Raw genomic sequence first — 144179 nt, forward strand, 5'->3', positions numbered from 1 at the left:
GAATCTGTATGGTTAACTCATCAGCGCCACCACAAGTGCTTCTCTGTGCCAGACACAAAGTGATTTTTTATTTTACCATTTTCCAGTCTCTTGGCAGCTAAGTCGACCAGTACGTAAAGGTGGACGCAGCGAAGATAAATGTTGAGATTTGGTTCACTGACTGTTTTAAACATGGTTTTCATGGGAGACTGCAAATGGAGAGTGGGTACGGAGCCGGCGAGTGAGTTTACACTAAAAGAATTATAAATCTGCTCTGACTTTACAGCTTTTTCCACGGCGCGTAGACTACAATTAAAGGAGCAAAGTGAATGAAAGAAGAGCAGCTGTTACTGTAAAAGTTGCGACAAAAATCGACCGTTTTTTAATAAAAATTTCTCTTCCACAAAGAATTTTTTTTTCTTTTGCACTAAAGCAAACAAAGCAGCTGAAGAGGAAAATACAAGAGCGATCGTCACCTTAAAAAAATTCTGTAAACCAATGTGGTCTTAGCACTGGAACCAAATGAGTGCAATCTTCTTTTTTTATATACATTCATTAGAGTCCTAAACCGACATGAGAAAACCAAGCTGATGCAATCAAAGGTACCCAAAAATGAAATTCAAAGAATCAGAAATTAAACTCGCCAAACATCTCTCACATCTACTTACGCCAAAGACGAGAGAACCAGCTGAATTGATTAGCACGAGGCCTGAAAAGACTTTATCAGTGTCCGGTTTCATGCAGGGCATTCTGACTCTTCCCGATGACTCTTCATCAGAGAGAGTCGGGCCTCTCTGCCTGTGGCAAACACACTAACCACTAATATCAGGTTGGCTCAGCAGAGGAGAACAACAGCACGGCCGCACTAACCAGGCAGCTGCAGCTTTCTGCATTACAATATGCTGCAAGAGGGATTAGCCACTCAACTAGGATAACAACAACAATACTAACAACAATAACACAAGAAATTATCATAATTACTCTCAGACCATGTTACACTATATTGTGACATCCGCTACCTTAGAAATGTGGCACACTGTATACAGTAATTGAAAGTCATAATAGTGGATCAATACTAAAGGTGATGCTTCACATAAGGTTTTATTGAACATCAAACTTCTGAGGGTGATTTTTTTAAAGGGGGTTGGGCAGCTCTGTAGGCACATGGCAGTGCTTCGAGCTAAATGCTATTGCAGTTGGCACGCTAATATTTGCTACTGAAAACATTTAGAGGTGGGTAGAAATTTAGTTTTGTGAAAACAAAGTTTTCTGCAAGTTTGTCATCTTTTTTAATGAAATCTACTTTCATTCACTTTCTTCTTCTTCTTCTTCTTCTTTCAGGTAGCCACAGCAGACTATCTGCCTCATCTCACATGTCCTGTCTTTCACACCGACTGTCGGTCACTGAAAAAACAAAACGTCAGCCACAAGGTGATGCTAAAGTAAAGGTCAAAAGATAACCAAAAGTCATAAAGTAAGCCATTCCCGGAGACCATGCTACACAATGTATATATAGCTTTTATTTTAACTCCAAAACAATTTCCAATCTTGATCTCAAGGTTGCTTACCACCAGTTGCAGCCCTGCAATAAAGATTGCTTATTGCAATATTACTACAAGGACCAAGCCTGGCTGTAGCTCGGTCCTACGCGGAGCTGTGCAGACCATAAGTTACATGTTGCAGCTGTGTACTTTCACCAGGGGGGCATTGTCAAAAACATGTGGGCTACTGTTGTTTGTGTTTATGCTGCCTGTTTTTGCTCCTTTAGCTCAGCACCTGCTACAGAGAACACAGAAGTCATAATGCACAAAGAGCTTCTTTGTGTCGAGGTGTCAGAAACAGTGGAAACTGTCCATTGCAACCACTTTGTGCTTTTCGCGCATGCTTTTTTTGATCTTTTACTACCTTTCCTGTTCAAGCATTCTTATCAACCAGTAAGCCACTGCCTTTTGGTCAAAGCGATGTTGGTTTTCTGGAGGACTGCACAGAAGTGTAGCTGAAGAGCTACCCAAATGCAAACAAGATCTTTAATTCCTCATTATGTGACAACGACTCTCTCCTTTCGCAAAAAGGACCTCACATACTGATCCGTGCAACCCCGAAGCATTGCCCCCTTCATCGTCTTTACGCACCAAATCTCACCAAACCTGGCCCCTCGTGGCACGTTTTGATGTTAGTAAATAATCTCATTCTGCCGTACGACTACCACAACCACCACATTTTCTACCCCGGGAGAACAAATTTCTTGAGTTTACGAGCCAAATCACTAACTCGTTTTGTGATTACTGAAATCAAACAGCAAATGGTGGGAACTGACATCACAACTCAAAACGTGCAAAGAGGTGGGGGGGGGGGAAAGTTTGTTTCCATTCAACCAAGCTGTAGCTTTGTGGTTCATCAGCGTGTGAGCGTGTTTGCTGCCGGCTGATTCAAATCTAATACATCAAGCTTTAAATAGCAGGCACGTTGCCTCCACTCATGCAGATTGCACTCTTTTCAGCATTTTTTTTTTGAAAAAGGCACATGAGCACGTCTGGATGTGCGCACATGTGCATGTTTATGTCATCTTCTAAGTGTGTGCGTGTGCGTGTGTGTGTGTGTGGAGCAAGGAGTGAATGGCTTGGCTCCACATCAAAGGCCCCTGCGAGTCTCTGCATTAACGAGGCCCTTTGTTTCCTGCCTTCCAGATTACAGCACGTCTCTCCCCGTGCTGCCAGTGTGTTTGGGTGTGCATGTATATGTGTGTGTGTGTTTGTGCGCTCATATGCCTATGTATGTGTGTGAGTGTGCTGAGGGCACAGTAACCTGAAGACCAAAGGCCAAAGACGGATCCTCCCTCCTCATTTTCTTTGTCTAGTGTAATCAAAATGAAGGAAAAACAAAGGTGACTGCAATTTCTTTTTGCCTAAAATCGGCTTGATAAATTCGAAAAGTTAAGAACTTATATTCAAAAGCTGTGATATTTGTCACGTTTTCCTGAATTTTTGTATATTTTGCAATAAGTTTTTGCAATAATTGTTTTGTGACAATAAATTACAGCACAAAAAAGTTCCTTCAAAGCAGAAAACGTGGAAAATATCAAATCAAGATTCAACTTAAATTAAAGAGCAATGATGAGCAAATGATGACACTTTTCCTTATTTGGGATAAATCATATGTTGAAGCTGTCATGATTCATGTTTGAATAAAATAGCTGCGTGTTTGGAGACGTGTTGGAAGGACTGTAAAAGCGCGGTGCGTCGTTAACTCGAAGAACTGAAACAGTCAACACGCTTTTCAGCAAGACACAAGCGACTTGTCGTGGAATATGTTTCAAAACTAAACTTCCATCTCCCTGCCTCTTGCTTCAAAACCTGAAGCCTCAACCTTCCCTCACCACACACTCTGACAAACCTTGAGGTGTGTGTATGCGTGTTTGTGTGTGTGTGTGTGGTGACATGGGGCGACGCAGAAGCTCTTCTGCTGCTATTTCCAGCCACTATCAGACCCGTTTTGTATGAGCTGGGGCATGATTTGTTGATGCACGTCTTTAAAAAGTTCAGAGCTGTTCCAACCACAGCTCGCTTGTTCTTTCCTCTGAGAACTGGAGGAGAAGAGAGCCAACTGCTTGCACGCCGGCATGAATGTTTTGTTGAGGCAGAGATGTACGTGATTCAAAACAACGCGTAATATCAGATAGCACCAAAGAACGAGGTTGTTTGTCATCTGCTGCAAAAAAAAAAGCTTTTTTAAAGCGCCTTTAATCGAGATAAGCATAATTAATGAATTGGTAATTTAGCTCCAGATTATTCAATAAAAATGCAATTTATTAACCGTGCCGCTATCTTTATGTATCTGCAGATGTTGTTGCTCAGCATAAGCTCTTATTTTAGATTTTGCTCTGGACTAAAAGTTAAAAATAAAACGCTTGAATCTTTGTCCAATGATCCTCAGCAATGTGTTTTCAAAGCTCTTTTTTCCACCCTTCCACTGTTTATGTTTGTTGATTTCCAGACAAGATTTTACCCCACCCCACTCCCCAAAAGCCCCACACAGATCTGTGATATCAACTCATAAATGTTTGATAAGGAGTTAACGAAGAGGTAAAGAGACTGCATTCTGCTAAATCAAAAGAGACAGACACATTCAAATCAGCAAACACTTAGCAAACTAGAACTCGAGTGAGCTTCGTTAGCTGCCACTCTATATCAAGTCGCTTCTCCTCTTCTTCTTTTTTCCGTCTTCTGCTTGTTTTGCTGATCCTGTATCCTCCCTTTACAGCACACTCTCACAGACACATGGGAGCTGAAAGCAGGTCTTTATCACAGGGCCAGTGAGTAGTGTCAGGTGGTAAGGTGCGGGATGACTTCGATTTGGTAGCTGATGAAGGAAAATACTGAACCTTTGCCCACCTGTTTTCTTCTTCGCTCTCAGTCTTATCATCTTTGTTTGATGCTGGCGTCGGTAACCTTTATTCTTGGTGGTGCTTCTGCTCTTACTCATGTAGCTACCTTTGAGTGTAACAACTTTCTAAATAAGTGTTTCAAATTCTGAAATGATTTAGAGGTTTTTTGTTTTGCTTTTTTGCTTTTTGCAACCTCCTACAGATATTAAACCCACCTTCACAAGAGCCACGCAACATCCTGTGAGTGCACCACTTAAGACGAGCTCTTTGTTTAAAGACGATTCACTGGTATCTCTAGATTTTTAAAGCGCTTTGAAAGGCGTGCTTCGTCTGGATGTCTGCATGCAGCCCAAACATAACTCTTTACTTCCTGTAGTGTGGTGGTTATCATGTTCTAGCTAATATTTAGAAACAATTAAGCATAAATCAGTTATACTTTATTTACCATTCCAGTCAATTAGTTCACTGTTTTATAGCCAAAACTGAGGCACAAAATGAAACCGTTGTAAAGATTTGTTGAGGTTCTACGTTGCTGGCTGGATGCTGCCTGGAAGGACATGGTTTTGATTGTAGGAAAACTACCAATAAAAAAGCACACAAGTGGTTCCAGTTAAGAGCCGTTCGCTTGGATGTGGCTTAACCCCAATGAAAGGACATGATTTAATTACTCTGCAGCTTTAATGCGCCTGGTGTTTCTTTAGAAAGCACAGTGTATAATCTTTTTTGAACCAACTGTGATTCATCTTTGAAGAAAAAAAAAAGAAACATGTTAAAGAAAGAACTTTTCCACCACCAATGATTAGGCAATGGAAAGGGGCTTGCTAAAGTGATCATCTTGTGTTAAATGGGCTCTTTACACACTGACGGTGGGGTTGAAGTTTGCGCTATTAGGCTCTCCATTCAGGGGCCGAGGATAAGATGTAATCCTGGTTTTTGCACTGTATCGCAGATGATCCTGATCGTTAATGGGGTTTACTGCACCACAGTTATTCAGTTATCTAGTAAGGAAAAAGGGAAAAAATCGTGTTTTTAGCTCTTCTCCATGTTGGTGTTCTTCATTAAAAAAGAATTCCCCTTTTGCTACATGACTTATTTCATGTTTCTACACTTTACACTTTGTTGCACACAAACATAAAGCTCTTTTTATCAAACGCTCCTCCTTTATCAATGCTGGTCTTATTCAAATGCAGAGCTTGTACTGTATCTGTGCCTGTGTGTGAAAAGCATGTCTTGTGGGGTCGCTGCAGCTACGCAAGCTTGTGTTTTGTGTGTGGGCTGCTTATCGTTTCTATCTGCTCAAGTTTCCTTTTTTGGCCTTTCCTGTCAACAGTTATTGTCTGATGTCACAGACGACACTCATTAGAGTTAGAGATAAAAAGATGATGAGAAAGGATGCACGGGGTGTGTGTGAGCATCAAACCTCTGAACTGATAAGGCAGGGTGATGTGAACTTAAAATATGACTCTGATCTGACAAGAATAATCAAACTGCTCATAGCAAAAAGAAAGAGAGAGTCTGTCTGCTCGTGTGTGTGTGTGTGTGTGTGTGTGTGTGTGTGTGTGTGTGTGTGTGTGTGTGTGTGTGTGTGTGTGTGTGTGTAACAGAGAAAGGCGTAGATATAAAAAGAGAAAAGGTGTTTGTAGGTCAGAGACCCTGAGAGTATTTCAAGAGCTCGTGTAGAGAAAATTTGCTCATCTCTGGTTCTTCTGTTGTTATCAGACAATCAGACAGGCTGACTGCATCCTTTAGCCTCAGGTGAACCTGAGAACCCATGAATGTGCGTAACTATCAGCGCAGATATTCAAGGGAACTGCGTTTGAGATCAGAGCACGGCGAGCTCACGAGGCAGCGTGGCCCACGCAGGAGAGGTGCTGCCTCTCTGGAAAAACAGCTGTCTATATTTAATCAAGGCGAATAAACAAGGAGTTTAAACAACTCATTTATAATTTAGATTTGCATACATTAACACTGCTCATTTTAATCTTTTTATTAATATGCATCAACGATATTGTATAAATATGCAGTTTTATGCAAATACCGGGCCCATTTTCTGTTTGTATTTAATTTTGTTTCCCAGCTGTGGATCATCATTTTCATTCAAGGCAACCGACTCAGATTAAGTTAAATATTAAGTCACAGCATGGGAGTGTATAAATATTTCTCAATTAAAAACTCTGAAGACCAGCTATGCTACTGTATCAGCATTAAAAATGCATTGGCATTGGGAGGAAAATAGGGGGAGGCAAGTTACGAGTTTGATAAGACATCAGAACTTTGAGTCTACATCTTTGAACTATGTTTTTTTTTTCCTTGTTTCCCTCCTCAAATCAAGTAGTTGCAATAGCTAGCACTTTTCGCTGTTACAAGATCTGGGGGATGTAAGGACCAGCCGTGCCTCTGTTATTGATGAGCAAGCCGTGCCTTCTGATGTTTTTCACAGAATGTCCTAGATTTTGCTGCTTCTTGCCTGAGCTGCCACTTTTCTTTTGATGCAAATGAGGAGTTTTGTTCCAAAATGTGAAAACTACCAACTGAACAGTGTGACAGCAGCTGCTACAAAAGGGCTGCTGAGACAGTGCAAAGCTCACAATGCATAATTACCAAAGTTATTAACTAGCTTGATGATAACATCCCAGAAGTACGCTAATAACAATATACCAGCCACATCTTTGACATGTTGAACAATTGAGATATGTGTTACATTTATTGTGAGGTTTGAAATATGGTGGGTAAGGAAGGAAAAAGCCGAATTGAATCCCTTGACAAGGTCCATATTTTATTTGAACCAATCACAAGGAAGAGAAGTTGCAACTGTCAGCAAAAGCAACAAGACAAAAATGCTTTAAGCTGCCAACTTTTTTTTTTCAAATGTGCTTTTTATGTTTTGTGTGTTAATCAGCATCAGTTTTATGAGGTAAACAAAACGATGACTGCTGTAAGAACGGAGCCAGTTTTCAGCCCTTGAGTTTAATGCTGAAGACCAGACCGCTTTTTTTTAGGAGAATAAGATAAATAGAGTTCAGCTCTTACTATCCTGTAGTTTTTATTGGCATGCTCCCTGTTGGTCTCTTGAGCAACATCGACATCTGTCTGCGGCTGCTGTTGCCTCTCTGCTCACTGTCTCTGTCGCTTCTCACAGTGTCATCTGTGCTGAGTGTTGCTGAAAGTTCTAAAAAAATATATGATAGGGCCAGATAGACACTTTAATTTTACGCGAACAGTCATCGGAGCAGCTATTGAATACACAACACATGCACAGTGACTTAACATGAAATGTTTTGTACATGCAGACCTGATTTGACTGTTATTCACTGATCTCATTTAATTTACTTATAGACTTCTGTTTTCTTTGAAGCTACGATATAAAGATCCAAATCCATTTATCAGTGTTCGTTTAATTTCTTTGTAAATACAAGGCTTGCATTATTTGTATATTTTACTCCATATTCAGGTCATGCTTAAAACATCTTTGTTTTTCTGCTTTCTTGTATTTTATTACTTCTTTAACTTACCGTGAAGTATGTTCCAAAGTTCTGTGTTATATTATATTTCTTATAAAAATATCTGTTGCTAGTTTATAGGTTACTTTAAAAGCAGATTAACTAATGAAATGATTGTCATATTTTGTTTATGGCACATATTCTGTGACAGTGGCAGATGCTCACATAACATGGCCGAAGTTGCAGTGAACTACTTATACTTATACTCTTGATTTCCAGATCTGTTACGAAGCATCAACATTTGTATTATTTTATTGAAACTTTTAAGGATAGAATTTATAAGCAGTAACAATGACCTATGACCTATTACGATTTTTCCTTATTTTTGTTGCTGTTGGAATGATAGATGTTCATATTAAACATGAACAAATTTTAAATAATGACTGTATGGGCAAAAATTTCAGATTTCATGCAGCTCTAAATGCTCTGTTTCTGACTGATTTTTTTATTCTTGGCTCTGTGTGATGTCATTAAAAGCAGATGTCCTTATATGGTTATTTCAAGTGCACAGCGCTAGCTGTAAGAACCACAGCACCACCCACATGCCATTCAAATCTTCCATTTATAAGGGGCTGCCAATAAGAAGAAAGCTACTTTCCTTTCTTGTTATTTTTTATTTTATTTTTTGGCATTGGATGAGTTGAGGGGCTTCACCATAGGTCAGTTTAAGACAATACGGTTTATTTTGAATTAAAATTATCTAAAGTTACTCCAAAAGAGTCCAAGAGCAAAAAGTAACCATACTAAAACCCACAGCTCTCGTTTATAAATAAATATGTAAATATAATCTAAGTACAATGTAAGCATATAAAGGAATATGTAAAAGCCTATGTAGATGGAAATTAATATTCTATGGCTCAGGTCAAGCCAAAAATCATTTCCTCAAGTTTGGATAATATTTTTTTAGCTCTCTCAAAGTGCATAAATTGGCTTTGAACCAGTAGGTTAAGAAAAGAAAACTGAGATTCTGTGTGAGCTTTATAGTAGCATTATATCTAAGCACTACATGAATGAGTTAGTGATTATGATTTAAATATCAAAAACAGGAATTCTAGAGTGAAATTTTTTTAAAAGTAGTAAAAAAGACTTTAGATACAGCTACTTTAAAATATAAACAGTGCTGAAGAAAGTATTTGATTATTTTGCTACAATGAAAGTAACAGTATTAGACTATAAATGTACTCCATTAAAAGTAAAAGTCTTTCATTTTAAATGTTACTTACATAAAGTAGCATTACTGAAATGTATTCAAAGTATCAAAAGCATTAATTAAAAAGAAATTACTACAATACAATATAGCTTATATAACCGGATTATTGCTAATAATTGCAATGTAAATAAAGTTAATAAATATAATAGATAAATATATATATATATATATTTATATTATTACATATATTTTTATATTAAATAGTAAAAACCGTATCTACAGCTAAGTCTGATAAGTTGCATCAAGTGCAAAGCAGCAGTGTGTATTTTACTACACTGATTCAGTGTACGTAAATACACCGCACTGGCGGAATTCATGACGAAAAAGTTGCAGAAGCGCAACAAAACTGATCTCCCAGCTGAGCCTGAAGTTTAGGTGGCAGCCGTGGGATCGTGGAAGGTGTAAAGTCGCCCCTGGAAGTCATGAATAACGTCTGTTCGCCTGAGCTGGGAGAGGTGATGTCTCTTTAAGAAGCTCAGCCCTCTGCCGAAACAATTGTACAACCCCCCAACAAGTCATCGGGCCTGTCAATCATCCGGTCGGCGCCCTTTGATGTCGGACTCCTCGCCTTGTCTTGGGCTCAAATGAGCTGTTTGCTGCTGTAGGGAAACATTAGTCTTCTACCAACCAACCAGCCGGGGGACGCCACATCTCAACTTTTTTCTGTATGCGGTGGGGGTTTCTGTACTTCGGAGGCGCCCCAGACTGAGGAGATTTTAACAGAGAAGTCCCGCTGAATCTTTTTCTTTCTACTTTTTTATTTTTATTTTTTGTCAGTATCATTTTTTAAACGTGTATAACATCGAAGAGGAGGGGGGAAGTAGACATGCCTCAGCTTAGCAGCGGCGGCGGGGACGACCTGGGAGCCAATGATGAGATGATATCGTTTAAGGACGAAGGAGAGCAAGAGGAGAAAATCCAAGAAAACGCGTTCACGGAGAGAGACCTGGCCGACCTCAAGTCCTCTCTGGTGAACGAGTCGGAAATAAATCAAAGTCCGAACGCAGCGGTAGGTGTCACGGAGTGTGACTGTGTGTGAAAGGCAGAGGGAGAAAGTGTGTGTGGAAAGCTTGTTTTATTTTACGCGCTGCTGAGAAGCTTTGAATGAAACCAACTCGCGCAGTCAACTTGCCTCCAGGGTTATAGTAGTTAAAAAAAGAAGAGGGGGTGGTGGTGGTGGTGGTGGTGGTACGGGTCTACTACAGAACGAGAGCAAAACTGAATTGCACTTATTAGCGTGATAAAGTCAATGTAAAGTTACTCTTGTTTGGCAGCGGTTTGTGGCGCTTTCGTGACTTTTTCGGGTAATTCTCACTCGGTGTTTGTTTACGATCCCTTCCAGGCGGTCAGACGGGGGCAGCAGGGCGAGCAGAGGGGCTTCCCAGACAAACACCGGGAGCATCTCGACGTTGGTAAGCAGAAAATACAAATTTAAAAAAACTTGGGAAAACAAACAAACAAACCAAAAAAAACATGAACATACTCACTCTCATCCCTATGAGCAGTCAAGTACTGTGTAAGAAAGCGGTAAAAACCACCCACTGTGTCAAAGCAATGAGTTATTTTGGTCACGGGCGCACGTGCTGCTGCATTAAAACTTCAAAGAAGCACCGCTCAGGTGTACACTGCAAAACAAAACAAAAAAAATAGATGGCCATCCTGTCTTCAGCTCTTTAGTTTATCTCTAAGATCTATAGCTTGCTGGGGAGATTTCCTCTGCTGCTCAGTCAAATTAGCAGAGCTCAGCAGAGATGCAAGCAGACTAGCTATCTTTAAAAAAGTGGAACCCTCTTGGCCTTAAATTGTCATTAAGCTTAGGTAAAGGCACTGGTGTGAAGGGTAAAGCAATTTCTCAGTAGCTGTAAAAATTGCTAGTGCCTTTCATTTTAATTCACTATGTTTTAAGCTTACTTATCTAGTGATCTTTTATAAGATTTTGCCAAAAAACCAAGGTCAGCCTTCCTTTTTCTTCAAACCTACCACCCAAAAAGATAGAGGGGGAAAAAAAAAAGCAAATTCCCCTAACTACGCCAGGGCGCATTTAGACAACATATACAAAACAGCTTTAATTATAGGTATCACTGTTGTGTGTACTCATCTCTGAAAGGAAGAATGCTCTCACCTTGTGATCCTTTGATCAAAAAAAGAAAAAAATCCTCATCAAATGTGGATTTGCGGTTTTTAAAAACTGGTCTATTTGATGGTCCTCGAGAAAAAGTGAAACCCGCAGAAATCAGAAAAAACAGTTCCGCCCTGAGGGATGCTGATTGCCCTCAGATTCTGTCACTCAGGTTCTGGCCACGTTAAAAGTTTTGTCACCTTCGCAAGAAAGCTCAGCACTCACGAGGGAAGCCAGTTGTGTTTTGTGTGTGTGTATGCGTGTGTGTGTTTCTATGCAGGTATAACCTAGTCGTATCTGACCTCCACATAGGCCTCTCGTGCTTAATATGGGTGGTGGTAAGAAATAAATTAACACATAGGCTACAGAAGTTCACGCCTCTAAGACTATGTGGTGGTTGTAACGCTTTTGTCTCCAGTATTGTTGCTTCTGCTCATTCACGGATGTAAAGTGTAGTAACTAGAATGCCTGTAAATAGCTGAGCTGCTTTATATGCACGTTTACCTTCTTTTTCTTTTGACGTTAACACCTTAGCAGCATTGTGTGAGTAAGTATCAGGTTTGATTTTTATTTTAATCCTCACATCCAGCATTTGCACCCACAGCTTTACCTTTATTGTTGTTTATTTTTTTCTTTTCCCCCAAGCTGTCATGATTTTTATTGTAAATTAAATACATTATTAAATGATAACTATTGAGATTTAGACAGCAAATCAAAAGAGTTTGGAAAAATTAGGCAACAAAGGTGACAGCTTCTAATTGTTTGCTTTTCCTGTCAGTGTCGAAGCAGCAAGATGGAGGTATGTACAAGTCGCCGGGATATCCAGGGTACCCGTTCCTGATGCTGCCAGACCCCTACCTCCCCAACAGCTCCGTTTCTCCATCTGTAAGTCCACTTCTCATTGAATCCTTCTGCTGGCTATGGTTCTCCTCTTAGCACCTGATGATATTCTGTGCTCCTGAGGACTCCTTAAGGTGCAAGTTTTTGCGCCTCAGCTTGTCTTTGTATTATTTAGTATCAAGTCCAGACTGTGAACACACAGTGCTGAGCCCCAGAAGAGAAATCCAGTGTTTTGTAGTCGGGGAGAATAAAAGGAACGCACACTCGTAGATGGAGATATCGAGCCTGGTGTCCTCTGAGTGATTTTATTTTTTAATTTTTAATTTTTTTGGGCTGGTGCAAAGACGTCCTCAGTAGTCTCAGTTCGAGAGAAAAGAGATGCAAAGCGGTGGAGAATTTACTCGACTTTTTGTGCATAAAAGCATAAAACATTTCTTCTTGGTATTTTCTGTTTCATAATTCATAATTTCTATTTTTTATGTGCATGCAGTTTTGAGAATTAGGAAAGTTCCCCTCACATCAGCCTAAATTTCAGTGATGTTTTCCCCTTTTAGATGCAATTAGCATATTGTGGCTCAGCTATAACCCCCTAAAACATTATACAGAATTTTAATGCTGCGTCTCTTATTTAGAGGGGTTTAAACTACCAGCTTTATATATTTTTTGGAGAGGGGGGGTCTCTTTCACATTACAAAGCAGAATCAGTCAGCTTATGTTGCACTAGGTTTTAGATTCAGAAGAGACAACATGAGTCTCTGTCAGACTGAAGATGAATGGCACATCACTGCAGATCTCTCTCAAACTTTACACATGCTCTGATTTGGCTTTGAACTGTGCTGCTAACTCCCTCCACACCCCATCCCCAAGGCTCACACCATCCCTAACTGCCTTATAAAATAAAGCTGCATTTAAAACACAGCGGAATAAAATCAAAGTGCCGCAGCCTCATGAGGCAAAGCAAAAAAAAAAACAGGAAAAAAAAGCTTGTTTTTGTTTACGCCGTTGCTGAAGTTGGAATTTGATTGATGTCGTCATCGCGAACCATTTCATGTGACGTTTTCCCATCTGTTTGTACCCCGGGTGAATGACAAGAGGTTTATTGCACAGCCTTAATAGCAGTTCTAAGTGTTAAAACCGCTAAAACAAACATCAGAACGACTCGTGGAAAGATTTCAAGTATGCAGTATTGCTCACCCAGCCAGACAGCCCTTAAAGAATTCATCATAAAAAAAAAATCCCTTCGAGTCACCCGTTAAGAACCAATATCCATGGATAGGCTGAGTAATTGCGCCGAACGTGAACGGTTGTGCCTAATTCATTTTTCACGTGCTGCGTAATCCTGTTGCCTGAATTAACCCCCTGCTCTAGCAGACAAGACGTTGCTAAACAGCATAGATGCCTGTTTGTGAGATGACATGTGCTGTAGGCTGATTTCACGTGAGAGCATAGTGAATAAGGAATATGCTGATTTATGGCTGGAAAATGTGATTTTCTAATGGCACCTTGGAGCTTCTTAAGAGTGTTTCAAGACGCCGTCAGTGTCCAGGTCAGGGCCCGTTGGCTGGTCATGGGAGACTTTAATAGGGTCTGTGATTTTTCAGAATAAAAGCGGACAGTTACCTTCATTTTCCATGGTTTTTTAAATGAAACTAAAATTTAAAATTGTAGTCTGTGGGGAAAATACATAGTAGGAGAGTGGCTTCTTTTCTCCGCCACAGCTATAAAGAAAAACATATAATGGATCTAAATGCATCTGTAAAGTAAAGACGGGTTATACTGTTCATACATGTGATTTGGCTACACAGTGCCTTTTCACTTTAGTTTTATATATGCTCCTTTCAGGCTTGCTAGAAAAAAAATACAGGGTGAAAACTTTTGTTTTACTGTTTATTTCTTTTTATGTTCTTGTATAGAATACATCCTTGACCTGCTAGCTCCATTTAATTGTGCTGTTTTGCACATAAAGCAAAGCCTTTGCTTGGAAGAGAAGCACTTGTAGGTACAGCAGCGTCTCCTTGGAAATCACATTTCATTTTCAGAGTCTTTATTCAGTAACCAGTTACATTCTGAGAATACGACTGAATGAACTACGAGTCTTAGTGAGCATGCTTGTTGTTTCCTCAAACGTCTTTATACTCGAAGCTGCATAACACAGCACATCCGGCATCGTGACAAACATTGTGAAGAAGTGGAGACAAACGTGGTGTCTTCCACCTTCTTCTCTTCTCTTCTCTTCTCTTCTCTTCTCTTCTCTTCTCTTCTCTTCTCTTCTCTTCTCCAACCTCAGAAGCCTCTCATAGATTGTTCTCGTTGGGGGTGGGATTGGCGAGTTGGGTAGAGTGAGGGGGGGTAAAGGGGTACCGGTGGTGGCGGCGGTGGTGGTGGCATGATAAAGAGCACTTTCTTCCCCCCCCCCCCCGTGTGTCTTCGAGACTCCACACAATGCTCACTTGTTGCTGCTTCCCTTGTAATTAGCCCGCTGGTTGTGAGGCGGTAGCGGGGTATCAGGCCCTGTCTAACCTGCCACTTGAAAGGGGCTGAGAGTAGTGGTTTAGCGGGTGAGGTGGGGGGGGTGATGATTATGGATGGCAGAGCTGGATCAGAAGTTCAAGGTCAGGGTGACTGACAGAAAAAAGAGCTGTTTGTGGTTTTCCCGTTATTGTGATGTTGACATGGGACATTTCTGTGTGCGTGTGTCCATGTCTCACTGCTGGCCTGTCTTGTCCTGGAGCTATGACTTACGCTTCTAGTGTCTCATGTCGCACATGCACTGGAGCCTGGATTATTTTTAGATCTTTTTTTGCAGGCGAAAAAATGTCAGATCCAGTCAGAATGGACATTAAATGGTCTTCAGCCTGCCAGTCCTGTAGTGCAAAGTCTTTCCGATTGTGCCAGGTTGCACGAGTGTTAAGAGCGGTGCAGGTGAATTCATCGCTATTAAGTGGTCGCCTCATGTCTTGCCCATGCACACGCTACTCTGGCAGCACAAGAGTTTGATTTTTCAGACGTTTTTTCTGTAGAATATGTGTGTACACAGCTTTATCGTTGGTGTTTGTTGCATTTTCAATCATCAAGTAGTCTTTAAAAGGTGAGATGATTGCGACTTCTTGATTTTGTGTGTACCCGATGAGAGGGTAGCTTATGCTCACATTCGGCGGAGGCAGATTCATGCTCACTGCTGCCGGGACCCTGCTATCAAACCTGTTTGGTTATAAAAAATGTAAAGCTTAAATCATCCGTCTGTCTTAATTCAGATAGTTTATCAACAACAAGAAGTCACGACTGCCTTACATCCACTTATGTTTAGTTTTGTGGATTAACCTACGTGCAGTTACTTTGAGTCAAAATAATGAATTGGTTAATCATCAATTACTAATCAACATAAAATGAATCTGGAGCCAATGAATTAATTCATTGATTAAGTACACATGTATTAATCGAAGCAGTTTTGATCAGGTTTCTGCTTTTGTTACACTACACTGTCAGATCGTTCACAAACCGCTTTTCTCCTGAGTTTATTTGTTTATCTTCAGTTACGTACCAATTCTTTATTCATTCTGTGTATTTCTCATTTTTTATCCTAGAAGAAAGCCAAACCAAATATCATTGCACTGTGTGTAATGACAATAAAGATGATTCAATCATCAGAACACTTGAATATATTATAAGCACTGCTTTTCTCATGTTTTAAATGTATTAAGAAACCTATTAAGAGAAAAGAAAGTGTAGCTTCATCTGTGTTATTTGAAGTCAAACCCTTTGATATACTTTCTTTTCTTTTTTTAAACGTGAATTTATTTAACAGGCTGTGGTGTAAAGATTTCTGCAGCGTTGCCCACATGTCACCAGCTCACCTGAAGAAACTACAACACCTTTGTGCGTTCCCGTAAACTGCTTTGAACTGTTGCAGTCATTGTGAGAACCTCAGCTGAATGACTGAAAGTCAGAAATTAATTGTAAAATCAGTCTGCTTGTGTCTGTGTGGGTTTATCCTCACTTGTAAAGGTCTAGCCAGCTTTTTGCACTTTTTAATCGCCAACTGATGAAAAAACATTTGAATGAAAACCTGACCGTCGGAGTGGGCTGACTTATATTTCATATAGGAGGGGGAACGAAATTGCCTGAGCTGTTGTTGTGAAAGATTAACGCATTGTTTTCCTAATACAGCTGAATCAAAGTGGCAGAAATGGACGCAAACAGACTGATAATCACTCCTTGTTATTTTGGTATTAACATTTAAAATTTTAGATTTAAAGAGAAAAGAAGAAGCCTCTAATCTCTGCTGAGAAGTGGTTTTTACAAAGCGACTACACGCGTATTGGCTCCTTATCCCATTCAGCGATAATACTCCTATTACAGCATTTCATGGGACATTTCACTGTTGTTGCATTAATGGAGATATCAGCCGTCCTTTCAGGGGAAGTGGCCAGAGAAGGAGATTTGTGGGATTCGGAGATATGACTAAACTCCCTCAGCTTGTTGTCTTTGGATAAAGCTTTATCTCGAGTGTGTTTGTCAGCGCGCGTGCGTGTTTGCTGTTTAAGTTCATTACACTAAGTAATCTGTATGTATCAAAGCTTTTGGCATGTTCTGTGTGTGTGTGTTTTCTAGTTTGTTGCCTTAGGCTTGTGTTTGTACCCAGGGTTCATGGTGTGTTTTGTGTGATGATGCTGGCCGTATACTGTGGATGCAGCGTGTGTGTGTCAGCTCTCTTCTTGCTGTGTGTATAATGCTGTGAATTACCAGCAGTCTCTCTCTCTTTTTTTATTATTATTTTTGAAGGGCTCATGAGTCTTTGTCGTCTCAGGCTGTCACAGTCTGGCGAGGGCAGACTGTATGAATTGAAAAAAAGGACCCAAAATGCAGACTCCAAGGAACAGGGAACAAAACTTGAATGTTAACAAAAGGTGAGCCGTTTAATATGGCTGGTAGAAAAGGTACAAACAAAGGGCAAGGCAAACTGAAGCAAAATTAACACAAACCTAAACTGGGGAATCTAAACAAGCAATAAGAAAAACCTAGGCAAGAAACTTGGAAGCATGGCATGGGAAACATGGCGTGGACAACATAATGACGTCACAGTGGGAGAGTAAAACTGAACATGATGAACACAGAACACCAGACCTCTTCACAATAAAACAGGAAACATAATGAGACATAGACATGACAACCCGAACTTGACAACGTAAGACACAGACATGAAACGCATGAAGAGCAGGGGAGATTTAACATGGTTGGAAACACGAGGGGAAAATAATAACTAGAAACACTTAGGCATAATAATACAAACTTGATAACATAAGACACGCAGCATGAAACACGAAGGGTGAGGGGAAGCTTAAATACAGGGGAAGAAAACACAAGGAGTCTAATAACCAAATGAACTTAGATAACCTAATGAACAAAATAAACTCAAACTTAAAACGCTGGGTCAAAAGACCCAGGACCATGACAGAGCCCCCCCTTCAAGGGCGGATTCCAGACACCCAAAACCATGAACAAAGAAATGCAGCAACAAGAAAACAAACACGAAACAAAACCAAAACAACCCACCCAGGGCGGGCGGCGGGGGTCCAGGACGGAGGGCCTGAAACAAAACCACAAAAACAAAGAATCTGAAGCACTCAGTCCAAACACAAGGGCTTAAGAGTCCGAGACCCTGTTTCAGGAGGGCGACCATGATCTCGGCAGAAAAGGAGTTCATGGCGGAGTAGTTCAGGTGGCCGACCTGGAGGCCGATGGCACAGTAGTCCATAGTTCAAGGGTTCAGGGGGCCGGCCATGTGGAAGGTGGCAGTGGCGAAGCAAGCATGGCTGGCCACACTCGGGTGGCTTGGCTCGCGGCCGGCGGTGACGTGGACGAGACCTGTCGGGCGGCTTGGCGGGTGGTCGACGGCGTGGACGATAATCCTTGGATGGTTTGGTTGGTTTCCGTCGACAGGCTGTCCTGACAGGCTCCGGAAACAGCCGTGCTGGACCTGGACGTGGCTTGGCAGGTGGAAGGAGACAAGGCTGAGGCGTGGCAGGCACAGATAATGGCGCTGCAGGCGACGGCGTGGAAGGATGCTGGGCGCGCTTGGCTGAACCTCCAGCTGGCACAACAGGACCAGGCGAGGCAGGGCCAGCAGGTGCGGAGACCTCTGGCTGAGGCGAGGCAGGGCCAGACGCAGCAGAGGCCGGACCAGGCGTAGCAGAGGCAGAGGCCGGACCAGGCGTAGCAGAGGCAGAGGCCGGACCCGGCGTAGCAGAGGCAGAGGCCGGACCCGGCGTAGCAGAGGCAGAGGCCGGACCAGACGAGGCTGAAGACTCTGACGAAGCCGGACCAGACGAGGATGAAGACTCGGATGAAGCCGGACCAGGCGAAGCACAGGTTGAAGCTGGACCTGGCGAGGCTGAAGGCTCTGATGAGGCTGGGCCTGGCGAGGCACAGGCTGAAGCTGGACCAGCCGATGACGAGGCGGCCGCAGATGGCGGCTGAACGGTCCCCTCGGACCCTCCAGCTGACGAGGCATGAGGCTGGACGGGCTCCTCGGGCCCTCCAGCTGACGAGGCAGGTTGCTTTTCAAGTTGCAGCAACACACAGTCTATAGTGGGTGAAATGAGTTTGTATGAGTTCTCAGACTGAGGTGTGGCAGAACCAGGTGAGGCGTCGTCCTCAGGCTGAGGCGTAGAAGCAGCAAGCAGTAGCGCAGCAGGTGGTGGTCCTGCAGGCGGCGGCACGGGAGCCGCAGGAGGTGGCGCTGCAGCCACAGGTGGTGAAGCAGAAGGTGGCCAGACGGGCTCCTCAGGCCCTCCAGCTGATGAAGCATGAGGCTGAACGGGCTCCTCGGGCCCGCCAGCTGACGAGGCGTGAGGCTGGACGGGCTCCTCGGGCCCGCCAGCTGACGAGGCGTGAGGCTGGACGGGCTCCTCGGGCCCTCCAGCAGACACAGGAAAAGGCTGCAAAAACTCCAACTTAGCCCCTGGCTCCAACCTGGCCCGGATCTCGGTCCCACAGTGGCTTAGCTGAGCCTCATGGCTAGCACTTCCAGTGCAAACAGTCTTATAATTTGGCTTCTTGGAAGCAAAGTTCGTAGCATGATCAATACACAGGGATGCTAGGTAATTGTGCAGAGGGATAAGATATTCCGTGGAAGACTTGGCTGGTGATTTTGCAGTCTTAGTCATTTCATAAACATGCCCATGAACCTTTAAGGCAGTGTTTGTTCCAATATTGTCCTTAGAAAAAACGCGTGGATTCAGAATACAATCACCCACCTCATGTTGCTGTGAGCCGTGGTGACGACCTGGACGCCGCCTCCTCCTGGAAGCGGTGGTTGTGGAGGCCGGCGCCGCTACAGCTGAGATGAATGTAGCACTGGAAGCAGCCACCGGTTGAGGTGAGGGAAACGCAGCACTTCTCTGCTGCAGTGGCGACATGGACATGGAGACAGGTGAGAGACTGAATAAGCCGACTCTTACTCCTGTAGCCGGTGAAGGAAGAGCTGCATCACCGCAGGGCTGGTGTGATTCAGCCTGCACACTGGGCACCTGCTCAGACGATGATGGTGAGGCAGAGGAGATCGTGGCTGTAGCAAACTTCTTTAAATCTGCAGGCAGGCAGTCCATAAAACCTGGGTTAGCCGTGGCTATCCGGGTCAACTGAGCCCGAATAGCCTCCTTCTCCTCCCCCTGCTTCCCTGCACAGGAGATAATCCAAAGTCCACGAAGCTGTGTAACACGAATCTTGAATTCAAAAAAGTCACTGAAATAAATGTCCGCTGGGTCCAGCATGGTCAGGTCGTTCTGTCACAGTCTGGCGAGGGCAGACTGTATGAATTGAAAAAAAGGACCCAAAATGCAGACTCCAAGGAACAGGGAACAAAACTTGAATGTTAACAAAAGGTGAGCCGTTTAATATGGCTGGTAGAAAAGGTACAAACAAAGGGCAAGGCAAACTGAAGCAAAATTAACACAAACCTAAACTGGGGAATCTAAACAAGCAATAAGAAAAACCTAGGCAAGAAACTTGGAAGCATGGCATGGGAAACATGGCGTGGACAACATAATGACGTCACAGTGGGAGAGTAAAACTGAACATGATGAACACAGAACACCAGACCTCTTCACAATAAAACAGGAAACATAATGAGACATAGACATGACAACCCGAACTTGACAACGTAAGACACAGACATGAAACGCATGAAGAGCAGGGGAGATTTAACATGGTTGGAAACACGAGGGGAAAATAATAACTAGAAACACTTAGGCATAATAATACAAACTTGATAACATAAGACACGCAGCATGAAACACGAAGGGTGAGGGGAAGCTTAAATACAGGGGAAGAAAACACAAGGAGTCTAATAACCAAATGAACTTAGATAACCTAATGAACAAAATAAACTCAAACTTAAAACGCTGGGTCAAAAGACCCAGGACCATGACACAGGCAGTTAAACCCTGTCGCAGGGGAGACCTTCAGTAGATATAAGAGTGTTTTTCTGTCTTCAGCTTCCATCCATCTTCCTCCTCACTCCCTTTGCACGCTTGCCATTTCCACATATCCATCTCTTTTATCGTCTTGTGCTGTCTTCAGCATCTGAGGTGGTTCCAAGCATCTCTCCTCACTTCATTTTCCTACTCGGAGAGATAACTTCTTGGTAATTGCGAACTATTAAAAGGAGATCATATGGGAAAATAGGAAAGCTTATTTTCATTCATTTCCAATTATATGCATCGGAAGCGTAAGAACTTTTTTTTGTGTGTGTATTTCGTTAACCTCTTAAGTCACACAGGATCAACTTTTCTGAGCATGAGAACCAGCTCTTCATTACTTAATGTTTTGATTGATTATGAAGGAAAGCACACAAGGAATCAATAGAAGAAGAAACAGAAGTGATGAGAAAAACATTTTGGTTCTGCTGATTTTTTGTGGTTTGTTTGCATTAATATCAAATATTTTATATGTTAGTGGCCATTTTTAGGTAAACATCTGGCGATTACTCACATGACTTCCCCTAAAACGCCTGTTATTAGTGGACAGTTTGGATATTAATTTGTAAGGAGGAGGCAGTTGTTTTTTTCTCAGTTCCTGGAACCTACAACTCTTAGAAAACTAGTCAAATATCTCAAAGTTGTGGGCTCTGAAAAGAAGTGCATATTTTACTCTAGACTGGAAGTTAACAGTTGTTATTGATTTCCATAACGCCAGCTGCACTTCCTACAGCTGCTTCACAATAAAAGCGTCTTAATTTTAATCTCGCGTGAGATTTTTATTGTGACGATTCTCTGCTGCGAAGGAATCGAGAGGGTTAGACTGAAGTAAGAGGAGAAGCAAAGTAGAAGCAACATTGCTTGATTGTTGATGGGGATTGATGGATGTTTGGTTGAAATTAGTGGGTGGCCTGCCCGCTGAAGCAAAAACCAGGGTTTTTACTTTATCTGAAGTGGCCAGTGAGTCATGCGCAAAGTGATTGGTGGTTAGCGGTTGTATATTAATGAGCCAAGTATTTGGATTTTAATCAGTAACCTTTTACCACCAGTCGTCTGAGAGATCCAGCGTGCCTCGTGGTTAGTTTGAAAGAAGCACACCTTTCTGGAGTGATGTTCGCATGTAGAGCAGCTTCGACATGATTCGATCCAAAAGGAATCTGTAGGTCTGAAGATGTCTGAGGTTCGGCGATAAAGCGCTGAATTGTTTCACAACTTTGTCCACAGACTTCAAAGATTGTCCGTCTGGTCTGTTTGTGGGTCATTTTCTGAATAATTAAGCAGTTTAAGCTGATATCTGATATTTGTCTGCATGCAAATCTATTCGCTGTCAGAGAGGCTGTGAAACTCCCTGTGATGTGGAAGCTGTGGTCACACTATGACGTCAGCACGCTCTGAAGGCAGCAGGCTGCTCTAAAACACTTTCCCGCTCAGCCTACCTGGACACTGACTGTAAATGGCTCAGGTTCTTTGGGATAACAGTAAATGTTTGGTCGAAATGCAGTTTGACAGCGTGCTTTCAGTCAGTGGAATTTACGAGCCTGTGTTTTACAGCTCAGTGTTGTCTGATTTGGGGGAATTTCCTGCTCATTTGACATTTCGATTCACAGAGCAGAATTAAAAATTGACAGGAAGGCTGCTAAGAGATGGTTTACATGTTTGGGAAAGGCGGCGGGGGAACGTCGTCATTTCTGTTACTCTAAAGACTCAGCTGAAGTGTGTGTTTTGAACATTTCAGTATCTCAGCCTACAAAGAAATATCAGTTTGATTGTTTTCACCCACTTCAACTGAAAGCTTATGCTTTCTGTTTGAGTAATTTCACATCTTTTAGCCCATAAAGGTTTTTCATACATCTCCTCCTTTTTCTTGTATCCATTCAGAAATCAGTTGCCGTTGTGAACAAGCTCTCCTCCCCGTTCCCCTTTCCTCCTCCTCCAATCTCCCAAATAATACGAGGTCGATCCTCCAAGATCAAGGGAATGGCATGTGTGTGCGCAAGTCTCTAGGATCTTGCCACTTCCTTGTTTCCCATTGTATTGCAGTGTTGACAGGGGGGTTGTTCAGCCTTCCCCTAGTCTCTTGGTAAACAATGGCAGCAACACAGGCTGAGGCCTCCCTAATCCCCCCTTCATACAGACCCAGGGGCTGGGATGAGCAGTGCTGGGGCCTCCCTGTCTCTGACTGCCTACGATAAGGACCCTGCACATTCGGATTTAAGAGGCCTAAAAGAAAAGCAGCTTTCACTAGAATGCGGGAAAAGCCCTAGTTCGGATGGAAAGCTTGCATCTTGTCTTTTCTTGGATCTTTTTCTCCTTTAACTATAACTGACAGCTCTGCTTTAAAGTAACACCCGTGCTGCGTTGCATCCATGAAGTAAAGGTTTTTGAACTATTAATGTAGTATTCAAAGTATGCTGAGAGGGCTTCATGAAGCCCCATCTGACATCTTTTTCTATCGTTATGATGTGTTCAAGTCTGTGATTATGTTTGTGCAGAGTGTAAACGGGAGTAAACTACTGCCAAACATGAAAACATCGAGTGTCCTCGTTCACAATTTATTAACTGTTAAAACTAAATTTGGGACTCAATAAAAGGGGACATGAAGCAATGTGATCACAATATGTTACCCATGTTAAAAATAGTGTCATATTACAGCAGCAGCATTTACTTTAATATAACAGTGTAACTGAGGACAAAAATACACCCAAATCCTCTAAAACTATCTATTTATATCAAGTGTTTGTATATCTAATTACTATATATCAACATTATTCAGTATTGTGTCAGTTCAGTTTAATTTACTGTCCTATTAGCTCTCCACGCCTGCCCTGCTGTTCACCATTTTCCATCACAGTCACCTCATGTTGGTTAACTTCTGTGAGGACCTCTTAAAGGGAACCTGTTACGCTCATTTTCCAGCTCCGTATTTTATTTTTGGACTCTCCTGGAATGGCTTTGCATAATTCACAGCTCAAAATAATCCCTATTTATCTTATACTGGGCTTCAGCGCGGCCCCTCGGTTCTGATCGGCTACCCCTCACAAGCAGAAGGTCTCAACAGCAGATGGGCGTGGCTTCTATGCTCACAGCCAGATACGACCTTATAATCAAGTCGGATCTTACTGACATCATACAGAGCCAAGAATATAATAAAAAACTTTCCAAATCTGAGCATAAGCTTATTTATTACAACTCCAGCTGTGTTCAATATAGACGTGTATCATTGTAACAGCAACAAAATAAGATGAAACAAAGAAACTATTTTTCTAAGCTTTATAGTTTAAGCTTTACGGAAGTGGCAGCTGGCTGTGATTTGAAGGAGTATTGACTGGTGTTGAAACATTGGTTTAAATTGTAAGTGTGTATTCTCTTTATTATTTGACAGCGTGAATAAAATATTGAGAGAAAAAAAGGAGGTGCATCTCATAATCTGACGCTTTCTTGCAAATTTGCATCCATGAACGCCAAGATACTCAATGAAAAGTTATCTATCTAAAAAGTTATTCGCCTATCAGATGTAAATATAAAATAAAACTTTCTAATGTAAATATGACTTCTGATGTGTACTTTCATCTTGTGTCAGTGACTAAAGACATGAAAAGCAAATGCAAGGACCAAACAAAGATGTTTCTAGTCGATATAAATCATAATCTTTATAATTGCTGGATATCATGCTTGTTTGTTTGAGGTTGCCATGTTCACTTAGTCTCAGGGAGACCACAGCCAACGGAAAATGTGAGCTCAAGATCGAAATAGATTCGGATGAAGACAGATAAATAAATTTTTATAGAGGAAAGGCTGGAGAGGTAAAGACAGCGCTATAGAAGGAGGAGAAGAGGAGGGGGAAAGATTAAAATACAAATGACCATAAGAGCCTTCTCATCGCCCTACTGGCTTTGAAGTAGCGGGCTGTGAAGGCACCTGAAGAGAAACTGTTCAGAAGACTATTTGAAGAGGCGGTAATGTTAAGAAGAATATCAGGAGGGGGAGAAAAAAAACCCTTTGGATAGCCCTGAGGTGTTTATACCTGTAATTATTCATCCACTTATTTCTTTCCGGCGTTGAAGGAAGATGGGGTGGGGGAAGTGGTAGAGCAGTAAAAGACAGGTGTTGGCAAAGGAACTGTGGGTTTATTTGATTATTATTAACTTTATTTCTCTCGCGCGCGCTCCCTCTCTCTGCCTTCATACACTCAAACGCACCAGCGGAGACAAAACAGCATGTGTTCGCTCAGCGAGCACCACGCCGAACTAAGTGTGCTAAAGTTTCTGCAGTTGGTATGAAACTAAAATGAAAACAAGGGGTCTTGAAGGTTGGTAACCTCATGTGGCGTTAGTGCAGGTGTTTTTCTAAATGAAGACCACATTTCCCATGATTCCACCTACGTTTCCTGCCAGCAAGAATATGCTAGAGGTCAAACATGTTAAAACACAGAGGGCCTTGATTTTAGTTGCCGTCTTGTAGCGTTGGCACTGCATCGAGGTCTCCGTAAAGCAGCACTTCGGAGCACCTCAGGTCCCGTGTTGTGCAACATGTGGTTCAAGGAAACCTTAAGCAAACATAAAAGTGTTTTTTTTGTTTGTTTTAAGTTCATTTTTATTCCTTGCTCTCTAAGCTGTGTATACAAGCCAGTTTTCTGCTTGAATGGGAGAGTTATGCACTGTAACAGCTTGAAGGGGGAAGTGGTCGCATTTTTGCAGGATTGAAAAAAAAAAAAAGAAACACAGAGAGACATAAAGGTAGTTGACATAAGGTCAAGGTTCACAAAGAGGCTCTTTGTTTAGGTCCCAGTGTTTGTTTATGAGGTGTGTGTGTGTGTGTGTGTGTGTGTGTGTGTGTGTGTGTGTGTGTGTGTGTGTGTGTGTGTGTGTGTGTGTGTGTGTGCGCACATGAATGTCTGTGTGAGTCAGTGAGAGAGTTGCGGGATGTTGCACCCAGGTGAGTCATTGGCCTGTGGAGCGAAACCATGCAAAACCTCTACGTTGTTGTTTACAGAGCGAGCTGTCCAGACCTCCCAGATGTGTGTTCACAGCCTGTAGTTAATCAATGACAGCAATGTCTCTCTCTTACACCAGATATCAAAGTAGCCACACGCGCATGCAAATGTGTCTATGTGCATCTTCGCGCTGCACGCATGGTTTGCTGGTCAAGTAAAAAGAACTGGAGAAAAGTTTGAAGTGCTAGTTTTTCACATATCGTTGTCCACAATATCATGGTTTGAAACGTGTGGTTTTTGATTTAAGGAAGTAGTGATGCAGCACAGTTTACTCACGAGATAACAAATCCGCATGGTGTCCAGCTGAAACTGAAAGAAAACTGCGAGCCCTAAGATTACTTTAACTTTTACTACACAGTATGCATTTCCAAAAATTTGATGTCTACGCTGCCTTCAGGATAGGTCACAAAGACAAGTTGTTTCAAAGAAGTGCAAAAGGATATTATTTCGAATATGTATTTTAACAGGCGTGCAGTGTGTAGTCTAATGTGTCGCTGTTATCATGATTGGGCATCTGGCAGCTCCCCAGAACAAGTATGTTGCTGCTTTGTGGAACAGGTCATTTAAAGAGACACACACACACACACACTGAACCACATCACAAAGTTTATAGGTTAGCAGGCCACACATGCAACCAGTTAACAGGCTGAATCCCTCCTTCATCCTGGGTCCTTGGGCAATGAGGAGATTCGTAGTGCATTAATGAAGAAACAACATATTCAGACTATATATATATATATGAAGATATAAATATGAGAAGTTAAAGTGAATCTATATAAATTAATTAATGAATCAGGTTTCTTTTAAAAAGCAAAGAGTAAATTCGTATATGTTACTGCCGTGAAGGGATTTACACCAACGCTTTGCACCTGCAAGAGTAGTTTGCCGAGTCGGCATATTTTAGTTAAAGTTATTCATTCATTAGACTTCAGTTTTATATATATAGCGCCAAATCACAACAGCAGTCACATCAAGGGGCTTTATACTGTCACGTAAAGGCCGTATAATTATAAACATTCAATTTTGTTGTGATGTAAACTTTTAAATGTATAAGAAACTCCAACATGGATGTTAGGGTTACATATCGGTGGGAGATCAAGTGATATTCAGGTGATTACACTCTATACTGGGTTTCTGTGTGTAGTAGTCTTTGTGTTTGTGTGTCTGTCAGACAGACAGAGAGAAAGTGAGAGAGAGTGGGATTTTTTTAGGTCACATGACCTATGGGAATTAAAAGTGTAGTTTCATTTCCTCTTCATTACTGACAATAATCAGACAGTTTCGCAAAAGAAGTCGCTACCTTTCTCGAAGAGTTTTACATGTAACTCACACATAATCATTTCGTACTTTCCAAAAAAATAAAAAACCAAGTGATGGGTTACAGAATTTTATTAAGAGACGATGAGAAATATGAATTTCAGGAATGGGCTCTGATGAGTCGCTGATCAGATAAACTGAGCTAATTTGATATATGCTGTCATTTATATCTGCACTACAAAATTGTAAGATCTGCATCTTAAGATTGGCAAAGGACAGTTTATCACATGCAAATATTAAAAGATCCTCAACATTTAGTTCTTAAGTCTCGACTGCGTTCAGTCTAATAAGTAAATCGAGCGTTCCTGTCATCATAGTTTAGCTTCAATGTGCTGACGTTAAAAATATAGGCATAAAAAATCTTCCTTAAAGATGTTCTAGGAATTGGATTTGTCACTTGTGCACCTGTGAGCTAGAAATCTAAAATAAACTTAAGTTGATAGGATCTGCTTTGTAATTTCCCCTTTATAAAATGCCCCCACAAACCATGGTTTAATCAGAAGAGCCATAGACTAAAAGACAATAGTTAAGTAAGCAGTGGGAGTGCAGTGTGTTCTGGGGCAGAAACTCTGAGCAAATGAGTGCAGAGTTCACCACAAGCTTAAATGCACATGTTTTTAGATTTGTAGTACCTCTACATAACCAACAGGGGAAAAAAAGCTTTCATGAAGACGCACAACGTCATAGTGCTTGCAGTTGTTTTTCTTCTTAAGTCTTACTTAAGCTGAACATTTATCCTAATGCTTAATTTATACTTGATGAAGAAGCTGTTTGTGCGGGCAACATGGATGGCACATAGGGAGGTTACAACGTAGGGTTTCAGAAGGGTGTAGATTTAACAAGTATAGATGCCCTATAAGTCTGTCTAAAAAGTGACTCCTCAGGTAATGAAACTGACACATAACTTTGTTGTGGTGCCATCTGTCCAGCTGCAACACTTGCCATAAACAAATCTACAGAGGAGAATGTTAAAGAATAGTTCAGACAGCAGAGAAAAGCAAAAACTTTATTTCAACTGTGTCTCTTAAATATCAGAATAGTCGTTCAGGTGTTTCCTCTGTTCGTGTTTACAATTTTATAACCCTTCCCCCTCAGCCACTTGTGGGGCATTTCGCCGCTGCGCTGTGCTACGCTGTGCTACGCTGTGCTACGCTGGCATATCTGCTGTTTGCAGTGTGACGACCACATGCAGTCGTAAATGACAAATTTCCATGTGAGCTCTGATTCTTTTCATCCATCCACTGTAAGGAAATTTACAACCTGTTTACACTCTACTTCTGAGGGGTGTGTGTGTTTCCAGATTGACGACACTGATGTCACATCTTCTGTGAGTGTTGATCTGGTTTAGAACAGTACACTGTGTGCGCTGAACACTTGGTGGGTATGTTTCTTTATTTCTGCGCTAATGGGAATTTCAAGTTTTCTGGAATTTTTTTTGTCTTTAGGATTTCCAGAAGGGCACTGAGAACTTGTAACCCCGTTTCCCCCCTTTTAGACGATAAAGTACAACAGTATAAACTCTTTAGGGAATTGTGGAAAACAACATGAAATAGCAGCTTAATAAAACCTGTGAATACTTACGTTAAAAAAAATGTAACCAATGACCTAATACTAACCAAAATGACTTAATAAGAGGCCTTTTATGAGTAAGTAACCGCTTGCATGCCCACCTGTTATAAAAAGAAAACCCACTGTTGAATAGAGTTTGTCAGATAAGTTTCAAATATCATAATAGTTGATATTTAAGATTGCTGATGTGGTCATTAATTGATATAAATAGGTAAGTTTCTTGGACGTTTGTTGGACTGATTTTGAAAATACCCTTAAATGCCTACACACTCTTATCTGACATTCTTGTTATTTGAGTGGTCTAGCTGATCACTGACTCACTGACTTAAATTAATAATCACCATTATCAATCATAATGGGCTTTCCACTGCAAATAAAACATTCATATTTGCTGTGTTGATGCTAGTAATTGATAATGTTCTTCCACTGACTTTTCTCTCCTCCGCTCGTTTCGCCCTCCAAACCTCAGCCTCCGCAGCTGACCTTTATCATCATTTTAATATGCACTTTATTGAAAGAGTGTTCATAAAAATAGTCGACTAAATGAAACTCAAACCCCATCCTCCTCCACCCCGTGCCCGTGGCTCTGCCTAGACCAGCTGGAGCCTCCACAGCCGCATGAAGCAGCCCAGCACACATGGCTGTGATCTTAAACACACACATGCACACACGAATACTGAGACACACACACACACACGCGGGAGCAGAAATCTTTTCCTCCCTCTGACGATAATCGCCTGCTACAGACGGTGGCAGCCATTAACTTTATGTGCTATACATATATATATTATATGGTATATACTAGAGACCGATATGATTCATCTGGTGCACATTTATGACACAGGACAAAAAGTCACGTGTTGTTGTTTGTGTGATTGTTAGGGTTGATGGTCTAACCCCAAGTTTATGTTACCTTTTCAAATGGTAATGCCCCAAAATGAATTTACACCTGCTGTTCTGCTCTGTGCTTTGGTGTCATTTCAGCTTGCCCGTGCATCTCTTGATTTTTGTTACCTGGCCAGGTCTTTCCCGCCATTTCAATGATATATCAGTGCAACAGCAGAGAATTTCTGGAATTCCTGCTTTGCTTCCTGTTTGACTTCTCATGTTCCTTTTCCAGCGCTAATGGGGAGGTGTTTTTGAGGAGCAACTAGACTGCAGCGAGTCTGATTCCCAACACACCTCAAGCGCCGGTATAAACAGTCATGGGTGACATCGCAGTCGGCGTGCAAAACAACTCAGGTGGCGACCGTGAACTAGGCTCTAGTATTTGGCTAAGGACCAGAAAGAGCAAAGTTATGACATGAAGAGCTGAAGTGAAAAGTGTCCACTTTAGTGTCCACTTTTTTCACCCTTGAAGTTTTTTTCACGGTTCTCCCACTGTCACCCAACTGGTCAGTCAGTCAGCATTCAGCACTTATGTCATCCACTTCCAGCGATGTGCAGTTAGTGTCTTCCATCCGCTGTCTGAACTGAAATATGTATGCAGATGCTTTTTTCACAAGTGGGTCACCACAGCAGGTAGCTTTTATCCCAGATCCCATTCCTGACACAACTCCAATGGGATTTGTCTCCTCCTGGGATCAAAGACGGGGATGTTTTGCCTGTTAGGCAAATGTGTAAACTAGAGCTGGGCGATATGAAATTTTTTCATATCACGATATGCTTTTTTCATTTCAGGCGATAACGATATCTATCACGATATGAGCCAAATAACTATGTTTGTAAGATTTAAATGTGCCGTTGCTCACAAGTAAAATGTGAAATAATCAGCAGCTTGTTTTGATTTAAATATTTATTTCCCATAATAAGTTCAACAGGGTAGATGTACTTAAGGAACATGAGACTTTTTCAGATAAATAAAGGCAAATATTGCAAACTACACAAAAGCAGCCGCTAAAGCGTTTAAGTTTCAAAATAGAACAAACGAAACAGACGACTAAATTGTCAATTCCACTTAGAAACAAAATATTAATTCTAAAAATAAATCTTAGTTTGTTTTACAGAAGAACAGACAAAATTGACTAACCTTTGTCAATATCAAATAAACTGAGAACTAAAAGGAAATTCTCAATCTCTCCTTGTTGTATAGCTGAGCTTTTCTAACAGTTTTAACAGTTACTTTAGTCTGACAAAAGCCGAATGACGAATTAGCGCTTCCAGTCAGAGATTGAGCATGCACCGGTTTATTGTATTTCCAGACTTGCTTTCGGCACATTTACAGTGGCTGCTCTGTTTTTTGTCAGACTTGAAATAGCCGAAATGAAATACCTTCACACTACGGAACTTCTCTGGCTCTTCCGTTCAACAATCTCTCCGGCGTCGGAACCATCATCGGTTTTCTCTTCAGTAACCTTCGGTCACGCTCGGTTGATTTTTCTCTAGTCGGCACGCTCATTTCCTCCATTACCCAGGCGGCATGGCGGCTGGCTGCTTCCCAAACAAATACACATGTGCGGCTTGGCACTTGTGCTGTACGTAACAAGTCACGTGACGTGACGCTGCAGCTGTGATTGGTTCGGCTCGGCACTACTTAATTTGGATTGGCTGTTCTTTTTTTTTTTTTAAGAGGACAAGAGCGGCGAGGTCTATCGCAATAGTTTAATTTTTCTATCAAGAAAAAGTTATTTCGCAATACATATCGTTATCGTTCTATCGCCCAGCTCTAGTGTAAACCACTACACTATACAGACACTGCTTTAGTATTCAGCTATGATGCTATGAACACCTGACATATGAAGCTACTAGGATCCACTGTTTTCTTCTTTCAGTTATAGCTAAGTGTCCACACAACATTCGACTTGAGTATGAAAAAATTACAGAAAAATCCCTGGCAATAAAAGGTACTGAAAAAAACTCATAATTTTGCAAAGCAATGCCCCAAAATTCCCCAAAACATTCCAGATTTTATCCCAAATATTCCTACGTGTCCTATCATCAGTTACTTTCCAGCACCTGATAAAGCTGTTTCCCACAATATGCCACCATGTTTGCCAAGCATGTTATAGTTTGAGTTTCTCCAGTGAGGATGATGTTATGAACGGAGGTACAGGGACGCTGCATGTTGGACTAACAGCTTGTTCCTGTTTGAGCTCCTATGATTTTGGCACTGTGTCCATCTGCTAATGTAATTTTAAAGCAAGAAAAAGGAGGAATTCCCTTTTCAACAAGTTTCCTCAAAAGGAGCTCGGTCATGCGTCAAATTGATTTCCTACCTTTGTTTGGCCCTGTTCACCAGAAAACGGGAGATACTTCCATCCCCACATTTACAGTCATGGGAACTTTTCATTTGGTCATTAGAAAGAAGAAGAAAAAAACCCCCAGGCTTTTAAGGAGTGCAGTACTCACGCACATGCACCGATGGACACGCGACGAGAGCATGTTTTTCCCCATCAGCAGGTGATGAGAGAGCAGAAATGACATGCAGAAAATGTCGATTGAAGTCATGATGCAATTATCGGAAGCGTGGCTTTGACGTAAAAAGGGGGGCGAAGAATAATGAGGTGGATTTGAGGAAGAGGTGATTTGAGAGGGGAGGCATTAAAAACCAACCAAAACATAAACAAGAAGCCCCGCTAACGATAACGTTGATGTCATTGATACATTAATATGTTTCAGGAAGTAATGGCGCTCATAAAGCATTTTTATTCAGTGTTTTGTGCGTGTAGGTGTGAGAGAAGGTGTTGTGGTAAATCAGCTTGTGCGAACGTTTTTTGGGGCCAAACAAAAAACTAGAGCAACCGTGATATGCATTGCACTGTGGTTGATCTGTGTGTGAGCGTGGGTGTGTGCGATTGTGTAGGTGTTGTACATAGTACATGACATGTATGTGGGAAACACTGTATGCACACCAAGGACAGATGAAAGGGAAGAGGTGGGTGTGCAGGAAGTGAACAACAAAAGAAACACATCATCTGATTTATCAGATGGGTACAGTTTGGGTCGATCAGATGGAGGAAAAACATGGAGAAATTTGTACCAAGAGTGAAAGAAGTTGAAAGAGGGAGAGACTGATAGTGAGAGAGAATGAGAACAATGGAGGAAGAAGGTAACTGCAGTAGCGGAAGGGAGTTAGCAGTAAACAATGAGAAGCTGGAAACCGCGTTGTGCACCTGGTAGAAAAAAAAACCACAGGCTCAGTTGAAACAGACTCTGACACCTTACGAACACCTTTAACTGTTTCACCACCGCACTCAAGGAAAAGGAACACGAATCCACGGCTAGCTCGAATTCTGACAGTCAGTTTCTGCTTTCAGCAATAGGAAGTGGATCTCTTTGAAAAAGAAGCAAGCAAAGGGAGCAGAGGGGCTGCTGCAGCCAAAATGACTGTAGATTTCTTTTCCTGGCCTGTTCTCTGTTGTAGATGATATAATTTATTACATTAATATTTGGCTTTTATTCAACATAAGGTGGGAAATGGTGTCAGATCTGCCAGTGTTAGTAGTCCTTCCCTTGTCAAATGTTGTCCTTTAAAGAGATTCTTGATGTGCAGAATGATTAAATAGGGCCATCAGTAAATTAGTCCGCACCCCAAATTATTACTCTCAAATGACTGATGATATTCTGTATACATTAAAAAGATTACAATCACAAACCTTTATATGTAATAAAACATACATGCGCTCAGTGCTGTCGTTAGTCATACTGCAGTAAAAACAGGACGGCAACCTTCTTGCAACTAGGAGAAATCGGCAATGGCCTGGGATTGCACTGCATTCTTTGAATTTCCTAACTGGGTGCAAGTAGTTATGGCAACCAGAGGTTGAACATGCGAAGCAAGACTCAAGACTGCAGTTACTATCAGAAAGATAGCGACTGCAGAAAGACACCGACAGGATCGCCCTTGAAGTTTCTATAGATTTGAGGAAAGCACAGTATGAAAAACAACTTGCTGGGAAATTCAGCAGTTTAAAAAATAAATCAAAACCCCACAAAATTCTGTGAATGAAAAGATCTGAGCTAATCTGATGCGATTTGGCCAAATGAACTCACGATCGCTGACTCCTCCACCCATCACCACCGTCTTCTCGCTGCAGATGTCACGCTGTCATTTTTTATTTCATTCAGAGGGAAGAGAAGAGGACAGACTCTATTCTGACAGTCAGTCAGACAAACAGTCTCCATCAGTGATGTTTTTATGGTCCCCTTGCCGAATCATCCCCCAGACAGAAGCAGATTTACAGCAGGCACAGGCGCAGTCAACCCACTGTCAGGACCCAGAGGACTTGTTGGCTCCCCTACTGAGCTGCAAAGCGTGGCGACCTTCATCCCGTCTCGATTCTCTGTCTCGCATTCATTCTTTTTTACCCTTTGCCTCTCTTCTGCGCCCCGTCTGCGCTATAATTTGTTTTCTGTTTTTATTTTAAAACGGGCCTAGGGTCTTAATGCCTCCAATTAAAGACAGCCATAACTCTGACACTGTCTCAAACAAGCAGCGCAGCTTGAGTGCCATCCAGGCTCCAGTTGATCCCCCGCAGAGGCACATTAATCCCAGAGCAGCTGAGGGAATACTGGTTTCAATTAAGCATCCATTAGCTAAACATCAAGTCAGTGGTATGCTGTTTTGATTAGAGGAAGCAAGAGAAGAGGACTGTTGATTTTTATTTTTCTCATTTTTTCTGCCTTTTTTTTTTTAAAGGAGAGAATGTCCCCGGAGGAACCCTGCTGACAGTTAGAGTTAAAGAGTTACACTCCAGAAAACAAAAACAGGACCCAAGAAAAATAACAACTTTATTGATCATTATTGCAGAACTGGATGACCTTTAGGACGAGCGATTGTTCTATTTATTAATAGTATTAAAACAAGCTATGAGCAGATTTTCTGGTTAAGATGCGTTTCCCTTCGTTTTCTTTTTTCACTGGTGGAAATATTCTGTTTGGTTAAGGTGAGAGGGGAGTGGTTAGAGTGTCATTTGTGTCCACACACAGCTCTTTTAATGCAATTTGTCAGGGATGCAGTACATGTTATTAAAGCAAGACTTCCACCTTCAACTTCTCCTACTTCCTACTTGTTTGTAGCAGTTCTATCCACTGTTTTAGGGCACTGATTCATAACATATTAATGGCAAAATGCAATCCTTCATTTATTTTACTCAAATGATGCTTCTGCTGTTGATCTGTAGGGTTTAAAAAAAAATCCAAGAACCTCTTTGGTGCCTGCAAGGCCGGCCAAATTAATGCAAGGTGCTGTTGCATAAAACATAACCTGGATATTACATTCAGAAGTTTCTGCTTATGGCAACAGAAACAGTATTACCAAGCGTAGTAGAGCTAAACAGCGCATGTAGATATTATTTGTGGCTCTGCAAGGCACAAGTGTTTTCTCATTTGCAATAAAACTGTACTGAGGGCAAAATTTTACTGTTTTGGCAATACAAATCTTCTCTGTGTCACTCTGTGTGTTTGTGTGTGTGTGTCCAAGTGCATTTTGTGTCTTTGTATTTGCGTGTGCACACCCGTGTTTCTTGTGTACAGTTGAGCGAGGTTAAGCCTAGTGTGGTTTACCATGGAAAATAAAGGCCTCGAGTCTCATTGTCACCTGAACACACACACACACACACACACACACACACACACACACACACACACACACACACACACACACACACACACACACACACACACACACGGCTCCTCCTTAACCGTGTGCTGTTGTTAAGTTGTTGGTGGAAAATTTTAAGGGTTCGCTTGCTCAACTGCATCTCCTTCTTTCCTATTTCCACCTTAAATGGAGATGATTTTGCTGTCTGCAAAAGCATCTGAACCTGCAGTGGAAACTGTAACAGAAACAGCAAAAAAAGATAAGTACAAACAAAACGTTGGTTTAAAAAAAAAAAAAGAAAGAAAGAAAAGAGGATGTGGTTTAGCTTTGTTGATACAAAGAAATCGCCATTCCAGCCTGAACCAGCATTGAAGCTTTCTAAAGGGAGGCATTAAAAATGAAACAGGAATTTCCACATGTACTTTCCTAAAGTCTTCATCGGACAGGAGTTTTGTTTTGTTTTTTTTAAGCCGTTATCAGTCGGGCAGCAAAGGTGGAAAAACTAAATCACTCCATCACCTGTCATCATGGAAAACAATACCATGTTTAAAGTCACATTTTCCAGGTGTTGCATTAAACAGCACATCAGCAGCAGAGCAGAATTCTTGGAAACTGCGAATCTTTGTTGCACAAGATGAAATTATCCTAAGATATGTTGGCTCTGGATGAGGTGCTTCCTCGCGAGCCAGTCGCGGAAAGCAAAATCAGAAGAATCACGGAGTTTGATCAGTGGGAGTAATTGGTTGAAAGCCCGTTCGAAAACAGCGGCGTTGCATGCAGTAGCTGGAGGGAGGGAAGCGGTCCAGGACGAGAGCAGCGATCGCTGGTTTGGCCTCGGTCGCGCTGCTTGGCTTTTTGCTCGCCCGACTTGTTTTGCTTGGACTGACATTAAACAAGTGAGGGAGTGAGAGAGATAGGATGGGGGCTTTAAGACTGAGAAGCAGATAAGTACTGTGTACTGCAGACATCATGAGGGTAACAAAGATGTCGAGATGAGAATCAGATAAATGATGTTTTACTTGTAAATTTTGTACTTTTGCTGGAAGCTTTGCCTCAGATTCTTGATTCCTGCTCTTTGGAATCATCTCACCAACTTCTAATAAAAGCACCAACTCACTAACCAGTTGCACATTTGACTAAGAAAGCTAAGTAGCCTTACTAATCATCTGAGACTGCCCTGCGACGGAGACTGTCGGCTCCATCGAGGGCAGTCCAAGCCTGAAGGCGAAGCGAGCCATAAGGGCTGCTCATGGTTAGCCGCTTGGCTCGGGTGGACCCGCGCTGAGAGAGGAGAGGCCCGGGAACAATTATGGCTTAGTAGGAGTAACAGAGCTGAGCCAGGCAGCTGCTGGTTGCTCTCTGAATATGCAGTGAGCATTCGCATGTGTGTGCGAGCGCGTGCTTGTGTGTGTATGTTCAGGCGGCGTCAAGAGGGAGCGATGCTCTCATACGCAACCGCATATTTACATTACAAATCACGGCTAAACAATTCAGCCGACCACAGACGCAAACATTAGACGTTTTTATAGAGAAGATGGATAGATCAGAATGATAGAGGGACGGGCAGAAGAATGCACGAACGAGAGCACGAAAACAAGAAAGAATGAATGGATGAGTGACAAGAATAAATTGGTTAAATGGTTGAAAGACCATTATAGTCGCATACCAGTCATCGATTTTCTGTCATAAAAGAAGCAAAAAAGAGAGATTTTCTGTGGCAGAGGAGCAAAAAAAAAAAAAAAGAATAAATAAATAAATCCATCTGATAAAGTCCGTGAGGCCTGGTCTGGTCTTGAGATGAGCTGTTCCAGTTGTTGTTGATTTAAAGAATCAAACCGTACCTAATTTTTTTCTCTTTTTAAAGAGAAGAGGGCAAGTTGTTTAAAAATGACGACCCCCCCGAGGCAGAGACATGACCTTTGGTGAACGATGTCACTTTGGTTAACACTTGTATGTTTGTTTACTTTGTTAAACAGACAGAATGAAGTTGGATAGATGAAGACGCTGTAAACTCTTTCACACATACTGCTGTTGTGAGCTGGCACTGAATGAATATATTTTAATTTAGTGAAGCAGATCAAATATCAAAGACTTCAGCAATCCCGACTATCCAAGTCAGTGGTTTTGGTCCCACATGACATTATGGTTACGGACAGATTGGACAGTCATAGCTGGAAGTGACATACTTATCAGCGTCGTGAAGTTCGATGCACTTTACCCCACACTGCTGCTGCTTTTGTTCCCACCACAGCTGTGGAAGAAGCCTTAAAGAAATCGTACAAACTCCTGAGGTGGAAAATTGCAGGAGTGTCTGACACAGAAACTCTTCTGCGACCTCAGTTCCCACATGACACCCACAAGGAAAGTCTTTTCTTCATCTTTTTTTAACTTAAAGGTGTACAGAGGGAAGTCATGCGTGAGGAGTACAAGAAGAAGAAGTCGAAAAAAATAAGTGCAGAAGTGCGCAGATGACCGAAGTTGATTGAAAGGCAGAGTCCCTAAGTAGAGCCAGCTATTTTATTTTGGGGGGTGATAATTACACACTGCTGGTAAGTCACCATGTTATTTGTACATATGATCGATAGCAAAATATCAACCCTAGCCCCGTAAGCCAGCCGGGTAGCTTTTGGCAGGCGCTCTGCAAAACACAGGCGTGCCATGCCCTCTCCAGGGACCCTAACACAAACACACAACGATACGTGCACATCGACTTATAAAACACGTTCCCAAACAGATGGAAAGTAATAACACGATACGCATAAATACATGCGAGCGTGCACATGTGGTGCAAACACATAAATACATGGACACGGTAGGGCAGAGAGAGAGCATTGTGCCACAGAGATGGCACGCGGTGACAGGCGGCCTCTGTGTTGCTGCCGCACAGCGAGGCCCCGCGGGCCCGTGCATGCAGCTCTGTGGTCGAAACGCACCAACGCTGGCTCTCGCAGGGTTTTGGACGAGCTCCACATGTGGTCAGCTGGATGGTAGCGCCCTCGCTTCGCTCTACCAACAAATACAGAGGACTCCTGCTGAGCGGGGCTGTGTCGAAATCCTCGACACTGTTTTTTTTTCTTCTTTTTTGGTCCAAACCGAGAGCGAACCCTTTTCTTTTTCTCCTTGGAGTCTTGTGTATGTTAAAAACATCAGATCTAAATGGTTTGACTTCAAAAGAAGACTGCTGATGATTTGTGAGATGACTTTTTTTTCTGCATTCAAATATACTGATGTGGGAAAACGATAGTCTCATTGCTTTGATTTGATATGGTAAATGTCACTGTCTCAGATAAAATGTCATGCTTAGACTGAGTTACGTGATGCCGGTAAAGGCTCAAAATGAGGTAAAATCCAGAGTGTGGTGCTCATAGTTCACACGCAAGGTTTGCGTGGTGATACAAAACAAACCGTCTTTAACCTCATTTACGAACTGATTTTAAGTTCAGGCTGTTTTATCAAGGATAAACTAAGAATAGTCGCATTTGCATAAACACTATCTATGATTCTACAATTTCCAAAGTCAGTAAATGATCTCTCAACCCATCTCTTAAAAGGGCTCCGACCACCTCAGGTTAAGAAAGTCTAGTTAAAAAAGAAGAAGAAGAAGAAGAAGAGAAAAAAAAAACCCAGTCTGCTTGGTTGGACCTGGTGGGGAGTGCATCTCTTCTCTCGCTCACCTCTTTGAGATCCTGGAGATAAAAGCAGCTGGCGCAACATCAAATCAATAGGCCATCAATGGTAACATCTCCTGAAGATTAAAGAGAAACTCACTCAGAGGCAGAGAGGGAAGGTAGGGTGCTAATATAGTACAAGACCCGGCCAATGGAAAGAGATTTAATTGATGTGTAGAAGAGGGATGGATGAAAAGGATGGGAGCTGACGATGTTGTAATGGTGTGCGTGCATGCGTGTGCGCCGAGCTTCCTTTGGTCAGCTGTTTCCATTAGTAGGAGTCTGTTTGTCTACATGTTTGCCACTATAACACCGCGATTATTTATCTATCTTTTTAGGCCTGCATTTAGCACAATGCTTATTTGTACCTATGTGCATTAACATCTGTATCCTCTTGTCTGTTTACATTTTTCCCCCAATCTCTTTGTAATTTTGGGTGTTTTTCTCCCCATCTTTTGGCCTCCTAGCTTTTCATTACGCTGTTTATCTCCTCATCAGATTCTCTGCTCAATCCATTAAAAAGCATGTGGGTCTATAAAAATATATATAATGTCATTTGTTTGTTGGCCCACACATTAATTTCAATTACATATTCCAGGATTGTGATTTCTATAATTCTACCACTACTACTCATCTCTACTCATCTGTCCTGGTTGTATAAGGGAAATAGTGTTAATATATCTCCAGTCTGATGCTTTTTGTAATGCAAAAATAAGGAGACCTCATCTGTGATGCTGATTAGTTATCCTTGATTCGTCTCCACTCTTACCAGAGCCTTCTGTCCAAACCCAAAAACCTATGAAACTGTGTTCGCATCCCTTCAGAGCCACTTGTCACAGCCACTGGCGCTCTTTGGACTCCCCCCAGAAAAGAAATCTAAATGAGAGCAGCATGTGGAGCAGGGGGGGAGTACAGTTAGGAAATGTTAAAGGCATTCAAAAATATTCTTTCATAGCATGGAGACCACAGGATGGGGCCTGAGTTGAGCTGGGCTGTGTGGTTGCAGGCCGGGGTTTGTATGCTCTCTATCTGAAGCCACATCAGAGCCCTGAGCCATGTGTAATGTAATCTGGATGGGTAGAGGAGGGTTCCCCCTTGGATTCAGAAGAACCGCCGCTGAGGTGCAGCGCAGGGACCGGCGGTCGGTGATGTAAGATGGCACTTGGCGACAAACTATTATGGCTGCGGGTATGGTTACTATGAAACGGGCTGTTTTCTGCTCCCATTACGGTCACTGTGCATCTGTTTCTGTGTTACTGCTTTGCTTGCTTCTTTTTGTTTTTGCTAATTTTTTTTTGCCTCTAATAATATCTATTGTGTCTTCTGTTTCTGATGAGCTTTTTAAATTTCTCATCATATACCTGGATGGATATTAGTGTCTAAAATCAGCCTCTAAACTTAAACACAACACATCTGATGAGAAATGTTGGGAACTGGCTACAAACACTCTACCAAATGTCGCAGCGCGGGATGTCGACGGTCTTTTCAGCTCGTTTTTTATGCAGATTGTTGTATCAGCAGCACAGATGGCCTCCTCAGGATTCCCAACCTTGACAGTGCTCAGCAAGCTCCTGTAGATTGCATTCCTCTCCTTTTCTGTCTTTTCCCGCTCTGTCCATCTTTCCTCCATCCTTTCTTCATCTTTGCTGCTCTCTCCGTCTCTTGTTTCATCTCTCCCTCTCTCTCTGGTCCTTTGGCGTTCCCTCTGCTTACTCAAAGTCTCGAGCAAACAAACAAGCAGCGGGTGGCTCGCGTCTCCTATCTATAATTCAAGCCAGTCAAACTACAGCGAGGATGTTTGCCAGACACATGAAGTGCATCTCTCAGCATCATAGCGAGAGAAAAAAGGAATATGTTTTACCGTCATGGCTTGGACTCAACACACAGGGAATATCCCATCATCCAGCCGGGAGATTAAAATCATGTTTATAGCATTTCTGCTTTTAGTTGATCTGAACCACCACAGGGAAAGGCAGAGATGATATAACAGTATTGATATTATGCGATCAAATTTGTGAAGCCAACATAATCAGATTTCCTGTCTTTACTAACCGAATTAAATCACAATGAAAATGTTCCAGCAGTCACGCGTTGCGGAGTTGCAGCGCTAAAGGGACACGAGAGGATATTCGCTCTTTCTGTTTTTTCTCTCTTTTCACTTCAGACTTTTGCTCAGGGACACTGATGCAGCTGTGTAACAGTAACTGACTGCAGACGTTATCCATGCTACAGAAAAGCATCGAATCCCCCCCAGAGACCAAGCCAAACCACTTGTGGTAACAACAACTTATAACGATAAATGAGTCGAGAGGAAAACCAAAGCTGTTTTTCCAGGTGTTTGGATGAAACTCCAGAGTATAGTTTTCAACTTGAAACCGTTCTCTTCTCCTGAAAGCAGTCTTGTAACATTCAATTATTTTGTTTTATTTTTTTTGAAAAGCACGACTTTAATGCCCTGGTTGAAGCAGTAAAGTGAGAGCTCTGTAAATTTCTTTAGATTTAAACTTCTGCCTGTTTGGACAGGTCACATGCTACCAGAGCTCTCAGGTAATATACATATATATATTTATTTATTTAGATTTGCAGTTTATTCACACAAAATCGGTTCGATTTAACCTTTTTTTCCATCAGACTGAGTTGATTTAAAAAAAAAACCAAACAATTAAATTGCCTTTCACCTTTTCAAAGATTCTCTTTCCTTGCGCTTCCTGATTAAACTTCCTAGATTGATTTCTTCTAATCTTCTCATTTCTCAGAAATAAGGAGACTCGGGTAACAAGTTAGTAATCTTTAAAATTTAAATATTTTTTTTGATGATGTAGAGAAAGTGTAAGGAAAGTGAGAAAGAGAGAGATTTTTATAAGCGGCAAAATTTATTCTGGGAATTGATGCCATCACCGTGCCAACCTACCCCATAATACTTCTTATAAATAAAAAAAGTTTTTTGTTTTTTAAAAAAAAAAAAAAGCTAACAGTCAGTTCTAACAGTTAATATTTAATGAAATGAGTCATGCAATTAGTCAGTGATCAAAATGAGTCATCTTTGGATACAAAAAGCTGCTTTAGAGAGTCATTTCGCCACCCAGAAAATTCATGCTTTTTTTTCCCCTGACGCCTCATATTGACAAATCAAAACTGTTGCAGTGGATGAAAGAGGAAGCTAAGTACGTCTTATTATTGTTTTTTGGTTTTTATTTTGGGTGAACTTACCCTTTAATGACTAAACTTCGCATTATTCTGTCTGTGGAATCGAAACAAGTGGCGCGGCAGATCTCAGATTAGGTGGCGGAGACTTGTTGCAACCTGCGGTGGAAGCGGTGTTATGGTTACCATGGCTACGGCACTCCTCCTGTGTTTTCTGGCTGCTCTGTAGTGAGCAGAAAGAGAGGGGTGGAGGGGGGCTAGCTCAGCAGGTGGGCCTGAGAGGGGAAGGGGGGGTACAGTAGAGAGGGAGAGCAGAACAGGTTAAGTTGCTGGGAGCTGGGTGGGGTTGGGGGTAGGAGGCGGGTGGGACATCCAGAGGAATCACTCCAGCCGCTGGGGTAAAAGGAATTAATCAGACAGCATAAATTAGAACATGAAAGGAGCGAGGGAGAGACAGAGTCACATTCACCCCTCCCTCTACACTTCCATCCATCTACTTTTCACTCCATCCTGTCATTTCCGTGCTTTTCCTGCATCCGTCACATCCACCCATGTCTTCTTTTTGTCTCTCTAAATGAACTGAATGATCATATGAACTGTTTCAGCAGTTTTTTAAGCAATAACCAGCTCACTAACTCATTCCAGTCTTTCTGCTACCAATACAGATACTTTTTTAAACGATCCCCTCCTAATGTCCCGAAGCACATGTCATTGAAACACGCACATTAACTCAGTGATCAGCTGTCCTTAAATGGGACACGAGCAGCATGTGATTCAGGTAACGAATCACTTTAAGGACCCAGATGATTGTTTTATTACATTATTTTCCTTTTTTCCCCTGTAAAATCTTTTTTTTTTTTGGTAGGAATGCAGCGGGGGACTGTCGCACAGATTCAAAAGTCAAATGAAATGATGGCTCAAGCAGCCTTTCAGAAGGAATTTCAGTGTCGAGCCATTGTCAGGGACCCTTTGCCCCCCCCTTCCCTTTGTTGAATGCATGTCAGCATGCACTGAGACTTCTGCGAAACCCTTTCAAACTGTTTAGTATCTGAGTTTCCACACTGGTTACCGCTGATGAAAAGCCTGTTTTCAAAACTGTTTGTTGCAGCAACTGTAATCTTTGGTGAAAGATGGCTCTTTAAGTGCTCCTCAGTCAGACTGCTTGATCTCTAAGAAGACAATGAAAAGAACGCGCGTTGATTGGACAGCAGCCTCGGGGCTTGGGCTCGCTCCTGATGTCATCTGTTTGTGAGTCACCTCTTCCAATCAGTGTACATGTCTGCTGGTTTGTGTGCTGTTTGGCTGGGTTTGGGTTTATTTTTTCTCCCCCTCACCACCTAAATTGTCTTGTAGTGACAATCGAACAAACGGGGCACTTTATGTTTTTTGGGACTGTAAGAAGTCTACAGCAAAGTTGAAATAACGAACAGATAAATCATCTGTACCTTTGTTTCGAATCTTCAGCTTTCAAGAATTTTCTTATCTACTGATAAATAAAATATCACTTTCGGCATGCAAGTCACCGTACAGCGACAAGTTACAGTTCATTTTTAATAAAAAGCTGCCTGCTGATGTGTGAGAGTCAACCGTATTTATAGGCCAGTTCAAATAAAGTTGTTTTATGTAACTCTATGCAAGTGTTGCAGGGGGTTTTCACTTCTTTAAATGATCATGTTAGCTGCTTCTTTAGCTGTTTTTAGCTCAGCACTTATGAGATATGATAAGAAACCAATCTTCTCGTCTAGCTGGTAGCATGAAAGCCAGAAGCGTATGGTCGTGGAAATAATCCGTTTCAAGTTTATTTCCATGAACAGACAGGCAAAGCTGCAATGATTCATTAGGTGATTAAAAGAAAATCTATCTAAAGCTGTATGAATAATCAGTTAACGGTGTTTGATATTTTGTTATTCTTGAAAACTTGATTTTTGAGGTTTCCAATGGTTTAGATAAATACCTTCCCGTAATACATATTATGACATATAGCAAAATGAATTTGCTATAATATATTTTGTGCCATTTGTTAAGTAGAAGAAGCTTTCAAAAGAAAATGATTGAGTTCTGTTTTTGAAATAAAATGTCGCGAGTGTTTTTCATTGTAAATTGTTTAATCTTTGCAGATGATTGGAATAATTATTAGTGACATCCTTAGTTGTAATAATTTTCTTTTCTTTAAAAAAAAAACCCTTGACCTTGTAGAACTCCAATAAATAGACATTTGGTTTGTTCTATCAAACAACACATCTATACAACAAAGAGTGAGCAACTAAAAGGAAAACAAAAAAAATCAGCCTTTTTTTCATTAAATGTTCAAATTCAACAATATAAGAAAGTAATGCCACTAAGAAAAACTTTTTCTGGTTCTGGTCAGTGTTTTACTTTGTGTTTTCACAGCAATAAAAAGGGAAATATATTATACAAATCAAATGTAAATTTGTGCAAAAACTTCTCACTTTTCAAAAAAGTAGATATCCCTTCATATTTGCCAAATCACCCATAGAGCGCAAGTGTGCATGTAAGTAAAAATAAATATTTCTGTTTGGGGGATGTTAAGGCCATTCAGCGCGCTCTGCCCGCCGGTTATTTCTTTTGCGTGGCCTTCAATATGTCCCATAACACAAACGCCACAGGGATGAGATGATTTCGATAGAAACATCAAAGCGGCAGATCAGACAGAAAGCACCGTACATGTGAAGCAAACCGGTGACCCGGAGGGCAGAAAGCATGTAAGCTGATTGAGTCGCCCGCTTCCCCAAAAACTTCACTCAAAAGCAGTTGGCTTATATGTAGAGTCAGCCATGTATGACCCCCTCGTCAACGCCCCGACGCCACAAACACAGACACAACACATGAAAGTTGCGTGTGCTGGAAGGGAAGCGTCTTATATATATTGAAGTGCATTTCAGGAAAAAAGGTGTATGTTTGTGTGTTATTTAAGTCTTTAAATTACACAATTGTGTTCATTTCCAGCTACTAGTGTAGCTTTGCATGATTCAAAGTTCAAAATAATCCCTATTTATCCTATACTTGCCTTTGTTGTACCCTCTCACTTTGTAAGGGATTTGACTCCCCCTTAACTGTAAGCAGCTTTAATTGTGATTGGCTGTCCCTCACAAACTTGACGGGGGGTGGGGGTGGGGGGACATCGCACAGATATAAGAGAAGGCTAAACATTTAGAGCATTGTAAAGCCTGATCTTTGGCTTTCTATATGTTGACCACATCCAGCATTTTAAGTGAATTTGTGTAGTGTGTGCCAGGGATTAGATTATGACAACTTTAATAGCTTTTAAATAGATTCTCATTGGCTGGCATATATGGTGAGCACTCTCTGCACAGAAGTTGGCAAGGAAAGCAGTGTTTTAAAGTCTTTTTCTTGCAGAAACTGGTTACTGGTCAGCAGTGTTAGAGCTGTAAGCTGTTTCTCCAATTAACAGATCGGACATTAAAGACATAAAAAGTTCACAAAGTGGAATAAAATGTCCAGAGCTGATAGCAGGACATTTTATTTTCAAGTGGCAATGCGTGATGCGTAACATTAGAAAATTGTAGGTGAGACAAAAAACAAACTGAAATCACCATTTTCCCCCTTCATGTGTCAAAAGACATTCTGAGGAGTGTTTTGTAGCTTTAAACTTAAGTAGTTGAGTTAGGAGTTCATTACGAGGTAGGCCATCCAAATGCACTTTACTTTAAGCCCACCCATCACTTAAACCAATAAGTGTCACCACTGCGCTTACTTGAGCTCCCAGCAGTGTAGCCGTCAAGAGCGAAACGCGCCGAACAGCCGGTTTTCAAGTAGTGACATACAGAGATTTCTCGATTCGCTGGAGCGATGTTTCGATTGATAATTACAAGATTTAGTAAATCTTTTCTTGAAACCAAAAAAGGGAATTAGCGAGAAAGAATCAGAGTAATTGAGAGAGCCGCTGAATCTCTCTTCATCTAGAAAGAAGGGGCGGGGGGAAGTGTTTTCACTATGACCTGTGAGAGTCTTTTAATGTGGTATTGGGTGGCCATATTTGTGTAATAAATAGATACTGGCACAAAGGAAGCGCGTCACTGCAGGGGTTTTTTTCATGTGTGGCGGCATTTCCCATTTGGGCACATGGTCTGGTATTTAGGCTGAGTGAAAGCTGTGCTCTGCAGCCATAGAGGAAAGGTTTCACAATGAGTGAGCGACAGACTCGCTCAGTCATCTCAGCAGGGGGGGACGGGACCACATAAACCTGCAGACGGGATTAGTATCACACTTTGGGGATCTTTGAGAAGAAGAAAAAAATCATAAAAAAATAAAGATCTCAAGTCTCAACCAGTACAGTAGGTAGAAGATTCTCCAAAAGGTCACTTTCTTGGCTTTGTTTACATCTTGATGAGTGGGTTAAAAAAAAAAGTCCATCACCAAAGCCACTAGATAAATCAGGTCAGATAAACACATCGAAGTTACAGATCGGGAACAATCCCGTCTGGCTTGGCTGACAGTAAATGCAAACAAAGACTCCTTTTCTGACAATGCTCTTATCAAACCGCTACATTTTTTTGCTTCTGCTAACAGGCTCCCACAAGACGGACAAACAGGGCTGCGGCCTGAAGTAGTCGCAGTATGTATTGTTCGAGTGAACCAAAACCCTGGAGGAAGTGCGTGTCAAAGAGGATTTATGCCTTGCGTGGTCGCCTCATTTCCTGCCGACTCCGTGTGTCAATATTTTTGTTGCAAACTATCGCCGGGATGTCACAAACAACTCGTTGATTGCGGAACGCTCTGATCGAAATAAACAAGTACACCATTAATTAGCTCTCTGTAGGACCAATCATTAGAGGTAATTTGTGCTGTGAAACTGCCGCCGCAGTCTGAAGGAGAAAGTTGCCCGCTTGTCTGTCTCCGTCCACTCATTAAGGGAGTGATAACTCATCTCTAAATGCCATCACAGCAGTCCAATTACATTTTGCACCCTGTCATATCCAGGGCCCGGAGCCAACTTCAGCAGAGCGCTGCCTCACTGCGATGCTACAGCGAATCTCCCTACACGTCCCATCTCGGCTGCTTGGCAAGCTTAGGCAGTGCTACAGCCTCAACCACTAGTACTGCTGCCGCCGTCACTTATTCTCCTCCTAGGGCCGCTGACGAACAAAAGAAATGAACAAAACTTTGCTTGTGGGAAGGTCGTCAGTCTTAAACATACGACGTGAATCAAAAAAGGACGTTCAACAGGAGCAAATATGAGCGAAGATTAGACAAATATTAGAGGTCCTATTATTATGTATAAATATTAGGAGTGGAAGTAGCAGTGGTAGAAGTGGAAGGAAAGGTTGTAGTTAGGGGGACCTGATGGGGAATAGGATAAAAAAATAGTAATAGTTATTATTTTTATCATCTGTATTTTTAAATATCTGAAATGAATAATTAGTTTGCATTATGTACATAAATCTAAAGACAAGGATGAAGGAAAGATGGATAAAGACAGCTTCTTATGTAGCTCTTTTCATTTTTAAGTGCTTTTTTTATACAATGTGTCTCATTCACATTTTTCTACATCTAAGGCGTTTCTATCTCACATTCACACACACTCCAGTGAATGCATCAGGAGCTGCGGGTGCAACATCCTGCCTCAGGATACTTTGGCATGCAGACTGGAGCACCAACCTTTCAATTAGTAGATGACCTGCTGTACCTCTTGAGCCATAGCCATCCAGTCTCTGCAAAATAGGAAAAAAATACCGTAAAGAGCAAAAAAAAGGGACTAAAAGGTTTTAAAAATTGGGCTCTAAATGGTATATAGTCAAATCTGCAGACAGGGGGGAAAAAAGGAAATAGAAGGTTGGGGGATGTGTACTGCTGCTGAAGTTGAGACTAGCTCAGAATGTGAGAAAACAGCAGAAAAACATAAAAGATCATATGCATCTTTTCCGTCTCTTCATATTTAGATTAATACTAATGCAAAACCCAGAAGAAAACGCGTTTTGTTTCTTGCTCTTCGATCCTCCTTTACAACCGGAAAAGCAGCCCTCATGTTTCAAATCAAGCTCCCATCCTGACACTGAAATCATCGTTTTCATTTATTTCATTTACATTTAGCTTTAAAATTTAATATGCATAGTAATACATATGGACACACATGCGTACAAATATTTCTGTCTGCTGCCTACTGATTCATCCTGGCCACAGCCCAGATGTTCCAGCGGTGTGTGGCAGCAGTGGACGACAGTGTGCAACAGCGTGTGTGTGTGTGTGTACTTGCATGCACTCCACTAGGCGTGTCCATGCTTACATGCATTCATGCATGTATACGAGTATTGATGTGTGTGTGTGTGTGTGTGTGCTCATATGTGTGTGTAATTGGGGAGTGGGCGGGCTTGTTGTGGTGTTGGTGGGGGGTGTTTGGTCCTTTTTTAAACATAGCTGCGTTGTTATGGTTGCCTAGGCTTTGATGTTGCCCAAACCTCCTACTAAGAGGCTCTCATTTTCGGCTCCTGACTCTGGAGAAGGCAATGACTTCCAGATTGGGGGGACCTACAGAGTGCTCGCTACTCAGGATTGACTGCTGGGGTGGGAAGGGTTTTTAGGGGGGGTCAAGAAGGGCAGAGGAGGGTGGCTCGATGGCAGAGGAGAGGGTGCGACAACTGTGCTCCGTAAATGTACTGTGCAGAGCAGATAGAGAAAAGGTACTGACATCAGGTCTGCACGTGATGCTCGCTGAAACACTTGCTGGCAATAAACTGTTTGCAGACTTGTTTTCAAAAAGTAAATAAATAAGTGATCCGGGAGGCATTATATTTAATAATGCGCTGCATGTAACTGTACTGTGTGGAAGGCAGGATTGTCTGCTTGGCTCGAGCAACGACGGAAGAGAGTTGTCAAAACCTGCTGAAGTATTTGATACCGCAAGGAGATTGAATGCGTAAATCAAATGTTAAATATTCTGGAAGCTAAAAACGTGTGTATGTGTGCATCCTCTCTTGTAGATTTGTGTAAATTTCAGTCTCCGTGCAGAAAGTAAGACTTTCTAGCGGTTCGTCAAAATTCTGTCAGCTGTTTCTTTTGCAGAAACACATTAATCATAATCGTGTGCTCAAACACACACAGGCCAGTTTCAGAATTGTTATACATTTCGTATAGCTGCGTGCGTTTTCATGCACGTACATTAATCTCATCTGACAATCAAGTCTGATCTAGGGCAGGACTTTCCATGGGATCAAACAAACACAAATTCTCTGGTCTCTAGTGAGGCACTGCCACCTCATGTTCCCTCTTTCTCATTTTTTTTCTGTCTCTTTTTTTCTGTAGTGCTTCTCTGTTTTGCACTTGCTCTCTGCATGCAGGTGTGGGGAATTTTACCGCGCCTTTACGCTCAGGTTTTTTTTTAATCTCCCCCCCTGCTCCTGTTCACCCATAAACCCAAAGTCATTCGCGTAGTGAGAGCGTGTCTGTGCGTCTGGTGCGTGTTATGCTCGAGACGGTCGACCCTGCCCTCTGACCTCTCTGTGCAAAGCTATGTGTCTTTGAAAGTTGGAAAAAAATTCAAATGCACTGCTTAATCAGTGTGAAATGATCATAGGTAACAAAACCTCGGTGTGTTGCTTCTGCATCAAACTGCTGGAGACGGCTTTAGCTTCCACGCAGCATAAATAATCCCGGCTTCTCCTCCAGTTTATTCTCTCATAGCCGGATCGTTCCAAACTAAAACCTCGGTTCTTCAATTTTCACTTTCCTTTTGCTCCATCCAGAGCGACAATGACCCAAATTAAAATGACAAAGGCTTGATTAGTATCAGTATTCCTTAGCCTTCAAGAATTTAGTGGTCATAAACCACAGAAAGTGGAAATGACACTGTAGCATAATATAAAACCGACTGTGAATATAAAGTTTGTCAGTTGTCAGATTTGTATCTGTATCTAGTCAGTAAAATCTCAACTCATTTGATAGCATCATAAGAAAGCTTCTGCACAACAGTTTGATTGCAGCCACTTGAAAGGATCGCATCAGCTCTACTGTCCATACCTTCTATTTAATCATTTATACCTTCTTTTTTCAAATTTCCGCTATGCCAGGGCAAAGGGTGACGGTGAAAGAAAGAGTGAATGAACGTTTTGAAAGTGCAATCTCCATGAAATGTGAGATTAAAGACATTAAATTTAAAAGCACTCTCGAGTGAGAGGAGGCTTTAATTTCCGCTGCAAATATAAAGAGACGGAGCTACTTAGTGTGTCATCCGAAAACTAAAGAATACATTAAAGGAGGGTTTTTTCCCCACTATAAGATCTTCTAAATCAAGGTGTGTGTGTGTGTCTGTGCGTTTCTTTGCGCACGTGTGTATGCGAGATGCTTCCGTGTGCGAGGGTCAAGGTGGAGGGCCGTCATTACAAACAAGTGATGTCTGAGATCCCATTAACTCTTGTATTCAGCCGCAGATTTCTGTTCAAATAGAGAGGAGATAAAAGGCAGCAACAATATGCTGATAATTCAAAGGCCTTTCAAGTGAAATGAGACTACAGAGACACTGAGGACCACGTTCACGATTTCCTGACGCACTTAAAAAGGTGGTGCTGTCTAATTGTAATTTTTTAAAGTAATCGCCTCTTTGAAGTATTTAAATCTTTGATGTAATCAACAAATAGGAGCTTTATTATTCAGCGCAGCCGTTCTCGCTGGGGTTCGACACCGAGTTTCTTTTCGTGCACGGCCGGTCGATTGATGTAGTTCACCCGGTTTAACCAGAGCTCCGCCGCTGCAGCAGGAACTCGTGTTTCGTGAGACGTGCGCCAAAACGCATCCCGGCATAGTGACACGGTTACAGGTGGCTCTTGAAACCACAGTAAGAGATTCCTTTTGAGCGTCCTCACACTAAACTGCAGGTTTACCTGCATGTCTCTTTTTAAAAGTAGTGAGTTTAAAAGCGTCGCTGCACACCACAACAAACTCCCATCAGCAGTGAATGCAGATTAAATCAGCAGAAGAGGGGATATGAATGCACAGAGACATAAATGTATGCACAGCTATGCATTTTTAGGTGCACCCACCTGGTCAGTCACCGCAGAAAGAGGGCGTGGCTGACATTGTTTCCCGGCAACACAGATTCTGGGTATCTGATAAGACCACAGACTGGCCTTGAGTTATGATCAGCACTTTCTATAGGCAAAAGGGCCCATATGCATGTTATTATCCTATTAAAGAAATAAACTCAGGGTTCAGTTGGCCACAGTTAACTCCCCCCCCCCCCTTTCCCTCTGTATTTAATATTGATCTGTACCATAAATTTATAACGCTTGGATGTATCTCAGTCTGAAGTGGTGGGTAACTCAACTGTTGCAAATTAAAGGGTGAATGAACTTTTCCCTCATCTGTTTGTCTGCGCATGCACCGACACATGTGTGTCTATTTCTTTTTTTTTCTTTCTCCAATTTACCAAAAACATAGCTGCAGGTTTACAGTCTCAGAGATGTCTTTTGCGTGTGTGTGTCCCACACATGCATGTACACGCTTGTCTGTTTCAGCAAAGGTAATTATGTGTAAGTTATGTGTGCGTGCGGGGGGTTGGGTTTTTTTTTTTTTTTTTTTAAACACAGAGGGGTTGATAATTATGGGTTAAATGAGTGCTCTCAGTCAGCCTCCCTGAGTGTGTGTAAAAAAAGGAAGGCACAGCGAAAGCCACTTCAAGGCCGGCTAATTACCCCAAGGAAGAGAGGAAACATAAATGGACGATTTTGCGGCTATAATGTTACAGCAAAACGGCTAAATCAACCTCAGCACGTGAAACAGAGCCACAGCTACTTTTGAAGGCTCCTAGCAGCCCTGAGCACATGTGTGTATGTGTGCGTGCGCCCCATATGCGAAGGATCTGCCGAGAAGCAGAAGATGTGCGTATGTGTCTGTACGCAAACTGTATGTGAGTGTGATTTGTGTGCAGAAAAGTCACACTTGCTGAGTACTGATGTTATTTAACCTCTGCGTTTCTGTCCCAGGCGGTCTTTTTTCTGTAACGTGAAGAATCATGTAGAGTTTTGTTGGTGCTCATGAACATTCATTGCCTTACTTGTGGTTTTGACTCCTATTACAGGAAAAGTTTTTTTTTAATGTCATGCAACCTTTTTACCAGCTATACCAGTTCTGAAACTTTTTCTAGTTTTCCCCCAACCAAAGGCCTCATCTAACCCTACAGTTCATATCAACCCTTGTGAATAAAAAGGACCCAAATTCAATTTTAGTGAAGAGAGAGAGAAGAAAAAAAAATCAGCATGCTATCTTTGCAAACTCTTGTTTATTTTCCCTGCATAAATCACATTCATTCGACACAGCGCTCCATGTTTTTCCACTAGGTCATCCAGGCAGTAGTTTTACACCCGGTGCAGTTTGAGAACCTCCGCATTCTTATGCCACTCACCGCCGGTGCCAGTTGCATCGTTTGGGGATTTTCCCTGCAAAATGTCAGTGATACTGCTGAATGTGAAGAAAAAATGCAAAAATAAATTGCTTCCTTTTCCTTGGATAGAGTTGTGTGTCGCTCATAAAACGGTGTTGATAACAAGAGACGATTTATGCAAATCAACCACATCAATAACTTCACAGAGAGGCGACATCGAAGAACATTGATCATCTTATTTGAATGCAAAGTTCTGCTGGGAAACCTTGACGTTCATCTGACATGTGGACTCATCATTGTCATTGAAGAAAAGCATTGCCTTACAGCAGAGGGCTTTGTTTAGCTCGACAGGGCGCCCTGCCGCTTCACAAAGCACATTTTTGCAATTTTCTTGGCTGGTTCGTTGTAAGATCTATGACAACGCAGCTTTTCTTCAATGCAAAATATTATTTTCTAAATCAAAAAATTACAGTTTTTTCCAAATTGCACAAAGTTACCGCTCCCATCTCTCAATGAAACATCTGAAAATAAACACCGAACAAAAGGAACTGCATCAGATTTACAGAACAAAACAAATCTCAGGTACTTACATTGTATTCCAGTATATTTATAACATAACAATCTAACGGGACATTGACCCTTTTCACTTTTTTTGGTCATCTCCATAATTTCCTCATAACTGCTTCAATCCATTGCTCATACCGAGGCTGCTGGCTTGTGGCTGCCTCACAGTACTGAATAGTTTTAGCTTTAGCTAAAGAGGTCGAGGGTGATTTAAGTGTCTGATTAGGTTTGTTGTTACAAATAATTTGCGTGGTGGTTCCCCCTGTGGATTACTTTGGCGAACTTTGCTGTGAGTGAACTTTCTTCGCTCACAGTGAGGAGTTTCCACGCTAATGACATGTGGGCGTGTGACCGTGAGCACACACGTGACTACTTCTCTGCACCGCAGTGCGCGTGTTGCAGACCGGCAAACGGACATAAGGGAGTCTGACCAGCACAAGCCGAGAGTAGCAGGAAAAGACAGAAAGCAAAAAGTTTTGACTCAGCCGTCAGACGCCTCAAATCACGATCTCTTTTAACAACCGGAGGATTCGCCACAGTGCAACCCTCAGCGCAGTCCAGATCTATCCGGTAGTTGGCTGGGGTTTGTAACAGTGTGGCTGATTGGTGTTTCTGGGAATGAAAACGCCATCAAAGCAGCAGAAGGGTCATTAAAAGACAGACGTTTGAGAAAATCTGACCCCAGTGAGTCATAAGAAGTAGAATGCCTTAATGGAGATTTTTAGCATTTAGAAAATGTGGAAAAGAACACAAATTAATAATTTAACTTACATGTGGCCTGCCACATTAAACTAAAAAAACAATTGCTTGCCAGAAGCAATTTTTTGTATCCGCGTCTGTCTGTTTTGTTTCAGAGTTACTTTCTTGTTCCCATCAATGTGAGTTTCCCATCTCTAACTTGAAAGGGCCAATGCAGTCACCTCGTTTGAGCTGATGCAGTGTTAATGTCCAACCTTCACAATACCAGCTGTGCAGACTTCTGTGTTTTCACACATCCATCCTGAGCTGGCGAACTGCAGACAGTCCCCTTTCCGTCTTCGACCCCACGTGATTAACCACATGACATGCAAACCAGCAAGGCGATGCAGCTCCCCTGCCCATCTTCATTGATAAAATACTGGTCTGCCGGGTCATAACCTTAAAACCTACTCAGTGTTTAACGCCTGCTGATTTCATTCTCTTGCCTTTGTTCTCGGCCTCTAAGGTGATGAAAGAGGCTTTTTGTACAATCCTTAAACTACGAGGTTTGTCCTCCGTCTCACTGTTTCTTCAGATCATTATGAATGCAGGTCATATTATCACCACATTTCACCTTCCTACTATGCTACCTGCTCCCCTGCACTTCTTCCCACCCACCATCACCATCAGCAGCCCCATCCTCACACCTCCCCTTCGGCTCTTGAGAACAGAAGCAGCCAGTTTTGTTTTCACGGCATTAAAAAGCGGTGTAGCAGTTTGATCTGAGCTCCGCTGCCGGTCGTGCAGCATACACATGAGGGTCCGTTTCCACACATGTGTGTGCACACGCGTGTGGTCAGTGCGAGTCTTTAAGATGCTGATTGATCGGAAAGGAGCGGTTTAAAGTGTGTGTAAATGTGCAGTGTAGCAGTGTGGAAGCTCTGCCTTTAAGTGATAAGGTGCTCGCTTTGTAACTCAGTGGGGGGTCTAGCGAGCAGCAGCAGAGAGCAGCAGCAGATCTGGCCTTCTGCACTGCTGATCTTACACACTTCACACACAGTGTCCAAAATAAAATCGCTTGGAAAACTTCTCTCTTTTTTTTTTTTAATGTTCGTGCCGAGGAAAATTAGTGCCTCTGCAGAGCCTCACATTTACACACATCCACCTGCTCGCAAACACACTGATACTCACACCGAACGGCACTATTTAAACTCCCCAAGAAAACAATACCAGTCCACACAGGGCCTGCTTCAAATGAATGCAGTGAAATTCTGTCCAAGGCTGGCCGCTTAGCTGCTTCCAACTTTGCAAACCGCTGTGACATATCGTATGTCAGCTAGCATGCTGCGAGCATTAGTAATAACTGGATTTCACGTAAGTTATTGAAAGCCATTTGTAAACAGAGACATGAAAGCAAACAAGCTCACACGCAGCCTCACTTGATCATCAAAGACTTATCGATCAAATAGTCCTCCTCCTGCACCTCCTCCTCCGCCTCCCCGCTCCACTGAAAACCAGTGTGAGCGAAGTACGGCCCATCTGTTTTGTTCCAAACCGTGTTTAAAATGTCCAGCTTTCTTCCTTTTCTTTCAGTCTTGGATGAAGTATAAGTGCACGCAAATCCCCCCCAAAATTCGGAGACACTTAACATTTGCATCTTCTTCCATCAGTGAATTATTTAAGAGGAGAACGCAGATTTTTTTTTAAATAATTCTTTTCATGTCTGGTTGCATCTTGTTATTTCTTTTGTAAGCAAATGAACGAAAGGAAAACTCGTGTAATTGCAAAGCTCTTTGATCGTGCTCAGCAGCGTTGGGCCGAACGGCTGATTCTGAATCTTAAAATCTCAAAATGCAGTTTGCAGACATTATTTGTAATTGGAATAATATAGATTCTGTGATCAAATTAAGATACATCTGGTTTTCCTGACTTGATTCCAGACAACTTGATTAGCCAAACTTAAACAAATACTTTTGGGGGTTTTTTCCTTTTCAATTGGTGTATCTTAGATTGTATCATCCTGGGTCTCTTTTATGTCTGTCACATGCAAAAGTCTTTATTTAAATGTGAATTGTGCAAAATGTTCTAACATAAGGCAAAAGCAGTTTTTTGTACTTCTCAGGCTTCTTGAAGGATATTCAAAGCTCTTCTTTTATCTGAATTAATTTGTGTTGTTGTTGTTGTCGTCTCATCAACAGTCTAACAAAGTCTCGGTGGTACAGCAGTCTCACGGGATGCACCCGCTGACCTCCCTCCTGCCCTACAGCAACGATCACTTCAGCCCGAGTTCTCCTCACCTGCCCACAGACATGAGCCAGAAGACAGGTGAGAGCACACGTAGACACCTAGTATAGAAACATTGTGCACATACTGTTAGTGGAGGCTTGCACATGCAGACGCAGCTAAACAGGCGTAGTTTTGGAGCTCAGTTAGATTTAAAAAGTCTCTCTACACAAGTGCAAGTAAACACAGACGTTCCTGGGACATCTGCCGAATAGTCGCTGAAACCTCGGTCCGCATACACACTGTTTGTGCTGTTGACACATTTGTCACATCTGTGCAGATGCACCACACACACGTTTGTCACTTCACCAGAAGCACACACGAGAAATGTAATATTACAAATTTAATGCAGTAATATTTTTGCGCACTCCCTCTTTCATATGCACGCACACAGTATTTCTTTTTTGGCTCCCCCACCTCGCCTGGAACATGGACACACATAGAAAGACACAGGCACGCACTCTGTGTGTGAAGTGGCAGCATCAGCTTCGTCAGCCTGTGGCGGTCTCATGGCTTCTCTGAAGTGGCCTGCTCTTCTGAAGGGACAGCCAGCCACACACACACACACACACACTCACACAAAAAGATGGAAACAATTATTGTGACAATCGCACAAACCATTGCAGCAGCGCACACAAGGTTCTCCTTAGCAAGCACTACACATACAAACACACACTCTCCTCTGTTTGGAAGGCACAAACAAACACACCCTGGCATTTAAAACACTATCGGGTTTTGGACCTGCCTGTGGCAGGGCCTGAAGGGTGGCACAGTGGGTTTGTGCAGCATTTCGCTTTAGTGCGAGATGTCACAACTACCGACCACGTTTGCTGAACCTGTTCCCCAGAAGATGGCTCATCAAGCTCCTCAAAAGTATGCAGGTTACTGGTGATTTCCTTTTTATTTTAAACACGCTATGTGGATTAACGAGTTTATGCAATTGCAATGCTTTTTGTTCTTGTGCAACCTCGCTGGAACGGTGAATACTCTTGTTAAAAATAGCCAAAGCTTAAATAAGGTCCATGTGAGCCATGTGAGCTAAGCACTCTTATTACTCCTGTTAACGCTCATTTTTTTAAATAAAAAATTGCCTCTGCATGAAATCAGTGATTGGTGATTTCATGGATGAAGACTCCAGAAACCTGCCGTTCAGGCCTTTAGCCAATCAGAAGAAAGTTGTCTTAAAACAGCTTGTTTCTGACACAGTGAGAACTGATGCACCAAGGGCAAACATTAAGATAAATAAGCATTATTCTGACCCTCGAATCATGCAAAGCTACTCTGCAGTGCTCTTTAACCTTACAAAGGGAGAGGAGGAGAAATGCAGAGTTCTCACACATGGTGGCTGACTAAAGTCGTGATCATGTATGTCAGTGGGGGAAACTTACAGAGAAATGAAACTATAAGAAAATTTATTTAGTTATTATTTGATGTAATTCTGTGGTTTCTTGGTAAAGTGTGAGTACCGCTGGAGATAGAAGTTTCAGCTCACAGTAACAACCAGACGCTCATATGAAAACGCGCCTGTGAACGAGGGGTGTGAAGAAACCTAAATATTTCTTTTTGTTTGTCGTGTTTGTGTTAATGATCCCCTGTGAACAAAGTAAGACAAAAATTATAATGGTGACATGTGCAGAACACAGCAAAAGGTGCTAAAAAAAAGATCGACATGCAGTGTAGCTATCCCACGGTTCAAAGAAGTTACAGTTTAATGCTGCTGAGAGCCTTAAAATTGTTGTCCTGATGTGGAGATATGAAATCCAGTGGTCTTCAAGCGCTGCCTGGTTTTTCCTCAGGAAATCATTTATAAACTCTCTGAAGTTTACAGAGTCTGTGCGAGATTCATTGAAGGATTTTGTCCTCTGTGGTGACGTCCAAGAGAGAACAGGAAAGAGGAGGAAACAGGCTGAGAGCGAGAGACGAGAGTGAAGAACAGACTGGAAAAAACACCACAGAGAACAAAAGTCTTTTATCGGCTCTGATTAGGTGTGAGACAGCGCGAGACCTCGGGCGATCTCCTGCCTGTTCCGTCTGGAAATCCCCCTTTTTCCTCCAAACACACTCCCGCTTGTCTGGCTTAGAGAGTCTGTGTGTCTTTGTGTGTGTGTGTGTCTAACACAGTGACTCAGCCCGTAATGACAGACTGAGCCACCTGTTTGTTACTTACACACACACAAACACACGCTAACACCTGGCTGCCACATCTAACCTTTCTCAGACCATCTCACCTGAATTATTTTGGCTACGCTTCCACAGAGGAACACCGTGGTGCATGCATACGCACGCCACCTTACCTCACTTCTTTTTTTGTCTGTCAGCTGATCACAGGTTACCTCACCAGTGATGTCAGTGATTGGTGCACCTTTCTTCCTCTTTGCGCGTTGCTTAAAGGGGAAATAAAGGGACCTGAGCTATTTCTTTGGTTTTAGTGCTTGGTCTCTGGAGGCTTTTTTGGCCTTTGACCCTTCATCTTTACACGTGTCTATTAAGCCTACATTGCAGACACGGACAGCTGGCACGCCCCAGGAGTCAATCCTGTTATTCTAGGTGTTTGTGTAGTTGGTAAATGTTAAAGCAAATTCTTCCCAACAAGTCTGCGCAGTCACAAAAAGCAGGAACACACATTGATGTATACTCGAATCCTCCCACTAACCGCCTGATAACATTTACCTAAGCAGTCCCAAGTGGACTTGCACAGCAAAAGTTTAACCCATGCTTAAGTAATTTAATCACAAAGTGCTACTTGCTATGTACAGATGTTTGCTTTCCCCTTGAGTTTTATCATTGAAGTTGACACGAGGAGGATAGCAGTGTGCCAGAATCTGTCGTTTTTCTAAAGAATACGTTTTGGCAAAATCCATTTCCTTTCTAATATCTCGACAGCTAAAGTTACCCGCATCAATCTGGTGGAGGATTTCGTGACACTAGCACTGTAACGGAAGTATCAGATTGCAAACTTTTCTCAAGTTGACTCCTATAATCTTGGTCACCTGTGCTCGGTTTGTGTCAGACACAAACATGATTCATGCTTTGGACTGTCAACATGGTATCCTCACCTCAGTTCAATCATCAGTCCAGTCATTCCAATATTTAAAATCACAGCTGATGGAGGAAAATAACACCAGCCTCGACGAGGGGGAAATAATGCATTGATTTTCATGCTGTGGCTGCTTTTGGAGTTTCTGTTTTCTGGGTGAAAAAGCGTTAGGGATGGGGTTACCTGCCACCCAGGTAAGTTTGTAGCATGTTTAATAGAGTATAAAATCCCGGCCTTCAACGTGTGCTAGTATGTGGGGGTCCATTTGGGTCGGGCTGACATAAATTTGAAAGTGAGGCTTCATGCGAACTTCCCCGTATTGGTCCGGTTTGAGACTACGCTACAAGGGCAGCAACTGTGCATGCATTCTCCAAGCACACACCAGCGAACGCAACTCTAAGTCCTCTGTGTGTCTACAGTGCTGCATATAGCTCCTCTGTAACAAAGCCTTGCATTACATGGAAATCTTTATTGATAAATCAGAGGTGAAACACATTAGTCCACTCAATAGCCTGAAATCAGCTGAGAAACTGGCTAAAAAGTGTCCTGCGGCGAGGCTGCATGTTGTCTTTGTGTTTACCCATGTATTTCTGGAGAGTTTATGCAAAAACACACTTGTGCCTGACTGCTTATCCCCTGTGAAATTGTTTTATTGGCATCACAGAACGTGCAGGCCCACAGCAAAACCTCAGTAATATAAAACAGGTAGCCGATAAGATAAGACGTATATTATCTATCCTGAAGGCTGGAAAGCTTCTGTGCTACAGCAGCCAAACCACTGAAATAGCTTAAATGAAAATGACACAGCTCAGTAAATAATATACAATAAGACATTAAGATGAAAATTACACAAAAGAGAGAGAAGCTCAGTTAAACAACGAGGTCATTTATACAAAACTCTGTTTATGTTTTTTTTATTTTGCTTTTAGTTGAACAATTAACAAATTATGGTTACAAATTTCCTCTGGATTTCTTGACCTTAAGATGACTTTGCTTACTCTCCAGGCTTCTGATTGTTATTGCGTCATCTGCATCACTTCGAGTAAAAGGTCAGGAAGGAAAGAGCTGTGATTACAGTTTTTTTAAATTTATTTAATCAATCACCTACTTTGAATCTTTCTTGTGGCCTTGGGCCTTTCTTCAGAAGCACCGCACCATCGACGTGTGAAAGTTCATCTTTCCTGTTGTTGTTCTGCTCTTTGTGACATCATTAGAGGCAATAAGAAATTCCCGTGAGTGGACGTCAATGTTAATGACAAACATCACAATACTTGTGGGTTTATTTCTGTTTTGTTTTTGTTTTTTTGAAACAGTTAAAGATATAAATGTTCTTTTTTTAATATCCTTTATTGTACACAGAGCCTACATCTGTCATTTATTCTCACCACACAGTTTACTTCCTCTGTTATTTCCATCACCACCCACTGTCTGTTATTCACTGCTGCCTAAATACGGAGTTGCCTTACCTTTAGCTATATTTCAACTTTACAACCCCCTTAATTTTCCCGTTAATTTCCCCTAAAGTAATGCACATGTTGCATCATCTTTCTCATAGCATGTTTCACTTCTTTTATTCAGTGTATTAAAATTGGCCGTTAAAGTTGTCAGCAGAAAACTTAGCGCGGGGGAAATACTTACTTGATCCCCTGCTGAATTTCTAAGTTTGCTCACTCACAAAGAAATGATCGATGTCTAATTTATTTTATGGTAATTCCATTTTGATGAAGAGAGACAGAATATCAATCAAAAATAAATTTAAAAAACATAAAAGTTATAAATTGATTTGTATGTCAGTGACTGAAATATGTATTTAAGCCCCTACAACCCAGACACAATTCTGGCTTCTACTGACTGCCTGTGTGGCCCAGTGGAAAACATATTACAATCATTTGATCAGTCATCAAAGCATAAAGCGCTTTTATAAAATACAGAATCAATTTCTCCCATTCTAATCTCTCCACCATCATGTCCAAGACCAAAGAGCTGTCAGAGGAAGTCAGGGACAAGACTGTAGCCCTGCCCTGTAGACCTTGGTGAGAAGGTGACACCTGTTGGTGTGATTATTCAGAAATGGAAAGAAATATAAAATGACTATCAATCACTCTCAATCAGGGGCTGCATTGCAGGATCTTGCTTCATAGGGTGAGGATGATCATGAGAAATAGATCACGAGAAACTGGCCATCTGCCCCGACCCTCAGCTGATTGGGACAGAAGTAGACCTCAAAATCAAGATGTTTGGAGGGAGAGAAATGCTGAGTATGACCCACAGAACATCATCAGCACAGTCAAGCATGGAAGTGGAATCATTATGATTTTTCCTGCTAAGGGTACAGAATGACTTCACTGCATTTAGGGGCCAATTAATGTGCCAGGTACTAGAGCAGGGCGATATGGCCAAAAATATTTATCACGATATATATTTGAAAATTTGCGATAACGATATAACCGACGATATAATTGATGCGAGACAAAATACAACTCCACAACATTACTAGCGCAAAAAGACAACCTTCCATTTATTTTCACTTAAACAAGAAGCTGGTTTTTATGTACATTAAAGCTTTATAAAAATGTAACAGTGCAAATGCAAATTCCTTGCTGAAAGTTTAACCAAAAGGCATTTCCAGTAGAAATGGGCTGACATATCCTGAGCATAACCATGTATAATATCCACTGAAGTTAAAAAGAGGTGCTTTGCAACATTAAACTGCAGTGTGCAGTACACATTTTTCGGACCATAAGGTGTACAGGATTATAAGGCACAATAAGCGAAACAAAGCAGTCAGATAAATCAAACTTTATTAAACTCATTCTTCTTGCTTCCTCCACTTCTGTAACATTGATTCATTAATGTTGAATTCTCTGCAGCTGCTCTATTCCCATGTTGTTGCAGTATATTAATAACTAACCTCGTATTGTGGATGGATTATCTCAGTTGTTCTCCTGACTGAAGTTTGGTCCATTTACAGCATCCTGCCATGCGATTGCATTTGTCTCTAACCATGAAGAACCTTCACATTAACTTTTATAAGTGGAAAAGTGTTAGTGTTCGTCCTCCAGCTTCACTGCTTATGTTATGCTAACATAGCTGTGTCGCTAGCGATCACGTAGCACATCATTATATACCAGCTAGCCCAACTTCAGTAACCCTACAAACGTCACTGCTGTTTAGTTTCCTGATTTTTTTTCAGAAATCTCTCAGTCAGAACATGCTATATCATGCTTAGGTAACTAGCGAAACTAGCGAGCTAACTTCCGCTAGCTTCCTGCTAACTTCTAACTCCGTTAAATGTAATAACTTTTGTTTTCATGGATGCCTGGAAGTTAAACTTTATAGTTACACCTGGTAAAGCAGCAATGCTGATCGTTTTATTAAAGATGAAAGAATTTAGACAGTTTTTAACTCTAAGTGATGCTGCAGTGTTGTTTGACCTGAAGCATACGGAGCTTAGGACCCAGATTACTCCCAGATTTAAGAGCATCTTAGTCCGACAAATATGACAATAACAACGGCCGCTTGCATGTTCTGCAAAAAAATGTGCTTTGTTGTGTATCTGACGGACAAACACCAAACCAGTTCCACATCACTGAAGTTGCACCATTTTTACAAACCAATTCTGGTTCATCTGTTTCACTCAACGACCGGCCATGTGCGTATGAAAACAAAGGCACTGCGCATGCGCGTTTTACTCCCATTCTATCGCGATATTTCATTTTCCTATCGTTGCCTAACATTATACCGGTATTATCGTGAACGGTATAATATGGCCCAGCCCTACCAGGTACTGTAAAATCTCCTTCCCTTAGCCAGAATTCTGGAGTTGGGTCATGGATCGGTCTTCCAGCATGATAATGACCCAAACATATCGCTAAGGCAACAAAGAAGTGGCCTACCCATTCTCCAGACATCTGTCCCTGACATGTGTGCAAACCCGGTGACCAACTAAAAGAAATGTTTTACCGCCGTGGTTCCAACAATGGTTTTCTCCACCATGTTTTGCTTATTTCAAACACTTATTTCACTCAATGACATGCAAATCAATTTATAACATTTTTGTGATGTGTTTTGGTTAATATTATCTGTCTGTCTCCATTAAAATGAAACTATCATGAAACAGTTTTCGGAAGTGAACAAACTTGGATATTCAGCAGAGGATCAAGTAAACATTTCCTCCACTGTAAAACTTCAACCCAGTGAATATTTATGAAGTATTTAGAGAAATTTCAGTGACAGAAAGATTCGTTAATCCTAGGTTTAAATTTAGGTGCTGCACAGTCACAGACACTGTCATACCTAAGCCCCACTTTACGTCACCGAGAGACTTAAAATTAGAAGCTGCAGTGTGGCAATGACAGGAATGGAAGGATAACCAAAGAGCTTGTTAACAACACTGTGTTTTACTCCTGTTTTTTTGCCACCCAAAGTGATAAACTTTAAACAGTCTTGTAATTATCTAACACATTTATTTGTCTGACAGATGAAACAATCATAATGAAAAGGCTTTTTTTAAAAGCAAAAATCATGGACTTTAACTAATTTTCACATTTAGAAAAAAGGCCTGGAACTTCAAACTTTTATACATCTAATTCACGTTAAGCCTGTTTAAGCTTCAATGTCTTACCAATAATCCATCATTCGTGTAGCACCTTCCAAGCTCAAAAATACAGGTGAAAGTGTTTTACAACCTGAAAAGGAAAGCAGGAAATTTCACTGTCAGTAAATCCAGGAGATTCGAACGCTGCAGTGACCTTTCTGCCGGGTTGTGTTTGACATAGTGTGACCCTGCTGGTCGGCTTAGTAAATTCAGTCATTTCTCCAGTCAAGCGTAACACCGCGTGTGATTCAAAAGTGGAACATTCCCTTTAGATTGGGCAACATCTCGATTCAGATATGACTGTTTGTAAGTAAAAATTGTATTTATAGCACGTTTGAAGACAAATATTACAAAGTGCTAAACGACAAAAATGGTCAAAAAAGTAAATGAATAATAAGGACAAAAAGTTACGAAGGGCAAGTTTAAAAAGATGACTTTTGAGTCCACAGATCTTAAGCTGAGTGGGAGCGACGTACAGAGTCTCTAGTAGTCCACAAAACCTTAAGGACCTTCTGTGGATGCAGGGAGGTAAAAACCAGACTCTGAAGCAGCTGAATTAGCAACAGTGTTAAATGAGAGTACCTAAGGTTCAAATTCGACTCGAGGTTTTATTGAGACAAGTGAACAAGGAATTACAGTAAAGACGCGATGATGACATAAAGACACAAACAACAACTTCTAGACCGTGATACTGTAGGACTGAACCTGGCAATGTTTCTCAAGTGGGGGGAAAAAAGGAAGACAATATTTGCCCAGACAATAGATTATAAAATACAGAGAAGTGAAACATGCCTGCTTACCATCACCCTGCCATGTGATTAACACTTACTGTATGCTATTGTATGTATTACTGTAAATCGGAAGGGGAGTGCATGTGTGTGAGACAATCTGTTGTCATATAGTAAGCTTTGATTACTTCAGGAGTGCCAAACGTGAAATAGCTGACGAGGCTGGAAATCAACTTTTTATTTATTTATGTTTATTTGCAACAAATGAATAGTTGTTAACACAAATTTATTTAATCGTATTTTTTAAATAGTGATTATAGTTCCAAGCTTACCGGAGTAATTGAGACATAAACATCTCAGATCAAGAAGGTTCCTGGTTTGAATCCCGGCTGAATCCCATGTGGAGCTTACATGTTCACCCTGTGCCTGCCTGGGTTTCTTCCCACAGCCCAACATTGCATGCAGGGTAACAGGTGATTAAACCGGCTGTGAATGTGAGGTAGATGACGTTATTGAAGTGTTTAGAATAAAGTGCTGCATGAATGTGGGATTAAAATGCCTATATTAATGCAAGTAAATTTAATTATATTACAGTCACATCAGTTTAAAGTGCTGGCTATTAACTATTTGAGGCTCTTTAACCTGTAGTGCTTTTCTTCATTAAGCGATCGCCTTATTTTGAAAAGAAACGAGTCGCTGTGCGAGAGAGACGCAGTGAAAAGAGTGTAAAGGCGAATGAGCGCAAGAGTTAAAATAATAGAGTTAAATTGGGGTAAAAATGCAAAACGTTAAATAATTTTAAATTGGGTCATCGGAGCCTGTTTGTGCTAGCTGTTACATTTTTTTGAATTGGAAGCGAGAGTGTGAGTCACCCTGCTTAAAAGGAGAAACTGTGTATCGACGATGAATAATAAGAAAAAAAATAAGAGTCATATTCGACAATCTGTAGTTTTACACTGTAAAAAACTGACTTTTACTATTACTGCAGCTTTTGATGTTTGCGCTTAAAAAAAGGAAAGAAAGAAACAGTTCCAGTACTTGTGTAAAATTTGTCAGCACTTATTACTGCCCTTACTGTAACAAAACTCTGCACAGTTTCTTCTGGTCTTTGGGCTCTTTTATGTACACCACACTGGCTGATTGTCAAGTCATTTAATGGCTCAGATGCTGCATCGCTTTCACTCTCAGTGGTTATAACCACCGCGGCACATTATCAGTGCAGGAATACTATTTTCAGCTTCTCGACTCTCAGTTTAACATGCACACGTTCTAATACTGAGCTCACACGCAGCCACTTTGACTCAAATGGTTCCTCTTTGAAGTGTTTCCCGAGACGCCAACATGGAGACCGTGAGATAGTTGCTGTAGTTGTTATTAGACGGCCGCGCTAAAAGGGGCATTCCAAAGAAAACTGCCCCATTACTGCTGCTAATTTTCCCCTTCAGGTTTCCCAACAGCAGACAAACTGATAGCAAGGGCAAAAAGGTGACTTACAGAAACCATGATCAAGTTTCCTTCGCATTAAGGTGTGAAGATTAACTGCTAAAATAAAAACTTGTGTGCAGTTCGCATGTAGGATTTCGACTTTGATGTTTGCCATACAGTCATTTTAGGGAAAATGGGTAATTTCGAAAAAGGATGTTAAGTTTCAATATCACAAGAAGTATTAGCATCTGCTGTTGTTATTACTGCCGATCACGTGTTTTCAGAACATTTGCGCTCGAAGGGGTTAACTTGGCAGTCTGACACTCTCATCAGATTAACCATCTTTAAGTTAACCGTGTTGACAGTGAAACTCACATGAGGGCACATTCAGATTGTCACTAACAAAGGGACAAAATGGCCCATGTTGGTGATGCTGGTGAGGCTGTGCAATTGTTCTTCTGAGGCAGCAAATGTTTTTTAACACGGTGCTGCAAGCTGCATGCTCCAAGGTGTGTGCGTGTGGAGTCCTGGATAATTTCATTTGTCGCCACCGGATGTAATTATTTCAGCCACTACTTCTGAGAAATGTCAGTTTGGCATGGCAGATGCCTACAAAACACTACAATACCCATGAGCCTCAGTCGCTGTTGCCTCAGAGAGGAAATGGTAGAGATATGAAAAGGCTTTCATGCTGCAGTTGAAAATAAAACACAGTGTGATGGTGTTCTCAGTTGTCTAGCAGTTTAGCATACATACAAGTACCTGTAGGAGGGTTTTTTCATGCTTAACTTCTGTTTCAGAGTTTTTATGTACGCAGATGTGTACTGTACCTTCACCTTTTTAGCACAGCAGCAGACATTTCTGACACATTTCTTAATCTCGCAGGGTTTCAGTTACATCTAAAGTAGTCGCAATGACTCACCTATGAGTGTGTATGGGGAAAAATGCCACTTTGTAACTTTATACCCTTGTTAAGATAGCACATACTTCATTTATCATGTAATTCGTGTGTTTATAGCAGCCAAACCTTTCAACACAAACTACAACAAAATATTAAAGTGGAAAAAAGAAAGTGCGTGCTTACTATTTCCATAGGATTTTAGGGGGTACGTAGCAGCCAGGCACTGCTAATCAAATCCATTTCATCAATCATTAATCGTGAGCCAGTGTCAGCATCTCTGTAACAGCGGTTTTGATAGTTTGCTCCTCTGCAGGAATGTCACAAGACTGTGCAATGCTCAGAAAAACTGTAGAAACGCAAGAGCTACATTTCAGACTCTAGAGGCTGTTAAATGTTAAAGTTCATGACCGTACAATTAGAAGAAGACTGAATAAGTATGGCTTGTTTGGATGTGTTGCCAGAAAAAAGAACATGGCAGCATGGCTTAGGTTGAATCGGCGATGAACTCCTCTGTAGAGTCAAATGTGAGGCCGTCTGTCTGACAGCTGGAACTGGGCCAAAACTCGATCATTCAACGGGACAATAATCCCAAGGAATCGAGGTGTTGCAACGGCCCAGTCAAAGTCCAGACCTCAGCCTGATTGAAATGCTGTGGCAAGATTTCAGGAGAACTGTGCATAAGTGAATGCTTCCAAACCTCAAATAATGATGACTAAACAAATATCTCAGCAAGGTAAAAAGAACACAAGCTACAGCAAAAAAAAAAGAGAGAGAGAGTAAAAGTAAAAATAAGTTATTTAACTAAAATATATATTAATATTATCTTTAAGTACATCAAATCTGAATGTGATACAGTAAAATTCATGTAGTTTCATGTAGTGGAACAGTGTAAAAACTATAAAGCATAATAAAAGAGAGTAAAAAAATTGTATTAAAGGTAGAAAAACAGCAAAACAAGCAGAGTAACACGTAAGTGGCACCCAAAATCTACTTGTACTTGTTGTCTCGGATGACACAAATTGTTGCAAAATGATACAGCACTTTGCCACGCAACAAAAAGTCCCCCCTTCCACCCCCCACCCCCCCGACCCTTGTTTTTCTGCCTTTGGTTGTGCGACTGTTATTGTGGCACAGCAGTTTTTCATCAGTACGAGCACACTCTGAATGTAAGCCTGATGTTTCCAATAAATGGAATTTACCCCTCATCAAAAACTTCTATATGTTGAACAATCTCTGAAGGGAAGTGGCTGCAGCAGCCCAAAAGTCCCTTCTTCTTCTTGATATACATACAAAGCGGCGTACTGAGCGCGCTCTGTGGCTACTTTGGCTGGTCAGCTAATCATTACTGTACTGCTGCGAACCAGTTTGAGTCAAGCACCCGCTGCAGCATTTTTAGATATTCTCTGTGAGTGAAGCTTAACAAGTTTAACTAAATACTCAACTGCTTACTTACACTTCATCGTGCACGCAGGGTGAAGTTTGTTCACACAAGCTGCATGAATAAAACTGTGAATGACATTATTTAAAAAGAAGCAAGAACAGAGAGAGACCGATGAAGGCTTGCAACTTGAAAACGTCGCCATTAAATACTCGAAAGGTGTGCAGGGGAGGGGAGGATGACAAGGAATGAAGGTGTAATGACGAGGGGAAAAAGGATGAAAGGGGTCTTTAATGAAAGAGGGTGAGACGCGAAGGATGGGAAACAGAGAGGCAAAAGGGTCAAGATGGGGTGAGAAGCAGGGCAGAGACGAGCAATAAGAGGAACCCGGACAGTGGGAGGGTGGAGGGCACCAGGGGAGGGATGAGGGACAAGAGGAGAAGGGAGGAAGGGCGTGGTGGGACAGACAGAGGAATGGGAGGAAGGGTTGAGTGGTGAGACAGGTCGACTGACTCAGTCTCGTTCCTGTCATCCAGATTTATAGCGGCTCGGGGTCCCGAAACAGGCCCGGAGCCGCGGCCAAATTACAGTCATCTAGAGCATTCCTCTGCTGCAAACACAGGTTAGCAGCCGGGCCGCGCTAAGTGCTAGGTGCTGCCTGTTGACAAATGACTTCCTTTGAAGGGCACAAAGAGAGAGAGAGAAAGAGAGAGACTGGATATTTTCTGTGTGAGGGCACAGAGTCAAGCAGTCTGTGTTTCTTTTGTTCGAAAACATTTCTGCTAAAAGTAGAGACAAAGAGTGTTTGTTTGGATGCTCGTCTGGGTGTGCGTCTGCCCGTGTCGTTGTGGGTTTTTAAAATGTGGCCGCTTTTACGACAGACCCCGACTTGTGTGGAATAAACCAGTGAAACCGACTGGCATCATTGGTTTCTAGTGGAAGACACAAACACACACACACACACACACAGAAAGACAGAGTATGCCACAGTGACCGAGAATATGTGAGTCAGTGTGTTAACGTGTTTAATGGCAGGTTCCTATGCTGCTTACACTGCTAAACCCATCAGACCTGTGGGCTGGGGATGTTCAAACACTGAGAAAACCCTGATTACAATGATGTTAATGTGTGTGTGTCTGTGTGTCCTCCAGGCGTTCACAGGCATCAGTCCCAGGACCTCTCAGGATATTACTCCCTCCCTCCTGGTGGCGTCAGCCAGATCACTCCCTCGATGAGTTGGTGAGTCAAATTAGCCCCTTTCTTAAATCAGATGGGCGATACGTACCTTTGCAACCTTCACCAGTCTGATAAAGGGATGTCATTCAGGTGCTCACATCAAAGTTCAGACACAGCACAGACTTTCTCTCTGTCTCTCCTTGGTATTCACACCATTTGTTGTACTTGTGCTTCAGTGCTGTGAGGCATTCACATTCTTGACATCTCTCTTATGGATGAGGAAATAGTGAAAATGCAAGAAATAGTAATTGAGAAAAGTCCTCATCTCGCTGCAGCTGATTTAAGATGTAAGGTCGTGGTGTGCGTGTTATCGATATTTGCGTCCCTCTTCCAAACAGTCGTGTTTTATAGCGAGCCGGGCAATTCAGGGACACATGATAGAGATTTACAGCTGTAATCTTGTGCGTGCCTGTCTGCTAATGCGACTGCGTTCAGTTCAGACTTGTGTTATGTTCTGTAAACGTTACCAGGTCTGACTTGGTAAAATTGCTGCTGTGGCTATTATGGAAAAGTGACCAGATGTTGAAGCCCTGCACTGGAAAAGAAGTGCATGTCTGGCTGTCTGCACAGGACTTTAGATCATTTGTGTCATTCCTAACTAAAAGTGGGACAAAACAATGCCCTACCCTCTGAATCCAATGGGGTTTTTTCATGTTTTCTATGCTTTGGTGATGTCTGATGGACATTTTTCAGTATTTTCCAGCGTCCTATAAACCTAAAGGGGTGTCAAACCCATTTTACATTGGGTCCCACTTTGATCATAAGTGGGACTGACCAGTGAAACTCATCTTTTTGTCAGTGTAAAGAAGTTTAACTGCACATTTAATCCCTGACATAGTATAAGAAAAAGAAGTGCAGTTTCAACAGTACAGCTCAGTTTTTCTACAGGATAAAGACATGTGGCTTTGGGTTTCAATTGTAAGAATTGCATGTGTAAAATTACAGAAATTACTGAAAGAATATCTTTTTTTCTTCTCTTTTTTAAACTATGAACTCACTGTAAAAGTCATACATTTCTATAGTATACAGTAAAAAAATATGAACTTTCTGGTAGTTATTTGTTTATCTATTACTTATTTTCTTCTGCGAAGAATAAATAGCCATGGAGAAGCCATATAACTAATGAAAACACAGTTAAATATCTAAACAAAATGTTGCATTTTCCAAAGCCATCCAGTGGGCCAAATTGGAGTCTTTGGCAGGCCGATTCTAGACCCTGGGCCTTATGTTTGGCAGCCTGCTATAGACTAAAATTGTCAAAGAGAAATATCGAAAAGAATTATTAGTTGAAGCCACAAATTAAAGCTACACTATACTTTGCTCCAGCATAGTAATCATAGTAAACTGCATATCTTTTGTGTTTTAAAATGTTGGTCAGAAATATCAAAGATATGTGAATGTCGTCTTTATAGTTTATGCTTCATAATCCAATCAGTGGTGTTCTTCTGGACCAGGTTTCCCATCACAAACTTGTAACTAACCCTTAACCCCACCAATGTTCCTCTTTCAGCCTGATTAAAGGAGCCGCAGTGGCCTCCAAACTGTTATCCCCGTTTTTTCCCAAACACTGTTATCATTTCATTGACCTATGCCGATGTGCATACATCACAGGTTCATCTGGTGTCAGCTCAGATAACCCGTTGTCATGGAAGCCACAGCCTTTGATCCTGTTTGTTGAGGACTTCGACCCGTGGCCTCTGGTTAAAACATAATGAGTGTCGACAGCTGCAAATTTTAAATGAAAGGTCAATCAAAGTAATGGTGATTGGCCTCAAGAAAGTCCTCTGCGGCACATTTTCTCTATATATAAAGAAGCGTTTTGTGGTCTTTAAACTGAAGGATGTTTCTATGAAACACGTCTTTAAAGATGTCCTGATGACTGCAAACATCACAATCGGGTGGGTTCAAAGATTTCCAAACAATGAAGAAAATGTTGGTTTTGGAGTTGTAGCCACTGCACTGTGTTTCTAGTGATAGAATTCCTTAAGTCTGTTTCTCATGGGCTCGGAGTGCAAAAAGCGGCGATGCAGAAAGCTACGCTGGACACCTAAAACGGGCACATCTGTTCCATATTCAGTCATCCAGGTTTCCATCCATTCAGAGCTGATTGTGAGCCTCCAATGTCATGCTGGTTGATTGTGAACTTATAATGTCAAACGTCCCATTGATTTATGGATCAACACAAATCCATTTATTCCAACCTACAGCATCTGTGCCTGGACAAATCCCCTCTCAGAATAGTTAAAGGCTTACATCAAATGTCATGGAGATTTGGGATGAAAGCTTAAAAAGGTTTTGTGGGCATTAGCTTACATGTGTGTGTGTTTATTTTTTTTTCTTTGTGTTTTCTTTATTTTGTGTGCTTCTGTAGGACAAGCTGCATGTCCCTAGACATTTCTCAAGTCTGTGATTTCCGGGGTTTTTTATCTTTTTCAGACAAGAGCTCTTCATCATGGACTTTCACAAGTATTACTAACAGTTAATCTCCTTTAACCCAGATTATCTGCTTTGTTTTGGCCCCTTATAGTGTGCTTCTTTGTGGAAGGAGGAGGCGGGAATAACATGGAGAATGAGCAGTTAAATGTCAAACTGTTGTTTTCTGTTCTTTCTCTCTTTTTGTCTTTAAGTCCGTCCCTCCACGACCACCTCCAACCGTCCCTTTAGCCTGCTGGCTGGTTAAATCCATTACATCAGGAATTATAAAAGCTTTTACCTCCTGCTGACCAAAGAGTCTTGCTTTAAGCGATGCAGACATTTAAAATCAAAATTGTAAGCTGTTATCAGAGAACAGAAAAATAACAAATAAAAGAATATGAAGAACATGACTAATAACCTTATTTTCTATCAATGAGCAGCTTAAATCACAAGTATGGAGGTCTGGTTGATGATTGAATGTCATGTGACCAATTCTAACTCTGTTAATCCAAAACAATTATACTGTACTTACCGACCCTTTGAGAAAGCACCTGAAGTCTTTTTGAGGGTCTTGGCATCAGAGCAGTTGCGGTTTCTTTTGGAGATAAAGCATCAAACTCTCTTCTTGTAGGGACAAATGAAGGTCCACAGGAGGCGTGGGCAATTAGATTAATATTGTATTCATTTAAAAGTTCAAGATTGAATCTTGGGAGTCTACTAAAATGGGTTTAGATGCGTTAATGTTGAAGAAAAAACATGAAAAAAACAAACTGCGCCCGCTTGAAACACTGTTTTAGATCTTTGTTCTTTAAGGCTTCCCTTTTTAAAAGCCTAGTGTGCACTGGCTGGTCAGCTGACCTGGCAAAAGTGAGTGTATTAGTTGCATACCATAGCTGTTCAAGTGTAGACTCAGCTCTTTAAGAGCTGTAGGCTAACAACCCCCCCGGCCCCCTGCAGAGGTTAATACGTCACACATTGGTTTCATGCATTGACATTGTTTCCAAAACCAACCCCATCGTGACCATTTATTCCTCCACCAAGGCGGAGACCAAGTAGCTGTCAGCGAGATCGCATTAAAAAGCAACTACTAAGCCGGATTTTATTAAAGTTAATGGAGAGGTGGTGAGTGGGCAAAGGAATAACTGAGTACATTTTGCAGCAGCTCCAGATCAATTTCTATCAAACTGTAGAAGTGGGTATTAACTTGAGTATGCCTCAAGTTTTTAACAGGTTTACAGTCAGATGATTCCTAACAAGCAGTTGAGCTTTTTTTCCTCTGTGGTTGCAAGGACAATGCAATCAAAAATAAAAGTCATGTGCTTGTTCCTGGGTTCTTCAGGTGCAGGTTGGGAGGCAGCTGCTCATTGTTTTGACTGCCAGCATGTTGAAGGAGCTGTTAGGGCTAGGTGTGAACTATGCAAGCTTGTTACATAGTGATGTAAATAAGTCACGAGAAAAGCCTGTACTACAAACAAGGAGCTTCGGGTGGCGCAGCAGCAGTGCTTTCTGTGGCCTCCTAACTTTGCAGAACACAAGGAGCTATAGAGCACACTAAACAAAGGGGGGAAACCCTAAATGCATAACATGGGAACTTGATTTATTTTAGTGGCTATGGATTAAAGAGGATTGGACTGACTAGTGGACTGTTTGACTCATTAGATTCAGCGATATGAAGGAAAAAAGAAAGAAAAGTGGATGGGCCATTTAGTTTGAACCGCTTTTGTCTAAACTGTGTCGTAGCGTGGCCTCAGCTGAAACAGGGTTACAGCCGGAGCTGAGGCCACTAATCTCCGGATCTCGTCCCAGTTTAGGGTTTCTGCTGCTGGGCTTTTCTGAATGTAAAAAACCTCTGGAGAACAGATACAGCTGAAACAAAGAGGAAGAGATTAAAAGGAGATAGCAGAGTGTGATGATAATGATGATGATTGCAAAGGTGGTGTAAATGGTAGATGTGGAGCAAGTGAGCGTGTGCTGACATTCACAAACACCAGGATGAGTCAGTCGAAGGGGAGGATGGTTGCATTTGCTCTCTGGAGGTAGGTTTTTTTTTTTGGGAGGGGAGGGGGGGGGGGTGGTTTTTCTACATATCAAAGGCTTTTCCCTACACCCGCTCCCCACCCGCGACCTCCCACGGTGTGAGTATTTGTTTGTGCTCCCAGTAAGTCAAGTATTGACGCACAGCTGTCAACAGTGCTGATCCAGGCTTTCCAGGGGGTGCATCACAGCATCACGACGGGCTTTAAGGATTGTGAATTAACTTTATGTTAGAACCATCAAATAACACACAAGTCCTGAAGTTTATTTTATTTGGGTTTAATTCTGTTTTGTTTGCGTATTCAAATGCAATGCGGTATGAAATGTACATGGGTGACTTGAAGAAATGTATGCCTGAGCACGCACAGAACAAAAAAAGAAAAGCTGAATGAGTGTTCGAAAGCATCTCTGCAAAACTTTCCACCAGATTAAGAGACAACTTATATTGATGTTAAAGGATGGGAAAGGCACAGGAATGACAGCAAATTTCAGGGGTAAGGAAGTTTGTTGGGAATTTGGAGGATTATGCAGTGGAATAATGGTTCTGGAAGCATTCCATTAGGTGACCTTAATGAATCTGTTTCCACCTAATTCCTTAATTTAACCATTAAGGGCAACAACAAAAAAACTTTTACCTGTTAAATTAAAATCTTCTGCTCCCGTCTCTTCCCTCTGCTGTGCTGTGGCAGGCAGAGCCAGCCTGTCTATCCTGCCCTGTCCCCATGTGGATTCAGGCAGCCCTACCCCTCCAATCTCCCCAGCGCATCGTCCTACTCCAGGTACCGTAGCCGACTGGCCAGCTTGAGCCAACCCGATCCGAGTTGGGGTTGGGGGAAAAAAAAGGGCAACGCTCTGCATCACCAACTCCTGTTTATAGCACATCTCAAACGTCTGAGCAGGCGTTTTCCATTCACCGTGGCAAACTCATGTTCGGCCTGATTTCTTTGGACAGCTTCTGTAAAATTCTATTGGAGCCAGTGTGCTGTAAACAGGACCAGTTCAGTGTTTCGCCAAAAAGAAGCTGAGTCAAGCCAAGCTAATCGCTGCTGCAGAATATGAAATGTCACACACACACAGAGAAATAGAAACAACCATTAGGACAGCTGCTTTATTTTTTCTTTTCGCTGCCCTTAAGCTTTGTTCTGGTTGTAATTGTGTCTTGTCTTTATCTCGCTGTAAAAACTTCAATGTTTTTAAAAAAAAAGAGTGTTATTTTAGTCGTCATTGCAGATGCTTTTCATGTTTGCAAGCACACGCACGGGAAAATTAAGTGTGAACCCACTGTGAGTTTAAGAGGGTTTTTGTCTTGAGTCAAATTTGCAAACCCATAAAGATCTCTGCTTGCAACACACAGATGCTTTCTCTTTGTGTTAGTTGCCTAAAATAGGCGAAGAATCCCCAGCCTGTTATGCCAGACAGGCTGGGGATTCCTCATAGCCTGTTGTCAGTGACTCTGGTCTGTTGACAAGAGGCACAGTGTTTAACAACCCAAAATGGAACAATTAGGGACAAATTACTGATAGATATCGCATAACTAACCTGCAAACAGGTAGGAAAATATGAGGGAAATACAAAGCTAGATCACATCATGATTGGTGGAATGCATTTTTGCTCCCTACGAGTCAAGGTGTGTGACACACGAAGAAGCGTTTTCCCCTCAGTGCCCACTTCCCCTCTCTCTCGCTCAGTAATGTTTGGTCGCCCTCTAGTGGTGATAAATGATGGCTTCACTCTTACACAAAAATAAACTTTAAAGAGCTTCTTTGTCACATTTGTCCCGTGTTCTGTATTGCATTTACTCAGCTGTAGACACAAGATGAAACACAAACAACACTGATATGAAGCCCAGTGGACTTTCCATGCTTTCAGGCTCACTGCTTACATAAAACTGTCGCTCCTGCTTTGATGCTTACCGCCCTGCCGCCTCCTATCCTCAGTGCATCTCTATGAACTCACCTTTTTTGTCACCCCCCCCCCCCCCCCTTTCTCTGTCTTATCCCCCCCACCCCCTTTCCTCTGCTTTTTTTTTCTTCTTCTTTTTACCCTGCACCAGGTTTTCTCACTCGCTGATGCTCGGCCCATCGGGCATGCATCCTACAGGGATCCCCCATCCAGCCATAGTGCCCCCTACAGGCAAACAGGATCACGAGCAGTATGACAGGAGCATGTACGTGTAAGTATACCCCTCGCTCCGTTTTAGGTACATTTATATTCATGGCTCCACCCTTTGTCACAGTGTAAGAAACTATAAAGTTCTCACAGCCTCATTCCTTCACCCCACGTCTTCATCAGGAAGCCACAGGTGGAGCCCAAGCGGGAGAAGGAGCCCAAGAAGCCGGTCATCAAGAAACCTCTGAACGCCTTCATGCTTTACATGAAGGAGATGAGGGCAAAGGTCATCGCCGAGTGCACATTAAAAGAGAGCGCAGCCATCAATCAGATCCTGGGACGAAGGGTGAGGGACGCACACACACACACACACACACACACACACACACACACACACACACACACACAGGCATGCACATTGAAAAGCAGACTAATCCTGTTTCCAGGTCAGTCAGTAATTTCACACATGAGGAACATGAGAGGTAATGTGAACTCTGTTTCCCTCACTTACCAGACTGGTACTTATCTAGCACTTCTCTACTTTACCTGCACACTCACAGCACTTTCTACCACTACACACACACACACACACACACTCCAGTGCTCATGGGTGCTGGGAATCGTACCACTGACCTTCCGATTAGTAGATGACTCATTTTTTCAGCCACGTCCGCCCCTTATTCTCATGCAGTAGTGCAAAAAAAGTAAGAGGAGTTACAGTCTATTGAACCTGTAGTACCCACTCAGGCACAGGGAGAGCATGCAAACTCCACACAGAGGGTTCGAACCAGGAAGCGTCCTCCTGTGAGCCGACATTTCAAACCCCTGTATCATCCAAATCCTTACATGATTATGTTATAAAGAGAGCGTCCCAGAGATGCACTGCCTTTCTTCTGGAAAAATGGAGAGAGGTTTCTCATTTTATTAAAGACTTCAATGGCCAGTAGTTAACAAGGTTTAAAAATTACCCTCCTAAATGTAAAACTGTGTCTACGGTACATAACATCATTAGGAGAGTCAAAGGATTTGAGAACAGGCCTGGAAAACTGAGCCTGGGGCCCTCGGGCTGCGCTGCATTAAAAACAGAAATGATTCTGCGATTGTTATCACAGTAAAGGCTCAGGAACACTTCAGGAAACCACCAAATGCAAATTGACACGCGATGAAGAAACATTTAAAAACAACATCCAGCTCATCTGTGCCGTAGAAAGAGAAAAACCGTCCTGTTGTCATAAAAATCTCCGTTATAATTCATTTATAGTGAAAAATGAGCACATATTCCACACAGAAAAATAACATTTAAGTTTCTCTCTTTGTACTATTTTCACTTTTTTGTATATTCTCAATAGAAAGAGAGTTTAATGATCAGATCAGTTCAAAGCCATTATCAAAGACTTTATTGCCCAAAACCCAAAAACTGTATAAAGGCAAGTCTGTGAAAATACTGACCTTCCTTTTGTTGTGTGTGTTTCCAGTGGCATGCACTGACCCGGGAGGAACAGGCCAAGTACTACGAGTTGGCCAGAAAGGAAAGACAACTGCACATGCAGCTCTACCCAACTTGGTCTGCTAGGGACAACTACGTAAGAATATGTTCTTCTTATTCCTCCCTCCCCTGTGTTCATGAGCCTATTCAGAGTGAGAAGAAAAACAAGCCGATATGACTAATTTCCTGAGCCGTCTGAAAACAAAAGCAGGGATATGCAAAAGCTCTCCCACTTTTTAAAATGGAAAAATAAAGGTGTGCAAGGCAGGGAATGTTGCAGTATCTGCAGTGAACATCATTTTCCATTGTTACTGGTTTACCGCAGTTTACGGAAAACAGTGATTTCTTGTGGCGAGCTCTAAAAATGCACTGAAAACTGTGCTGAATTACACACAAAAAAGAAAATTGGAAGAAAAAAAATGTCCCCACCCCCTAAAATAACTTCTAAAACTGCAGTTCTAGTGATGCAAATGGTATTTTCTGAAATAAAATCCTCCCCTTGGATTCTTGGGTCATTGATTTATACCAATCTGAGCTTCCAGATGCATTAAAATAAAAGCCAGGAATCAGCAGAAGCTATTCACGCTTTGTTTTCTGTAAGGAGAAAACCATTTAATCAGAACCTGCTCTCTGGTGTGATTTCTGTGCAAGTGAAACCAAGAACAGGATCAGTCTCATGAAATCTGTTGTTTCTGACACTCTCAATGCCAGTGTTCTTAAATACAACGAATAAACTTATGTGGTGCATGCATTCTAGTTTCTGGCCTGCTGTGTGCCTTTGACTTCTCAGTTTGCTGTTGAACTCTTGCAGGAGGCGGGCCTTAGCGGGGTCGCAGGGGAAAAGAATAAAGCTGATTGGGTAGGGACACGTCTTATGGTGGATTTATACCTCTGTGGTGGGGGGAAGAAAAAAAAAAACTAATGTGAGGATTTGCATGAAAGGGGTTGTGGGTATTCCTGTTGCAAAGTTTGCATGCACCTTCCAAAAAAACAAACCAAAACAAAAAATCTGAGTGACTCACCCATGTCAGCCTCCCAGACAGCACGCACGCAGGCGGCGGCAGCCACACGAGCCGATGTGATTGGTCAGTTTTGGATATGGCCTACGCTTTTGCAGCTGCTACGCCTGCAAGTATGTTAACCTTTGAAACACTAAATCACACAGAGGTATAAATCAGCCCGTTTGCTCGACTAACAGAGAGCAGGGCTGCATGGCTGGCCTCACTGCCTTAATATATAGCTTCAAAACACAGCACCTTCATTTTTGTAGCAACACAGCAAGACGTCTGTAAAGGAGGTTGTGGATGTTCTGTTAGAAAGACAACCCCGGTTATGTTTTGCTGTGCCTGCACTCTCTTGCTTCTCTACACGTGATTGGTTACCGAGCTGAACTCTGCAGGCAGGCAGGCAGGCGTGGGAACTTGGTAACACTTTATCTGGACTGTGGTTTCTAACATGTTTGAAACATCTAAACTGACACACAGATAACAGAGTAGCACAAGAAGATACCCCGTGACCGCATATGTCAAAATTAAGGGTTGCGAGGCGACCCGGAGAGTGTTATTTCTGCACTCAGAAATTACCCTCATGCTGTTGTGAAGGTGTTGTAAACCAGAGCTTTAATACTCTCTGATCGCAGGTGTAGGAGCCGTCGCTGTATGCACGGAGCTTTGAACATTGTCTTCACCTCTTAAACGGCTCTTAAATGTCACGATTCTAAGCACTGTAATTAAGCATAATCCACACTCTGTGGCTTTTTGATAGGCATACGATTCAAGTTTGGAGAATTTAAAGGGATAGTTCACCTCAAACAAATATGTGTTTTCCACCGGAGCCCGTTTAGATTGTTTTGGCTTGAGTTGCCAGTTGCACTTGCTTCCAGGTGTTCAGGGATCAAAAACAGCAAAACCCCGTTTTCGCAAAGGAACTATTTTCTTTTCACTGTCCACATCCGCCAGCTGGAGACAGCTTGCAGATGCTCAGTTCAAAAAAGGGGGTCACCATTAGTGTTTACATCCTGTCGCGCTGTCTGTCGTGAGCACAAAGTTTTCATCACAGGCAGATGCAGTTCTCCTTCTGCACTGTGGATTAGTCTGCAGTTCCATTACTTTTAAGAGAATTCCTTCAAAAGTGCGCAACTCAAATCAGAGCGGTCTAGATGGATAAATAATTAGGGAAAACTAGTAGATTTTGCCATGAATGCTCCTTTAGTGTAAAAATATTCTTGGGATATATTGTTAGTGACACGACACGCTCCAAAATGCTTTTGAATCGATCACAAAGTCCAGGATTTTAAAGAAAGAGCCTGAAAGGGCCACTTGATGATCAGTCCACAAACTGTTTATAGGTGAAGGACTGAGCTTTAAATATCGTCTGATGCATTTGGAAAATAAATAAATGAATAAAAACAAACTACCAAGTGTCCTCGCTGCCCTCTGTTCTCCTTCTGAGTTAAAAACAAACCACTGGACCTACGAGCAAAACAGGAAGTGAAGTTCCACATATCGCCCACACACCTGTGGAGGGTTTCTCCTCCAGTTCCCCCACTCAAAAAAAAACAAAATACATACACTATTATACTACATATAGGCTAGTATATGCACACACACACGCACACACATACGCCCACAGACTAAGAAGCTTCAGAATGGTGCACTTGCAAGAGGAGTAACCACATATACAATGCTGACAGCGAGCTGAGGAGGGTTAGACATCGAAGCGTAGGCGGTAGATTTGTGTGCCCACATCCTTCATCGCACCCAAATATGAGGCCTCACTTCACCATCACCGGATCTGTGTGAACAGCTCTGATGTTTACCTCAACAGTCACACATTACAATCAGCCTGGGGACACAGAACAAATGCAAACACGAATATGAAAACAGTTAGGAGTTTACAATGGCTTTAATCTGAATTCACGTTTCCCCCCTTTACTATTAAGGCCTTCAGCTTCTTTACTGTGCAGATTTCAGTTGATAGAAATGCCAGCCGAACACGGTGATTAAAAGTTATCTAAGACACTTGCACGTAACTTTTATCCTGCTTGAGATAAGCCAAATGAACTGGAAGATCTGCTGGTAGTCAGCAGTGCAGTCAAGAGTCCGACTCATTTCATTTCTTTGGCTTTTTTTTTTTTGTTTTGTTTTCTTCTCCTCAAACAGGGCAAGAAGAAGAGGAGAAAAAGGGAGAAGCAGCAGGACTCCAACACAGGTAAACCTCTAAATATGGATTTCCTTGCTCTCGTCTGACGGATGGTTAAACGTTTTTTCAAAAGCCACACACACAGAAAATGACCAGTGCCAAGACTTCTGGATTTCAGAGAATTCAGTCGAGCTTGAGTTTGCGTTGGCGCTGCGTGCGGCACGGCATCTCGGTGTGCAGGATGTGTCTCAAACGTCAAACCACCCACCCACTCTGCTTTCCATGTAACCTCAATTACAAACATTTGAATCCCAGTGTGCAAAACTTTGTGCTGATCTTAGCTGTTCCAAGTTTAAAAAAAAGAAAGAAAGTCAGCCATCGTGGCAGAAAGGAAATCAAAAAGTCTTATCGCATGACTAGCATTTTCCCTTTTCCACCTCCGCCATGTATGAACAATAACAAGCTTCTCAGCTCTGACCTGTTCGGTTTTGAGAACGCAGACGTGGTAGTTATCCACGTCCCAAGTAAACCACTTGAGTGCTTGTGGTAATACTATAAAAGCTACTACAGCATCGGCACGATGGCATCAAAGGTGAGACGATAAGAGGTTGTAACACTTTTGTGATTGTTTTAAAGAAGGTCGTGGATGTTCGGCGTCTTCTCGATGCGCGGCAGCAGATAAAAGAGCCTCGGTCTCCCCTCAGCTCGTGCTAGAGCGACCTGAGTGCTCTGCCTTAACTGGCACGATGCTTCATTTTACCATGCAGTAACACCGAAGTATATTTACTTACAGTATTGTGTAGGTCCAGAACCATCCCTCATTTCTTTGTAAGTGGTCTTGAGCAGTAGCTCTCCAGGCTTTCTGAAGGTCTTTTAGTGTTTTTCTTTTCAGTCCAGTACTTGTACCTGAACATTTTCAGAGATTTTTGTTGTTGTTGTTTCTTTTTTATATTTGAAAGATTGATAAATCAGGGTTAAATGGTTTTACCAAAGACACCAAACACAGAGATATTACCCAAAGCTTCATCACAAATGGTGTCAGTGGAAGGATGCCAGTCAAGAAGCCATTCTTAAGGGAGAAGGGGCTGAAGTATATCAGATTATGCAAGAATTGGATTAAAAATCTGTGGGAACAGGTCTTATGGAGTGATGAATCCATCTGTAAAACACAATGGAAACCCTTCATGGTTGGGGGCGACATTTTAGCCAGTGGTGTCGGGGATCTTGTCCGAATGGAACTATGTCCAGTAGTACCGCCAGATTTTGATCCACTATGCCAGAGGTGTCGAACTTCAGGCCTCAAGGGCAGGTGTCCTGCAGGCTATAGATCTCACCCTGGGTCAACACATCCGAATCAAATGATTAGTTCATTACCAGATCTTTTGGAGAACTTCAAGACATGTTGAGGAGGTAATTTAGCCATTTAATGATCTGTGTTGGATCAAGGACACATCTAAAACCTGCAGGACACCGGCCCTCGAGGCCTGGAGTTCGACACCTGTGCACTATGCAAAACCAGCTGGAAATTGTCCGATAGGCATGGCAATAATCCCAAACATACTGCAAATGCAGTAAAATCATAGAAAAACACACAGTGAGACACTATTAGCACTATTAGTCATGGATTGGCCTCCACAGAGCCCAGGCCTCAGCTTAATTAAGCGGTTTGGGATCATCTTGACAGAAGCCAGAAAACATCCAAAGAAGAGCTCTGACTTCCTCAGGAAGCCTGGAGAACTGTTCCTGAAGACTGCTTCAAGAAAGCTTGACTAAGAGAGTTCAGGCTGTGTTGAAGAATAAAGGTGATCATACTAAATATTGACTTTAACTCTGTTTGTGTCTTATAGACTGTATTTTAAAATATGGTTGCACATTTAAGTAAATCCCTGCACGTTTTTCCTGTTTTACATACAAAATATAAAGAAATGAGGGGTGGCTCAAGACTTGTGCACATTAGGGTATTTTCAGCAGATGTTTCAGAAACTGGAAAATATATTTTTTTTGGATTTGGGCGTCGTTTTAGAAACTGAAAACCCTTGAAAGGTCCAGTATTAACAGCGTGACAGCACGGCTGCTTCTTCCTCTGTGTGTTAACTGACCCACATGTTTAACTAAGTTGTGTTGGGCGGTTGATCTGCTGGTTGTTAATGTCGCATTGTGCCGTAACCATCTACTAACAGTTTTACTTGATGGCTTTTTCCGAACAAACTGTGCTTTTGTCCTGCCCTGACGAGCTTGTTTCTCTCTTCGTCTCCTTCTTGTCTGTGTCTTTTGTCGTCTAACCTGTTTCCTCCCCTCTTCCTCTGCTTTTCCTCCTCCCCTTTTCCTGTGCATGCCACGCATTGTGCTCAGACCCGGGCTCTCCTAAGAAATGCCGGGCTCGCTTCGGCCTCAACCAACAAACGGACTGGTGCGGTCCTTGCAGGTGTGTACCAACCATCCACCCCACTCGCTCCGCAGCACCACGCTATGCTCACGACTCCCCCATCTTTCTTCTCACACCGCTCAAGTGCATCGTGTCTCTCTGATGCCGTAGGAGGCAGAGCAGTCTTGGAGGTGGCATCAATCTCATTAATCCCATCAAGCTTGTTTTTTTTTCTGTTTTCCAGGCCTTTTTTTCAGCCTTTTCATTTGTCCAACAAGTAAACTGCTGAATGAAGACAAGCCCCCTCCCCTATTGTGATTATACCTGCCAAGACGAGCTCTACCTCCTCGTGTTTGAGGTCTGCATGTCATCTCTCACTAACCTGCTGCTCTGCAAATAGAACCCATACATATGCAGTTAATATATAGCAAACAGCGAAACATGCTAACTTTAGTTAGGCTTCAGTCATGTGTTTACTTGCAGGTAAAAGGTCAGACATGCAGATTTAGAGGTGTCGCATGAGTTAAAAATGTATTTAGAGACATGTTTTCACACCCCGTCGCTCCACCCCTATATTTAAGTCTGTAAATATATATATGTGATGTCTCACCCACACCATCGAGGTTAGTTTGGGTTCTTCAGCACCACTGGCATAATGCCTTGCATAAGCAGGCCCTCTGTAGTGAATGGCTAGAGGTTAAAGGGGAATACCACTCATTAAAATGCTCTCTTTCAAAAAACAACAACAAAAAAACAGTATTATTCCTTCCTTATGTAATTGTAATAGCATCACCGTTTGTCAAAGGTCAAACTTCCACATAATATTTCTTTGAGTGAAGAAGCTCAAACAGATGTATGTTTCCAAGGTCGCCATATTGGAATCATTAAAACATGTCGGGAGCCACGTTTCTAAACTCAAGCTGGGAATTTCCCTCTTTTCCCTCTGTCAGCACTGGATTAGTCCGAGGCAGTTGGTGTTTTACAAAAGTAAAAGGAAACTGGGTGCGCAGGGATTATTTAGAGATCAGGTACGCCGGCTTCACCGGTTGTTTTATTTATCTGCCAGAGCAGCTCATTTGTCTTCTTTATTTATTTATTTTTAAATCCATTCTCAAAACTGCAGCGCTCTCGGATGCGTTTCTCCCCAGCGAGAGCTGACGAATGGCAGCGGCACAAGATAAATGATCAGAAGCGGGCCCGTCAGCAGCTCGCACGGCCGGGTTTGAGACGCGCCAGGATTCACGGTGCACGGCAGCCCAACGGCTTTGCTGCAGGAGTCAGGGATCTGTGTGGTTCTGCAGAAAAAGTTTCTACCACCACAGCACTGTAGAAACCCTGTCGTCTTCCCCACCATCACGTCATGGAAATCTGAATGTGTGTGTGTGTGTGAGTTTGTTTCGCTTTGAGAGAACAAAGGGGGCTGAATGTGGTTAGAGCAAATCCTTATCACCACAGCTCCACACAAACACACACACACTAGCGCGCTCCCTGCAGCTTTGCATTTTGACGGCATTCTCATGCCCATCTGCTTTCAACTTTCTCCATTCATGCGATGTGGTAACGGGCGCCTTTTGATGGTGAACTCTGACATTTAGAAATCACTTTCTATTGCACTCTTCCTGCCTCTCTCCCTCTCTAAATATGGCCTAGCGCCTTTCCTTGCGGTTAAACCCGGTGACTCATATCATATTCTGGTAATGATCATGGGATCCTGTTAACTGCTTTGATGCTGTACTCAGCGGTACACAAGTCTGCTTTTAAGTATAACACCTCACAAAGCACAGCAGGGTTACTGCTGATTGCCTATTAGACACATGTAATACGTTCGGTTCAGAACAAAAAGAAGTAGAAAACTGAAACTCCAAACTAATCGCTACGCAATTCTAATACTACTTTTGTGGTGCTTAGGTTAAGTGAAAGTGTCAACTCGCAGGCTCTGTGTGTTAAATCTTTAATCAAAGGAGTTCATTCATTCATGCTAATAGCACTAATATAATCACGGAGGCGATTTTTTAAAACTCATTTTAAAGTCGAGTGGTATTCCCTGGTTTCAGTTATCAGGATTTTGTGTGGATGAAAGGATCAACAAGGTTTATAGCCTTTGCATCAACTATAGAAGCAGACGTTCACAAGTTTAGCTTAGCATAAAGGTGCGAGAAGAGTTCAAAAAATGAAATCTTTTTAAAGATTTTAACGAGTTGCTTTATTTCACAAAAGGTCCGGTGTCCACAATTCAGATGAGAGTTATTATATTTTGTTTTTGTTTTTTCATTTCAATTTGATTTATTTGGCTTTTCTTGTTTTGGTTTAGTTTCATTTTAATAGGGATCAGTATTTGTCAGGGGTTAAATCTAAGATGCTCAGAAGAGATATGAAGATTTAGATTCCCTACTATTAATAATTATATGCATCCCTGGTCAGCTGCAACTATTCTATTGCCAAGGACCAAAATTAAAGATATTTCCTGCACAACATTGTATCAGATGTTTATCTTTATCTATTTTTTCTTTTTTCCTTTTTTTTAATTATATCTCAGTTTTTCAAACCTGGGATTAGAGCTGTACTGCTGTCATTCCTATGACATCATATTAGTGTTGCTACAGGACTGTCATTTCAACTGACCAATAGGGCTTTTCAAGCCTTTCAGGATGGAAGGGGCTATTTTAAACTACACTATGTTAAAGCTAAATTAAAAACTTCAACTGAAAACAGAAGAAAAAATACAAAAACAAAAAGAAAACAATGTCTGACTTTTGTGTTTTCTTTTTTTTAAACTTCTCTTTATCAGATTTTATACAGTACTGTTTGAATTTTGTTTTTTAATATAGCACCAAATCACATAACAGTCGCCTCAAGACAGTAAAAACCCTACAATACTGCAGAGAAAAAACCCTAACAATCAGACTCCTCGTGAGCAAGCATTTGGTGACAGTGGGAAGGGAAAACTCCCTTTTGAAAGGAAGAAAGTTCCCTTACAGTCTGCTCTGCAATTCAGTTCTAATGTGATGCAGTCAACATTTAAATATAAATGACACAATTTCAGAATAGGGGTGCATAAAAGAAGAATGACAAACAACTCAAACAGCAGCACGCACACACAAACGAGCATAAACGGAAGAAAAATTGGTTTGTTATGGACATTCCCATGTAAGCAGGGCCCATGTCTTACACAGCTAGCATATTTAAGCTTTCCTAACTTCAAGTAGGTCATGACATCCCTCAGCCATCTCATATGGGAAGGGAACACGAGACCTTTCCAATTTTAAGGATAAGATGACGAGCTAGCAGGAAAGCAAACTTTCCCCTCATTCTCAAATCCCTGTCACTGAAGCTCTCACTATATCCTTACACATCACTGCATTTATTCATTAGTTGTCATTAAACCCCGCCTCTCTTCCACAGTGTGTTTTTTGTCCTGTCTCCGCCCCTTCACCCCTAACCAGTTGGCTGCTCCTCCCTGAGCCTGGTTCTGCCAGAGGTTTCTTCCTGTTAAAAGGGAGTTTTTCCTTCCCACTGTCGCCAACTGCTCGCTCAAAGGCTCTCATTTGATTGTAGGATCTCTGCTTTGTAATTTAAAGCACCTTGAGGTGACAGTTGTTGTGATTTGGCTCTATATAAGAAAAACTGAATTAAATAACAGCACGACTGGTCAGCTGCTATTGTCGTCCTGGAGCAACACAGACTGGCGCTGTAGTAAGCCAATCTGCATCTGACACTGTTGTGATGCACATTGCGTGTCTAACAGAAACCACCCTTTCGCCATAAACGCACAGAGACTCACAATGTGCAAATGGTGGCATTTACATTGCTCTGGAACTGACCTCCTTCACGTAGAGACATCCACATACTGCTATTGTTCGCTGTGTCCATTTGTGTCCCTGCTCATTGACCTCAGTGTGAATGTTGCATCTTCACTAAAGCCTGCTGACATTTACCATCCACACTTTATTCACAGATAACTCTCTCTGACTGTTCCTAGGAGGAAAAAGAAGTGCATTCGCTACCTTCAAGGAGGAGGCTGCCCCAGCCCAACTTCTTCAGATTTAAGTGCTATAGACTCTCCCCCGTCCCCTTCTCCCGCCCGACACCGTCTCTTCCAGCTCCAGCGGCCCCCCTCCCCGGGCTGCTCCCCGCCGCCCACCTCCCCTTCGGCACGTCTCCCCTTGTCTCCGCCAGCGCATGCACTCTCACACACGCGCTTAACTCCGCAGCAGTCTGCCGGCAAACGCGGGGACCTCCGCACGCTCACAGCAAAGCACCCCCACGCACACCCGGAACTGTCCAGCAAGCAGACGCACAGCCCGTCGGTGCTGTCGGCCGCCAAGGCCGCAGGACTCTCTCTCAAAGTGCTAACAGAGACCCAGTGATGGCTGTGGTCTGCTCGCATCAACAACCCCCACACTCCTCAGCTTCCTCCAGAGCCGTTACGATCATCCTCATCAGCTGACATCAGTTTTATGTACACCCCCTCCCCCTGAGGTTCATTTGATGTTACAGAAAAAGGAGCAAGTTGAAGGCATCGATCCCTCCCCTACCCCACCCTATCCTCAGTAGGACAGTAGCTGTCTCTTAGTTCAGAGGCTGGATTCGTCAATATCTGCATTTTTACGGTCACAAAGTCCTTCTCAAAGAGATCTGTCACGTGACATTACATTAAGCTGAGGACACAAGCCAATTTGAAGGATCCAGTCACTGAACTGGTGACCAAAAATCCACCAGCTTTAGAACACATAGTAGCGAGCAATGCTAAGGTGCATGCAAAAACAAAACAATAAAAAAATGATTGCGGTTCTTTGGCTCCACCTGCTGCAGTTAAAACTCAACTGAAGTGATTATCATACTTTATGGATAAGTAACTCCATAGCGATGACAATCTGACATACTTTTACTCTTAAAGCTTCACCATCACATCCATCTCCTGGAAATGTTATCACCCATTTATAAGAACCACAAGAGGGGAGCAAGGACCAACTGCCACCCAACCTGACCAGCAGAACCTCAGATTCCAAGAGGCATGGATTCACTTTCAATAGCTGCCATTACACAGTCTGACTCTAAGTTTCCCCCTTTTTCTTCCCCAAACATTTTCATGAATACTTGTGCAGCTTCTTTGACAAAAAATATATAAATATATATTTCCAGCAGTTTTAAAAAGAAAATTCTGAAGTTCACATTACTTTTAGGCACTTTCAGGCTGTCAATCTATGGCTTCACCAACTGTTACATTGTTTGTGTTTTTGCATAATTAGTGGTATTTTTTTGTATGAATCTCATGATTTTTAAGGTCAGGCTTTCTACAGGTGGGAATCCCTCAGAAGAGTGTTATTGTCTTTTAAGTCTTGTTTTCCTTTGAACATTTTCCAGCGCAGCAGATTAAACTGAGACCAAATGGGTACTATTATATTGCATTGTGTTGTAAAGTTTTATAATTAAACTTTTATATGGTTTTGTGTAAAAAAAAATTTTAAAAAAAAGTTTAAAAAATATTCTTTTAAAAAAAAAAGTTAGTTTCTACCATTTCTTAAAGCAATACATTCGTTTGTCTTGTGCAAAGTTTTTTTTGTCAAGTGTCATGGTCTTACTCTGCATTTTTACAGCTAACGTAACAGACATTTTGATTTTTTTAATAAGGCTTTAATTTTCTTTTCTGCTTAGTTTCTACTCTGTGGACAAACTAGAAGCTGAGTTTTTTTGTACAGCAATATAGTTTCCCTCCACCAGAGAGAGCTATTGTGCTAGAAGTAGTTTGCAATAGTGGCAGCACCTCAAAGATGTCCAGCATTTTATTTTATTTTTTCTTTTAAATGCCTTTGATGTGTTATTGTGTTTTTGATTGTTGTAATAAAGTGTTTTGACTATCTGGTCCACGATTCCTTGAGATTTAGACCCCCACCAACCACAACTAAAAACAAAAAGTGACAGACACCATCCATTTAATGTTTTATTTACTCCTTCAGTATGTTTGAGCATCCCAAAAACCAGCATCAGAGCTTAACTGGGAAAAGTTTTCAATTCGCTACAACAGCGCATGTGTTACCCAACGCTGCGTGATAACACAAGTACTTCGAGTCCAGGGGGACATTATGCATTTAAAAACAAAGTAATCATTCTACCTCAAACTTCACTTTTCCTATAAACGTCTCCTTGACATGGTTTCACAAAATGGACACATTTACAGAGCAAAAAGAAGAAAACAAATTCACCCTCGCATATCCATTGTCAAAAAATGCATTTTATTCATTCACTTAACCTAAAAGAAAACAATGTCAAGTTTAAAAAAAACAAACAAACAAAAAAAAAAAAAAGGCAGAGCAGTTAATAACAGGGGAAATCTGAGGAGTCTTCGAATCTTTAAAAGGATACAAAGCCGTGAAACCAGGACCATTTATTTTATGTCAATACACAACGTGAGTGTGCGCAAACAGAAGAGAGCTTGGCTTTAAATTAATGACACCACACAGGCAAGTTAAAATAGTCATGCTATTATCAGAAATTAAGGAAAAGTGATGGTGGTGGGGGAGCGAGGGATGTGGCTCTAAATATACTAAATGTAAATATTAACAAGTATGAACAACGCCAGTGCAACCAGTTAGCAGAGAGAATCCTTTTCAGTGTGGTAGTGTTGGCAAGATCTTCCTCTTATTTTTCTTCACACCACTGGTTCTCTTTGCGTACCTGCGGAAGAGAGGGACAAATTAATAATCCACAAAGGTGTGGAAGGCAACTTTGTGATCACCATTTTAATCCCATCCGCAACATCCAAGTGATTTCTCGTTGCTTATGAAAGTCTTTTGTTTTCTGACAGACAGCTGATGGGTTGGAATAAGTACCTGGGCTTCCTCCTCCTCTGTGAAATCATTTTTGATGTTGAAAGTCTTCCTGATCTCCTCTGGGGTTTTGCCTTTGATCATGTTGGCCACCGTCTTGCAGGTGACATCTAACAGGCCTTTGATGTCCAAATAGTTGGCGGCCTAAACAGAAACATGGAGATATGAATGAGGAGCTGCAGGAGGGAGGGAGGCGGTGAAAGAGCACACAAGGACAACTGATACCTCAGCAACACTTAGATCTCTGAACCCAACAAAGCATATTGTGTTTTGGATTTGTTATTTACACCTGAATAAAGTAAAAAGCGTATTTTGAATTACCAATCCAGTCTGATGAGGGATGATAGTTATCCCTGAAAAGCATTTATATACAATTTATTTTAAAAAACAAAACAAAAAACCCCCACACACCACACTTTTCCCATCGTCCTTAAGTAAATTACCCTGTAGAAACCATTTAGCCTTACATATGCTGAGCAGTGATTGCTTAATAAGACTTCTGCATTGATTTTCATAAGGCACAGGAGCAGCTGCTGTGCTCTTCTGAACCCCTTCCTCTCAGCCTTTGTGCTTGTAAACATATTCAAGTCACGGGGGGTGGGGTCAACTCAGGTTACTGACGCAGGACCGTCGCTTTCATTTCCACGAAGCTACAGACACACCACCCATTTATCCATCTCTTCCAGGCATTGCTAAGGTTACATTTTACATGAACCTCAACATCACTCCATGTTGTTTCACACGTTGAGAAAGGTGGAGGGGAAATTTTTTTTTAATTTTTTTTTTTTTTTTTTTTTTTTTTAAATGAATAAATGAGTCTTTCCAAATCCCTCCCTCTTCTAAACACAGTTGCCCAAACCACCAGACCTCCAGCTGTTGCTAAGCAACATTTGTGTCTTGCTTGAACTGGCCACTGAGCGAAATAAATAAAGTATAAGAAATAATTTTTCTAAGAAAGATGAAGCATATTAAAAGGACTACAAGAGAAAATAAACACTGTATATAGAAAGGTGCATAAAAGTGATTACAATTTAAAAAAAGAAAGAAAAAAAAAGCCACTATTTATCAACTCCAGCTGCTGACTCTGGATCAGCACTCCAGAGCCAGACCATTTCCATTTAAACCAATTCTGCTACAGCCAGTAGGATATTTCACAGACCTGTGACAGGTCCTTGTAGATTCAAGTAGATTTTGCCAACTGTGAAGTTTGAATACATAAAGAAAAATGCCATTTCCACAGCTCAACTATATGAATGCACGCCGCTCTCCCTCTCTCTCACACAGAGTACTTGGGAGACAACTATACAACACAAGCTACAACACTATAAATGCATTAATTCACATAAGTATTTGGACTTCTCAGTGTAAAGCACAACCTTAACATTTAAAACCTCAAGCAAAAAAAAAATGTCAAGCCTTTCGAGACCTGTTTAGCGGGGGGAAAAAAACCCACACACAGAGTGCATGAGAAAAGCGTTTGCCTCCTGTGGTCAATACAAACAAATGTGGAATAATTCCCTTAATTGTAACGCAAAACATCAACTTTCCTTCTGCTTTGGTTTCTCTGCCTCCTGCCAGCTGAAGGTCTTGTTTTTACTGTCCGCCGCCACCACATGTCAAAAGTTGTTGGTAGGTTTGTTGAGCTTTTGACCCTAAGACCGCATCATAGTTCTGATGCGGCACCGAGAGCACTGTTGTGAAGCACAAACCCACAAACCATTAAAAAGTAGTTTCAGAGAATAGCTTGTGTTCTTTTTTTGGCCGTTTTTGGGAAAGCACCTGAACACTTACGAAACAGCGATTAAAATCACACGACATAGCATAGTGTTGTCTTTATAGCTTGTGATATTGTACCCTTTTGTCATTACGCCCAATAAAGAGAAGATAACGTTAAAAGTTGGGTGAAATCCAGTGATGGGTTTCCTGCTGAATGGTATAAGAAATCTGGAAAAGAACTGATACCCTTACTCCACCTGACTTTTAGTTAGAGTCGCACTAAACATGTGATTCCCTCTCTTGGAGGGAGGCAATTATCACAGTACTACCAAAAGCACAAACACAAAAGGAATACTGCCAAAATGACAGGCCTATATCAGTGTTAAATGTTGATTATAAAATCTACACTGCAGTCTTAATGGTGGCTGTAGCTGTAGCTCAGGTGGCAGAGCAGGTCAGCCACTAATCAGAAGGTGGGTGGTTTGATCCCAGGCTGCATGCCAAATATCCTTGGGCAAGATACTAACCCCATGTTTGCCTACTGGTGGTGGTCAGAGGGCCCGGTGGCACCAGTGTCCAGCAGCCTCGCCTCTGTCAGTGCGCCCCAGGGCAGCTGTGGCTACAATGTAGCTTGCCATCGCCAGTGTGTGAATGAATGGGTGAATGACTGAATGTAGTGTGAAGCGCTTTGGGGTCCTTAGGGACTAGAAAAGCGCTATTCAAATGCAGGCCAATAGGCTCCAGTCATTTATACCAGACCTGATAGAGGAGGACAAAGCAGGTTTTGTCAAAAATAAACCGGCACAAGATATTAGAAGGACCCTACACATTATATAGCAACTACATAAAGACAATATACCGGCTCAGTTGATACGTTTTGACAAAGAAAAAGGCCTTTGATCGAGAGAGAGAGAGAGAAAGGAATTTAAAAGAATATTTTCATGCTGCACAGATACGCCAGATAACATATTGGTGTAGTGATGATTATGGGGCTCGCTGGAAGGATGTGGAGCTCTCCACACTCCATGTCCCAATTCAAACAAACATAGGTATTAAAAAAGACGCCTGAATACATAACTAAAGACCAAGATAGGAACCCGATAATATCCTTTAAATTAAATATATGATATGGCACAGTAAAGGAGTTAGGAATTGGTAAAGAGCTTGGATTGCTAAAATGGGTTGCTTTCGATGAAAAATTTAGACCAGGACAACTGGACTTTGGTTTCAAAACATCACTGAGAAAGTGTGGTATGAAACGTGGAAAGAACATAAAAACAACTCAATCATTAAAGTGGAGAAAATTCATTTGGGAAAAAACTAATTTGCTTTTTTATTACACCTAAGATTAAAAATAAACGAACCAATACACAACAACAGTGTTGGAAGCTGATCATACACACATTTTCTAGAAATGTAGAAAAATTTCACACTTTCTGGGTCAAAATTCACTCACCTCTCTGTGATATATTAGATTATATAATTCCCAGAACTTGCCTTGTTTTGTATCTTGGATACTTTGAAGGTGCTGTACATGTAAAGACCACTACTTGGCTAAAATTCTCCTTTCTGCAGCAAAGAAGGCCATAACCAAAAACTGGCTTAAGACAGAGGCACCAGGAAAGAAGCAGTGGAGGAGGACATAAAGAAAAACAAAAACAAAAAATAAATAAAAAGGTTGGGTGAAGTGCAGCAGCTCAGGACTCAGAGAAGGAGGATTAAGTGACAGACACATCAGTGGGATTATGTGACAGTCACTGCAAAGAAAGGGAGGGATACTTCACTGTAGCTAACTGCAGGGACACCATTGACAGGCTTGCAGTTTAACTGAGCATCTGTTAACCACTGTTTTTGTTTTCTTTTGTTTTAAAAAGGTCCTTTTTCTATTAAAACTGCTTCAATACAAATATAGACAACTCAGTAAGATTCATTTGCAATGATGTGATAATCAACCATGTGCAGGGGTTGCTGTTAAGGTTAGGTATAGGGCAAGGTTTTGCTTACACCTGTTAGTTGTAGTTCAATCCAAAGAAAATGCAAAATAATTCAAGTATGTTTACCAGAATGAGTTCAAACAAGGTGCCTTGGTCCACTTTGAGGAACTCCTGATCCCATACAGGGATGTCATCTGTCCTTTTCTCCTTGTTCTCATCGTCCTCAGGAGGAGGGGGGTCATCTTTGTGATGAGTGCACCACTGAATCACCTGAAAAAGAAAGACAGACAATAACAAATAAACATGTGGTTTTAACCAAGGTAACCCATTATGCACAGCACCCATCAGCTGTTTAAACTGCCCATAAAAGGTTTGAATACCAAAATTAAATGGCAATTCTTTGCCACAAATTAGGATCAATTCACACAGATTCCAGGTCGTTACCTCCTTGTAAGAAAGTGTAGGAATGAGAGTAGTAAGGAGAAAAAATATATATAAAAATCAGGACTTCTCGGTTGCCAAAATTGTGATTAGATGATTTGCTGGCATGAAAATAAAAGGTAAAACTGAGGATGAGAAACGATCGCATTTTGTCCATTTTTCCAGGTCCACCTCAAAACTTTGATGTTCAGATTTTGTTGAAACTCTGAACCACATCTGAGCCCATTACGCTCAGAAAATACATCAGCAGCTCTTTCCAGCTATAACACTGTTACACTGTCCAGCTATAACACAAGTTTCCTAGATTATTACAATGTGCTTCTAAGATGTGTTTTGATTGACTGGCACAGAAGATAATTTCAGCTTATTCTTTCAGCTTTAGCCTGGCAGTGCTAAAATGTTAAAACTATAAGTGGAAGACAACCAAACCCAATTCAAATTCTTAGGCGAGCTTACCCGCAGGACACAAAGTACCACTCTTTGCCACTTACGAGCTCTGCTTAGACCCTCTCACCATATACAAAAGTCTACATCATCTTCGAGGACACCATCACAGGCTAGAAGCTAGCGCTTTCATTTACATTTGCCTCCCAACTACAACCACGAGCAAAGCCCAAAAATTCAAGGCACACAGATTCTATGGCCTCTTCTTCCAAATTCTTTTTTAGATTAGCAAATGATTATATGGCCAAACAATTTCTGCCAACCCTGACCACCTAAAGCCATGAGAGGTAGCTTTAACACTGCTTTCTTCGGACATTTATTCATTTTAAATCTGTGGACCAGTGTTTACTTGCTTTACCAAAGAAAGTCATTCACTCCCCCTCTCAAATTTTCATCGTCCTTATCAATCGGAACCTTTGTGTCAGGCCACACAACAGGCTGGGGTTCCATCTTAAACTTTGGTAAATATAATTTGCCTATGTATGGGAAATTAGTGTGTACCAAGTAGGTCTGCTGATAAAGCAGCTCATTCATCACTTGCTCATATTATAATAAACTAAGGTTGTAAGAAAACTCCAGGGCATTTGCCTCACAACATACACCATTTGGGAAGCATGGATCTAAAACATAACCTTCTCCAGAGCAGGTGAGATGAACGCCATTAGTTAATAGCATCTCAGGAAGCAAGGAATCAACCCCTCCCACATCCAACAAAACACCACCCACAGTCTGTGTGTGAACAAAAAACCCACTGGACACTTCAATATGAGCATTCTGTACCTTCTTGAGGATGGCAGCATTCACGTTAGGAAGGGGAACGGGATCATCATCTCCTTCATCATCCATTCCCAAATCTGTCAAAAGATTCAAACATTACACATTTGTAGCCTATGTCCATATTATGGTTTAATTAAATGAAGTATAAACCCTATATTTGTTAACTGCGGGGTGTCCTATTTATGGCAGTTGTGACTTGATAACCAAAACGTTTACCGTGATTCAACACTTACCTTCAAGCATGGTCTTAATGGTGACAGACTGTTTGGCTATCTCAACGTCCACCTCGAAGATTTCCCCATCAGAACTCTGTAGTTTTATTGTGGGCATTATCTATAAGGCAACACGTTAAGATATTAAAAGCCTGTGCAAGGAGACAACACTTCTGAAAAAACAAACTTACGAACCTTAGTAGTGAACACGCATTAGCATCTGCTATTCTACTTCTGGGAGTTAATGTGTCAGCTATCGCAAAAAAGATCGTTTACATGATTATTAGTCGAATACGGTAATAATATCCCACTAAATAAATAACTAAAAATTACCTGTGCGGACCTTAGTATTAGACAAACTCAAAACAAACGTTAAAGCTTACCTCGAGCTAACCAACGATTAGCTACCGACGACACGGGCTAAACAGCGGCAATGCTAGTCGAGCAGCTACCTTTTATTTGAATACAGTTTATAGACAACTGAAGCTGTTGCGTGTTATTACTTAAAACACATAAAAGTTGTCTTCGCTGCTTTTTGCTCAACCATAATATTTTAATATTATCGGTTAAAATTTAGGCTAACCAGGAAGCTAGCGTTACCATGCACAATGTTATAGCTAAGCTAACGCCTAATGTCGACGTTAGTTGAGGCCTCTTAGCAGCCACAGCGAGGCTCTTCAAATAAAGACACAAGCAAAATTAAACAAAGAGCAGTTCATCCCAAGCTGCAAAACTCAACCTGGGCTAACTAAGCTACGTACCGTGACTGTTTTAACGCTAATCCAGAGGTCAATTTCCTCTGTAGTCAGCAGCAGCACCCGACAGACGCGCAAACACAGACAACCGGTGGTAGTCCCTGGACCAACCTAAGAGCCTGAGCCTGCCTTCCGGCGACTAATACGCCTTTTTTCCTCGTAGTGGAGGGGTTAAGTATGGGCTCAAATTATCCACCCTTCTTTGAATGGTAATCTCAGGGTCCTTCTGCCTTTGGTATTCTGAAATATCCCAAGTCTCTTAAATTATTCCAAGATATATGTATAAGTATAATGTGATAGGCATGTTAGGTTTGCATACTTTCCCCCCGTATATTAGCATAGAACAGGATAGCCCTTTATTGTCATTGTACGTGTACAACGAAATTGTGGGTGCTCCACACCAACTGTGGCGGACAGCAAGAATAAAAAGCAAACAGAAGAAATATATACAGCCAAGAGGGAATGTATACAAAACAATATACAATATACAAAACAACTCACACATTAGAGAGATAGTGTTTGTTGACAGCCCGAAAGACCCAGGGGAAGAAGCTGTTTGTGAGTCTGGAGGTGTGGCCTCCACTGATCTGAGGCACCGACCAGAGGCCAGCAGGTCAAACAGGTGGTGAGCGGGGTGCAAGGGGTCACCTGTCTTGGTTTTCCTTAGACAGGAGGACCTAGTGATGGTCTCCAGGGGTGGAGACCATCCAATTATATTTTGGGTGGTGTTAATTACCCTCTGGGCAGCCTGTTCTCAGTTGTGGCCTCTGCCTACCCAGGCAGTAGGAGAGCACGCTCTCCACTGAGGAGCGGTAGAAAGCCAGCAGCAGCTTCTGCTGCAGGTTATCCTGGCTAAGGACAAGGAGGAAGTGCAGCCACAGGATGTTGGTGTTGTGGCTGTAGGTGAGATCAGCAGAGATGTGGGTGCCCAGAAACCTGAAGATGAAGACAGAGTCAACCTGTTCTCCATTTATAATGAGAGGGTAGTGGACTTGTCTGTGCCTCCTGAAGTCCATTATGAGTTCTTTTCTTTTAAGGACTTTCAGCTTCAGGTTATTTTCTGACCACCAGCAGGACAAGTGGTGGTCTCAAACTGAGCAAAGAAGGTGTTGAGCTCCTCTGCAAGTTTGAGGCTGCTGTTAAGGGTTGGAAGGCTCTGGCCATGTAGTTGGCGAGGGCTTGGATGCCTCTCCACGCCTGGTGGGGGTTGTTAAAGCGTACATTGGCCCACTTTAATGCTGTCCTACCTTTTCTAGACTGTTTTTTACTAAGACAGTCTAGCAAAGTCTCAAACATTTGAGATGTTTAACATTGCTGTGTAATTATAATCTTTTTCTTCTGGTTGTTCCCTTTAACAATCTGCTGAGCATCATCTCAATCATCACCCCAGTATCCTGTCCTGTCAGAAAAACCCTCTGCTTTTCTTCCTTGTCTGTGGTCTTGCTCTTCTGCTGCTGCCTGGGAGCTCCCTATTCATCATGCTTTGTCCTGTATATCAACTCTGTCTTCTCTGCACATGTCCAAAAAATCTCAGCTTCGCCTCTCTAACTTTATCTCCAAACTGCTCAACCTAAACTGTCCCTGTGCTATACCAATTTCTAATCCTGTCCATCCTGCTCACTCCCAAATAAAAAATCTGAACATCTTCGGCTCTGCCACCTCCAGCTAAGCCTCCTCTCTTGTTTGGGGTCACTGTTTCCATATCATATAACCACCTGCTCCCCCTTGTGCACTCTTTTCTTCACTGTCCGTTGTTTTGGATGGTCGACCGTTATACCTGTCCCCCCTGGATAAGCAGAAAAGAATGGATTGATGGATGTATAGCGCTACATACTAATCAGTTCAGCTATATTGTTATAGTTTGTGTTTAACCCAGTTATTATAACAAAGAAATTTCTCAGCTTTTGAAGCTAAAAGCATGCCTCGTCGTTTCGAACACGACAGGAAGGTTAATCATTTCAATGACTTTAATTGTTTATAAATCAGTGCAATAAATTCTGTTATTCTAAATGCTATCTTAAATATAAAGATATTCACGAATATAAGATTCACTTGGGATAGATTATATTAAATAAGCCTTGTTTCATACAGTAATTTCCAAATTATATCCCTGCATGTGGTGTTTATCAAACCGCAGCGTTTATTGTAGTATTTAGAGCTACCATTGGATGGCGCTTTTCCCCTATTACGGATCCTCTCAAGCGGTTTCCATGGTGCGCTCAAGTGTTCATTGAAAGTCATCCTTGAATTGATGCCACTTAATTTCAAAATAGTAAGTCATCACAGCACTTTAGCTGCAGTAGGACACAAAAAAATTCACAGTGGGTGTTATGACAGCTAAAAACTTTAATTTAAAAAATAAAAAGTCAGATACAGTCAACATTTTAATAAATTGTAATGTATTAGTTCTATAAGCATCCAAGTTCATAAAAGATCACTTATCTTTGGGGATATTAATGTTCTTTGAGGTTTCACCTCATAATTTGTGGAGTGGTCTAGGAGCAATCACCTGCTTCAGAATGTGAACAAGACCAGAAAGATGGTGCTTGACTTCAGAAAGGAAGAGGACAGCTCCACTGCCGGTACTCACCCTGTTAATGTGGTTGAGGAGTGCAGGTACCTGGGCTTCTACATAGACAACAGGTTGTATACCAGAATGAGAAGGGCAAGCTTGGTTTCCTCAAAAATCAATGGATGCAGCAAAGTAATGAAGACTTTTTATCACTGAGATGTAGTGACTGATGTTCCCTGTACTGTGGTTGGCTGGGGGAGGAGCAGCTTTAGAGCTGAGATACCAACTGAGTAAATTAACTGCCTAGCAAGGCTAGCTCTGTGATTAGCAGCAAACTGGACACTTTTGAAGCACTGGTGGAGAGCAAACCATCATGGTGGATCCTGACCACCTTCTCTAACAGTCTGTTTCAGCTCTGCTGAGACAAGGACAGCCATCGGAAGTCTTAACCACATGCTATCACCTTCTATAAAACAGTGATATCTGGCTGAGAGGCATCTGCCAGATTTTATTATTGGCTTTGCATCATCACTTAAATTGCTATAACAAAAAATAATTCCCCAAATATGAGATAAAGTACTTATCATCATAAGTAAAACACTTCTAATTAGCATTCCTAAGAGATAAAAGATTTAAAAAAAAAATAACTGGGTGCTCACGTTCATACTTGAAATCCATCGCTGGGAAAATGCAAAATTGTGGTAAATGTTGGCATCAATGTACATTGAAATTTAATCCCAGGACAATGCAAGGACAGTGTAATTCAAACCATAACATTGTTTTATATGAGGACAAACAAACAAGCAAAAACACAAGAGCATATTCACATCAAGAAGCCACCTTCGTCTTTATTAATAAAATTGTTTGGTTAATACAGATGCTGTAGCTCAGAGGGAGTCAGTGAGCTGAAGTGGATGAACACTCCATGTAATCTTAAACACCAAGCTGTGTGACTGCAAAAAACAAAACAAAGCAAAAAAAAATAATTAATTAAAAAAAACAAGAACAAGAAACCTTGTGTAGAGCTTGGGTTGGGAAGAAGAAAAAAAAGGGAAAAAAACAAACAAACATCTGTAGTGTGAAATCTTTTCCATATTTTGACATATGTTACATTTCTTTTCATTTACAAAAGTGCAAACAGATCACGTTCAGATCTACTCAATATAAGCCATGGCGCGTGGGACTCAAACAGCCGCATTCAGAGTAGCAAAATTTATGTCTTGGACCTCGGTGCCATCAGTCCAGCTACACAGTAACAGGAAAGGGAATTTAAACATTTCTGTTTTGTTTTTTCCATATAATGGGAAGATTCGCAATACAAGTCCTCGGCAATGGATATTGTTATGATTATGGCACACACTTTTTGGTCCATCCTCAGACACGGACATTGTTTTTTGCTAAATGCTTAAATAGTTGTTTTTTTCGTGTGTGTTGATATACAATGTGTACCGGTGTGCCTCCTGCTCCACCCCAAGTCTCTCACCCTCCCAGTTCATGTTGTCATCAGTTGAAAGTCATACTGTACAAATGTCAAAGGGCAATCAATAATCAGAGTTTACAGGAAGTAGTCTGGGGTGCGGCGAGTGACGTGGGGCTCCCCTCTGCGAGGCGCTGGATCAAACTGCAAGCTGGGTAGAAGGAGTAGAAAGAATAAATACGATTTGTTAACCACTATATGTTTTATATACAATTACAGCTGGGTCCCAAAGCTACCAGAATGCATCGTGCCTTAGACTTTACAGGGTTTAAAATAAAACCTAAAGGATTTAGGACTTTTCGGTACTTACAAAGAGTATTTTAGGGTGTCGTCTAGTTCCATGATTGCCGCCTGGTTGCCGCAGCGGTAGCAGTAGTTGGGAGCGCTAAATATTGTCACCACGTTCCTCTCATGGCACCAGTTGTAACCCTGAGGGAGGCAGATGCATTATTCACTGGAAATGTATAATTCAGAATAAACTGCAACTCTAATGCAAATCTAAAACTGAACTCGCCCTTGAACTCTGTATGACTGGTTGATGGTGATATAACCATTTTGTCCCGATGTTCTCTGTAGCAGCGAGGCTTTCAACTCCATTTTTTGTACGGTTAGTGCACTTCCAAAGGTTGGAGGAGCTATTTATCGTAACGGCTCTTTGTTGCAGTTAAATTCATATTAGCGTGCTGACTGCCGGTTGGAATCAAGCCGTCTTTCCTGAGCTTATTCACCCCTCAGCAGCAGATGGATTATTTGTATGCACATCAAATGAGCCAGTGACATACCTCCATAACCAGCTGGTGGGCACGGGACACCAATGTGAGGCGGTTGGCGTGGTTGAAAGTCTCCGAAATGTCCTGACCGAATGTGTAGCCGGCTCCTCGCGGAGAGATGCCCCAGCCACCGCGGTCATCCGGGTCCGACCACAGCAGGTCACACATGGGACCCTACAGGAGACAAGGAGGAGGAAACAAATTGGTTTATGGGCTGGATGGACTTAAACAGCCACTCTTATTAGCTCAATTTAGCTTTCAAATATTATAGATGTATTTAAAATGTCATTGTTACCTCATGTGGCACTTCCTGTAAACGGTCCAATGCCCTAATATGATCCAGTGTATCTATGGATGGTGACAGGCCTCCATGAAGGCAGAAAATCTAGAGGGAGAGGAAGGAAACATGAATCTAATTAATATTTCCTCTACTAATGTTTGATTCTTTCAGAACATTACGCTTACATATGTGAAACCGAGTTTATATTCTTACCTGAGAGTCTACCAAGGCAGTGAGGGGCAGGTAATCGAACAGGTCTGTGAAGTACTTCCAAACATTGGCGTTACCATATTTCCGTAGACACTCGTCATAGAAGCCATACACTTGCGTGATCTGTCTGCTCTCGTGATTCCCTCTGAGGATTGTGATGCGCTCTTGGAAGCGAACCTGAGGAAAAAAAAAAAAATAGCAGAGAAAAGATCTGAATGTTATTTTTTTTATTCTCATTCAAATAAATAAATGAATACATTTCAGGTTTAGACAAAGTCAAATGTCAGAACATATCACATACCTTTAGTGCTACTAGTAAAGTGACGGTTTCTACAGAGTAGTACCCTCTGTCCACGTAATCTCCCATGAACAAGTAGTTTGTGTCTGGAGACTTCCCTCCGATCTTGAACAGCTCCATGAGGTCATGAAACTGGCCGTGCACGTCTCCGCACACAGTCACCGGACATCTCACCTCTTGAACGTTTGACTCCTTTGTCAGGATCTCCTTTGCCTGGTTGGAAAAAAGAAATAATTCAATAAATAAATCTGCCTGGTTCAGGGTTTGAAAAACAAATGATCCCCACTACCGAAACATGCCAAAAATGTACAAGTCTGAAATACCAAAAGGCAGCTGGGACAAAGCAACAATGGCCTAAGAACATTTTAAGTTTTATTCATCTAAACCTGCCACTGATTAGTTCCAACACAGAGGAAGTCATGTGATCCGTTAATCACATGCACAATACAATGTAATTTCCAGGGTCATTCTTTGTTCTTTATTTGAGAGCTGGACAATTTCCTGACATCCCCACTCCCCAATTTCCACATCAGCCTCCGGGGAATCCATTAAGATGCTACACAGTGATTATAGCATAAACCGAAACACCACCACCAGAAGCTCTCTATGGATGTAAGCCTCTAAAATGCGTGTGTGTGTGTGTGTGTGTGTGTGTGTGTGTGTGTGCGCGTGTGTGTCTTTTATTAGTTTCCTGCAGGTCTGGCTTGCAGTGCTTGGAATTGCAGCTCTGGCTGCACTGCAACATTTCCCAAAAAAATCAATTAGTGTGATGCTCCACAACCCAAAAAAAAAAAAAAAAAAATGATTGGAGACTGGCTGCTGCCACTTCTGGATGGAAAAACACTTGGTTTGCTCTGATTATTCATTTAAGAGGACTCAACCAAAGCCAAAAGTGCTGTAGCAATGTAACATGACCGCTACAGCTAAAAGTAGATGCGATGAGAAATGTTATTCTTAGACATAGTTCAATCGACTCAGAATTCACCGTGAAGCAGTCGAAAACCTGCCGAGCGTGAGTCACTGTGTGGCCTACAGCTAATGCTTCTGGGGGTGGAAAAAAAAATAGGATACTGCTGTCTCATTCAATGCACACAGGAAAAATACACACCAAAAACCTGAAGCTGATATTTTATTTGAACAACCACTTTTTGGAGCCTCTCAGTTCAGAGCAGGGTTTTCTTTAGGGGGGAGGGGGTAGAAATGTGTATTTTTTTCCAGCTTAAAAATATACCCTGGCATTCTGTGAATCATTTTCACCAGCCAGCTGCCTGCTTGTTATGCGGTCTTTAGCTGCAGTTGCCAGATTAAAACAAAACAATAGGAGAACACTTTAAACAGCATCAATACTAAATCTGGACACCCACAACAAGCCCCGTTCCTGGAGTCAGTCTAACGTGGCTCTCTTCCAGCCACGAAAGCCTAATGTTTTGTCAACGACGCAATCTGAGCAGCCGTGCATACTGTCCCCTTTAAACAACAGGGTGAGAGAGAGAATCGACAGAGTCAGAGTGCTATAGCTGGCCTGTCAACAGCAGATGGGACAAACTCAGAGTCAAAAGGACAGAGTTGCATCGCCGCACAATGCTGACCTATATAAAGCACGCCCCTCCACGTGCCCATACTGCCATGAGGCAGGAGGCTTTTCAGTGACTGGGCTTAGCTTGGCAGGCTGACCGCTGTTTCTGCCTTTAAAGCAATTGAGCTGCTAAGCCCAAGAGAATATTCTCGATGTCTGCATTAAAGTCAAACAGCGATAAGTTTTCATCCCAATCTCACGCCAACCCTTATTAGTGGCATGAGGGGAAATAAACAAGCAAACAAACACGCACTTTAAGTAGGCCAGGTCAGGCTGTCTGGGATCCTCTTTACTTTTCACCGCTCTGCACTCAACTTCTTCATTTCCTTTGCTCACAGTTTCACTTTAATTAAGCACAACATGCAATTCAAACACTGTATAACTGGAGAAGAGCTAAAAAGACTAAATTAGTCTCGCAAAATCACGCAACAGTGATAGGAATCTAAACAGTTTTTTGTTATTGAGCACAATGACTACTATTCACTTTCCCAATAAGGCAGATGAGAAATATAAATTCAATAAAGAAATAAAATGTGTTATTTCCTCAGCCTTGAGGTTATCCACCATGTCTGAGGAACTCTCCAGCTAAAATAGTTTCAATAAAAACGGCAACTGCACACAGATAAAATAAATTAGACTTTTACGACTATATTTTTTTTACTCAGAAGCAACCAAAACAAGTATTTCAATAAGGTAAATAATACAAAAAAGATAGAAGCACAATTAAATATGAGCAAATAAAGTTCAACAAAACAAATGAACTCTTTCCCGCAAAGAGACGGAATTTGACGAGCTCCTCTGTACGCTTCATGACGAGTTTTGACATCTCATTATTTCTCAATAAAGATGTGGTTTGATAACCTTTAAAAGAGTTTCTGGGTTTTTCCAACAGTAGCTGCATAGGCAGAGATGCAAACCCAGTCATTTTGTTCTATAACCAGGCCTCAAATACGTCAGGCACAGCTCAGTTAAGAAAAGAGCTACGAGGACTGTTATCTACCGACACATCAAGGTTTTCCACTGAGTACATACACAATGAAATGTGAGGAAATCACAAAAAGATATGTGAGCCTTTGGCTTCGTATTTGTGACCGACCCACGAGCGTCTGCATCCATCCATTTATCATTTGAACGCTCTTAACAAGTTTTTGGGTGTAACATTTGATCTTCGGCTCTGTAACCTTACACTAAAGTCGATGTGTAATGTGTTCAGTGACGTATCAGGTGTCACCTCTGCGTCCCAGATTGGGTAAACTGATAACTTGATTAATGTAATGTGCTTTCTCTTTATAGCTTTATGCACAAAAAAGGGGTGGGGTGCCTGTCAATATCCTTCACAAAATGTCACTTTTATCACCTGGGATTAACTTCCGATTAAATATTACATAAACTGGAGAAGGTAAATCAATACAGTGTGACCTGATGTTAGGACTTTTCACTTCTCGAAATTTGAGATCGGATTTAGTGAAATCCACAAAACAGTGTGTGAGGCAACTGTTTATCCACGAGATGTCCAGTAACAGTATGTACTCTGGAAAGCTGTGATTGTGAAAAAGGATGACCGCACTGATTACTCAAGCACCTCGTCCAAAGTACAGATCACACCTGCCACAGAGAGCAAACTCTGCTCAGATTACGACTGCACTCAAGGCGCAGGACGGCCTGCGTTCAACAAAGTGCTTATTCAAGAGCCCCGACATGAAGTCAGCAGTTTTGGTCAGCTAAATCAGCCCATCAGTGTGGAAGAACCAGCCAAAGGCTCACCTGCAGACAGCTTCAGGTGAAATAAATCTGACAGCTCTGCAAGACTGTAACCACAAGCAATGACCTCACTCCTGATTTATGGTAGCTGAATGTTATGCATACTGCCAACCTCACCGAGTGAAACCACTGTAAAAATAATTAACACGAGCAGCAGACAAATGGTGGCAGGTTATGTCTGATTTCATCAGCATTTCTGCTATGACAGTATGAATTTTGATGACATGTATTTCACAACTCATTTTGCCTTGGATGCACTCAAAGACCACCGAGCAAACATCCATTTCTGATGTTTTTTTAATGAGTCAACCAGAGATACAAAAAAAGGTCAAGCAGATGACATCAGTTCTAACAAGTGGGTCAACTGCAGCAACGTGACCAAATTATTGCATCACTGTGGCACACTTTAGAGGTCTCTACACACCTGCGTCATTGCATTTCTTATCTACCCTTCAAGATGGTTCACCCAACGCAAGATTCAAGATGAAGTAGACCAAGTTAACATGTTTCGAAAGATAAGAAAATGACTGTGGCTGACTGCAGCCAAAATACCAAAAAACACACGCTATACAAATATGGCTTAAATGAAGTAGAAACAAAGTAGCACAAAAAGATGAAGGAGAACAAATAAATAGAATAGAAAAAAAAAAGAGGCCAATCCAAAAAATATATAAATCTACATATAATACAATAAGGAGCTTACAATATTACACACAGAAACCATCTCTGGATGATTATGTAACCCTTTAATAGGTTTATTTTTGGCCAAAGGAAAAAGCAGAAGGTCACAAAAAGGTTAACTCTCCCCATCTGTGACACATTATTCATTTAATCACATTTTCTCTGCATAATTGACGGCAACATCAAACCAGTATCCAGTAAGCAGACCCCAGTCTGCAGACACCTAATTCAAACCTGGCTCAGTGCTAAATTGTCAAACCAATGATCTTACTTCTGTGAAACAAACAACTTTTGCAACAACATCCAGACTCTTAAGAGTGAGGAGCCTACGATAATGCAAACTGGGGAAAAAATTAAAATCGCAATTAATCACGTTAAACAGAGGAACACTTCAAAGCATTGCCTCTCAGCACACTGACACCAGGCTGAGGCTCTGGTATGACCGGCCTTCTTGTGAGACAACTGGAAGGGCAGATTACACAGCACATCTCATTCCTCTGCACCCACACGCATCCCCAAAACAAACACGGCCTCTATCTGAGTCACAATGAACAGTGTTATCCTGAGTCACACACTCTGATCCCCTTAGCAACAAAGGCTTTCACAGTGTTAGTGATGCAACTCACAATCAATCATATCCTAGGCTATTTTTAAAATCCGGGAGGATGTTGTGTGGGAGCCTTCTGCTGAATGTATAAACAACATTCACTGGGTGGGAGGGGTGGATGGACAGATACAAGTAGACAGTGTGGAGAAACTGGGCTCCTGACAATGATACAGCCCCCCACCCACCCACCCTCAGCTGCTTTAATGGCATCTTTGCTCCATTAGGAAGGAAACAGGAAAGAGGAACGCTGCATCATTTGTGCAGCTCTTCCATCTACAGCACATGTGCTGTATCGCAGATGTATCACTCAATTATTAGCCGTTTGCTGATATACCAATATCAGTATTTATTACAGATGATATATAGAGATTTAAAAGGTAAAGAGGAGGCAGGAGAAACACCCTTCAACCATGTTATAAGTGTTGATGTGGCAGCCTGCAACTCCCCTGTCAGCAACACGTGCTTGCAATGCCACAAACATGACAGCTGGCTGAGTCTGGCGGAGAGTATACGGGCAATTTATGACTTATTATGACAAGTAAACAAACTGAATTATCATAATATCTCAGTAAGGATTTATTTAAAGGAAAATCTTCAGTTACAGTTGGAGAAATCATTTTTTGTGTGTCTGTAAAGAAAAGACTTGCTGAGATATCACATTTTAAATCCCTGAATATTGTCATCACTCTCAAAAATCCTATATCAGTCGGGATCTAATGTGCTGTGCCAGTATAGCTGTCTTAACAAGTGTTCGCAAGATCCGTCTGTCTTTGAGATAGTTCAACATACAGAAAAAAAACTATGTGCTAAATAAAAGAGGCTAGTATAAACAATTCCTGTGTGCTTTCCAACTAACTCCATTAATAAAAAGGCCAATTTATATGCCCAGCTAAGCACTGACCACCACCATCCCTCTAAGCCCTATGGAAAGGATCCCGTCCCTTTTTGGAATCCTGATACACAGTGTAATGAGCATTTAAAATTACTGGGACTCAAATGGAAACAAATATTGGGATTAACGTTCCACTTGAGAATACCAGACCTTTAAACTTCAGCACACAGAACTCCAAACATGGTAGCAGCATAAAAAGAAAAACAGACTCTGAAGACTCTCCAAAAAGAAAAGAAAAAAAGAAAAGAAAAAGCCTCTTCTGTCAGCATAAAGCCTAACAGCAAATTTATAATATTCACTATATACGCTGTCAAGTTATGGTGTCAGTCACTTGACTTCTGACACATAAATCTAACAATCAGAGGACAGGGTGTCAATTCTCCAGCAGGGGGAAGCCTAAAAATGGACCATGACCCAAGGCAGCAACAATATATAGCACGCTTTGGGCAAGAGAGCTTTCTAGAAACAGAAATCCTAGACAGATCAAGATCAGGATTAAAAAGCACAAAAAACAAATCCAAAACCCAAACAAAAAGAGTATTAATTAAAACAATCTGAGGAGAGAACAGTGGTAAAATGTTTAAGAGTAAATGCTCCTTTACAACCAGACATCCAGAGCCGGAAATCAGCACAGAGCAGGGAGATTGGGGTTAAGCTCAGCTCAGACCACAAAATCAAATGGCCAGTTATCAACCAAAGCAGAAGCATATGGGCATAACAACACTCATAACAAGTTAATTAAGGTTAGTTTAAAAAAATAAAAATAAAAATTATAATAGTAAAGGAAGGAACCACCTTACACCAGCTTAAAGGTCAACTTCACACTGTGATGATAACATCAAAGGTCAGCGTCTGAGGGAAATTACCATCAAGTCATTTTTCAGCTATTTTTAACTAATTCTATGTTTCCAAAGCAGTGATGCAAAAAAAATAGAGCAAAGGACTAAGGAACTCAAATTGAAAATTACAATTCAGGCCAGGCATCACTTTCATCCATTAGGTCATGTTTAAGTTTGAAAACCGCCCACATTATTGCCTCGAACAAGTCATCCTCTCCATTTATAGACATGAGTAAACAGAAGGTAGATAATGGACTCAGTTTCCTGACTACCTGTGAGAGCTGCTGAGGGGCAAAAAAAAAGCACCACACACACAATCAGCTGGCAGTTTATTAGGCACATCTAATTAAAAACTAACAAGATTATTACTTTGATGGCACGATGTTTGTGGAAATTGCCTTGATTAAGACTTGCGGTGTTTTAGGAGACTGCAGTGTCTGCTGTTGCTGAATTGTGCCGAATTACAGGAGGCGTTTCTCTCATTTAGACTAGCCCTCATTCAGGGTGTTTCTTGGCTTAAAGGATTTTTATTGTCATTCTAACATTTGATGTGAAACAAAGTTTTGCACTCAGCGAACAAGAATGAGAACACCTAAGAACAACGCATACAGAACCAAAGGAGCAGGAAATACATTTGCATTGTAATTTAGCATAAATAAGAAGTGGTGGACAGTGCAGAGCCCAGTGGTTTCTCATGTTTGTTATCTTTGGCTGGGAGCAGCAGAGACTATAGAGCACATTTAGGGCACTGATGGGGCTTTGGCTACATAAACAAACATTATTCATCCACATGTAGTGAAGGTAAACAGACTGTGTTACCTTAATTAACAAGTCTGAGCAATTTGCTATTTTTTTTGGTCATTGGATAACCAAAAATGTATTTTAAGCTCGACTAAACTAAGCCCCACTTAGAAATAACTTGTTATAATTGGAGGGCCAAATGTCTTAAGTAGGTGCCAACTTTCTTTTTCTTTTTTTATTGCAGGAAAAAAACCCTCCTCGATATAAATTGACTGGCTGGATTTATTACCCTGTGCCGAGAGCTACACAGTAAGCTTTTCCTCACCTTTTCATTGCTCCAAGTGGCTGCACCTAAACTGGATACAATCAACCTTAATAGGCTAAATAAAAGGAGCCCAAAAGCCTGACTTTCTCACAAGAAATCAACTTTATCTCTTTCCATTTTGATGCCAGCTGGCCACATTTTTCTTTTACTATTTTCTAACAGCTTCCATACATAAATACTGAGGCATAAAATGAGGCAGAGCACTTCCACTCAGTAGCACGGCTAAGAGATGCTGCAGTCACTGTCAGTGTGAATGAGAAGGGCTGTAAATGTGGTATGTGACTTGAATTCAAAGCTTGTGGGTCATTCTAGCTGCCCGGTAAAGCACCAAGAAGCCCGAAAACTACCACATGTAATTTCTTATTTAGCGGTGTAAAGCTGTTTAAACAGAACAGAAGTCTGGGGCAACTCGTAATGATTGTCAAATCCATGCACAACGCAGTGAAATGTACACGATAGACGCCATTTTAAGAATGTCTGGAAGGCGGCGGTGAGGAGGGAGAAGACGTTAGCAATAAGTTAAGGGAGGGAATTAAAAAATAAAATCTTACCTTTTCACATAGTGTTTTTACTTGTCCCTCGGACAGCTGCTTGCATTCATTGAGCTGCTCGATCCACTGATCCAGTTCTTTCGTAAACGCCTTTTCGTCCATTTCTGTGTGTTTTCGGGTTTGCTGCAGTTTGTCACGTTAGCTAATTCGGGTTAGGAGACGACTCTCCCAGAGGTTACCGTCTCTCCCAGAGGTTACCGTCTCTCGAGGGCTTACAAAATGGCCACAGTAGAAGCTAATCACTCTCTTACTAATAGGCGCATGTATCGCTAACTGCCAGATCACTGTGATGATTTGACTGAATTGAAACTGGGAGAGGGAGGGAGAGGTGACAGTTAAGGATCCACCCTTGTCGAGCCGCTGGCGAGCAAATAACAAACTTCCGGTTGTGCTTCGAAATAAAAGCTTCTCGGCGGACAAGTTCTGAAATACACCCTTACCTAAAAGAAAAAAATAAGAAGAAGAACTTGCTAGGCTTAAACATAACAACAATGCAACTAGAAAAAACTAGCATCCGGCAAATAATCGAAAAAAAAATAATAAGAGTCTTTAATTGACCACCTTTTACAACTTTTCTACGTATGTAAATTTTAATTTTATGTAAACAGCTCAAGTAAACATGGTCTGAATAAATTTCTGCCACACTCTGAAACTTACACAGTGACAAAGGTTGGTAAATATACATAACATATATCCCAGAATGTCGTCTATTATGGTAGATGTTTGAGGATATATTATTTTTATGATGATTGTTATTATTATGTGAAGATTGCGTCAGACTAGGGTATTGTTGAAAAATCTAATAATTTCCGGTCTAACGCTGTATGGTCTACCTTTACTAAAAACAGAGCGCCGCCCGAAGCAACCAGAGACCTATGAAGGCTACTCACTGATTGGTTCGCTGAGCTGCTTCCTGTGCAGTTTCATTGGCTCGCTGTTTATTGGGGAAGTTACTAACACAAACCAAAGAGAATACGTCATGGCTCTGTGAAAGCATGCCGTGCATTTCACGTTGTGGCCATGATGTCACTGTTTTACCTCCTTGTTGTCAAGGCCAAAAAATGTAAATAAAACAAAAGACAGCGTTGTCTTTTAACCACGCTTTCTTTAACAGGCTTACCTTCCGCATTGTATTCATTCCTCTCAGTTTTCGGTCATAAATAAAGGTCGCTAGGCCCATTTAAAGGAGTTTATTGTTTGTGTACGGTATCAGCAAAACTGCCAAGTGATCTCACTCAGACTCAGTCCTAAAGCCAGTGACTTTCTAACAAAAACAACGATTAAAGATTCGTTGATAATATAATACAGCTGTGCGTCACAATGTGCACTCATGATTCATCACTGTAATAAACATAATCAGAGTTAATCTTTCACAAAAAGTTCTCTCTTCACAGAAACACCAAGTTCACCTTTAAATAACACTATATTTCCAAACCATATTTACCTATATTGAATCGTTTATGAGGCACTTTATAAAAACTACAGTTCCCAGGTCAATTTATTTAATTGCCTGTATTTAGGCATGTCCCTTCGATAGCTCAGTTGGTAGAGCGGAGGACTGTAGGTATATGATAGCAGGAATCCTTAGGTCGCTGGTTCAACTCCGGCTCGAAGGAGCTTTTTGGGTGCTTTGAGTACTCCGGGATAGTAGAAAAACACTAAATAAGAATCAGTCCATTTACCATTTACTATATGTGAATTAATCAGCATGGTCAAGCCCCTTCTGTTCTTTGAAATTATGCAAAAGGACTCAGTGACTGAGGGTGAGAGCAACAATTCAGGAAATATTTCGAACTAGAAAAATGGGGGGGGGGGGGATAAGCTTTAATTGTGAACATTGTTCATCCCATACCAAGCAGTTTGTTAGAATGTGGCAACAACCTTTTTGGGATGAATTTGCTGACACTTTCAGCAATGACCCTGCAGTCGATTCACAAGAACCTTCTTTATATGTATGACAAACTGAAAGTTTCTGACTGCGGCTTTAACAGTTTCAATTCAGCATACGACCTGTTGTTCTTCTTTAACTCTAAATATAGACCTATTATATCATACTGTTATGTGAAGTCCAAAGCAGGTCTTCTCTTGTATTGTGCAAAAACATAAAAGAATGGAGACTTTACTAAGCCTGGTCCCAGTTAATCCCAGACTCAATTAAACTGGTAACATAATAAATCATATTTATTTTAGCTGGGGGCTCTGTGTGGAGCAGGGATCCCACATCTTTTCTAATCAGCCAGAACAACATTTGTCAGTTTGTCTTTAGTTTATTTTGTCTTTTATATATATATATATATATATATATATATATATATATATATATATATATATATATATATATATATATATATATATATATATATATATATATATATATATATATATATATATATAGTTTATACTGGAATTTGATGATTTCATTTATTAAAGAAAAAAAGCTATCCAAAAACTGGCACTATGTAAAAAAGTAATTGCCCCCTAAATCTAATAACTGGTTGTGCCACCCTTGGCAGTAAGAACTCCAAACAAGTGTTTTCGATAATTGATACTTTCAGTTTGTCTTTTCACTCTTTCACTTTGTCTCTTTGCTCTTTTACTTTGTGGTGGAAGGACTTTAACCCTCTCTTCTTTGTGAAATTATTTTAATTCAGTCACATTGGAGATTTTCCCAGCATGAATGATCTGTTTAAGAAAGTATCAAAGTATCTCAGTTGGATTAAATTTGGGGCTTTGAATGGGCCAAACCCTCGATTTGTTTTGTTTTTTGTTTGTTTGTTTGTTTGTTTTTCCACAGTTGGACTTCGGTGGTGTGTTTTGGATTATTGTTCCGCTACAAAACCCAAGTGTTCTTGAGCTTCAGAACAGGAACTGATGGACAGATATTTTCCACCAGGATTTTCTGTCAGACAGCAGAATTCATGGTTCAATCATTTACAGCAAGTTGTTCTGGTCCCAAATCAGCAAAACAGCCCAAGACCATCACACTACCACCACCATGTTTGACTGTTGGTATGATCTTTCTATGAAATGTTGTGTTAGTTTTACACAGGATTCAACAGGATTCAAACCTTCCACAAAGTTCAACTTTTCATCATCAGTCAACAAGACATTTTCCCAATAGTCTTGGGGATCATTAAGATTTGTTATTTTTTTGGCAAATGTAAGATGAGCCTTTGTGATGGTTCATCACTGTTCCAGGTTTTCTCCATTGGTTTTGTAACCCCTTTCAGACTGATAAATGTCAATGACTTTGTTTCTAAGTTGTTTCTTGAGATTGTGATATGATGTGTTGCTTTTTGAGATCTTTTAGCCTATTTCATTTTGTCAGACAGGTTCTATTTAAGTGATTCTTGAGTCAACATGTCTGGCAGCAACCAGGCTTACGTATCACTAATGAAATTGACATCAGCTTTCCAAAAAAATGTGGTTAATCACAACTAATTCATTTAACAATGGATAGCTTTTCTCCATAATAAATGTAATCATCACTTAAATGCTGAATGTTGTTTTCTTTCTCTAAGATTAAAATTTGCTTGATGATCTGAAAAAAAAAAAATAAATGTTTGACAAATATGTAAAAAAGCAAAAAAAAAACACAAATACAAACAAATGCTTTTTCTTCTGCTTATCTATGGGTCACGTGTACCAGAACCTTTCCAAACACCAGGGTACACCCTGGAGGGGCTGCCACAGAGAACCCCTATAATCACATCTGTGGCCAATTTACAATCACCAACTGACCCTGGAAGCATGTCTTTGGACTGTGGGGGGCAGCTCAGCTGGCCAGTGGATACAAATCCAGGTGTCTTGTGCTAACCATCAAAATGATCCCTTTCCATTTTTGACCTACAGTAGCTGTCTGTTTTGATACTAAAACTGTTGCCTTAAAGGATTTTCAGGTCATTTACAATTCTGCCTTCAAATTACCACAAGCTCAAGGCAAGCAAGTGCAGTTTTATTGCTATTCCATTATTTATTACATCTGTTGTTTTGCTGCTCTGACTGTAGCTTCTCTGTCATGACTTAACTGTATAGTCTAATTGTTTGTGTCAGCAGGAGGTCACCGCTGGTGTAGACTGGTGTCAGCAGAACCACCTGCTGATCAACGCCGGGAAAACCAAGGAGTTGGTGGTGGACTTCCGGAGACGCAGACACACCACACTGACACCAGTGAACATTGAGATAGTGGACTCTTATAGGTACCTGGGTGTTCACCTGAATAATAAACTGGACTGGAGCCACAACACTGATGCTCTCTACAGGAAGGGTCAGAGCAGACTCTACCTGCTGAGGCGGCTGAGGTCATTTGGAGTACAGGGAGCCCTTTTAAAGACCTTCTATGACTCTGTGGTGGCATCTGTCATTTTTCACAGTGTGGTATGTTGGAGCAGCAGTTTATCGGCAGCTGAGAGGAAGAGGTTGGATAAACTCATCAGGAAGGCCAGCTCTGTTCTGGGATGCACCCTGGACCCAGTGCAGGTGGTGGGAGACAGAAGGACTCTGGCCAAAATAACATCTCTGATGGACAGAGTCTCCCACCCCATGCATGTAAATGTTGCTGAACTGCAGAGCTCCTTCAGTGACAGACTGCTGCATCCTCGATGCATGAAGGAGCGTTTCCGCAGGTCCTTCCTCCCTGCAGCTGTCAGACTGTACAATCAGAACTGCCCCCAACAAACACAGATGTTTACATCTGAGCTGTAACTGCAACAATTTAATCAACCGATTCGCACTATAACCTGGTTTGCCTCTTATCTGTAGTTTTTTTTTAATTTGATAACTGTACAGTATCAAATTACTGGTTTATAGTAACCATTGTCCTTAATGTAAATACGTAAGAAAAATTGTGTATGTTTCTGTTCTGTGTCCTGTTTGTTGTATATGTGTCTTTCTGGCTGCTGTTACAACCAAATTTCCCTTTGTGGGACAATTAAAGGATTATTCTATTCTATTCTATTCAGCTCTATTCTATTCTATTCAATACTCAAACAGAGGCATGAGACTTGTGCCAGAGACTTGTCAAGACTGTTGTGAGCAGAGGCTGACAGAGGTCATAGGGGTTACGTCTAAAAGAATAACCATATACCATCCAGGAAAGCCAGTACATGTCAGTCTTGATGTAGCTCTAGATTTTCAGCAGACTTATGAAAGCTTGACACAAGCATATCCAGGTCCATTCAAAGGCAAATGCAGCCTTTACCACAAACAGAGACCACACATGAAACAATAACAGAGATCAAAGGCTATATCTGCTCTTCCAACACACTGGCACATGTTCAAGTTTGTCACGGCAATTAATAATTATCATATCTTAAATCGGGAAGCTTTGCTGCTTCACAACCATCAATTACGTTTTGAAGGAAAAACTGCTTCTCAATTTTCTGAGTGCTCTTATAACAATCAGACATGACATCAAGAAACTAAATATCTTCAGACAGTGTATATTAATCATGGGCATTCCAGCGATTCCAGCAATGATCTTAATTCTTAATGTTCAGCATCAGTGAGGGGAATGTTATCTCCCTGAAATTGACCATCTATTATTGTTAAGCTCTATTTGAGAGAAAGAAATGCACCAATACATCTATTTTCCTCATACAACAATCACACAGTCCTACAGAGGATGTATCTGTGCTGCAATGACGCATCTGTCCCACTGGGTTTTTGGGTTTTTTTGTTTGTTTGTTTTTAATAAAAAGCAGATTAAAATGTCCCTGGCAGTTTTTCCCCCCTCTCTGTTTTTCCCATTTGAGCCTCTCCTGCAACAGCAATTCATGTAATCAAGCAAATTTTCAAGAGCGCACTCCTCATAATTAGAAATTTCTGTTTGCAAGGTCACAATGGAAACAAGCAGTCATCTTCTGCTTTGCTCAGAAAGGACACAAGAGCATCGGCTGCATCCTTAAAGTAAAATCTAACCAGTATCTCCCTCTGGATCACGCTAATCAACGAGGGGATTGAATTTCAGATCCCTCCTTTGATGAGCCGCTCCTCTTCTCATGTTTGCGTAAACATAGTGGATCATGATACAGTTTTCCACATTATTTTCCACTTGACTCATGATAAGCTTACAGTTCATCAAGTTTCAAGTCTCTTAAACGGTGACCCTGTAGTCTATTTTAGATCACGATAAGCATTCTCTGGATCGTTGTTTTCCACATTAACATTTCATTGATCACTTTGTGAAAAGCTCATCCAGGCTGCCTGATTGTTGTGGCCCTGGCTTTCCCAGCCAGTGGAGTGGGCAGCCATCCAAGCAGGCACACCGTGATGATTTTCCCGTCTACCGTAAACACTCTGCCTGCATTTAGCTGATCTCCTTAGTTGGTTTTCGGTTAAAATCCTGTCCCAAATACGAAAGATGAAGATTCTTCAGTGTCCCTTTGAAAAGAGGGCACTACCCTATCCAGATCTACTGCACGTATGCCTCCATTGAACTTTATGTTTCCAGATTACTTTGTGATCTGTAGTGAGAGTAGGTAGCAGGAGGGGGTATGTGGTGGATAAAATAGATTGAAAGTCAGCAGAAGCAAGACAACATTATTTTGAAGAGGCGGAAAAGAAGGGACCAAGAACGCATCAAGTGGGGCCACAGGAAATCCGAATGTTCACTCAGAACTATTTAATACGTGTAGATAAGTGGTGATAAACCATATTTTCAAGCTCATATGCAGCGCTGTGTTCTTCCACAGATTTATAGTGTGAAATGTTGAGGTGCATAAGAATTTAAACAATCTTATGATGGAGAGTTGTAAAGTGTTGCAAAGTAGGAAAAAAGTATTTAGACATTTTACTTGAGTACAAGTTATAATCCTACTTAAGTAGCTTACCATGCCACAGGTTGTATATTCAAATGTATTCAAAGTACCTAAAGTAAAAGCATTCATGTGTAATGGCACTTGGAGATTATTGGAACATAATCAATGAATCATTGATATGTATATCTCTTTAATCTTACAACTGTTGATGGTTTTAATTACTTATATGTTGCTCAGTAGCTTGACATGATAATAATGTTATTATTAAAATAATAAAGCTTTAAAAATAAATAGTATGGATTATGAAGTGCAGTAATTCAGTATTCAGAATATACTGGAGTAAAATGAAAACTATAATCTATTATATAAATTATATTCCTACTGGTCCTATCCATGATCTCATCCAGTGATGTTGGGGATTGTCGGTTTTAACTTGGCTGTGTTGGGGTGGCACTAGTGGGGACCAATCATATTTAAAGTGGGCTAGTGCCACACCTCCCTTCTAGACACATCAATGCCCCAATTTGAATTCTAGTTTGTGTTCATGTCTGTTAGCAAAGTTGTTTTCGTTTCATTTTACTTGCTGCTTTGTGATCATTCTGATTGTTTTCACCTGTTTTCGGCACTCCTGTTTCTTGTTAGTTTGAAACACAGACACTGTTCTGTGTTGTCCATAAAGCTCTGTGTATTTGGGCTCCTGTTTTGTGGATTTTGTGTTGTTTTGGGACTTTAGGTGCATTAGTTTCCTGCATCCTGTCCAACACCTCTACGCTCCAATTGATGACGACCAACAATCCCTATGTAAAAGCTAATTCACAAGGGAGCTGCCTTTTTGACAGGTGAATTAGTTAGCCTTCATTGCTAAGTGTTGCATAACTACAGTGATGACAGAGTGTCCTGAAAGTTTGCTTCTACATATAGAAGTGATGACATTATTACACAAAGAGGGGAGCAGCAATGGCAGGTAACATAATACAAGAGGTTAATCCAAAGTTGCACAGTGTGCTGTAGCAGTATGGAGCCAATGTGAGCTCTAATGTACCATCTTTTACTACCAGCAGTCAGCTGCAACTTACCATTAAGCATTAGTGTCTGGTATAGTTCCTATTTGGATACAAAAGCTAGTTAGGTACCTGCTGCTGCCACTGTTGTTGTTATTGAATGTCTAAATTTATATTCACTGTGTGTGCCAAGGAGGTTTGGAGAAAAGCTCTCTTAATTCCAGGCGAGCAGATGCAGACTATGTTTGATGTCCTTGCCAGGCAATCGGGAGAAAATGGCTGAACCCCCTTGTAAACAACAGTATCCGAGGTATGTGCGGTGTGGCAGAAGACAGGATGGTGTTAAATGGGTTGTTTTGGAAAGTTGGGCAATGATACTGTGGAGGAGGAGAAGATGATAGAAACAATCAAAACCCCGGGGGACAGTCAGACATCATGCTCACAAAAATACAGCCACCGGTTGTATAACGATAGCTTATCAGGCATACATAGCATTACATCAGTGGTGCATTGTGAAGTCATGTGATGATTTCCCTCTGCATGAAAAACTCCAAACAGAGAGAGAAGCACAGACTGGCTGTCTGCAGGAGACGGACACATACGGAAATAGAAGAAGCTGACAGATTATTCAATACCGGGTTTGGATACATGCAAAATAAACACTCAAGACAGTAGCTTTTTAATGCAGAAAGTTACAGCAGACGATCACTTCAATCAAATTATGGTGTCAATCACATGAGAACAGAAAGTAATAAGAAAAAGGCACCAAATGCAACATGTTAAAATGCAATGTGTCATAAATATATAATATAAAACTACACTTTAGGGCACCTGTATGAAATATTGTTCTAATAATGCATTATTTTAACAACTTTTTTCACTCATTCCCTGATTTTATTGATTGTTTCATGTGACAGGCTAAATATAGAGATGCAGTGATTTAGAAAAAAAGAGGAAGAAGAAAAGAATGAGGCAGCAACACTACCTCCACCTCTCTCTCATTCTTCTACCAATTAGCATCCAGCACTGTGCCTCCAGGATACCTGAAACCATGACAACAACAGGCTACTGTTCCCATCTGAGATCTGGAGCTCCATCTGCTGTTGCTAAAGAGGAAATACAGGCTGTGTATCCCTCTTTCACATCTCACTTTTAAGAAAGGATTGTGGAGGAGGCGAGGGGGATAATTCTATTGAATATATATGTAAGAAACTGTTAAGTGTAATGTTGCCTTTATGAATGAACTTTCATGCCCAGAAGACACCTATTTTTGGTCAATCGTTAGTCACCAAACATTTCTGAAACTGTAAATACACTAAACTGATAAAATGATCTCTGAATGTCTACTTAAGAAAGACCACTGATCTCAAACTGCATTTCAAATGCCACAATGATGGGTGCCTCTTACGGTTGCTTTTTCAAAAATTCCACCACCACATAACATTGTGAGTCAGAAAAACAAAGCAGCCCTTTCTCCAAGGGAACAAAATGATCCGGGTCTTGGTACATGCAAAGATCCCACAGCCTCCCTTGAGACTTGCTTTAAAAGGAAGGAGACTGACAAAAGGCCAGAAAGGTGCAGCCCACACAGTTTATATTCGTGGTCAGGTACCCAGACTGGCTGGGTACAGCGCTATTGTTTTCCATGCCTCACACCACACTGTGCAAAGGTATTGCCTCAAAAGCCCTGTTGTTGCATCAGCATTGAATTATGAGTTGCAGCTTAGTTACCCACAGCTTTAGACTTGAATTTGATTGTGTACACCTAGCACATGTGGCCTAATTGTAAAGATAATTATAGACTTTTATAACAGCAATAACATTTTTTTTAAATGTGTTTTTTAAAAAGCAGGGCATAGACCATGGAGGTGGCCACCTAGAGCATTGCCAGCTGGACAGGCACACTCTTAAAAGTCTGGCACTGATATGCAGTATGCCTTATATATTGCTGAAAACATTTTTTTACTAAACACCTAATACTGAGAATTACAGACAGACTGTAGGAAGGGGAGGAGGAACCTAACGGTCTTTGTTTTAGCTTTTCCAACTTCACACTGCTTAACAATGTTACTGACCTTCCCTGCAAACCTTCTGATATGACATGAGCATCCTGCTGCAGGGTGGACTTGTGTGGATTTACTCACACAGCCCACAACAGTCACGGTAAAAATGAGCTATTAATTATTCCAGACACAGAGATGGGCGTCAATCAGAATCTAACAGCAAATCACAGTTTGTTCTTTTTAACATCTAAGACGTGAGGGTCAAAGGCATCAAATCCTAATTGCACAAAGAGCAACTAAATGGCTACAGCTGGCTCTACATATTAGAATCCCTTCTACACATGAAAGGTTCCTTTTATGGAAAAAAGAATCAGAAGCAGTGTTAGGACCATACGTACTTGAATAATGAATCATATTTTTGTAATTTTGCCCCTGTACACCACCACAGGGGATTGTAAATCAAACAGTCCACATGTCATTGAAGTGCAGGCTTCAGCTATAATTCAAGGGATTTAATAAAAGTATTGCATTAACTGTAGCCATTTTAATACACAGTCCTAGATTTTCAAAAAGAAGAAATGCACTGATCAGCAACACCCACAGGAAGGACACGGGAGACAACTAGTGGATGATCGCAATTATTTCCTAAGTTAAAATAGACCCTTGACAGCATCTAGTCATGAACAAGCTTGATGAGGTAGGCATGTTATTGTCAAGACAATCGGGAGATACTTGTATTTATAACAAGCTGCAAACCACTGGTTACATTAAAAAGCAGGAAGGGAAAATTAGACTTTACCAGACAATATCTTAACAAGCCTAAATAGTTGGAAAATTTTGGAAAATTCTTTGGCTGGGTGAAACCCATGTAATCTTGTACCAAAATGGTGGGAAGATGCATACCACATCATTTGTCGGACATACTGAATGCAATGTTATGGTACTGGTATTTATGGTTCCAGTGGAATTTAGTCACTAGTGTTTGTTGATAGAAGTAGCAGGATGAATTGTAAAGTGTAGAGGTCTATACTTTCTGCTCAGATTCACACAAATTGCAAAGATGATCCAATAAAGTAGATGCTTCACAGCGCAGCTAGATAATAACTCACAACATTCTGCAAAAGAAACCAAAGAGTTTCTCAAGGCAAAGAAATCAAATATTCTTCAATGGTCAAGTGAGTGACCTGATCTCAGCACAAATACAAGACTGAAGGCAGACAGAGTCACAAAGAAGTAGCAAGAGGAGAGGAAAGTTTTACCAGTTAATGGAATACTTTGCAAAATCTCGTGAATCTGCATTTCAGTCATATCTTGACTGCTTAAATTAAAATCCACTGTAATGATGTACAGAAGCAAAATATTTGTAAAAAGCAAGTTTTATTGTCAAAATACCTGAACTTTATTGTTTGTCTACTGCTAAGACCTCTGCCACTTCCTTAATCACTGCAATATATCAATAAAAATTAAAGAGTATACTAGAAAAAAATGAAAAAATACAAAAAAAACAACAACTTGCTGTTGCAGTTTCACTATTTAAGCAAGTAGTCCACAAATGAAATCTATATATGTTGAGGTTTGGAGAGAAAAGAGGGAGTATCTTCGAAGAATACTTAAACCTTCTTAACCTCCTTCCTGATTTCATCTTAAGTGGAGCAGTTAAGAAAAAACTTAATCATTAGTCTTTCTTGGTACTATGAGTGGCAAGATATTTAACTCAACTCAAAAGGGAAGATATTTATGGATAGCACTAAACAAAAAATCCAATAATCACCAAAATCTGCTGGTCCTAGTTTTTGTGGCTAGAAAAATCAGTATGAGAAGGAGATGGTTGATTAGAGAGCGCCTCCTAAAACCGTGATAGAATTAATTTAAAAGGGGTTTGGTTTAATTAATTTAAATTTCATCACACTACAAGTACCAGTGCCCTTCACACATCCTAAAATCCAACCATGACACCGGCTGCCTAACACTTACCCAGTCAACTGTGAAATTTAATTACCACCATTGCATCAAAGCTCTAATGAGACAATTAGCTTGTGCCATCTTAAAGCTTTGCTCCTCATTAGCGCTGATGGCCGCAGCACATGTTGGTGGCTCAGTCACAGTCCTGCCCTCACACTTAGGCTGGAGTCTTCCAGCCAGAAGCAGGTTTCTGTAAAAACTAATGAGTCACTAGAGTGAGACTAATGCATGAGGTATGCAGGCCTGAGTGATTTCTCTATCCACACAACACAAAACAGAAGAAGGCAGGAAGTATTAAAGGTAAACCACCCGAAGACTGCAGCTGTCTGATTGTACTTATTAATGCACCAAGTTTTACCTAATTTTGTAAACAGGCCTATCATATTAATGAAGAACATATTCATTTCAAGTCCATTAACATTTTTCTTTTCTGTTTCACTGTGATGAAAATAAGATTAATCTAAGATTAATGGCTGACAATTAGTTCTGACTCATCAGCCCAGTTTTAGTTTATACATACAACTTTAGCAGCAAAAACCTCCAGTGATCATTGTCTCTATGACTTCATCAGTCTCTCACATGGTTGTGGAGGAACTTTGGCCCACTCCTCTTTACAACGTTCATTCAGTTCATTGAGGTTTGCTGGCACTTGTTTATGCACAGCTCTCCCACCACGCATTTCAGTTAGGTTGATGTTTGAGTTGGCTATTGCAGCACCTGCATTCTTTTCTTTTTCAGCCATTCTGTTGTAGATTTGCATTTGTTACATGACCCAGTTTTAGCTGAGGTGTAGCTGTAGGACCGCTTGTCAGACATACTGTGGTACCCAGAGAAGTTCATGGTCAGCAGTATAACTGCAAGGTTCCCGGGTTCATAAACAAGAAGTTGTTCCAAAACAAGTCCAAATCCTCACACATCCACCGCCATGTTTGACAGCCGGCATGACCTGTGCTGATATAATGCATTTAGCTTTCACCAAACATGGTGCTGTGCATTATAGTTAAACATCTCTTTTTTGTCTTTTCTGTCCCAAGGAAACTGCTCAAGCAGTCTTATAGTTACTTGCTAAGTCTTTTTTTAACTGTGTTGTCATGAAATCAACATTTAACATGCCAGCTGAGGTCTGCAGGGTCTGAGGTGGATTTTTGGGGGACTGATCTTGGGGCGAATTTGCTGCAATGTCCACTACAGGGAAGAGTGTGGCATCATGTTACACACGTGAATGCCACAGACCAACAAATCACCAAAACGTCTGTTTTTATAGAGGTCCACACATTTGCTGAAGATCAGTTCATTTGATCAGAATCATCTGGCTGCTTCTTACCCTCTTAATTCCCACAGGAGGAGTAAAGGTGCACTTAACACACACATGCACAGTAATGGTAAAGTTAACACAGTATGTGTTTATTTACTTTAATAACTCCCACGTGATTGGAAAGCATTTCAGTTTGGATTTGTAAGGTTCAAGAGAAAGATTAAAGAGTCAATAACTTTTCTAATATAAACTTTTTAAATGGACTATGTAAAGTTTGCGTTGTATACACTGTAGTTGTAGAGTTTGAATGTTTCACTAAACCAGTTTCAGCGAAGAAAGATAAGGTTTTCTTAAAACATATATGGTTTTATTAACAGTATGTTTGTGTGAGAAGGAGAGATGAAGGGAAACAACACTGTCCCTGTGTCTCGGTGAAAGTGAGAAAGCAATGTACTGTTTCTTTGGCCTTTCTATTAAAAGCACCTGAGCTCAGCAGTGGTACTCTCTTCCTGCTTGTTTTGGCTGGATCCAGGCGTTTATCCAACTCCGACAGATAGGCAGACAAACAGAGGGTTACCCTTTTCTCCAGTAATCGAACAGCAAATTAAAGTAATACTGTGTCAAGAAATATAAGCTGTTCAAGAAACCCAATCGGTTGCACTCATAATAATGTTCAACATTTCACTGTTTCTCAGTGGATATAATCGGCTTCATCGCCGTTGATATGAAACCATATATAAATCAGTTTCTTTCCCCAAGAGCTTGCAAAGCATGGCAGGGTGAAAATGTGTTTTTCATTACATGAATGCTTTTCATTTCCAGTTATAGGGTGAGCTGATGCCAGCCACTTTTGTTTGTGAGTGACCTACATTCTCTCACTGTTAACAAAGCTTCGGCTCTATTGATAGCTGCAGACTGGACTCTCTCAAGCAAAGGGCCAAGAGAATAATTAAGCTAGATTAAATGGTCATTTAGATTTGCTGAAGCTTTGAGTGGGATTTCACTGAAGCCCAGTAGATTTCAGATGACCCTGATGAGTTTTTCTGCAACAGCTCTCCAGTTTAAAATTCCAGCAAGTATTGGCCTTTTCTCTGCAAAGAGCAGAGATGATGAAGTTACCAGTCAGCGGAAATATGACAAGGCGCTTTACATGCACGCTGTAACAAAGAAAACAATCAGATGATTAAATAATGTCACTTGTTTCTCAGCGAGAATCACATTCACTTACACAGAGACCAGAAATCAGAATAGATTCGAGCTGGAACTAATTTCTATTTTGGTGAGTCAGCAAGACTTTTGTAATTTTGCCTCTCTGAACGACCACAGTTAATTTTAATTTTGAAACTCTGATGATTTGGTTGAAGTGTATACCTTCTGTTTCATGTTTTCAAGGTTCAAAAGTAACTGGAAACACCCCAGAAAAATTACATATAAGGATCGGCTTGAGTGCTTTTTGCAGCCAGAGTATGCAGCCATGCATGCCCATGTCATAATACTGCCTCCAACATGACTTGCAGATAATGTGGTATCCTTCAGATTCTGAGCTGTTTCTTATTTTCTCCATGTTTTCTCACCATTCTGCGAGATACGAGATAGTCTTGGGTTCATATATCTAATTAGATGTTTTCTGATGAAGTCTGTTATGATCGTCTTGTTCTTAATTGTAAACAGTGATCTGTGCCTTGCTGTACACCCTCTGTATAGAGGTCTCTATTGATTGGAGAAGTGACGATTTCACACCTGCTTCTTCAAGAGTGTTCTTGACTTGGTTTGATGTTGTGAAGTTGTTTTTTTTGGGCATCAAGTGGATGATGGGAATGATGCCATCATCCACTTTCCTTTCTCCTGTGGTCTTTTAGGCTACAGTTGGTCAGCGCATTGATTCCTTTTAAGAATCTACTAGATAATTTTGCTTTCTCTCTGATAGGTTTATTTTGGTTTTTCAACCTTAATTTGCACTGAGATCTCTTTGTGCCTCATATTGACAGTTCCATTGTGAAGACGGTAAACTCCAGCTGAACGACTGGACTTCAGTCCAAATCTTTTATCTGCGTAGCTCGTCATGGAACATTGAGGATACAGGCATCAACCGGCTATAAAACTGCTTGGCAGTCCAGTGATAGTTGAGCCTCTTGAAATAACTGTGCACAAAAATTGATTTAACTCCTAAACAGTTAATGCAATACTTTTGTTAAATCCTTATTATTTAAAAAGTACTTCAATCAACTTTGCACTATTTCAGTTAACATGTGAGAGAAAAATAACACCTCATTGAAGTCTGTAACTATGAATAATATTATCTTACAGGATTTTATGAAGACTGATTAATGAGGTAATTCTCTCTGCAAGAATCCATGTAACTGTGCATGTCTAACTTTGCGTAATCTAAAATCTCCGCAGTCGTTTTGACTCACCACCATCAAAGCCAGTAAAAACAGACATACTCAAAATTTATTAAGAAGGTTGATTAAGTCTGATTAAAATATAAACTGTAAATAAATCGACAAGAAAAGAGAGCATTTATTGTCAGGGAATAATAAACCATAATAAAGATGCATAAGTTAAAACTGAAAATAATTTCTAGAGGAAAATAGAACACACAACAAACCATTTATAATAAAAAATGCTATTTAAACAATAGGAGAAAAACATTTTCCTTTTCTTTTTCCAGACTGCAGGCACAACCACACTTACAGAGTGCTGCATTTTTATTTGGCCTGTTGTATTTGTAATATTGTGCTAATCACAGAGAAGCATGGAAGCATGAGAACAAAACTGGTTATTGTTATCTCATGCTAATAGCTTTTCTTGACCACTAGTGCACGAACATGCTCCATGTCTGGGATCAGAACACCCTGAGTTAATGAAAAGGGTTGGCTCTTTATTTGATTGTAGTGCAGTTTCCTTCTGTGCATCGAAGTGTACTTGTATTTATTATAGGCTGCAGCATGATGACAGCAACTGTATTCTCAGTAACTACTGAACTGTTTAAAAGTCAGAGGGTGTATTTGCAGACTTGATATTAATCACTTCACAAGGAAGACCATGCAGACAGAGTGCATTACCTACAGACAAATTATGTAGATTTTAAGCCAAGCTACTTACCGCAGAGTGGATTACGAGCCAGATGCACATTCATTTTTATTTTCACTTGTCAGCCTCCCGCCCGTAAGTCAGAGTAGGTAGATTGTATTAGATTGATGATATTCAATCAAATCAAAAGTAGAACACGTTCCATAGTTCCCAGTAAGCTCAGTTAGATCAGGTAAAAATCTTTCATTCAGTCTCACTCTTCTGGGTTATTTTGTTCTCATCAGGGCAACATAGCAGAAAAACTTTGGCAGCAAATATTTGGTTTTTAGGGTTATTAAAATCATGGCATTGATTGAAACTCACACAGGTCTGCATCTCGCTGAGTTAGCACTCTTAAAGGTGAAATATTAATTGTACTGTTACCCTGAGAACAGATGAAGTTGGTCAGTATGTGCAATGGCTAACTCCAGAGACAGAGTACTGTGCAAAAGTCTTGAGCCACCCCTTTATTCTTTATATTTTGCTAGAAAAATTGCAGAAATTGGAAATAGGTGAACTGTTCAAATGGAAATGGAACTATCCACCCATCCATTCTCTGCTACTTATCCAATTCAGGGTTGGAGACTATTACTATCACCTACCATAGGGCGAGATGCGGGGTACACCCTGGGCAGGTCATCAGCCACTGTGCAAAACTTCAACACAGCCTGGACTTTCTTAGGCAAGCTTACGTATAATTTCTTTAAGTAGTCTTCAGGAATAGTTCCCAAGGCTTTTTGATGGACATTCAAAGCTATTTTTTGGATGCTGGCTGCCTTGTGTTCTGTTCTCTGTCAAGATGATCCCACACTCCTTCATAATGTTGAGGCTCGGGATCTGGGAAAGCCAATCCATGACTAATTCGGTTCCATTATGTGTTTTTCTATCCAGGTATGCTTTTACTCCATTGGCAGGGTGTTTGGGATTATTGTAATGCTGAAAAATGAAGCTGTTGCTAATCAGATTCTTTCCAGGCGGTATTGAATGGTGGATCAAATTTAAAATTTAAACTCCTTCAGACCTTTTGCCACTGATTTTTAGTCCAGTTATTGTGTGATTTGCTATACCTCAGCCTTCCCCCCCATGTGTTCCTTCCATAAGAATGGCTTCTTGACAGCCCACCCTTCCACTGACATCATCTCTAATAGTGTGTGAATAGAAGATGGCTCAGCGCTTAGACTTGATCTATCAAGTCTAAGCGCTGAGATAGATAGATAGATAGATAGACAGACAGACAGACAGACAGACAGACAGACAGACAGACAGACAGACAGACAGACAGACAGACAGACAGACAGACAGACAGATAGATAGATAGATAGATAGATAGATAGATAGATAGATAGATAGATAGATAGATAGATAGATAGATAGATAGATAGATAGATAGATAGATAGATAGATAGATAGATAGATAGATAGATAGATAGATAGATAGATAGAAAAACTACATTTACCTCACATACATTACTAAATTATTATCATCAGTTGAACTAAAATCCATGTCTCTGTCTCTCTGTGGGAGGAGGCCTGAGTAAGTCGGTTACTCTGGAGTTGGTCAGACATGCAAACTCCACACAGAAAGGCTCCAGGATTCCAACCAAAAACTTTCTTGCTACAAGGTGACAGTTCTAACCACTGCCCTGTTTTAGATCTCGTGTCCATTTCAAGGCACCCGCAGACCTCTGTGTGACCTCTGTTTCTTACATGTACCATATATGATCCCTCCTATGGTGTTTCCATACGACCCTTCAAAGTAACTTGATAAAGTGTGGTGGGAAAATAAAAGTTCTCATGACAATGTCATGGTGCGCCTTGAACTCTGTCACCACTGTCCCTTAAGAAAATAAACACAGATATGACATTTATAGTTTCACAGTCACAAGATTTCCAAAAAACACTATTTTCCCTTGATTTGAACCACAGTGGTAGATTTTTTTTTTTTTTTTTTAAATCCATATCTCCACAATTATGACCTGGAACAGCCTGGATACACAGAAAATTGTAGCACAATATTAAATAAATATATAAATAAACAGTGTACATTTTGAAATATATTATATTTTGTGTATTTCTGGAGCAGTTTGGGAAAAGAAAAAGGATTTAGGAAATTTTTTTGCTGCTATTTTTTTTTTTAAGTTAAATTTGACACGAACAGTATGTAAGAGTTCCGGGTATTTTGAGAAAATGAACACCACCTATAGTAAGAGTATCAAAAATAGTTGGATTTGCAGCTCGGAGGTGTTTAAATTAACGCTTTTACATCAGCACCGTTTGTGAGCTAAAAGGGGCTGTGCCTCTGTAAGCAACCGACGTCACCATAAATAGCTAAAGCTAGCCAGTGGTTCAGGGAGAAGAAGAAAAGAGCTGCAAGCGGAAGAAGTACCGGATTTTGTTTCCGACAGTATTCGGTCTATGGTCTTGGGTTATTATTATTGTTTTTTAAATATCTGTATTTTTAACACATTTTGAATTATGTCGACACCGGCAAGGAGACGGCTCATGCGAGATTTTAAAAGGTACCGTCCTCATCGTTTGGGTATCTCTGTGTAGCTTTAGCCCATAAAGCTGTCGGCAGCTAGCTTAGTGTTAGCTCCTGGTGCAAACAATGCTGTGCAGAAACCCAGGCAGGAGTTAATGTGAGACAGGCTCATCGGTTATGGTTTGTCTCGATATTTGATGGCTAATGAAGTAACCGAGACGCTAGGGGATCATTCAAACGCTGTTTGTGTTCTGCAGTGGGGGGAGGTTTTTGTACCGAGGGAATAACGTTTTCTTTTTTTTATGGCTAGTTTTGTTTTTGTTTTTTCTTTTTTTGGTGTGGGATCAGCTTCACTTGCAGAGGTTTATTGGTGACCGTTTGTCTTGGCTTAACTGGCCCCGATTAGAAGCTAAATGTCACAGGATTTATCCTATTAATACCCGCAGTCTGCAAGCTGTAGGTTTATATTGTGCTTTCAAGTAAGTCAATCAGTCGGCATGGTCATATTTCATCCTAGGGGTTGCAGGTTTTGCCAAGGTTTGTGGTCGGGGATTGCTCTATCTATATGTTTCTGATGCTTTATTTTAAATCCAGATATTTAATACACACAGTTAGTACGTGATGATACGATAACAAAAAGAATATGTTAAGGCTTCCTGGGGGAATAACACCTGGCAAGGCCTGCTTGTAATACCTGCTATCCCCAATCTGTTGCCTCGCTCCATATGGCATCCAACTGTGTGTGCGTGAATAACAGACACACACACACCTGTCAGTGGAAAAAAGATGCTGAGCTATTCTACTAAGAGCAGCCATTGAAGCAGAGGGGATAATGTGTCACTGTAACTGAACTCGGCTCTGCTAGTCCCCAGGTGGTAAATGGTGACACTGAGGCAAGGGAAACACAATTGCACATGCCCGAATCAGCATATGTCCACGCCAGTGCTGGCTGATTGAATTCAGTCTTGCATGGTATTGCTTAACCTCAACTGTTTGACCTGTAAGTCAAAGTGTATGTATTCTTAAAAATAGGCCGCTACACTGTTGTGTGGGGTTTTAGCTCAGTAATTTCGGTGTAATAAGACGGTAAATAAATGCTGTGGTCCTTTCTTTTTGACTATATTCAGTATGGCTTAACCTTCTTTTCTTCGCCAGATACATTTTCAGAAATAATTTTAGTCCACGCTGCAGTGAGCTGTGGCATTTATTCTTGTACGTTGTTGTCTGCATTGCTGCCTTCATGAATGAAACTGGGCCGCTCGTGCTGGGCTGGAGCTGATAAACCACAAACTGCAGTTACTTTTACCGAAACACAGGAAGGAGAGAAGACTTCAGAGCTGACTCTGAATGTATACACACATCGTCAGAGCTAAAAAGAAAGAGAAACAGGGCATCTCTCTGCACTCTTAAAATAGTTTTATTGTTTAGTAGATACATTCTCTGTATGCTAATGAAATACTGAGTTTGTAGGGTATATTACTATGAGGAAGACTTATGATTATACGTGTAGTTACATTTTAGCGCATTTTAGCTTACTTTGTAGCATTAATGCAGCATTGTAAATCAGGTATTACCCTTTCATATAACACATGGATATTTTAAATAGTGTGTAAGCTCTGATTTCTATTAGAGAGCATTAAAACCTCTTTTGGCACATGTTATAACACTTTGTGTACCTTTTTTAAACCCAGGTGTTTGAATTTGCTAAACTGCATAATTCCCAGAAGGCTTTGTTTGAGATGAATGATTATCTTGACCACACTGTTTTTAGAATAATAAACAGTTTTATGAGGGATTGCAATTAAAGTCCTGCAACAATGCAGTGTCTGATATAAAGAGTCTAAAATGACAGTGACTAATGTCACATGAAACCAAGTTGTACTTTTTGTCTCTATTTAAAGAGAAAACATGTTGGATGTATTTCATGATATATAACTACAAAAAGATGATATGAATGTTTCTTATATAAGAGCAGTTTTCCTTTTCATAGGCATTGAGTCTGTTTCGCTAAATGCTTACTTTATTACTTATTTAATGCTTTCTATTGAGGAAAAGCCAAACCTCTCCCCCCAAAAATGTGTAACCCCAGTTTTGGGGTTTATGTGTCTGATTTACACAAGGAGGCTTTTAATTTGAAATTAATGGGCTAATTTCAGTTCAGGATTCAATCAAAGAAAGAGAATCAAAGAGGCTGGTATAGTAGGGATAAGAGGCTAGTCTTTTAAAATTTAAATCTTAATCGGGTGTTTTCTGGCCTCAGCCATCGGTCTCTAGAGGTCAGAGAGCATGTTTTGGTCTAGGGCTGAACGATTATGGAAAATAATCTAATTGCGATTTTTTTGCCCCAATATTGCGATTGCGATGCGATATGCGATTATTTTTTAAGGTCTTTGTCTTCTGTATTATTAAACAAAGACAAGCAATACATCATATAGTATGGCCAATACTATATTACATTAATTTTAAACTGTTCTTTCCTGGAAGACAGACCTCTGTTATGATGACATGAGGTGATGCATGAATTGATGACTGACATTTTTATTTAACTTCTTCAATCACAACAGTATATTTGAACATACACAATAGTTTATTTTTAGCTTACAAACATCTGAGCATAAAGTGCTGACAAGGAACCCTGGTGTAAACATTAAAATGAAAGTCAGTACAATGTGCAGATTGCAGAAATATACATAAAAAAAATCAGTGGCTTTACCACACTCAGTTTTTCGACATCTGTGAACTACTAGACAGTCATTCAATTAAAAAATAATATTAAATAAATAAAACTAATAAATAAAAAATACACACATCTTACTGATCTCTGCAGTCAGTAACATTACACATAAAGTGCAAACATAATAGCAATTGTATAAACACACACACAAACACGCCTTTAAAGTTTAAAGGCGTGAAATTGGACGGTCTAGCCTTCTGATTAGCTAATCAGAAGGCTAGTTCTGATTAGCGTCACCGCTGTCTCGGTGGAGTTTAATAAACTCGGCCGTCTGCTTCTTGCTATCTAAAATATAACCAGACACTGGTGTAAATTCTCGACTGTCTCATACTTCTGTTTAATAAGTTTTCTGTTTGACGTTTAGTCAGCTGTGTGAAAACCAAGGAGGAACCCACCCGGGGGATTAATAAAGTTTTATTTTATCTAATCTAATAACTTTAATCTCAGCCAAACCGATTTACTCACGAACAAACAAAACACTGAAAAAAGCCCAACAATAACATTTTTAGGTTGTCTAAGTGACTTATATATTACGTTTAACCCGAGCAGCGAAACTCCGCGGTGATCTGAAAATGATGTGCCGGGAGTTGTGCCGTTCTCGGCCGCATCAGTAATCCTCGAGCTCCCGGCTAGCTGTCGAGCTGGTGGGTAGCAGACGCCTCTGAAAACGTCGAAGCACTTTTGCAAATATGGGATATCTTGATAAACCGAGCAGATATTTGATGTTTACACAACTACTTTCTCGCCTGAAAATATGTTAAAAGTTTATTTTGTGACCCAGAAAGATTAGTATGAGTAATTTTAAAACTTAGTAGCGGCCGCCATTGCTGGAAACTGGAGTTTGGCTGGGCCGCGCTATGAATTCTGGGATATGGTAGTAATTTGGACAGCCTTATAATCGCAGTATAATCGCAGCCTTTGCGGTTAGAAAATTGCACTTGATCATGTCGCGATATTATCGCAAATGCGATATATCGTTCAGCCCTATTTTGGTCCACATATAGTTAAGGCAAATAATCCTGTTTTTATTTTTACATAATAGCTTAATATAATACTAACATAATAACTTGATACTAATATATTAAAATGCATTCCTAGTTTATTTTCTGACAATTCATGTCAAATTTACCACCACGCAGTCTCTTCATCAACAGTCCCGTACTTGCCCTAATCTTCCTTACTGCAGACTTGTGAGTAATCCCCACGTTTCAAGTAAAATAAACTATCGGTCTATCCTAGAAGATGAACTCAGTGGAGCTTCCCTTTACCAGCAAAGAGTTCAGGGAGATTACTGTAAATGAGGTTAATTGCAGTGGGTCCGTCTACAGCAAGGGACTTAGACATGGATCTGCACTCACAGACGCACAAATCAGCCTACCTTGTTTTATAGCTATAAGCTCTTATTAAACCAGCTTTTAAACTGGGCCTGGAATTGTAGGCCTCAATAGCCTGTAGTGACTGCCGGACTTGGCCTATATAGATTTTGGTGATTTGAAGCAAGACCTTTAATGTTGCACAATAATCTACCATGAGCTTCAGAAATCAGTTTGATTGCCAACACAGATTTTATTGAGGCCGCTGTCGGAAACTTCATTTAAATTGTTGACCCGCTGCCACACCTGTTTTGATTTGCTGACGCCTCTGTTGCTAGGCAGTTGCTGCTGTGGCATGTCGTTTGTCAGGCACGCCTGGGTAGTTTTATTTGTGGAGCCTCGACTAATTATTATTTTTAATTATGATTAATCCAGCTGTGGTTAATTTGGGTTAGCCGATAAATCATTTGGGTGCTGAACAGTCCAAAACAAATGTATATATGATCTCAAACCCTTTTTAGTTTCTTATTTTTACCTTCTCACTCTTTTACCTTCAAATTACAAGCGCTATCATGTGAAAAGCGATGGTTTCCAAATCTTTGACTGGCACTCATTTGACAATCTTTCACCTTTCATCGGATCAGATAGAGGTCTGTGTAGAGAAGATATAATATGAAACATTATGTTTGAAAACATAGCAGTTATTCCACCTTAACTTGTTAAAAAAACAACAACACTAAAGTGATTTCATTTAGAGCCCAGTCTGCCAGGCCGGGGTCTAGCTGCTGTGATACGAAGAAACATAAGTTTTATCAATTAGCCAGAATGTTTGGACATGTAGATGTGCCGGTTTTCATCACTTGTCTCCACATGGTTCCGCAACCAAACTTGCTGAATTATTTAGCAGTGTAGAGCGTCTATAGAGGAAATGTAAAGGTTATGGTTGGGATATGATTCGCAGTACTTTCATCAGCACATTGTGGAAGATGGTGGGAAAATATTACTTGTAGGATATTTTAATATGCTTAATTAAAACAAAGGTAGGTTTATTTTGTAGTACTACAGGCTTCCTATTACTGGGAAGGTCAAACACAGATGATAATACACAGATTTGAATCAGTACATTTTTTCTTTTTGCTATTGGCTACAAGCAGTTTTTAAATAGTTTCTCTCGTGTGTGTGTGTGTGTGTGTGTGTGTGTGTGTGTGTGTGTGTGTGTGTGTGTGTGTGTGTGTGTGTGTGTGTGTGTGTGTGTGTGTGTGTGTGTGTAACCTTTAATATAATGACGTGATGCCAAAAAAGGACTTTAAGCTTTTTTTCTTGCTGACCTTATATAAAACTTGCACATATGCTAAAACTGCTTACCCAATTTGCCTCCCTCTCAGAGCAGTGCTGTGGCTGAACGAATGAGGCTGAAACGGTTTCACACATATCAAACGACAGCCTGTACATTGTACAAGCAGTTGCCATGACATGTCAGATCCTCCTGTGTCTTACACAGTCGACATTTTAGATTTAGTTAGATCTCTAAAATTGGATTTGATGTCCTTGTTTTTGATTGGTCGTGTGTGCTAGTTTTGCTTCGTTAGTGCTCTTAGTGGGGGAAGCCTGGGTTGTCTTGTTGTGGTGATAACACAATCTGATGATGGCTGATGGTAGGGTAAGGGAAGCCAGATTAGGAAAAGAGATCCTGGATGTGTTGAGCTTACTTTGTAGTGTAGGCTCTTGGCTCCCGCTCGTTTCCTGCTTCGACGTTGTTCTGATAGCCCGTCGGTGCTACTCTGAAGTCATTTCAGGTGAAGGTCGACTTGATGGCTTAAGTGCTTTGCATTAACAACACCAGAGATTTGATGGTCACTGTGGATACAATACTGGTGCTGCAGTGCTTCAGATGAGCACTTATGTTCACTGACATGTGACAACAGGACTGTCATAGTGCTGTTGATCCTGCGAGCCTGGCTGTCTGTTGAAAGTCGTGTTGATACAGCAGTTCGTGTTTTGATTGCTAATTTTCCTGCAGTAAAGCTGTTAATTAAAACCATCACCCCTCCTCAGCTGTCTTTCCCACTTGCTTCTCTCCCTTTACATCTAAGGGGTTTTTCTTTTTGCCATCATTCTTTTTCATGTTTTTCTCCCCTTTATCTCCCCCCCCCCTGCTTTTGCTCCTTTACTTCATGTCCCTGCCTCCCTTTCCACTGATTCAGGCTTTTTTGCTGTGTATGTCTTCTCGTCTCACCTCTTTTTCTTCACTCTAAAGTCTCTGTTTCTTTCTCTTTCTTGCCCAGACTTCAAGAAGATCCTCCTACCGGTGTGAGCGGAGCGCCATCAGAGAACAACATCATGCTTTGGAACGCTGTTATTTTTGGGTGAGTCATTCTCTAAATCCGCCCTGCCGTCTTGACTGTGCCACTGCGATTGTGATGCGCAGATTCTGCAACCCACCCACCCCCACTGTGTTCTCGTCCACCACATCCTTCTGCTTTAAAAAGTGTTTCTGATTGCAGCCCTGATTGTTGCACAGAGCAGTCTGGAAAATCAGCATGTGGAGTCACAGCAAGTGTTCAGTGGAAGAGAGGGCTGGAAGACACTGTTAGAGATAAGAAAGTGTGTTAAGAATGAACCCGTATTAAAGAAGTAGCTTTTTGCATACTGGGTGTATCTCTGGTGGATAATTTGCTGTGCGTGTTTAAAAGAAGAGCGACTAGAGAAAAATCTACTCAGAAGTGATGTGAAATTTAAGTCGCAAGAATTAATAAAACATCAAATGCACAAGCAAATTGAATAGCTGAAAGTAACTAGAAATCCAACCAGGACCAAGGATGTGTAACAAAACCAAATTAGAAATACTCACATGGGTTTATAAAAATACACTCGATCGTAGTTGCTCACCTAAATCAAAGGGGAGGCTGCTACACATGTAAAGTATGAAGGCAGCTGTTTTAATTGGCCCCTCAACATGTTCTGTGTGAGCACGAAGAGCTTAGTAAATATGGACCCTGGTGTCTGCAGAGCTTCTACTCCTTGAAGGACAGACTGCAGTACTACTAGAGAGGGTCTTAATGGGGATTAGCAGTGGGGATATTTGGATTTTGGAAACATTTTAAATCTCTCTCTCTCTGCCTTCTGCAGGCCTGTGGGAACACCATTTGAAGATGGTAAGTTCTACATTTTGAGTCATCTAAAGTGCAGCCTCATGTTTATCTGAGTTCTAGATGTGGTTTAACTTTGCCTTGAACTCGTGATGTTGTTGTAGAGTCGGAGAACTCAGTCAATGTATTATTACTTTTCGGGCAGCATGTGTGTAGTGAAATGATTATGGGTTGCATGCTCAAATAATCAGTCTACCTGAGCACAAAATCCCACAATTATCGTGAGGATCGCCACACCTCTGAGTAGATAGCTTCTTTTTTTTTTTTAAATTGTAAGTTAGAAATTATTACAAATTGAGTATCTGGAGTGGTTTAAGTGCCTGAAATGCATTTAAAATGACTTAAATTGAAAACAAATTGGTACTTTAATCGGTCATCATATTTTAATCATGTGATAACAACTAGACCTCTGAGAGTTAGGAACTGCTACAATTATTTTTAAGTAGAAAGGGGAACTGACATTTAATCCTTGAAAGTTGAAGAAGTTGTAGTCTAATTTTTTGTATAGGAGTCCCTTTGGCAAGTTATCACAGCTGCAGTAATTTCAACTGAACAATTATCAGGGGCTCAGTTTTGGTGGGCTGAAAACTCGCTGTATCCATGCACTGGCTCTATAAATATGAATAAAAGTACTTATTTTAACTATAGTATGATGTGAATTGAACAGAAGTTTGTAGGTCGGTGACGCAGCATCATAAAGTACGATTTTTACCCCTCGACCATAAAAGGCTGATGTGGTATTGTCGTCCCCCTGCCAGGCGGGCAGGCAGCGTTCATACAGTTTTCTACAAGCTTGGATTTAAAACTGTCCATTGCTACTTTTATAATAATTAACTTTCTAGCTTCTCTTTTCAGTCGAGCTGCTGATATTTATAGTAACATAATTCTTTCCCTCATTTTGTCTGACCCCCTCCATCCTTCACATCTGTATTCTCCTTGCAAAATTACTTACGTTCACCCCCCCCCCCCGCGCTCCCTCTGTCTGTCATTTGTTCTGCCTCATACCCTCTCCGTCTATCTCTGCAGGAACATTTAAGCTTCTGATAGAGTTTTCTGAGGAGTACCCAAACAAGCCTCCCACGGTTCGGTTTGTCTCCAGAATGTTTCACCCAAATGGTAAGTGGGCTAGCAGCTGAAATGCCCTCAATTATCAGTGGTGCAGCACCCATGTTCACTGAAGCTTACAAAGTGTTCTGACCTTCAAGCAACTAAGCTAGTCTAGTGAATAAAATGACAGTGTGGGGTCATTTCTGAACACATTATAGTTGATACAGAAATACTTTTTTGTAATGGCTCTATTTGTGTGTATTATATCTATACTATATCCTTTATCTGTTACAGATCATCTAAAATGTTACTTTTTCAGTCGGGTTTATATAAAATTGTGCTAAAAAACAAATTGTAGGAATAAAAATTTAAATTATTTACATAATCATTGCCTTTTATTTCTTTAAAAACATCTTTGTTACAATATATATAATATAAAAATAGATTTTAAAATTTCAGGTATGTTTATGTGATCTAGGTGTTGAAGTATACTAGAATAAGTGTTCAACATAACACGTTTTGGCTGCCAGGTCAGTAGATCAGACTTTTACTGGCTATTTTAATTACCTTCTACACTAAATCTATAAGAATGTTGCACAAACTATGAGTAGATTTATATTTTACAGTGTAACATCATCCCTGTCTATAGGCTGCAGGTATATCTCATAGAAGGAGAGTGGACAGCCTAGTTTAAAGACTGAGGACTTTATCTGCATCTAGCTTTTATTGTAGCAGGTAGAAAGGCGTCAGGAAAGCTGAAAGAAAGAACAGTAAATGGCATCAGGGCGGCCTCCACATTAACCTTATGCCAAATGAGTCACATGCTGAACCAGTGAGCTAATCCAGCCAGATAAACCAGCACCCCTATGCTTCAGTTTTAAACCCAATCTAAAAAAATTGTAGGTTTTTGTAGATGATTGTGTAATATTGAATATATTTTGTGCAAATAAACACACATCAAGACTTCTGTAGCTATTAAATGAAACCCTACAGTGTTAATATATATATATACATTTTCTTTTAAAGAGTTAAAAAAAATGTCCAGGAGCAAAAATGAACCACTGCAACTTTCCACTAGGTTTATACCAGCGGCCCAATTCCTCTGTTTAAAAATGAAATTGTAAGAATGTTTAACTTTTTTACATTTTTACTCAGAATAAATATCCAACTCTTGCTAAACATGTTGTAAATTTGTCAATTTTCCTTTTTAATGGTTTGTTATTTTATTCAGTTTCTGGTGGTAGACCCAGTCTTCCAGATCTCGCAGTCTCAATAAACATGCATCAGAGCCTAAAATGTATTTTCACACATTTTTATGAACTATAATAACCTTGGTGGATGCCGGCATTGTGATGAGTTATGTACGTAATATGTTAGACTTATTTATGGCTTTGTTTCATTTTTAAGTTTTCAGTTTGCAGTGCTACAATAAGAACAAGCACCAGATTACAATGTACTTCACCAGTAATGTAAAGAAACTGTCTTGATGATTTAAATTCAATTTAAATGTTTAATTTTAAAAAGTGTCATGTATTTATTAAAGGGACGGCGCACATTAATGTCTATATTTAATCTGTAGCCTCTGGCAGGTCAAACAAAAACAGTACAATGAGAAAACAAGGGGCAACAAATAAATATGAAAGCATACAGCATTAAATATAACGCACATTAGCATAAAATGAATGGTCACGGATACATTCCTCATTAGCTTTAGTTGTAAATGTGTTGCTGATCTTTTTCTCTGCATGTCAGTTTACGCAGATGGCAGTATATGTTTAGACATACTTCAGAATCGCTGGAGCCCCACATACGATGTGTCGTCCATACTCACCTCCATCCAGGTTGGTCGTGTTTCACTCCCTTTTCATACATTTTAATTCACGGTGAAGCATGATGATTCTATACAGGGACATCCGAAGTATCTCTCCTGGTTATTTAATCTTCAGGATGCCAACATTTTCATCATTAGTCTTCCTTTTTTTCTCTCTCGCAGTCATTGCTGGACGAGCCAAACCCCAACAGCCCAGCCAACAGTCAGGCCGCACAGCTCTATCAGGAAAACAAGAGAGAGTACGAGAAGAGGGTGACGGCCATCGTGGAGCAGAGCTGGGTGGATGTCTGAGCTCCTCTTGTTCTCTGCTCTTCTCTCCATCACCCACTCTTCACCATCCAAGTACTTCAGTCTCTCATTTTTACCTCATCGAGAAAAAAAATCAAGAAAAAAGAAAACACAGCAACTATATCAGAAGAACTTAAGTGCCACACTGGGGGGGGGGGCGCAAGAACAACCAAACCAGAATGGACATTACCTTGCTTGCCAATGCATTTTAGGGAAACAGGAGAGGGGAAATCAATCTTGTATTTGTTCCCTGTCTTTACTTTTATTTTATTTTTTTATTGCATGATGTGACATAAGTTATTGCTAACAGAATTTGTAATATATCTCTGGTTGGAATGATGCTGTTTGTGTTTCACAGACTCCTTCCCATCCCCCCCTCTTTTTTTTTTTTTGTATCCACAACTTGGCTAAGAAAGGGGCACATCAATGACTGAATCATTATTTTGAAAGTCGTGGGAAAAGCCAAAATCGGTAGCATCATCACCATCATCGTCATCTTTGAAGTCGACAGCAGATTCAGCTGATAAAGAGCAGTCCCTGATCTCTTCCAGCATATCTCTGTTTATTTTAAGAGATGCTGTAGGTTTGGGCTCGCAGACGTCACATGCTGCAGCAGTGCCAAGTCTCCCTTGCACTGATGAATCATGACTGGCAATCTCTGAGCTTTTCTTTTAATCATTTCTGCTCGCGGGTAGAAGAAGGTTGTTTGAGAGGGTTATGAGAAAGTGAATATTAACACGGAAAACTTGGACTGAGGCTCTGCAGTCCCCGACAGTTTCATTCTTTGGTATATTAGAAACCGCATATAATGCTATAATCAAAATATATGTAGGGCCTGATGGCCCTTAGCCAGCGAGTTCAGATGTGGGTGGTGTCGCTGTATCATTCGATGTGGGGGGGATGGGGACAGAATTGGCATTGCTGGAGGTACTCTGCTTCTACATCGTGTGTTTCTTTAGTCTGCTTTTTTTCTATTTATTGAACCTTTTTACTGTTTGCAGTCAAACTGTTCTCCTCTTGGTTTTCTCATTTAGTTTGTCAAAGAAAGTAAATGACTTCTGAATGCTTTGTCGCCTGTGACATGTGTCAGCCTGAACACAGTCGGTGCTTTTGTTCTTTCTCTTAAAAATGACACAGCTGACATCTGAATTAGCAAATAAGCAGAGAATGAAAGCTTCATACGGTTTTTTTTCCCTATAATTTTTGGGCACTTTATAAGAGAATTGATTGGATAAGAACAAACTGCTGCAAAGATCATAAAGCCTGTTCTAAGAGTGTGATGTCAACTGTTTTCCTAAGGGCTCAAGTTGTTTTCATTCCTGCTTTTTGCCCACCGTTTTATTTGCTCTTATTTCCCCCATTTAAAAACGCCATCCCTCGAGTGTAAATTACTCACTTAACCTGCCCGACTCCGGCTAAGTAATCAGTCATCATAAACCAGAATTCCTCTTTTCCTTGATAATAAAGGTTATATTGTGGCTTGTGACTTATCTCACCCAATAAGCAGAAGGGATATGTTATAAAAAACAATTTTGTGAAATAAACATAATGTATACTTAACGATATGCTGTATAAACATAATAAAAAAAACACATTTTTCAGACTTTGACACAGGTTCTGGTCATTTATTCATCCATCTGGTTCCTTGTGCGCTTTACCAGGCTGGGTTAATTCCAGGTGACACAGGTAACCTGGACCCACAGGGTTAACGCGAAGAGACCGACAGCCGGTCTCATAATTAACTATAGGGTGGAACTATTACACAGAGTATTGTAGTTTTTCATATTGTCATGTAACTTGGTTAAAGCAAGATATTGCAACATTTCTGGCATGTTTGCTGAGCCTGTCTTTACGCCGCTCGTACCAAAATCAATGTGAGCTTCATCAAAACTTGAGATTAGTACTGCAGTGATTGATTGATAAGATGTACAGTTATTAATGAGCAATAGTAAATATTGCCAAAACCTAAATCCATTCATTGTATTTGTGTGGCATATTAAATCAGATTTTATTAAATGCAAAAATGAATCACAAGTACAGTAATGTCCCAAAATGTTAATGTTAAGTCACTAAACCGTGGCTTAAGATGAAATAGTCTTTTGGGAAGCTCTCATATATTAGAACTAAAAAACAGTTCTCACAGTATTGAATCTGTGGGATGAAGTCAGTTTGGTGAGTGCATGTCTGCGTGTTTAACTTTGCTTGTGAATCACTTGGTATGCGTGTCTGTAAGCCTTTAAAGGAGAATGTGGTGGTTGTAATGAAGAGAAGCAATTATATCAGCATTCTCAGAACTGAGGCTTGCCCTGTGCTTTTGCAAAGCTTCCTGCTGAAGAAAACAGACGTTCTGACGGTGCACATGTTAATAATTAATGTTAATAATAATCGTGTTCAGCCTCACAGCCCCAGGTCAGCTGCTCAAGAGTTTTACTGACCTATATTTTCACTGGTCTGCAAAAAAGCTTTAATTTTCATATTTTGAAACATATTGATTAAATTGTTTTAATGTATTCAGAGAAATCTGCAAAATAATGTTGCTAAAGCCTTCAAGTAAATATGGTCTAGTGCACCCTTTAGAGTCACCCCTGCTTGCTGCAGGTATTGCTGCCATGTAAAATAAGACAGCTGCCAACACACCGTGCCAGAGTAAGTTAACAGCTTTCATGTTAACCTCTGTAGCTTTACTTTTAACTAAAGTTCACTTTTCTACATGTCGGAGCTCGTTGAACCGACATAGTTATAAGTAGCAGTATTTGTATTTTATTGCCGTATATGATTAACTATGGAGTGGCTCCATAATGTAGTCAAAAACAATGTGACCAGGAGGAGGCACAGACCTAGACAGCAATGACCACACAAAAATGATAAAACAAGTTCTTTATTGTGCTTCAGACAAGAACACCAGTGTCATCTTTAGTTTGAAGCTACATTTAAAAAACACATTTTTAAAAAAATAAAAAAAGTAAAACTGTGATTGAAATAGTCGAGCAGTGGGGCTCACAAACTCCCGCAGACACCGCTGCTGTTTGTGCACAAATAAAAAAGGCTGAAAGTCTGAAAAGGCCAGTTTTTTGGCTCAAAATAAAAATGTCTTTTGATGTCTGAACTCCTCACAAAGGGTAAGGTAAGGGTTAAAAACACCAGGATTGTAAAACTATTTAAAAAAAAAAAAAAATAGTCTGACGTGATAAAAGCTGAATCCAGTCTGTGTTGATCCAGCATGACTGGTCCGGTCATCGACCCTGTGACGGAGCAGAGAGATCCATGAACAAAGACTGTCATTATAGCTGTATGTATATGCTGCGTGTGTGTGTTCACAGACATACCTGTTGCTTCTTAACAATCTCATCTCTCGTCTTGAAGACCGGTGCGTCCTCCACTACGATGCCTTCAGCCATTTCCTTCACTTTTTCCAGCAGCTCTGTGCTATACCTGCCATCGATTATGAGACATAACACTTCATTAAACCAGAATTCATCCGTGTGCTTTATATTCTTCTGTAAGGATATAGTGCACTGGGAAAATAACATCACTGAACAACAGAAAACTATAATACTGGTAAGAGAAGAATTGTTTATTCTTCGATAAAGTTAACAGATGTGAATGGTTTCTTCACCTCCTACACATTTCCCTTCATATAAATGAAATTTAGTCCTGCTTCTGATTCACCTTTGAGTGCAAACTTATGGATGAAAAAATAGTGATACCCTTTTATCTGGCATTTTTGCATGATTGCACCCTATACTAATTCCGAGGATTAATGTCTTTTAGAAGGTGTAATCACAGAAGACATCCAATATGCACTTCAACAGCCAGCGCTGCTCCTCGAGCGCCCTCAAACTCACTGAAATGAAAATCCAATTTTGTGGGTTTATTGCTGTCCAAAAGCTAACCCCAGTGGCTGCAATTACAGATTACTACAATGACAAGTCGATCTGTTAAGTTGTTTGGTGTGTAACAAAAAATACAGATTTTGTTTTAAATAACTGGAAAAACAAAAAACAGTTTCTGTCTAAGAGTCCAAATCATTCATATCAAGTCAGGCATGCATTTCATAATCACAGTATATCACAAATGTCAGTAAATCAATCTAGTCAGCCGGGAAGAAGAAACCTGCTTTGTTGCAAAAGAAAGTGACATGTGCACTGGAGAGGCAACAAAAAGACAGCCCACCCTAGTTCTGCTTTTTGCTAACATCCATGTAATTGCTAGTAGAGTGAGGCAGAACCATGAAGCCCATTCACATTGCACAGGTAGTGTAGCTTCTCTGGGATTGCACATCCATACTTGCTGTTGCAAGGTTAGCTATATCTGCCCGCACACGCTTAACATGAGTTTGGAGAGTGGGTTACCCAGACCTGACTACTACCAGACCTTTTGAATCAAGAAACCACTTATCATTTTAAATAGTTTTTCACAACACTGCAACCAGTCAGAGGAGATTTTTAAGGGCAGATTTTCCCCTCAACTTTGGCCAAGTGCTTGGGGTTAGAGGATCGCTAAATCGTAGGGTTTCAATTTCTTATGTGGCAGAATTTTTACCATATACACCATATATAAAAACATAAGATGCCACCACAAACAGTAACAAAAATAGATTAAATTGAAAACAAGGCCTGTAACTTTATAAAGAGACCCACTTGATAACCAAAGACTGTTTTTCCAGTGAAGAAAGACTGGATGTTGTCCAGTAGCCGGCACAAACATCTGATATACTGATATCAATGCAATATTGCATTTGATATTTCCATTATACATACATTATATTTTTTCCCTGAACCACAATTTTTAGGGCCATTTAAAAAATGTATAACCACATAATTTATCCAGCAGGATATCTTCACAAATCTTTACAAACTCAGCATCGTCTGCAGCAAATGTAGCAGAGTAGCATTGCAGCTTATGCAGACGACTCCAGTGCTGCAGGGGGCAGCACCGAGCCCACCAGCGGAAAATAAACCTCACTATAAACAATAAACTCTGAATATAAATAGTTTGGGGTAAGTAAGCAGCAGGAACAACAACAACAACAATAATAATAATAAGTAAGTAAGTAAATACTAAATCTAAAATTAAACTAATAACAATTTCAGAGAAAAGAGAACACTGGTTGTTACCCTTTAGCAACCCTTTAGTTTGTTTAATAAGGAAGACTAAACTTAAAAACAGTGGTTAGTCATCCCGGGCTGAGGGAGCTGTGGAGCGGCTGTCTTAGAAAAAGTGTCCGTCAGCAGGCTTTAATTAGAGGCATGAAAGCACGCTGTGTTTACCCACCGGCAGCCGAGGAAGACGTTGTTGGCCCACACCATTGAGAGGGAGAGCAGGTGGTCCAGCTGCGAGTCTTCAAAGTCATTCAAGTTCCGCAGGATGAACTCCCGCCTGGGCTCCCAGTGCTTGTCGCTCTCCCAGTAGCCTCTGTAGTTCTCCACCTGCTCGGCCACAGCTCGGTTTTGCTGGATAAAATCCTGAACGTCCAGGGAAGACATCTTGCTCTCCCTCGGCCAAGACAACAAAAGCGACTTCCTGTCCTTTCAAGCGGGTCTTTGAAGTCGTCTTACAGCCCTGCTTGTTTTCCACAGCGCCACGCAGTGGTGGAGCAGAGCGGTGGTTTACATCCAAACGTGAACAGCAACTCTCAATATTTCATTATGCAGTGTGCTTCAGAGATACTATGAAGTGCCATAATTAAGAAATAATGTATCAAATAATTAATAAATTAACATATAAATTCATTTTATTTAAAAATCAATAATATTATTTTACTATCTAATTGATTATTTTATGGTTCATGAATTTATTGTGTCAGCCTCACCCATTAAAGTCGGGGAGTGGGGTTAAAGCCGATATAGTTAAACCCACTGTTTTGGTGTGGAGTTGTTTCTTTCAGTGGGTGTTTCTCAGTGACAAGTACACAGAGTTTGTACTTGCACACTTGTTACTTCCCACTTGGCAAGTAGGGCAGAAGACAGAGCTTACAGTGCGCCAGCAGCATAACTGATGACATCAGGTGCTTAGTATTTACAATGAAAAAAAAAAGGAGATGTAATTACCTGTGGGTTTTTTTTTTAAATATTTATACAGTTTTATAACCACTCCGTCAAGTTGCTCAGCTATAAAAGGCAACTAGTTTTGTTCAAAATGCTTTCTGGGATACCTGACTGCACACATCACTAATAATTCTGTGAT

At 41.0% G+C, this 144179-nt stretch overlaps 5 protein-coding genes across 13 annotated transcripts; 2 read left to right on the forward strand and 3 right to left on the reverse strand.

Annotated features, from left to right (window-relative positions):
- The first annotated feature begins 9619 nt into the window (after positions 1-9619).
- tcf7 (transcription factor 7) lies at positions 9620-87014 on the forward strand. Of its 9 annotated transcripts, none has more exons than XM_080867586.1 (12): positions 9620-10082; positions 10416-10485; positions 11971-12077; positions 55536-55662; positions 68838-68925; positions 75425-75544; positions 75664-75826; positions 76956-77063; positions 77778-77825; positions 80128-80176; positions 82460-82532; positions 86452-87014. In XM_080867586.1, exons 1-12 carry the CDS (start codon positions 9900-9902, stop codon positions 86837-86839), a joined length of 1524 nt encoding a protein of 507 aa, XP_080723712.1. In that variant the 5' UTR covers positions 9620-9899; the 3' UTR covers positions 86840-87014. The 9 variants fall into 9 exon arrangements, with proteins under 9 accessions (XP_080723712.1, XP_080723715.1, XP_080723714.1 ...); XM_080867589.1 differs by having other exon boundaries at positions 9621-10082; positions 86428-86565; XM_080867588.1 differs by lacking the exon at positions 86452-87014 and adding an exon at positions 82717-86421 and having other exon boundaries at positions 9621-10082.
- A 1386-nt stretch (positions 87015-88400) lies between these two features.
- Positions 88401-95743, reverse strand: skp1 (S-phase kinase-associated protein 1). The gene is made up of 6 exons (XM_080867595.1): positions 95585-95743; positions 94845-94944; positions 94615-94688; positions 93076-93219; positions 89303-89443; positions 88401-89147 (listed from the first exon to the last, which is right to left on the reverse strand). Exons 2-6 carry the CDS (start codon positions 94939-94941, stop codon positions 89112-89114), a joined length of 492 nt encoding a protein of 163 aa, XP_080723721.1. The 5' UTR covers positions 94942-94944; positions 95585-95743; the 3' UTR covers positions 88401-89111.
- Positions 95744-98034: 2291 nt separating this feature from the next.
- Positions 98035-109279, reverse strand: ppp2cab (protein phosphatase 2 catalytic subunit alpha b). Its single transcript, XM_080867859.1, has 7 exons — positions 109099-109279; positions 101129-101338; positions 100831-101004; positions 100633-100722; positions 100350-100511; positions 99878-99996; positions 98035-99718 (listed from the first exon to the last, which is right to left on the reverse strand). Exons 1-7 carry the CDS (start codon positions 109198-109200, stop codon positions 99646-99648), a joined length of 930 nt encoding a protein of 309 aa, XP_080723985.1. The 5' UTR covers positions 109201-109279; the 3' UTR covers positions 98035-99645.
- An 18204-nt stretch (positions 109280-127483) lies between these two features.
- On the forward strand, positions 127484-139600 carry ube2b (ubiquitin-conjugating enzyme E2B (RAD6 homolog)). Its single transcript, XM_080866117.1, has 6 exons — positions 127484-127668; positions 133964-134044; positions 134808-134833; positions 135854-135943; positions 137627-137715; positions 137868-139600. Exons 1-6 carry the CDS (start codon positions 127625-127627, stop codon positions 137994-137996), a joined length of 459 nt encoding a protein of 152 aa, XP_080722243.1. The 5' UTR covers positions 127484-127624; the 3' UTR covers positions 137997-139600.
- Positions 139601-140855: 1255 nt separating this feature from the next.
- Positions 140856-143513, reverse strand: cdkn2aipnl (CDKN2A interacting protein N-terminal like). Its single transcript, XM_080867225.1, has 3 exons — positions 143268-143513; positions 141320-141425; positions 140856-141235 (listed from the first exon to the last, which is right to left on the reverse strand). Exons 1-3 carry the CDS (start codon positions 143477-143479, stop codon positions 141227-141229), a joined length of 327 nt encoding a protein of 108 aa, XP_080723351.1. The 5' UTR covers positions 143480-143513; the 3' UTR covers positions 140856-141226.
- Positions 143514-144179: the final 666 nt, after the last annotated feature.

This window comes from Rhamphochromis sp. 'chilingali', assembly GCF_963969265.1.
Source record: "Rhamphochromis sp. 'chilingali' genome assembly, chromosome: 19".
NCBI classification, from domain to species: domain Eukaryota; kingdom Metazoa; phylum Chordata; class Actinopteri; order Cichliformes; family Cichlidae; genus Rhamphochromis; species Rhamphochromis sp. 'chilingali'.

Bases quoted from the DNA above. Each gene is read 5' to 3' on its own strand.
- tcf7 (XM_080867586.1), top strand. From the start codon at position 9,900: ATGCCTCAGCTTAGCAGCGGCGGCGGGGACGACCTGGGAGCCAATGAT. The intron at 10,083-10,415 runs GTAGGTGTCACG...GATCCCTTCCAG, and splicing joins ATCAAAGTCCGAACGCAGCG to GCGGTCAGACGGGGGCAGCA. The intron at 12,078-55,535 runs GTAAGTCCACTT...TCTCATCAACAG, and splicing joins ACAGCTCCGTTTCTCCATCT to TCTAACAAAGTCTCGGTGGT.
- skp1 (XM_080867595.1), bottom strand. From the start codon at position 94,941: ATGCCCACAATAAAACTACAGAGTTCTGATGGGGAAATCTTCGAGGTG. The intron at 93,220-94,614 runs GTACAGAATGCT...TTTCTTTTTCAG, and splicing joins ATGCTGCCATCCTCAAGAAG to GTGATTCAGTGGTGCACTCA. The intron at 89,148-89,302 runs GTACTTATTCCA...TCTCTTCCGCAG, and splicing joins CAGAGGAGGAGGAAGCCCAG to GTACGCAAAGAGAACCAGTG.
- ppp2cab (XM_080867859.1), bottom strand. From the start codon at position 109,200: ATGGACGAAAAGGCGTTTACGAAAGAACTGGATCAGTGGATCGAGCAG. The intron at 99,997-100,349 runs GTATGTCACTGG...TGCCTCCCTCAG, and splicing joins CCCACCAGCTGGTTATGGAG to GGTTACAACTGGTGCCATGA. The intron at 99,719-99,877 runs GTAAGTACCGAA...CCTTCTACCCAG, and splicing joins GACACCCTAAAATACTCTTT to CTTGCAGTTTGATCCAGCGC.
- ube2b (XM_080866117.1), top strand. From the start codon at position 127,625: ATGTCGACACCGGCAAGGAGACGGCTCATGCGAGATTTTAAAAG. The intron at 127,669-133,963 runs GTACCGTCCTCA...TTTCTTGCCCAG, and splicing joins CTCATGCGAGATTTTAAAAG to ACTTCAAGAAGATCCTCCTA. The intron at 134,045-134,807 runs GTGAGTCATTCT...TGCCTTCTGCAG, and splicing joins TGGAACGCTGTTATTTTTGG to GCCTGTGGGAACACCATTTG.
- cdkn2aipnl (XM_080867225.1), bottom strand. From the start codon at position 143,479: ATGTCTTCCCTGGACGTTCAGGATTTTATCCAGCAAAACCGAGCTGTG. The intron at 141,426-143,267 runs GTGGGTAAACAC...AATCGATGGCAG, and splicing joins AACGTCTTCCTCGGCTGCCG to GTATAGCACAGAGCTGCTGG.